The sequence below is a fragment of the Musa acuminata genome, chromosome BXJ3-6 (genome assembly GCF_036884655.1).
Source record: "Musa acuminata AAA Group cultivar baxijiao chromosome BXJ3-6, Cavendish_Baxijiao_AAA, whole genome shotgun sequence".
Lineage (NCBI taxonomy): Eukaryota > Viridiplantae > Streptophyta > Magnoliopsida > Zingiberales > Musaceae > Musa > Musa acuminata.
Window position 1 is genome coordinate 37,766,061 of NC_088354.1, and position 137,595 is coordinate 37,903,655.

The window sequence follows — 137,595 nt, forward strand, 5'->3', positions numbered from 1 at the left end:
ATGGTGTATCTACAAAAAGTCATAGTTTCTATGTCATAAATTCAAATAAAGTAGGTTAAAAAAGCTTCTATTCAAGTAGCATTCTAATTGTGTATACAAAATTAAGCAACTAAATACATGAATACAAGACTAAGAACATTAAATCTTAATTCAATCCATGGCCTCCATCAGGCACCTGTGATGACATTCGCATTTGATAATAGCCTCATGCAAAAATTTATGAATCAACAACAATATATTTGAAACAGAGAAATTCCCAGCAGTTTTTGCTCACTAATATGTCAAATAAATTTTCTCTTATTGAATGCCAAGTCTCACACAGGATAACAATATTGCCATGTGCAACATACAGAGGCAAAAGTAACTTATAACTCAATTTCCACAAACCTATAAAGAATCACTTTGGATCAACTATCTAATCTCAATATACAACTCCTTTAAACAAACTTAGCTGGTGTCCTTCACTCGATGGTCACGAGTTAAAACAAAATGTGGGTTCTCTTGCACAAGCATCAAATCCCTCAAAACCGACTGACCATATGTACAAGGTTTGCACTTCAATTGGTTTGCAAATGCTTGTTTCCTTCCGTAAAAACAACCCAAGAATTATTCCCCGCATGCCGTGCATATTTACAGTCATCCGAATGCCTGGAATCTATAGGATCATAGTCAAAGACACATTCAGGTGAAGAAATCATTAGCAGGAGCAATCTTGGGTATAGGCATGGATGCATGTGTCAATAAAAATGCAAGATCCTACACTCTGAAGATGCCAATCCTTGAATTTTTCCAAGACAAACTTAAGCAAGCTGATGATGGAGAGATTTCTGGAAAGTCTTGTCATCAGGCAAGAATAGGTATCGAAACCTTGAATCAAATGGGATGACGCTAAAACTCCGAGCACCTAGCAACCTCTGTTTCAACTGTGACGTGGAATCCCGAACAACGGTTACTTGATCAGGGGAAAGATATCGACAAATCCAGTCAACTAACAAGGAATCTTCGACGATGGCCTTTGCAAAACTATGCAGCAATTTTGGCACCAGCAGTTTCCCCTTTTCACTAATACCTATCGATGCTCGAACATAGTCCCTCATTGAGTTCTGAAGCTCATCTTGAACATTATCAGATGTGAAGATCTTTACCTGCATCATGATAGGTGAAGGTCAGTCATATAACTTGCAAACAAGAGGCAATTGTTTATCAGCACATGTTTCTAAAACTAAGATGTAGAGTTGACTTAGAGAAAACAGTTGAACCCCAATTTATTTATATGGTTCCTGTATCCTTGCCGGTTTCCAAGTGAATATCAATTTGAACAGATATTACAACTGACGCAAACTTACTTGTGTGAGCTCACTGTTTTTATTAATCGTAGATGGTAAAAATCAATTTAGACATACAGACAACTTCAATCAGATGCAGTTAAGATTCCCAAACAGACATTAGTTAGAAAACTCAACAGCCATTAAGTCACAGTTGGGTGACAGTTCTCTTGGAGCTTTTCCTAGACTTTGCGGAATGGTGAAACAGTTAAAAAGGTACACGAAAGAATGAGTGAATATCTAATATAAACCAAATTCCAGGATCTTATGACCATAATCTGGTGCTCATGAATATTTGGTTAAACTGTTATCAACACATAGAACAAGGACAGAGCAGATGTTGGTTAAACTGTGCTCATGAATGCTGGAGAAAAATTCTCAGGATAGCATGATGGTATTAGCAATTGTCACTTCAAAGAGTAGACGGAATATCAGATTAGCAAGCTTACCGCTGGCGAGGAATACATTCCAGAACTAAGGGCGAACAATAACAAAGGCTCAGGACCATCGATGGAGTACTTTCTGTGGTCCTCAGAAATCCTAAGTTTGTGAAGTGACAGTGCCAAAGCCTGAAACAAGAGCATGATTAATGGCCATATTGGTGGAGAAACACAGGAATAAGCAATACATTTTTGGTAATTTACATACTAGCTGCGGACGATGCCCCGGAGGTTTCATCTTTAGGACAACAAATTCAATCTCAGCAGCACTGAATGACTGGCCACCGATTATATAAGATGCCTGCGGCACAACACCACTGTGTCAACATAAACTGAAAAAGGAAACGAAGATCACGTCAAAGGACATGAAATCAGACCTTCTGCATTAGTGAAAATAGTTTGATGTCACTTTTAGGTACTCCATATGCTAAATAGGCCTGCAGTTTTCAAGCTACAAAGTTTTATTTCATGTTCTAGAAGAAATCAATTAGAAAGTAAAACTGAAGTATACCCAACAAAATTTGAAGCAAAATTTGAATGAGCAATGACTTATAACAACCAAACCAAGGATATGAAAAGAATTATCTGCAAATTAAAATCAATATTAAGATTTGAGAACATGCAGCAATGTGAAAGCTTGAATCAATTCAAACCAGGTTCATACCAGAACATGAAAGGAAGAAAGCACTACCTAGATAATAGACAAGAATTAGCTCATGGAAATAAAAGTTATGCAAGATGCCAGCCCTTTTGGCACCATATTATTTTGTTTTATGCGCACAATTAGAGAAGCCAAAGGAAATGGTGTTGTCATGCTCAAGTGATTCCGTGTGATTTAATTTATACAATAACAAGAAGAGCCCGTCATCCAAAACATTATCATACATGGTAATGCAGTTAGAAGTAATAAGCAAAGATCCAAATACCCTGTGATTAGGATAATATGGTATCTTCCAAAGGGATTATAACATTAATAGCAATAAGCAAAATTTATAACCAAATAATGCATGATCACAAGCATATAACCTGTATGCTGAAGAGTAACCACGGTTTTAAATACCAGACGGATTGGTATATACCTGCTGGTGTTTGCGGATCCAATTAAGCATCGTTAATGAACCAGACCAAACCAGCCAGTAAACTGCTTGGTATCTCATACCGTACCTATCTTATATAGTATTGAAACTAGGGTTTCCCAGATTTCATCCAGACCGATATGTTGGTCCAAATGTGAACCGAGATGCAGACCACCCTTTTCAGCATGGTCTAGTACATTTTAGAAAAGCCACCCCTTTGAAAACAACCCACTACCCCTGGAATAAGAGACACGAGACCTAGTGCATCTCCCCTAGTCGACGTCTTTCTTCCCTTGAAAACTCTTGCGCCACATGCTGCTGCTCACCCACCAATCCAGTCTCATGGTACTCTTTCCTCCTCCTCTTGAACATAACTTGTATCGCTCTGGCCAAGGACAGACACTAGTATGGCATCCAAAATTCAAATGTTGGCCGTAAGGCCCGTAACACATAAAGACAACAAAGTACTGTTCTTAACATCATCCTCATGATCATTTTATGGGACTACATTTTTAGTTTCACATTTTTGCATGGACTTGGAACCTTTTATACAATTCTCCATTTATACAATTTTGATGTCTTTGGAATCATATTTTGGTAAATTTGTGAGAAATTTCCCATTGCTTCATTTTCATGCATCCCAAGGAGGTGACCTAGGTCTTATGCTTTTAACCAATACACTAAAGAGTTATTTTCCACCAAGGAACTCAATTTCACTCGACCTGGTCTGTACAGATCGGTATTAACTGGTATGAGCATGAAACAGGATGCAGGCTCCCATTTTGAATGATTATTCTAGTAACTTTTTAAGCGGCAGCTTTTTCTTTTTCTTTTTTTCTTTTAAAGGCCCCAGTGTGCCTTTAAAACCAGACCTCACAACAATGTGGACCAATCCAGACCTCACAGTCATCTATATTCTAACTAAATTGCAAATTTTGTAAAACCAAAATCCTGGGCAATGAGCAAAATCTTGATCAGCTAAGTAGATTCAACAAATTGTCCGTTATATAACTTCTGCTGTTGCAAAATATTCAACTCAAAACCATGGAAACGGCAGAATATTAAAGGTTTATGAAATCATATTGATCCTCAGATTCTTATTTGTGTAATAATTACATAAACAATCATGATGCAACTAATAAAAGATAAATTAACAGAAGGAGAACTTACATGCATTATCAAGGCATTATACACATTGATCCAAAAAGCAAGCCTCTCATTGCCACTCATACAAGCTGGATTTACCTTTGCCAATTGGCTAACAAGATATCTGAGAAGTTGCAAGCAGAATTAACAAGCCATCATTATCGTAAGATTCTTAAGTATCTTTTCTAAAATCAAGAGCAAATGAGATTTCATTTATTACTTGGGTTGGATTCTGCAAAAATCCTATACATGCTTCTCTAATATTGGCAAAACATGGACTAGGAAGACAGAGAACAGAAGAAAGAACATGCAGGCTGAGACCAGTTTTCTAGAATGCATTCTAAAACAAACAAATAACCTAAGAATTAAGAACACCAAAAAAGGTGTATGGATTCTCGACAAGTGCAATGAACTTAACAATTGGAGACACCTTAACCAAGACATGCCAATGATTTTGATGCTGTCAAAAGTGCCAGTAATGATCAGGTAGATTTAAGTTCTATCAACTTTTTAAACTGAAATTCTGGTGCTGCACCAATTTCAAAATAATGTAGTGGTGAGCATTTATACATCATTTTGTATGACCCATTTATCAACCCAGGTTAAAAGTTTCTTTTGTCATAAAGCTTCTAGTTTCAACAGTTATTTCTTTTGATCCAAGCACTATGCATGTACTTCAGAAACTATCATTGGTTGCTTGTGGATGCCTCTCAGAATCAGTTCATTGCCATTTATAAGAGAATCTGGTGTTTCCTCTTCCAAATATGGGTATGCTTATTCTAAACAATTCCATTTAAATGAATATTACCTCACTTTGTCTTATCAAACTTGTCATTAACTTTTGATGTTTAAAAGGTCAGTGCAACCATAGTCATAGTCAATCAGAGGAGACTCGAAAGGATGCATATTGAAAGGAAGCATATTGAAAAGTGTGTAAATAGGTTAAGTTGTTTACTCTTCCAATCATAGTTGATTAGAAGAGACTCAAAAGGAAGCTTTCACAGTCTCATGATGATTATGATGCCAAAAATCACCTCAAAGATAGTTTTGTCAATAGGAACATATGATCAACGGAGAACATAAACAACATCCTGCATGCGTAGACACAATGTGACACAATGTGTCTGCATCAATGTAAATATGAAGTATGCACTTAGGCATGATTACATGGAAAGAATGTTGAGCATCATACCTGTAACCTTTTAGAGCCTCAGCAGCATATTCTAGCTGTGCCTTCCCAACAGACATCCAAGTCACCTCAGCTGCCAAACTATAACTTCCAATATTCCTCCAGTTCACCTTGCCATTAACTCCATAAGGATCAAATGTATCCACTTGATCCATTATCTCATCAAATTTATATGTTCCAGTTGAAGGATTACAAAATGTTTGGGGTATTAAGGATGAATCAGAAAAAGATGTGAATGAAAAAGACAGCTGATCAACTGGTGAAGATTGAGAAGGCAGGTACTCTGAAGAAGACGCCTTTGAAGAGATATCTGATGATTCAGATAGACAAAGAAAGATATTTCTCATGCATTTCACCATTTCTTCTGAAAGCTGGTTTGGATGGTTCCATAAGTTTGTTTCTAGGAGATCCTTCTGCAATTCCACTGCATTAGACTCTTGAAGACAAGCATCTATTTTGTTCCCTTCTTCGACCCTATCGCAGTGATCTATGAACTGAAGAAGAAAGGAAAGAGTTGCTTTTGTTAAGCATTATTACAATGTCTTGTTATTATAAAGGAAAGGCGACACATTTTCATTCTCAAAAGAGCAAGCATTTAAAACCCAGACAGAAAGAAGTTTAGTTGGAATGAGACCTGTTCCTCAGGGCATTCGTCCAATGATTTATTTGCCACAGGTAACTCTGAATCCCTACTAGATAATAGATCTTGTTGCAGTGAGCTAGGAATTTGATTTAACCCAAATTTTGAAATCCTCAAAGAAGATATATGCTGAGGAAGGCAGTAGGAACCATAAGCAATCAGAAGTGACATAAAGAGAAGAGACAGAAAACATAAAAGAACATCATATACCTCTTCCCACATGCAACTAGAAGATGTAGATGGCAGTTCTGGTGATAGTGACAGCAAACTTTCTAGATGGTTTTCAGCAAGGCGGCGCTCATCTCTTTCCTGACAAAGTCGAAGTTGCAAAGAAGCCAACTCCTCTTCGAGCTTCGAAATTGTAATTTCCAATGTTGCTATATTATCTAGAAGCTCCTGGGCCTAAACAGTAGTTAATGATGAAATTGCTTACTAAAAGGCAACTATATAATCTTACAAATCTTACTAATAGCAAAAGACCATTGCTGCATACTTTATCTGGAAGCTTGGAAGGAGAGTTTAACAAAGGGCCAGCATTATGTGCTACTGCATTCGCTAAAGCCACATGTAGATCAATCTCTTCCTGAAGCTGCTGCTGCAACTTTTGAACCTGTGTAATTACTTTCAAATTCATGTCAATCCACTTCATAAGAAAAGATTCAGGAAATTGAAAAGAGAAGTTATGCACAGTGAAAAAAAAAGAAGAATTGTTCATGTAGGAATATGTTGACTCTTGACATCCTAAATTGTTGATAATTCATCAACGGTTAATATGAAGTAGTGATGACATTTGTTCAACTTGTGCAACAATGGGAATGTGATGGAGCCTAATGTTTAGCATGTGGTTACTGGAGGACAAATGCCAATACTGTGATGAGATGCTGCTAAAATTTCCACATGCCAATACTTGAAGGATAGAATATATACTTCTTGAAAAAACTTTGTTTCTCCTAAACTCATCAGCTTAAGCAATCAAAACCCAGTTACCAAGAAGAACGAATGGTGATCCAGATTGCATCCTAGACAATGTTTTATTAATAAATATTACAAATAATTAACTTCTGTCTTTTATGACAATCAAACTTGGGCATGTTTTATTCTTTAGATTCCATACAGATTCTAGTAAACCTTGAAATTTGTTAACTGTGTATCCTAAAAATGCCAAAGCACATAAGATTTCCTACACTGATCAATGTTCCAAGATGAGTATCCATTATATGAAAGAACTCGATCAAATTCACAGTATGGGCCCAATCCCATCACCTTAAATTAATAACTTTAACCAGGCAAATCATGATTATGATAGCAGGGCCTAGACAAATCATGATAATCACATGTTTTAATTGGAACTCGCAGAAGGCAGTCAAGATCAGTAATGCACGTACTTCCTTCTCAAGTTGAATTCTGTAGCAGCACATCTTCCGACGCCTCTCTTCTCTTGGACCATCATTGTTCCTATCATCCTAACAAATACCAAGAAATCAAAAAATCAGAAATACCTCACAGTACAGATTTGCTTTCTCAGGTCAGATTCATAGACCAGGTATTTTGCGGTATTGACAACGAACAAAATTAGATGAGTCTGAAGCAAATGTGGCCTATGTCAACATCAGATGATTTGGAAATTTTTATTCCCATTTGCTAAATTATTTCATAATTCCAAAATTAGACACACACTAACACTCCATGCAACAAGGTCCGTCATCAGCCAAAATAGCTTTGCTGGTAGGCTGTCTGAATCTTCTTTCCGATCGAAGATCGAACTGTGGGAAAAGAAGAAAGGCCACACCGGGAAGAAAAGATTCACTCACATCGAGCCCGGAACAGCCCGCAGAGCCATCGCCGGAGGAACACGAAGACGGATCCGAGCGTCGGGACCGCGACTCCTCCCCGCGGCTTTTCCCCACCTTTTGCATCACTTTTTGGATCGATCTTCCCCTGATGATGGCGTTCCACAATCGTAGGTTTCAGCACCAAAAGAATCAATTTTGATCTATTATTTCAGCACCAAAAGACTCAATTTTGATGCGTTCCGGCAGTGAAACCAGAGCCAGAGCCAGAGCCAGACAAGAAGAACGAACCAATTAGGAGCCAAAGACATCAATCCCACGACACTTACAGATTCACGGGAAGGATGACGCCATGGGAGGAATACATCTCGTGCCCGAGAGCTTCTGCTTTCAGGCACAGCATTTCTCTCTCGTTCTCTCTCCCCTTCTCCTCCTACTCCTACTCCAGCCACAGCTACCTCCACAATCCCATAAACCACAGGAACCGAGGATTAAAAAAAGGAACAACTGGAATCCCTCTCCCTTCCGAGAAAAATCCTGGCTTTGGAGGTGGTGGGCTTCAACTCACACTCCCCTGTTCCCGAGGGCCAGCAGTAGTGGGTGCGATGAACGATGGCAGCAAAGGCCAGACGAGAAATAGTAATATAAAAAGACTGATGGAATCAGGAGGAAGAGGAAGAGGAAGAGGAAGCCTTGTGGTTTTGTGGCACAGGGCGCATTAAAGAAGACAAGAAGATGTGGTTGTGTCTCGCTCGATGCAGCTCAACGCTCCATGGCCAACTGCAAGGTCCAAAGAAGAAGACAGCCACCGAATATGATAATGGTAATAATGATGTGGGAGAGGATTGCAGTGAGAGTGAAATCCATCACGAGATGTCACATTCCAAGCTCCCTCTCTTTACGTGCCAAATCTTTTACACAACGTAATATTCCTTCTGAATAAATACCAATTTCTTAGGATTCAACTCTATATATATATATATGTATATATATATAAATTCTTTGTTTGTGTGTGTATGGGAGAAGTTTTGGGATCTCTGCGGGCAATGAGAGGCAGCAAGGAGTTACTTCACCACTGCACACCACCAGAGGAATGTAGAGAACAGCCAGATTCCGGTGAAGACCCGAAGAGCATTAAATGAAAGGGGTAATGCCCCTTCTTTCTTCTTCATTGAAAGAAATTTTACTGGGCTGTTTGTTGCTTCGGCAAAAAAATTATATGTACTTGCAGAAAATAAACTTTCTGTAGTGTTCATGTATTTTGGCAAATCAGATGCTTGCATTTCTTAATTTGAAGGAAATGCTGCACTGATATGAGGGATTGTTTTATCTGGTCATTCATTAAATGAATCTTTATACATTCTCTGGTATCTTCTCTGTGCTTGTTTTTTCTTTTCAATATTAGATTATGCCTACATGTGAAGTTCTTCCTCTGAGGTTTTTTTTATTGCAACTTCTTCCTCCTGCTGATACCTCAAAAGCAAGTCAAGATGTAAGTTTTCATGGTTGAGAGAAGATTCTGTAAAGATCTGTTGCTGATATTGAAAGGGAAGGTAAGCTTGCCATGACAAACCTAATCACCAGTGGGTGGACCACTATGCTCTGCTACTCTTCCCCCACTGAATGGACAAGAAAGAGGAGGTAAAACACTCGAACATGCAGATGTTTCTCATCTACAGTGGGTGATTCAGCTCCCACATTGGTTGCTCGAATCCCATTTCACCTTCTACCACATTAAATATGGAGATCAAACCCAATTGTTCCCAGCATTGTTGTAATCACTGGTTGTCCTTCATCAACATGTGGGTACACCCACCAGTATCTGTGCAGGAAAGTTGGTAATCCCCCCATGATGATGCCAAAGGAAGAAATGGGTCTCATTTCAGTCAACTCCTGAGCCAGCTTCTATCCCCACTGCTGCTGATGATCTTGCTTCCTTTCTGTCAAAAGAAAAAGTGTTGAGAGAGATGAACTACTCAGTCATCACCAGGTACTTATTTAGAGCAGATCCATGGTGTCACTGTTCCATTAGTTGGTGAAGGAAATGAAGGACACTCCAAGAACAGTTGACAATCTCATGTACTAATTTCTGAAGTTGTCAATGTCAACCTTATTAACATCCTTGCATATGTCGATAAAATCGAAATATATGTTAGACATGGAAATCAGAGTGCTCAGAGATACAGGTAAATTGATCACAAAATTTCTGAAACAATCTGGCAAAAATATAGTTGAGAACATTTAATCTGTAATCAGCAACAAATTTTGGTATGTTCCAATACTGACTGCTCAGTGACCAAGATCATCTTTAGGAGACATGACTGATCCATTTGAAGGACTTACCCATCTGGAACTCATCCAACTTTTTAAAGATCAATTGATTGGCATGCAACAAATTAGTGATTGACCAATTAGATCGTGTTGTTTAAATAAAGTAAACAGGAATTATATCTCTGATACCAACACATGAGCTGTCAAGCAGTGGGACACAAAGCATTTCTTCAAACTAGGAGCTTTGATCTTGGAGAAATCAAGGGAAATGTATTCTAGTGTGGTCCATTTAGCTAAAACCATGGATTCAGCAAGCTTTTGTTAAGGGTAAGAGTAACAATTTTTGTATTCTTTCCAGCTCATTTGGCCAGGCTAATAAGACGTGAATAAGGCTATGTATGTGGCTCTTATGATGGTGATAGATTGTGATTCTTATCATATTAAATACAAGCAAAGGACATGAGACACATGCATGAGAGAGAGAGAGAGAGAGAGAGAGAGAGAGAGAGACTGTGTTATACAATAAGCAGAAAGAAAGAGAAGTTTTTGTCTTGGTAGCTTAGAAATTTGGTTTGCTAGCTCTGATGAAATAGAAATGGTTCTTGTTAGAGTTCTTAAGATCAGATCTCACACTTAGAAAAATAGTTTGTCGACAATGGCTGGAGAAGTTTCTCTCTCATCTTGGAGTAGCTGCAGAATCAGTGTTTTCTCTACATCTTCAATTGATAATATGTTAGTGTTAAAGAGAGAGAAGAGTTCCAAGTCTACTTCAACACAACAAGAACATTGAAAGGTGAAATCAAGATTTTGACTTGTATCCATCCATCCATCCATCAATACATAAAACAAAAGATTAGATTTGCCAGCCATTAAATGATCCTCTAACTGAGTCAACATGAATTTTTATTTGTGGTTTGTATCTGAATAGACATATCATTTCACTGATAATTTGCCCAAAATTATCAGCAACGGTTGGTGGATGATTTATGTGCGTTGCAGAATGCCCAAAACATGCCGTCTTACTGAGGGAACGGAGAAAGGGACAGTGTTTGTCCACAGTTCATGTCCTTGTCTCAGATAAAACCTTGCATTTTTCGAAGCCGATAGGAGACATCTTATCAGAAAGCTTACGTATGGTTCAGAGACATCGCCACGGATGATGATATCCAAAACCTGTCTTCATCGCTTGGCCTGCAAGACCTCACTGTCCCCAAAGACACCTCAGAAGAGGAGCATTTAACCTCTCCATGAATGTGCTTCCATTAACGATGATCAACGTTGGCAATCATCCCTCCCTGTTTTCTCAAGTCAACTCCACAGCCTTCGTCTCTTGCTTCACAATGCTACACCACAAAACTTAGATGTGATCCTTTGTGACTTGCAAGTATTGGATTTGTTGATAGAAAACAAATAAAAGATTAAAATATTTATATTGGTGAATAATCAAATATAATAATGAGATAAATATAAATATATTTACATGCTGTAGTTTGACGAAACCAAACTACAAATAAACTGAAAAGAAACGTATCTTCATTTTTAAGTATGGAGAGATTGTTGACTAAATTTATAAACTAAGAATAGTATTATGTAAAGAATTCAATTAAAAACAAAAATACTGAGATCATCCATTTGATAGAAAGAATAGAAGATAAAGAACAATTATTGAAGAAGCTTTGTTGAAGTAGCTTTAGCTTAATATATTAAGGATTTTCCTCAACGGAATAGAAGATTTTCATAATTGAGGAAGAGATGCCACAGCAGAAGGGAACAGACGTTGGCGCAGAGTGGCATTGGAGAAGATAGTTGTCGTTCGTCGAGGAGAGAAGAGAAGTTTTATTGAAGTAGGTTTAGCTTGAATACATTAACATGTCCCTCTCCTATTTATACAGATTAGGAGGGAGGATTTTTCTTAAAGGATTTCCCTTAAAGAGATTTCCTCGTATAGTTGAGGAAATCTTATCTGCTATCACCGTTAATTAATTTAAATTTGAAGTGTTAGTGAGTCCAACAAACATACGAAACACTGCCGTTCCATTAAATCCAAACACACATTGTGCATGGCCTTGTGCTCCGTCTGTCAGGTGATTACTGCACTGATAGCACAGAGAAGAAGAAGAGAGCGTATGAGCGCGTGACAGAAGCCAGCTTCGGGACTCGAAAGAGAGAGCTTTAAGGATCATGCATGCCTCCATGTCGGGACGATGATCCGCGACAGTCTGGTTCAACCTCTACAATCACCACACCAAGAAGAAGATCCTGTTCTAGTTTGTTTGTTAGACCATCAAACTGGATCGTTGACAAAGCCTTGGGAACACACCTACTTGAGTTAGCTCCTTTGAAATGAGTCGATTTGTTCCAAGCCTTTAGCGATGACTGCTTGCATCTTGCCACCGCTAGGTTTGGCCTAACATATCCTCGTCGAGCTCACACCCATTGCTTCTCCACCACCTTAGTTTTAGCCTATTTTTAGTAGACAATCTTCTACCCTATGCCACACTCACTCATAAGAGAAACAGGATGTTTTCATAAGCTATAGTTTGAAAAAAATTATAGAACTCTATCTTTAACCAAACCTCGTAAGACGTATTCAAGGTGGACATCATTATTATCATCATGGATAATATGTCACTGATGATCTATTAAAAATTTGGTATACCTTAACATATTCCATATATCATGAAAGATTATTATTTTGATACTTTCATTATAATAGTTTGATTTCACAAGAAAAGATTACTTCACTCCAGCTAGTCTTCTTCTTCACAGCATCACAACCTAATTCTTGATCCACATTAATTTTGACTGTGACTGTGACTGTGACTGTTGAAGACTTTATTATTAGATCACCTCGGAAACAAACTTAACAAGTCAGAAAAAGGAGGGGTTGTTGATCCCTTTATTGCTAAGTAGCTAACGTCAACATCAGCAGCAGTGTTCGTATAATATACATGAAGCCTTTTGGTCCATGTCAGAATCACAAGGGCTGAGAACGAAAACAAGAAGACAAAGTAGAGTGCAGTCACCAGCAAGACCAGCCAGGGTGCATGCAAGTCCCCACCACTGTGCTTGCAGAGCAGGTGCAGACAAACCCAGTCCCAATACTGCGGAACTGGGAAAAAAAAAAGAAAGAAAGAAAGAGAGAGAGAGAGAGAAAGAGATTGAGGATGGCATGCATGGACAAGAGAAATCAGAGTGGGACATGGAGCTTCGAGCTTGGTGCTCAGTCATCGCCATGGATGTACCAGCAAAGGAGCAGGGTGGCGCAGCGGCGCAAGATGTAAATCCTCGCCCGCTGTTCCTTCACCAGCGCCGCGCACCTTCCGGCGAGTCCCCTCCTCACCTTCTTCCTCTCGGCCATGATCGATACTGTTGATCCACTCCGTGTATGGTGAAGCTTAGGCCATGGCGCAAGGCACACAAGAGTGCATGAGACGCTGAGAGCTCATGCTGTGCAAGTTCCCCATGGGTATTTATGCACACAAGCAAGCATGCAGGAGGAGCGAGGAGGCAGGATGGCTGAACATGGTCAGCATGGTAACATGGAGAGCTGTGTGCTGCATGAAAATGTGGAGCCATGGCCATTTTTATCAGCACCAGGAACATGGTGATGTCTTTTTTGATATCAAAATGAGTGCAGAGGGGCTTATCCTAGCTATTAAAGTGGGAGAAAGGTAGCTTAAAAGGTGGAAGGATGCCAAGGCAAGACGAAGCAAGCTTGTACACAAGGAAGACGGTTTGCCGGTGGTTGACTCAAGTTTGGGTGGCAACGTTTGGTGGTATTCTCTTGCATCTGTCCCAAGTAATATATCTTTATCATATGAAACAATCAGCATATTACTTGATCAAAATTATGAAGCAAATCAGAAGGCATCATATCCTCCCCTATAGCATCGGTAATCATATACTCATATCAAGAAATCCACGATTGCCTAAGGCTTATGTGCCAAAGTTCATGTTGTATCATCAAGTAAATATGGGAAACAGTCCCACTGCTTAAAGCTTCGGCAATGGTCAACTGAGCTCACTTGACAGAGAAGCTAAGCCGACAGGAGCTGTCCTCGAGTCTATTCATGGTGATGAAACCATGGAAGCAGGCCCTGGAATTGATGCATGCATCTTAACGTTCATGGGGACTGGTCACTACTTCATCGTTAGTGCTGTCAGCAGATCATGCACACATTAAAAGATTTGGTAAGATTCATAAGAATGGAGAAACGAAAAATTAATCCATTACAACCTTTCCTAGGAGCCAAAGGGGAAGAAGAGATGAGTGACTGACCCCTTAAGATACATATATTGAGATCACCTAGAGAGTTGGAAGAAGATTTGGAGCAGATGATCTAAGATGATCTTGTTGGATTTTGATCTTCTGCCATCTGTGGATTGGGATTCTGATTCCTTGGATATCTACAGCTCATCCACATGTCTGGCAAAGAATTAGTCAACTGTGGACAGCTCCAACTTCCAGGATTGGAATGGCAGAGACTATGAGATTGAGATGTTCCTCAGCAGGGGGACTTGTTATCTAAGTTAATCCCTTGGGAATTGTCAGCTATCCCTGCATGAGAAATTTCTTTCAGTGTTGAATGGCTCTTTAATTTTGTTTCCTTATGAACATTATGGGTGAAACTCCATAAGCACTTTGTTGGTTTTCAGGACTGCTAACATGATTTATGCACAAACAAAGGTGCTAATACATACATACATACATACATACATACATACATACATACATACATACATACATACATACATACATACATACATGTATATATATATATATATATGTATATGTATACATATACATATATATATATACATATACATATATATATATATACATATACATATATATATATACATATACATATATATATATATATATACATATACATATATATATATACATATACATATATATATATATATATATACATACATACATATCACAGGTTAAATTTTTACATGTGGTTTAAGTAGGGTGGCATTTTAAAGATCATTTTCAATTTCATCTTGTAGACATCTTACCGATTTTAAAATGTCTGTCTCTTACAGCTCAATCTTTTAGCACATGAGTACTATATGATACACTTACAATGAAAGTAGCTTAAGTAGCAAAAATGCCCAATGACTCATACAATATAACATCAGGTTTAATCTCTGCTTCTCCAATGCATGGAAATTGGGATAACCCATGAATTGGTGGTCTGTATTTCTTACTAAGACTAATAAAATGATGCTGTCACCATCTATTTTTTTCTTTAGGGAAGAAAAGGAAAGAAGTCAAACATTAAATGATATGACAGCAGAAGTCAAACATTAAATGATACCAAGATGACAGTTATGTTGTCTCAAGACTCTTTACTTCTTTCTTCTTTTACCTTTTATTTTTTCCTTCTAATGTTTGTACAAACAGTAACTATCTTTTTCCTAAAAACAATAATACTGCTTTTAATTTCTGTAAAGGTGTAAATATAAACCATGTCATCACATACTCTTCTTTTTTCTTCATCATTCTTGCTGTACCATCCACTATCAAACATCTTTGTTGATTTATCAGCAATTCTCCCATATTATAAATCAATTTCACAGTACAAAGTTTCCAATACCAGTCCGTTAAATGTGTGCTCATAGACTCACAAAACCATGTTATATTATAGTAAAAACTTTTACCTGCTCAATACAAAGCTCTCCAAATGTACACACTCCTGATAACTTCATCATCAACTAAGACTGACCTACTTGAAGATGGATTTGGAAAGTTAAGACTTGAGCTGTGTCGCCTAATCCAAGTGGCTTCTTCCACAGATGCTGATTTATGCTACATTGGCATCTTTACATTTTGATTGATGAAATTATATCATTCCAACTTTTACATTTATTTTTATAGATTTAACTCCAATTATACCACTACACAACATGTGTATGTGATGCTTGTAAGATTGAATCTTGCACTTTAATCAACGGGGTATATCCCAATTTTTACTTTCACCACAATGTGTCAACGGATGCATTTTCTTTCCTTTCCATTGTAAAGGTCCACAAAATTCATTTGGTTTGCAGGAAAACCAAAGTGAGGTAAGTTACTAAAACACATTGAACTTAATCATGAGTTCTACCTTCCTGGTAGTGTTGAAAGTCTATAATAAATTGTAATGCATGTGGAATGATCTTATGAAGAATCTCGTATCATTTTTTAGCTAATTTCTGAACTTACAGAAGCTCTTGAATTTATTTGTCACAGTTTCAACTTTTGCTGTTTTCTCACAGTTCATTTTTAACCAACAAATTTCAGACATGATTCTTGCATACTACACTTATCAACTAAGGTTAGGTTTGAAGAGCCTTGTTTCTTTAATTATGTTATTAAGAAGCTCACATCCTAATCTTGCCAGATTAATTAAGCCGCACTCAAATATCTCCATTACCTTTCTGTGATCAATCTACTCTGTGATGGAGTGAAAACCTCATCAGTCACATACCTAAAACCTTGTTGAATAGCTTGCAGGTTAATTTTTGGTATGTCATACTCCCAGTGCATTGTTGTTCTTATCTGTTCAATCTTCCTTCTACTTGTCTTTTTAACAAACACATGGTGTCCTCACCCCGAGAATTACTTAGAACAGGCACTAGGGCACCACCTCGAGAATTCCATATGTTTGTTTTATGTGCATGATTGAAGAGGAAATCCTTACTGGTCAATAGTAAGGACCACAATCAGTACTGGTAAACTTGCATGAAGAACTTGAAGTAGAGATTGGACGGAGAACAAGAGAGAAAGAGACACTGACTTCTAATGGTTGTGGATGATGTTTTGAGGCCATCAGCGACCTGCTCCCATGTAACTAAATCAGCAATCTGCTTCTTGACTTCAGCTAAGAAAGATGAAGAGTCTCCTTGTTCAAGTGGCCACTGAGCCTCTCTGTGCCACCACAACCGTCTCTTCCCTTGGCCTTCATGCTTCTGTGATCGCCAACGCATTGATTAGCTGGTCAGATTTAAGTGTAGAAGGTGACCGGAGATGGGAGACGTGCGTTCTCGTGCTTCCCCGTGTCTCCTCAGTAACACCAAACACGTAACAGCAGGTTCGCAAGGAGTTGGTAACCATGGGTCCCACAATCGAACCTGTTGATCGCATGCATTTCAACGAACGGGAAGCGTTGGATCTCGGATCCTGTGTCCCGTACTTTTCAGCTAAGACGAGAGGGCCCGGCCATCACGGGAAAACCTCTCTTTTAGGTGTCCGGATCCTGCGCCTCTAGAAACTAGCTAATAATTAGTCAAAACAGTGGGCCCATCGCACGTCCATCGGGTCCCGCTAATTTTGACAAATGGAAAGTCTCTGTTTCAGTGTGGTGACTCGGCAGATACAGCCGATCAGCACCGTCGCTTCGGTTCGCCATCCGGTCGGGAGTTACCGAAGCTTTTTCCAACGCCGACCCAGCTTCGTCCCCCGTGCTGCCTACTCTTCTCTTCGAGACGTCGTCGTTCCAATCTCCATTTCGTTTCTCTCTTCCTCCTCCCGTCTCCAGGCGTCGATTCGCCGAATGGCCAACGCGCTGGGGCTCGTCTCGTCGTCCCTGCACTCTTTCCGGTGGAGAAATCGGGCTCCTTTGTGGCTCTCCAGATCCGACAAGAGGGCGCCGTTCATCTGCTGCGCCGCCGGGGATGACGGTGTCGAAGGCCACGTTCTCGGCGCTGCCTCGTCGAGGTCACATCGTCCAAGGTACGCCTTCATCTTAGCCCCTTTGTGATTTGGCTTGGTTTCTTTGGTCTTTGTGGGAGTTATCTTCCGCTGTACGCAAAGTCTGCTCTGTTTTGGTGGGTGGGCGACATGATCTTGAGCGAGTCACCAAAAGATTTAAGATTTGCATTGCTTTATTCAGAATACAGTTGCAACATATTTTTTTTAGTCTAATTGGTTCCCAAGATATTCATATCAAGATATTTTGCAACAATCGGTCCTCAACAGAGGACTCTGCGCGCTGCAGAATGGGGACTAAGTAAACGATACTGATATTGGTACCACGATTTGAAAATCTTAGTTGTTCTGCTTTTGTAAGCTTGACAAATGATAAGGCTTAATTAGGTATTCCATGAGAACAGCGACAATGACTATCTATCTTAGATAGGAAGAAGTAGCCAACAGGCAAAACTCCCTCAGAGAAGGCTTCATCGAAGGTCTGAGAGTATAATGGGTGAATTTCTGACTGACGGCTTGTGCTTATTGCTTGTGTACTAAAGAGTAGAAGTTAATATTAGAGTGGTTTCATGAAGCATGAGAGCTATATAATTTCGAGCATGACAAAAGAGTGTCTAGAAAATTGGACATTGTAGCTCATCAGAAGATTGGGACTCCACGGCCTGTAGGCAGAAGCAACTTAGACATGTGTAGAAGGTCGAATCAATCAAATGGATAGTCTTACAACTCCATAAACAAAGTCTCACAAGACAAGTTGATCCACCCTCATTGTGAATGATTTAAGGAGGATCAATAAAATCATACGACTTTGTGGCATCTCTTGGGGTTGCTATGACCATAACTATATGGCATTGTAAAGAAAGCATTTTCTGCAATCTATTTTTACATGAAACCCTCTTTTTACCAATAAAATAATTTCTAGTAAAACCTACTTTGGCCTAGTATGGTTTCTTTGGCAACTTGGTGTTCCTCTCGGTTCCATAAAACTGGAGTTTATTCAGACTCAATTCATTTTCTTTAAGGTCATAGCGATAGACTATATTTACTCCTTGCTTTTGTTAATGGTTTTAATGCACAATCTACATGTGCACTGACTTTCATGTTTTTGCCTATTAGGCCACACCAAAGCTTTGTTTTGCTTTATTTTATGTATTGTGCTTTTATTTGATCTACCTTAGGTAGTTTGTATTTTACAAAAATGAAGCCAAAGAGTTTTCTGATGGGTAGTTGAACATGCTTTTTGAAACTATGAATCCATTCTAACAATGGAAAAGTGCAGAGTCATTGGCATGGGTTCAAAACTTGTTGGTTGTGGATCGTCTGTGCCGAAGCTTCTTATTTCCAATGATGACCTTGCACATATTGTTGAAACCTCAGATGAATGGATTTCTGTTCGAACAGGGATTCGTAACAGACGAGTTCTTTCAGGTATCTGTCATAAATTACTCAATTTCTTCATTAATTTTGTGTATCACATTGTTCATAAGACCCATCTGCAATTCTTTTGACTCTGTGGCACACTAGTCTTTTTTTCTTGTGGAACAAGCTTCGAGATCATCATCAATGATCAGTCTCATAAAAAAAAAAATTCAAAAGTAGTAAAACTGTAATGACGATGAAATTGTGTCCAATGCTTCTGTGAATGACACATATTATTCCAAAAAGCATGTTTTTTCTTCTTCAGAGGGATGTGCCCATAGGCAAATCTTCCTTTCTATATAGACAAACTACTGTGATTTTGCATGATCTGTATTTCTAAGTTTTTCTCTTTTTTGAAAATTTTGGTGTTCAAAAGGTGCATTTGTGAGGTTTGAACAGAACTTCTGTGCAGCTAACACTAAAAAAAGGTCAGTATAAAACAAATCAAATACCAAAAGGACACTGTTGTCTGTAACTTGACACTACAGCACTTGCCAGGAAACTGTTATTTCAATGTTCCACTGGTGAATCTTAACATATGGTTTATGTCACATAATGAAACTAGAAGTCATATAAGCTGTTGTTTTTCTGTTCTCTTTATTTTAAAGTGCAAAAATATGAAACAAAATAGATCTTAAATTTGAATCTTTATCAGTGTATATGATAAAGAAAATCTTGCAGGAAATGAAACATTGAGTGGTTTCGCTGTAGACGCAGCAAAAGGCGCTCTTCAAATGGCTCAATTAGAAGCTGAAGAAGTTGATCTTGTCATAATGTGCACATCCACTCCAGATGATCTTTTTGGATGTGGCACGCAGGTCTACTTGATGTTGCTTCTGAATGATACTCCCAATTTTTTGAATCTCTTTTAGATTAAAAAAGGATCTGGCTTGGCTTAGATCAAGTTCTTAAATATATATTTCTGGTGACTTAACTTTAGATGAAAATGCCAAACACTCTCTTGAACCTTGCAACTCAGGATATCACTGCATGTGTGCAGCTTTAGGAATCGACAGTCCTTATTTATGGTTGTCTAATCTAGTTGCCAGTTGCATTTAGTCTAAATTTATTTAGTCATTAGTAGCAATTGAAAGTTCAAGCTGCTATTATGCTTCATGCTTCCTGCTAATCTTATATCCTTCCACCTTGAGGAACCCTAGACCCATTGCTGTGAAAGTTGTACAGATTCTCGAGTCAAATGATTTTGGAGCTTGGAACTTGCCTGTGCTTATACATGTGAAAATCCTTCATATGATAATCTTATTGCTTTGATGAGTTCATCTTCTATATTCAAAATTCAATCATTTCTTTTTCATTGTTCATCTCTTCTCTTGAGTTTGCCAGTTCTGGAAAACTTTGTTGAATTTTCTTGGAATCTTGTTTCATGCTTCTCTTTTTGAAAGTGTACTTTATTCAGCTTAGCTCATTAAGTTATGAATATTAGCATTTGTTTCTCATTATGTTTCTGCAGGTTTATATATAGAAAACTTTCTTTTTGTCTTTTTTAGGTTCAGAGGGATTTAGGGTGCAAAAATGCATGGGCCTTTGACATAACAGCTGCTTGTAGTGGGTTTATTGTGGGCCTAATCTCTGCTACTCGCTTCATTAAAGGTCTAAACTACTTTTTTATATGAAAATATGGTTGCTGGTATATCCAATAGCTTATAGCACTAACTATGCTGCTTCAGCTACAGGTGGTGGGTTTCAGAATATATTGGTAATTGGAGCAGATGCCCTTTCACGCTATGTGGACTGGACAGATAGAGGCACATGCATACTTTTTGGTGATGCTGCTGGTGCTGTGTTAGTCCAGGTTGTGTTTTGTTGCCTTTCGATAGAAGAGCTAATTCAACTTATTACACTGTTCATATTGGGATATATTTAAAGGTAAAAGATGTCACTATTTTCTATTGACACCATCACACAATCTCTTTACTGCCATTGTATGAACATGGAATAGTTACATGACTTGACCTTCATTTGTCAATATTGTTAATTTATATTATCAACGCTTTGGATCACGAGTAATTGTAAGTAAACTAGGGGTTAAAAGAAATAAAATGACATTTTTATCTGTCGTAATGAAGATAAGAATAACAGTTTGCAAGAATTCTTAATAATGTGCAAGCTGACATTAAAAGGATTGAAAAACCAAAAGCAAAAGGTGACAGACAAGTTAATTGTATTAGCTGACACTTCCCTCTTGTACTTCTTTTTATCTCTTTGAGTGCTTCTTAAATTTTTAGATTGTCAGAATTTCAAAACAACACTTCAAAAATGACATTTATGGTGTTGCAGCCCAGCACATATACCAATTGTATAGTTCTCTACCATATGGATGCCATATGTGATGGATCCACAAATCTTTACTTGGAACCCAGCTAGCATGGAAGTGTCTCCATGTACAACTTATCAAAAATTGAAGTTTATGACATTCCATTAATTTTAATATTGGTCATATGTGAATACTACTCAGAAGACAATAATTTGTCATGTATTTTAACTTTTGCTTCTCATTTATAATTCTACCTGTTTCGTCATTTAGCTCAATTAAAGAAGATGCCATGTTGTTAACAATAATCTGCTAAACATGCAAGAACATGATAGTCAGCCTTAGCTTTTGATCATGAACTACATTATGTTCTCTGAAGTTTTAGGAAATCAGCTTACTTCGTAAAAACGAAAAGCTTGTTGAGTGTTCGAAAGTTGGCAACTTGCCTGGTTAACAGTTGATAAACCGATAGCAGCTGCCATTAGGAGCTGGAATATTTAGACCATATACAATTAAAAAAGGATGATGCATCAATAAATGTCTGCATCTGCAACATTGCAACTTTGACTGACAGGTTACTTATCACTTTATTGTTATATATAATCTCAAAAATTAGAAAACTATCACAAATAAAAATAGATGATGTAGAGAAAATTTGCTTTTGCCATTAAGCATGGTCAAGGGTGGTAGCTTTTCTGCATATGTTATTAGAGATTTAGGAATACCAATGAACTTAAAGAGTGACCCTCGGATGCGGTAGCTAGAAGAGATGAAATGATTAATATTAGTGGTACGAGGAGAGATAAAGGAAGACCTAAAAAGACTTTAATATAAATTATAAATAAAGATTTAAGTACTTTGAACCTAATTAAACTTATGACTTTTTACAAATTTCAATGGCAGCAAAAGATCCATGTAGCCGACCCAAAATAGTTGGGACTTACAGCTTTATTGTTATTGTTGTTGTTGTTGTAATGAACTTAAAGAGTGTTGCAATGGAGATGGTGGGCTTATGTTCGTTTAAGTGGTGTCCACAAGAAGAATGGGAAGGGTTTGCCTTTGTCACATTGTTTCTTGAAACCTAGGTACTGATAATATAATGTTTGATGAACATGGTGCACCAATGAATTGGGGAATGGAGCTTAAACAACTCAGGACCATGATCATGATCTCTCAATGTGAAATTATAAGACAAGCAATAGGACTAGCAGGATTGGGCAATATGTATCAACGGATCAAGCACAATTCTACAAGAGGTTGGGGTAATGGAAGACGAAGTTTTATAAACCCTAATTTTCCATATAGATTGAAGGAGCCATGTCAACTGAACAACATTAAACAATTTAGCTGTATAATGGAAGTATAAACAACCCAGTAATTTTGTATGAAATTTTCTGCAATGGTTCTGCCTATCTATGAGATGACTATGATGAGGATTTCATTTACCTACGGAGTCTTTGAATCTAGATGATATTTTGACCACAATCAATCATGTAGTTGTTAATGGAGATGGATTGGACCAGCGCTTTCCAACATTGTCTAAACTGGAAGCAGGATTTTCATGGGTCTGCATCTGCTTGGATGATATTCAGAAGTCTCATGAACAAGATATGCACAATGGGAATGAATTGATGTAGCTAAAGGTCAATTTAAAACCTGGAGACCTTAGTTTTAGAAGATTAAATATTCTAATTTTATTACTTCATTACTAAAGCGAGGGGCATTGTTGGAGCTGACTGAGTCAAATGGAGAGCAAAAGTTGGGATTTGTGTTATATGCTTATGTCTATTTAGCAGCTTTATACATAAAAGAAGAATTTCATGACTAAATCCATCAAAAAAGTAAATATTTTCTCTGTGAAAACAAGAAAAGATGTACGTGTTGCTTGACTTTCCATTTTCAAGTTATAGATGATTTCTGTGCTTGTTTGAAACTCTACGAACTTGACATATTTAGTAGAAAAAAAAATTATATTCTGGCCTAAGGCCATCTATCTTTTTTCTTATTTGTTATTGCCTCATTATTCTTTTGTTATTCTTCCTAGTTTTCCCTATATTCCTTTTCTCTGCCACCTTTTTCCCCTTTTCTCTCTGCTGTAATAGCATGCCTACTACAGACAGCTGCTGTTTCCTTCTCTGAATTAGACTAAACTGCAGCTAGACGGTTCAGACCTGATGTTTTTGGGATCATTAAAGCCCTTTGCCATCTTAGTTAGGTTATGTGCTGTAGAGATTGAAGATTTAAAGTATTTAACATGGTAGGCACAATCTTAGGGGCTAAAAGCAATGTGAGGGAAGTTCTCTTGCCATTATTTTATTTATATTCGTATCAAATAAAGTTTGTTCGATGCATCTATAAAATTTTCCTGCTAAAAGTTTAGCTTACCTTATTTACTCCTTGCAGGCATGCCATAGTGATGAAGATGGCTTGCTTGGCTTCGACTTACACAGTGATGGCCATGGCCATAGGTGTGGATCTATGGGATAATCTTGATCTATATTTTCTGTCCATTAGTCTCATCCAATGACCGGCTATGGTTCCATTGCAGGCAACTAAATGCTCTAGCCCAAGGTGACGATGATAAATTGATCTCAAACAGTAATGGTGCTCCTCTGTTTCCTCCAAGGAAATCATCATTTTCTTGCATCCAAATGAATGGTAAAGAGGTCTTCCGCTTTGCTGTGCGCTCTGTACCACAGTCTATCGAAGCAGCACTGGAAGAAGCTGGCCTCAGTAGCTCAAGCATTGATTGGTTGCTACTTCATCAGGTAAACACCTACCAGGCTGCAATTCATTGTAAAATTCTCTAATTTCCTAAAAGTTGGTAATGAATACTATTTGGCAGGCAAACCAGCGGATCATAGATGCTGTATCCAACCGATTAGAGATCCCTTCTGATAAGGTCATATCAAATTTGGCAAACTATGGCAACACAAGTGCTGCATCCATCCCTCTAGCATTGGATGAGGCCATCCGGGGTGGCAAAATTCAGGCTGGCAACACCATTGCCACTGCAGGCTTTGGTGCGGGACTCACATGGGGTTCAGCGATCATAAGGTGGAGATGAAAATGGAGGCAGAAGTTGTCTGAGTGTATATCCTCGACCTTGTGAACATTGATTTCCTGAACCATCTTGGATTTCTCACATCATGATTCAAGTAGAAGAGGGGTTAGTTCCTTTTCCTGTCCATGTTTTGGTGACCATTTCCTAAACTTACTGGTTTTTTATTTACTTTTTCAAGTAAAATTGTTTTCCAAAGTGAAATAATGAGCACCCAAGCATTATTTTCTCTTGGCCACAATGGGGAACTGAACTAGTAGTGGTGTAGGACAGCAACCCCAAATGCCACTCTAGGTGAATTTGCTTCATTTGATCAGTGTGATGAAGCTGGCAGACCATACATTAATATCAGAATGTTAGTTTCCTTGTAGAAGCACAGTCGGTATTGGATAAACAATTAAATTCTTTTGTGAAAATGGTGATGTTCCATTGTCGATATATCTGATGCACAAATTGAGGACTTTGCTGTTTATATTCCTAAGCTGTGGCTGATTGTCTGATATTTTCCATTAGTCCAACAATAGCATTTCATCATCATAAATTTTGATTTAAAGAGCAACTAGATTTACTGTCTACAATGAAATGCCATGAGTTGTAACAGAAAGAATTGGATGGTGCCACCTTGTTACTTGCTGTTTCAAGCTGCAATGCATATATATATATATATATATACATTTGGGATTAATGACATGGATTTTTACTGTCATTGAACTCTTTTCAAAACGAGATCTCTAGTTGAATTAAGAATATCTGGATCTTTATTTGTAATTTCTAATACAATTTTTTGAGATCATCTTTTATCTAGCTTACCTCTTCTAATTATAACATTTATGATTTCTCCTAGCAGAGGCATATGTCCATGTCACCTCAAATGATTCTTTCTCCTTTATTTATTTTTATTAAAATCATATAAAATTATTCATGATTGGTTTTTTAAATCTTTGCTAATAATTCTACACTTCCACTTTAATAATTTTATCTCAGTGGTACATATTTTTGCTTCTTAACAGTCATTGCATGGTTATGTTAGACATAAGATGCATGGAAAATAAAAAATCTTGTGTTTACACTACTGTAGTCAAAATTCTTTCAGAACCTCATGTTGATTGCTTGCATGTGATACACCATATTGACGCAAAGGCAGTCAAAGTCTTGGAAGTGTCTCCTTCCTTTGTTGTATGTTTGTTTCTTTTTCCCCTTTGTTAGGTAGGCAGACTTGACAAACCTTGGAAGGTTCCTCGTGCCATTTTGTCGTCATCCATTGGAACAAAGAGGAAACGAAGGAATTAGGTGTGTAACAAAGCCTTGTTGAGACTAATTACAACTTATGTAAATTTGATGTAGAGATTTCAATTGAATGTAGTGGATTATTGTAAGTCTTTCAGATGGAATGAACACATGAGGGGGATGCAATGAGTCTGCCTCTACTGTAAGAAAAGTGATTCCTTTGACCATCTTCTAGAATTTAGGCAACATGCAGCAGATATCAAACAATTAAACATTGCTAAGTATATTTCTCTGTAGTAAGCAACAAGTTAATTTGATGTTTCTCATGGTCACCACAGAAGGATAAAAATGAGATTAAAATCTAAATATTTTTAGGTCCAAAGTAATTCCTTACAGCATATCCACATTTATTTATGTTCCAGAATCCTCATTTGTTCATACATATACATATTTATATAAGAAAAGGAAAAGAAAAAGCTGGAGTGCAAACCTTGAGGAACAAGTCAGTTGGAGCAACCACGACCATACAAGAGGAAGAAACTTGAAGTCAACCCCAGTGCGGGTCAATTCCACGCTCGACCGATGAGCGCAATCCACTGCCGCCCGTCTTCTTCCTCCTTTCGCCGATCGAGCCGTGTCAAAGGAGCGAGCCAACCTCCTCTGATGGTGCAGGTTCCCAGAAAGATCCCATAACACACACGCGCTTCCCTTCTCTCTCACACACGCACTCGCATCCCAAGACATGTTCCCCATGAGTCCTCCCTCTCGCTCACGCACCAACAAAGTCAACCAGGCCCACCCACATCGATGGCGGAGATAGTTTTGTGGGACTCGAAGCTGGGACGTGAAACACTTCGTTCAAATCCTTCTTGGACCGCAGCCCTCTCGGTTCCAACCTTTGACATGGTCTCCCCTACTTGCGTCTCTGTGTCTCCGTCTACCCGACTGCGACTTCTATCGTCACTGCTACTGCAATTATCTCCCACAGTTTGGCTTCCCTTCCCCTTAAAGTCTTGGTTCAGTTCGGCACTTGCATCACCTTCTTCTTCCTCGACAGCTGCAGCAGCAAGCTCATCTCATCCTAAATCTTCCTTTGGAGAAGGCAGGGAAGAGCATAGATAGGATGTCAACGCCAGGTGATAAGTTCGGTGGCGGAGGTGGTGATAACACGGCCGTCGTGAGGATCAGCAGCGAGGTGATGGTAGCGGCGGTCGTCTTCCTCTTCATGGTCGTCGTCTTCGTCTTCTTCCTCTACCTGTACGCCAAGCACTACCTGCGGCCCGACCCCGCACTCCGGGGGCGCCGCTCCCGCGGGCGCTTCGTGTTCTCTGCGGCCGACGAGCTCGGAGCCGGCGCCCCCGGGCGCGGCCTCGACGCTGCCGTGCTGCGTGTGCTGCCCGTCACCGTCTACCGGGCCGCGGACTTCAAGGAGGGCCTCGAGTGCTCGGTCTGCCTCTCCGAGCTGTCTGACGGCGAGCAGGCCCGGCTGCTGCCCAAGTGTAACCATGGCTTCCACCTTGAGTGCATCGACATGTGGTTCCATTCTCACTCCACCTGCCCTCTCTGCCGGAGTCCCGTCGGAGCTGAACCTTCCACGAAGCCGGATTCCGATCCCGAAGCGCAAACTCCGCCGCTTCAGACTCTTCAGGAGTCGCCGGTCTTCCCAACGAACGTGCTGTTCTGGGGCGACCATGATCAAGTGAACGCAGGGAGCTCCACGACCGACACGGTGGCGTACGGAGGAAGCTCACAGGAAGGGCCATCGAGCTCTTCGGGCCGCTCGGGCAAGCCAGAAGGTGCGCTGGTGATCGAGATACCGAGGAGGGCGGCGGAGGATCTCCCGTCGCCAATCTCGCCATTGCCATCGAGTAGGATGGCCATGGAAGAGACGAGATCGCCGGTGTCGGCGACTTTTAGGTCGCTGAGGAGGCTTTGGAGCCATGGGAGGTGGACTGGTTCTTCTTCTAGCCCGAGGGGAGGCGATATCGAGCAGGGTTTGGGGGGATGTGCAGAGACCAGTCTTCCACCTCCAAAATCTCCATCCAACTCCTGAGTCTACAAAAGTTGCAGGTGGAAATGGATGTTCTTCTTCTTCTTCTTCTTCTTTCTGTTGTTGTTCTTTCAGATTCAGGGAAGCTGTGGAAAGCAGCTCTGCTCTGTAGCCAATCTCTAGTTCCAAATTGCATCGGTTGCTTGCTTGCCGATCATTGGAACTCATTGGATTTGTTGTTTATTGATGTACAGGAGAAAAGTACCTGTAAGGTGATGAAGAAATCTCATCATCTCTAAGAAGTCATCAGCTGAGTCTGTCTGAATACATTTTGATTTATTGATCCAAATACATTATAGTAAATGCAGGGTTTATAGATTGGTATGTTACATATTATAGAGATGCATCAATTTGCATCATTCATTCTGTTCTCAGAATTCATCATCAGTAAAAATTGTTTGTTTAGTCTGATACAGCAAGGTGATGTAGAATCAATTATATTCTAGTATATAGCATCAGTATCAATCATATTCTAGTGGGATTTGCAAGTTCTGGATGTTGTTGACCAATTCTTAATCCCATTTCTAGAATTCTCCTGAGGGCTCAGATAAGGAGAGCACTGTGAATTCAACTCTAAATTGACAAGTCAATCCTGGCAAGCTTCTGAAAAACCTTAACAATATAGTATGTCAAAATGGATTTTCTTATGAATAACATTCTTCTATCAATGGTTTTACGGCATAAATGCTGATTGGGCTGATATTACAATCGATATCTATGTGTGATCTCTATTTACCCTTATAAATAGAGACTGTTTCACAATTGAGCTCTAAAATGCTGGCCTAAAGTTTGATTTGATTCAGTCTGCATCTTGAATGAGATTGTTCATGTAGTAGCAACAAGGTTTTGATGCTCACTGTTGTAGTGGCAACTTTTGCTTTTCATTAGAATGAACAGATAGTTTGCTGCTTCTGGTATTGTAGAAATGAAGGTGATTGAGTTTGCACTGCAGCTGTTCTGAGTTCTGAAGCTACAATTATCTATAACAGAACTCAGAAGAACAGAAACATGATCTCTTATATTTGGGGATTGGGGGAGTAGAGGACCATAATTAGCTTACAAGCTCCATAGGAAGAATTCTCCTTGGCAAGATAAGATTTTTCGGTTAACCATTAAGAATGAAGTATAAACACAAACTGCAGAACCTCAGGAAGACATAAAGAAGAACAAGAACACCAATAAGTAACATTCCTAGCTTGATCAACCTGAAAACAAGCCACAAATTTATGTAAGACATTGGGAACTCAAAATCTGATTTCTTGTTCTCAAGATCGACTGGCCTCTCCTGTTACTCCTACAACTTTGACTCATATATTTTCATCTATGATCACAGGGACTATATGATTAGCAAGACCTCAATCCTCACTTCATCTCATCTTAGCTTCAGTTGGTCATAACTCTCTATTTCAGTTTTGCTAAATTTCTTTTTTTTTTCTTAAAGTAGGCTTAAGTTTTACAGAATCATTTTCATCTGTGCATATATGAAAATTCGCAAAACCTATCTTTTATAGGTGAATGATTCTTCGAAGCCAAGCTGTAAATAGAGGCATTTTTTCACTTAAAATTATGAAGCTATGAACTCAGTGCAACCGAAACAACTGAACATAATTGTGACATCTCTGCAGCTATTTTTATGTTCTAACGATTGAAATTCACTCAAAGAAGGTAAATTAAAGAGGTTAATGAAAGAAAATAGAAATAGAAATCATTGTGATTTGTGTATAGTTACCCTTTATAGGTTCTACTTGTTGTTATTCCAATTTATATATTGTTTGCTCTAAGAAAAAAGATATTGTTATTTCTTTTGCACCAAGAAAAAGATTCAATTGGTTTCATCTTTCCAACTTGAAGGTAGATTCCTATTAGTGTAATTGAATTGTGCCAGAAAATGTCCACAATTCTTCTTCTTTTATATAAATTCTTTCTTGCTCCAAGAAGTTTTACTTCTCAGAGGGAAAACATCATGACTTCAAGGAACTTCACTTAGATCTCCACAATTCAAAGTATACTATAACATTAAAACTTCATTTTCAGAAACCAAATTTACATATGATAAGTTCAATGCCTTACATCCATCAGTAACAATATCTGGACTTATCTAAAGAGTAACTCAGACCTGATTCACTTATTCTAAGCATGCCTTTTGATGCTTGCAAGACAGTCAAATTTATCAACATACCAAGCTCTAGCTATGATCAATAGTAGACTAGTAAAAGGCATCTTCATTAGCCTGAATCATCATCATTCTCAGGAAATTAGGGACTCTATTCCTGTAAAAAGGAAAAAAAAAATCTCTAAGTGCTCAATTGTCATTGCAATATGTTTATGGTAATAAGTTTTGATCAACTATACCTTTCGAATTTTTTTCGTGCCAAAGATCGTTGATCGAATCGTGGTCCTTCATCAAATCCTTCACAGACTATTTCTCCCTTTTCATCTCTGAAACATATTACCCCCAGGGCTTGATCTTCAAAAACCTGGCAATAAAAGAAATAAGAACCAAAGAGATCCAATGAACACCAAAATAGTTGCTTGAGTTGTAGCAGATCTTATACCTTGGTATCTGTACCAGATGTGTTTGATGAAACTGATACTTTGGGTGATATCTTGCTGTTATGACACAAGGAAGCTCTGCTGCTGGTCTTCTCAGGATGATAACCTCTTGGAATGATGATGTTAGTGTAAGAGAATCTGATTGCCATGGTGATCAGTCCTCCTCTACCTCTTCCTTCTCTAGAAGATAGATTGTTTGCTTTCAGAGCTTTCAGAGGAAACTGAGAGGGAAACAGAAGACCTTAAGGTCAGGTTGTCACATTCCTATGCTGCTAATGGAGTGGAAAGCAGAAGGGGGAGAGGAAGGAGATCTGAAGTTTGATTTCTTGATCTCCATTTGATTGACTAAATTGCTTTGCCATTGAGGACAGTTTCATCATAGAGTTGATGGTGTGTTGACCTTTTAGTAATGTAATCATGGTGATCTGTCTCATTTGATCAAATAGATGAGGTGTAGAGGTTGCTAAAGAGTGCAACAACTTAATGTCAAAAAGATGATGAGTGCTTGCAAAGTCTTTTCCATTTCTCATTGTTTCTGTTATCCTTATCCTGTTGCATAGCAAGTGCAGGTCCACTCAGGTCTTTTCTTTTCAGAGGAAATCATGACATACAACTATTGATGCACATAGTCAATCAAAGAGGGGTGATTTCATTGAGATATCAAGGAGGGGTGATTTCATTGCTGTTGACAATACAAACTTGATGTATGAAATCTCTAAACCTTGGCATAAGCCTATAACTTGAATATAACCAAGCAGAGAAGAAAAAAAAGGAAGAAATATTAACTATAAATTCTCACTAAATATGTGATCTTTAACTGAATTCTCTTCTTGGTTATGAAGAAAAATGTTTCAAATATCGATTAGACCTGTATATGTCAGCCCATCCAACTGACAATTGATATCAAGTTGAATTGCATGGATTGGTATTTTTTTATTTTTTAAAAAAATTTCTATGGTATAATATCCAATATATAAGTAATGTCTTCGTCCCATAAGATATCGCAATCGATAACCGATAGAGATTTTAAATCTTAAATAGAAACACCAGGGCATGAAAACCTGATCAGGTGGAAGGCTAATACCAGACTGATCTGGCTCAGTGAAAACCTGCTTAATCCATGAGTGTGTGGGTTTTAGTTGTGGTCCTATCATTCTAATAGCAGGTCTCAATTATCCATGCAAATGCTGTCCAGCTCTATCTCTCCCATTAGCTTATCCAGACCTCTTGTTTTAATGCAAATGGTAGTGAACATGAAGTCATCTGCTATGTGCAATTTTTGAGCTGGTTGGCCATTTGTGGGCTGTATTCGGGTGCTGCCTGCCTTCACTCAACTTGCATCTTCTTTGACAGGGCAAAGGAGTAGAAATGGACTAGAAAGTGATCCCCTCAGAAGAAAAACCCAAGTAGCTCACACATCTATAAGCATACTGATGAAGGAACAAAAAATCCTCAACTAAGGATAATTCAAATGACAATGGATTGATCATCAAATGGCTGACAAAATCTACTTAAAATGTTGCATTCCATGTCATGAATAGATTGTCATTTCCAATGGTTGAGTGTGTTGAAGATTACATGACTGAGAGAACAGGGAATGTGTTCAGCTGAATTCCAGCAGCTTCCCTGAGGTCTAGGAAAGGAGGTAGGGAAGACAAGTTTTACGAGCTGTTACATAGCCCCAACTCCTCAAGCTTGACATGCTGAATGCATCATCAGATTCCTAATCCACTTTGGATGTGGTTCTATCAACTCCTGGAATGCTGTAGCAGACTAAGAACAATGCAATGTCATTCCTTCAGCCCTGTTGGATTTCCTTCTACAATTGCAGAAGAGAGAGAACAAAAAGAATTAGTGAAACATGAGGTGCATTATTCAATTCCATTGCCGAAAAAGAATGCAGAGTAAATGTATGATGGTCTCAGCTACCATGGAGCAGTGGAAGGAAAGCATATACCATCGTCGATGAGGCCCTTGGCATGTCGTTCCATGCACTGGAGGATGTACTTGAACGTCTCGATCTCACAGGGGATGGTGAGCGCGCCCTTGTGATCGAAGCCGAACTCCTCCTCGGCCTTCTGGAGCAGCAGCCTGAACACCGGGAGGCCAAGGTAAGTGGTGGGGATCACGAACCTCCGCTGCTCCGGTCCTACGTACACCGGGCAGTACCCCTTGGGCACGTCCGGCGGCGCCTCCGGGCTTCGACAGCACTCCTCGTCGGAGTCACAAAGCAGCAGCGCGCTCTTCAGCCGCTTGTCGACGGCGGGAGGCACGCCAGCCGCCTTGCGTCGGCCCTCCTTTGGCCGGAGGGCAGCGGAGTGCCATTTCTGAAGGATCTCCCGCAGCCTCACGATCTGCCTGATGCCGGTCAACTTCCCACCTTTGCCAGCCATGGCCGCAGGAGGAAGCTGAACGCTCATCAGTTGTCAGTGGCCTCCGGCGTTCATAGCTCCGCCTGCACAACAATTAGATGATCATGCGACGATGATGGCAATATCTCAACACACCTCAATGACTCTGCAACAACACGATTACTGCAAACTGCTCTTCTGGATCGACCAATCAGTAACATTAGCAGCTCACATCACAAGGATTACTTGGGAGATTAGATCAGGAAGAGCCAAGTTTAAGTATGACAACATGCAGACAGGGACAAGGATGATACCAACATAGCAGCACATGGTGACAAGCTTCAACTGGAATCTCGTACAAGATCTTACATATAACAAGATTTTATATTTCGGACAACTTCGATGCACCATGTGAGGTTCCTGACATTAAATCTAATCTAATTCAATTCTCCTTACACATGTATCAAATGGAACCATCCACAAGTTCCAGCTGCGGGTGAGTTAACGAGGATTTGGACATCTAATCTGGGGAGTCACATTCATGACACAGCTTCGCATTTATTAGAATAACAAATCTGGCAAACAACATTCCAGGATTCACCCCATGGGATGGAGAAATTGGATTGTTACAGCAAAAAATGACACTAATTTCGTAGGTTTTGGAGATTAGTTCTTGAAACAGTTTCAATTGAAAGAAATAAGAACAGATGCAACCCTTGTAAGTGCCATAAATTTCCTATATATTATACATCTATTGCGGTGATGAACTAAGAATATTTAAGCTATAAGATCGCAAACTAAATTACAGGACAAGAAGATCAAATTGCAGATTCCACTCCTAAGAATCAAATATGGAATTAATCATAGATAAGACATGTTTGGAAACTATTGATACCTTGGGAGGGATTAAAGATGAGGTGAGGCTGCCGTTGTAAATGGAGAAAGAAGAGTCTTGGGAAGACGAAGAACAAGAATAAGAAAGGAAGAAAGGAAACCTAGAATGACGAAATTACCCCCGAAGTTTGAAGTTGTACCGCACATAAGCGATGTCCCCCGAGGGCAATATGGGAAGGGCAAATAATAGTCGAGTTGGCCCGGTCAATGGTCAACGGTCAACGCGTCAACCTCGGACGAACATTCCCGCCCGATCGAAGCGCCGAACGGACGGTCCTCCGTAGAGGCCTCGCTGGCCTCCTCCACGCCGTGCGATCCCCGACTCATCGGACGGTCGAGATTGATTGATTGATTCAGAAATTGCCCAAAATGGATTTAAGTAAATTTCACTATTTTGAACCATTAAGGAAAACATATTTGTAGGTACAAATCTTTTGTCATAGTCTTCAGAGATGAAATTATGAGAATAAAATATTTTTAATAATTTTAAATTCGGAAAATATTATTTAATATTGATGTTGTCATCCTAAGAGTTCTACCTTATCATTGATCTGCCATACGTTGGGTGTGACTCCACCGACCCAAACACCACGAGTGGGTCCAACGTGGGCTCCAACTTTATTTCTCCAATTATAAGAGAGATAGCCAGATAGGTCAGAACGGAACACACGTAACTTCCACTTTCTCTGGGACCCACACGTTAGTCCGGCAAACGACTCCGTCAACGTTGAACCCGAGAGACGTTTCTAGATTTCAGACAAAAATATCTGCGCTCCAAACCCATCTCGATCGTTCGTCTATATACGCACCGCACATCATACGGTCTGCAACGGGTAGTGACTAAACCAACGTAAAGCGCGATCTGAGTCTTCGTCTGGTTAGGATTCTGTGAGGACAGGGGCTGTGGTGAGGTTACCCTAAGAACCTCGCTGCAGCCGGAAACTAATAACAAATGTGACGGACTGTTTCCGGATGGCTGCTAGGAGGAGGACGCGGAGGAGCAGGCCTCCCAGTCCTCTACATTTGCATTTCTGCCTCCTCTCTCTCTCGCGTCCTCCCTCACGGAATTCTTCCTGGTCGCGTGCCTGAGTCGTGGGACGCATGAACATGGACGAGCTTTGATCTGTTCCTGCGAATTTCGGAGGCCTCGCGGTTGCAATGGCGGCCGAAGAGGACAAAAGCGGCGACTTCTACGCCGTGTTGGGGCTCAGGAAGGAGTGCTCCGAAACCGAGCTGAGGAATGCGTACAAGAAGCTTGCCATGGTACGTTTGGGACTCAAAGTCTCTTCTTTTCCTCAAATCGATGGCCGGCCTCGGATTCAATCGACTGGAAGAGCGGAAATATCATAGCTTTGGTGTAATCAAAGCGATTTGACGGACGATCCATCGAAAAGTTTCGATTTTTACCTTGTTCTCTCGGGCTTTTACGTTCGTTCTGTATGATTACTCTATAAGGTTCTTGTTTCCTTGAATGATTTTGATTGCCGGTGTTTGGAATTGGTAGGAACTGCATCATTTCTTTAGATGATTCGGGGTCCCTTTTCATGATCTGCTGTCATCGTCTGCGGTTCTCGCTTTCGAACGATAAAAGCTGTGATTCAACATTTGTAAGTCGTGGATCGGTTAAAGCCTTTGCCATTAACGAAGGTGTTCTTGTCCCTTTCTCAAATGACCAACAGAGGTGGCATCCGGATAAGTGCTTGGCTTCGGGAAATGCTCAAATCGTGGGGGAAGCCAAGGAGAAGTTTCAGGAGATCCAGAAAGCCTACTCTGGTTTGTTCCTCTTCTCCTCTTCTTCTCCTTCCAACTGCCCTGTTCTGTTTGAGCTTATACTGTACCACGAACCTTCCATTTCAGAAACAATTTGCAATGCTAGATACTATATTAATAAGCAGCAATTCTCTCTGTAGCGGAATTAGAAAACATATCGTGGTTTTATTCCATAAAAAAAAAGACATTTTTGTGGTTCATTGTGCTTCGATTTTGAGCAGTTCTCTCAGACTCCAATAAGAGATTCCTGTACGATGTGGGAGTCTACGACAACGATGATGACAATGACGAAAACGTATGTCCTCATTGGTAACGGTAGTCGGTACACATGTTCTATAGTCTACTCACTGTAACTAATGGTGTTCTTCTTGGTATTTTCTCACAATTGATAACTCTGCAGGGTATGGGAGACTTTATAGGGGAGATGTTGGAGATGATGAGCCAAACGGAACCCAATGTAAGACTAATTTTCTTGCCATTTGAATTCTCTGATCCTTTCTGTGCTCTTTGGCTAATTGGTCTATTAACGTGCAGGAGAACAGCCAAGATAGCTTCCAGGAGCTGCAGGAGCTGTTTGTGGAGATGTTCCAGGACGACCTGGATGCCGGATTTGGTGGTTCCATCTTCCACGATTGCCCCTGGGCTCAACCGACCAATGGCCAAGATTGCTGGACTTCATCGGGACTGCACTTTGCTAATGGAAGGAGTAAGTGTGGCAACAAGCGGGGCAACTCAGCTGTGAACTTGGGAAAGGTCAATCTTGAAGAGTTGGAACATGGTACCAGCGACTTCTATTTTGGGGTGAGTCACTGACTCATGGGGTCTCATCTTTTCCTTATAATCCCTCATGAGCTGGAACTGAATTGTTTTGTGTGCTAATAAGCTATGTAAAATCTAGTTGATGTCAACTATTAAGTAAGTCTTCACCCATGTATGGCAAAGTAATTAAAGCATACATATGCCATCCTATGGTCATGATCCAGTTGACCTTAAGATATCAGTGATTGTAGGTCGACTGTAAACAAAAAATATATGGACGTAGCTGGACAAGGATAAGGTATCGTATAAAAACTGAAATGAGAATCTGATGCAATTATATTTAATGTATCATATGAGGATTGAAGGTTCGCTGCATGATCTGACCATGACTTGTCATAAGTAGGAACTGATTTTATGAGGCTGGCCATGACTTGTGATAGGTAGGAACTGATTTTGCTTTATACATAAGATGCACTTTATTAGATGGCGTAACATGATTAATCTATGATGTAACCATGGTATATGAATGTATACCATTTCAATATTTAGGTAGGAGTGGCTTCCATGAAGAACTATCAACCTGAGTGATGGATCTGATTTGAATTATTTCCAGAAGCAAATTAAGCTGTTTTATATGCTTGTTCACCCTACTCTCTGATGTGGCATTATTACTGTACTTTTAACAATGATTCAATTTTGAGTAAGAAAAGGGTGGCATGTATTACAAGGCTATCCACTAATGCATCCGACAAAAAGTGGTTTTGGGAGGGTCAATATTTGCAACCATACCAAGAAATTGTTAAGCTGTTTCCATGACTTGACCCTAGCAGTTCATAAAGGAGAAATCCTGCTGTGACAATGAGACTCGTTTCTAATGGACTGAACCAATAGAGTAGAATGTATCGCTTTATGTGATCTATTTAAATTTCATTCCATGGCATTTTATTTTCTGAAATAATGCTCAACTTTACTAGTTAACAATACTCCTGATTACTGCTTTATAATTTTTCATGATTTGTGCTGGCAGCTAAATGATGCAGCACAGCCATCACAAGGGAAAGGAGGCAGTAATAACAAGAGAAGGAATGGAAGAAAGCAAAAGGTTTCATCCAATCATGATGTCTCATCCTGAGAGATCTCAGTTTAGAGCTTCTAGTTCACACCCCATGTTTCCTTTTGTTTAGTTATTTGTCAAATTTTCCTATTCTCATGCTTTTAACTCCCGAATTGCAAACCATGACTCTTTGCCCGGGACCTTTCGGCTGCAGGGTAGTGACCTAGTTTCTCAATTGTATGCACTCTGATTGGTAGCTGTTTGAAATAGGATAAGTTGGTGCTTGGTTCAAGATGTTCAATAATTTCCTACTGTTAACCCTGTTGTATTTTCTTGGTATAAGGTTCTCTATATGCTTAGTGCCAAAAACAAAACTACAGAGACACAGTCATCAGTAGTGTGCCTTCTTGAACAGTTACTTACTATGTTGATTTAATTTGCTTTACTCTAAAATGACATACAACTAAGGCTTTATAATGTTAGGTAGCTGTGCACATGCTATATCGAAATTATGTTTTGATGTTCCTTTAATGATCTGGCTTTGGTGTTTAGACTATAAGCATTCAGATAAAAATATTGATATATTATTTAGAGTTGTATAGCTCTGTTACAGATGTGTGCAAAGGTAAAATAAGTAGCTTTCAGGATATGTTAGTTAAAGAAGAGCATAATTGATTGTTCATGACATACCTGTTATGTATGAGTAATGAGATTTTGGAGTCTGGTCTCTTACAGGAACATTTTGACAGGATGATGTGAAGTGCATTATTTAGGCACAGGCTGTGATTTAGATGAGTAACTATCACAGGATATGATTGAAGGCATATCACAAATGAGAAATAATGTAAACTAGACATCAGAAGGAATTAAGGAAGAATGACACGAAAAGATACAAAATATATATTCTGAGGAATCATTAGATAAAGATTGCATACCTCCTGCTGTGTCCTGATTCGGAATTAGCCGACAGCTTATAGGAGCTTCCATTGAAGGTGTTTTCTAGGCTCATATTAGCTGACAGTGCTGTCATGTCTCATGGTCCACAGAACATGCAAGTCTCCATGGCTGTGGTGGATGAACTGGGACTGAACATTTGAAAGATGATGGTATGAATCTGTATGATTGGAGTCAGTAAGTCTCTGATACTGGCTGAACCTTTGTGGGCACAGTTCCACAGAGATCCTTGGCCTGAAATATTGCAAAGTCTTGAAGGCTTTGTGGTGCCCCAATCTTTGCAATGGCAACTTTTTCTCATCTTTCGTGGGAAAGTGACAATACTTTGTTTGTTAGTATGAAATTGGCCTCCTTGTTGGTCCTTTTACCTTCATCTTCATCTTGAAGAAGCTCCTAATTGTTACAATGACACAGGAGCAAACTAAGGTGCATGAATCCACCTTCAATATATCCTGCTCTGTAGGTTTTCTGGGGGCTCCAACCCAATGCCACCATGATCTGTGCCTCTGATTGGCTGACATTGTTTGGCTGTCATCATCATCATCTTGTGAAAGGCTGCTTGTCGTACTGCACTCAGCTAATTCTTTCACATAAAGTATTAGCAGAGGCTCCACCACAAACTAGAGGTTAAAGAGCATCAGATGCATGAACTGAATGTATGTGAGGCTAGAAAACTTTTTGAGGCTAGATATGCTTTTGTTGGGACATGAATTTTGATAAATTCAATGAATATGATTGTAGGAAATTATAAAGAACACAAGCTCTTATTATAATCTAGTTGTTTGCATAACTCACTTATAATATCTTGATGAAATTAAAAATTTTATCTTATAGATATTTAAGGTTTTAATTTTTTAATAATAATAATAATATCATAAGTCTCAATTATCTGAGATCAGTTATATAAATTTTTTATTATCATTGAGATCTGTAAAAGATTAGGTTATATGTTTAGTTAAACTCAGATTACTTAAAATTTTATTGATAGTTTCTATTATTTTTTTAGATTTTTTTTATCTTTCATCATATCATTAATATTAATTATTTCATTAAGATTTTTTATATTTTTTCATATCATTAATATTAATTATTATCTTAAAATCTTCTATATATATATATATATTTATATAATCTTAAATAATTTTTTATTTTTATTTTTTAGTAAAATAATACCTAATTATTCATGAATAATATATTTTTTAATTTTTTTAGTAACTTTACACATCTATCTTAATCTTCTTATCTCAATAGATAATATAAATTTTTTATATATTATTTTTTAATTATCTAACAAAGAATTATTGATCCCACAATAGTCTTATGTAAATCTTAATAGTTAGCCTCTAATATGTCTTCCCATGATGAAATTTTACATACTGTTCATTTTTTTTTTTTCTTCATAAAACTAATTTGGGTTGGTCAATCTCAATCAATTATTATTTACCATCAAAAGTTGTGGTATAGATATAAACCTTTAAATTAGGTGCCACTTCAGCACATTGCCACCTCCCATCAAAATAATTTGATGTTGATACCAAATTCTTACAATATCCCAATTTCACCCTCACACAATATATTTGGGAACAAATAACCAAGGGCATATTTGTAAGTGTGCACGTGGATTATATATTTAATATCTTCCTTTCTCTAATTCCTGTTATACCCCTCCTGCTGATCTCCGGCGCAAACACCCACCGTGCGTTGCCGTCAATCCGCCATGACGTGCGTCCCACAACTTGACGACGCTGCCGTTAAGCGCCGTCATGTCCTGGTAACGGTGCCACCCCAGGTCTTCCCTGGTCATAACGGCAATCCACTCCATACCCCACCCGCCGTCCCGAGGCGCCCTCACTCGCAGGCCGACATTGCTCACGTCTTCATCCTCGTCCTCCTCTTCTTCGTCGACGTCGTCGTCTTCGATATGGAAGCTCCCGGCCGCAGCCGCGGAATAATACGCAGTGAACCGGGCCTTGGCGATGATCGCCGCCTCCGCGGCCGCCGAGTTGACCACGCAGGCCGAGCCGACCTCGGGGACAGGAGAGGTGGGGGTGGGAGGGTGGATGAATTTGGAACCGGCGACTCTGACGGCCCAGAGGCCGAGGGCAGTGGCGGCGGCGGCCACGAGGGCGAGGCATGCCCACGCGGAGCCAGAGAGTGAGTGGAGGCGGGAGACGACGGCGCCAAGGCTCACCGCAAGGAGGTGCATTTCGGGAATAAGAGTAAAAAGAGGAAGCGTTGAGTAGTGCAAATATATATATACATATATATATATATATATATATATATATATACATATATATATATATATACATATATATATATATATACATATATATGAGTAATAATAATAGCACAAAAATATTATTTTTTACAATAAAATAAGACTATGAAGAAAAAGTTACATACATTTCAGCATCACAAATTAATCACATTTTGTCCACAACAAAAGTCACTTTCTGATAATACAAATCATATACACGATGAATAACATGGACCAGAAAAGAGTCATCAAGGATACAAATAAACTAATTTTAATATGACTTAAGGCCAAGACATTCAAGCTTGACTGAGAAGTTTGATCACAATAAATAGTTCAACCGCTTGATTGATACTGTTGTATGTAAATATCGCTCACAATAGCTTGATACAAAGCAATAAATAGAAAATTTAAGGACGGATTCTTCTACCTTGGTATTTGCTCTTCATGCATCTATGTGAAATACTCATTGAGAACACATGCAGCAATTACCATGGAGTGGAAAAATCAAGATGAACAGGATCCCTTGCAGATAATTCTCTGGACATCAGAGAAAAATAGACAAAAGGAATCCATCAACGTTGCTAACTATATTTATGTATATTTATGTCGTGTCTAAGTGGTTTCTCAAGAGGAAGAAGGATGGGGGAATGAGGTCGGGCTAGGGAGGCTAGCTTCGAGGCTATGAATGAACCTTCGAGGGTATCATGAGATGAAGTTGATGGGCGCTTGGTCCACGTTGGAATCCTACACAACAGATTTAACGTCAGGAGAGATTTTCGACTCGATACCTTCATTAAATAGTTACTGCTATCATTCGACTCCAATTTGATTTTTACGGTTTATGTTTTGTTATTTTAACTTCTTTTATTTTCCCCAACGAGGGCCTCTTAGTTTACTACTCGTAAAGAGTTCTTTCTTTTATCCTTCTAATTTTATCTCTTAAAAAGATAATAGTTTATTCGCTCTTTTTTTTATTTTTCGTTTGGTTTCGTTGGACATATTTTAAATAGGTTCCAAAGATTTCAATCGGATAACTTTAAATCATTATCAAAAAATAAATTTGAGAAATAAAATTTAAATTTTAACATAAAATATGAAAAATATATAAAATAATTTACAGTACAAATCAACCAAAAAATTCTGATATTTTTATATTTAAATAATATTATAGTAATTTATAGATATAAATTACTTATAATGTTGTGCAAAAAAAGAAAAGAAAAATCAAAATTTATACTCCATATGAGTATAAATTACTTATAATATTATATTGTTCACAATATAAAACTGGCCTACCAATTCAAAGGGGTAAAATGAAAATTTTACAGCAAAGTTTGTCAAATTATCTATAGGTAATTGTATCATGGAAAACCATAACATATAAAAATATTTCCCTTGAATAATTGGCAAAGCCTCTTGGAACACAAGCAACCTTGTAGATCCTAATTAGCAAAAAGAACTTCTTCTAATAGCAACATAAACATAAGCCTTTTGTCTTTTCAAGGCATGAAGATTGAATTCATACCACCTTCATCAATTGCTCTTATTACACTAAACATCAAAAGAAAATAGGTGATTTCTTGTCAATAATGGTGAAAGGTTATCATAAATAGAGTAAACTTAGTTAAACAAATAAAATAGAAATAGGCAATAACTTAAACTGAACAATAGACCTTTTCTATAGGAAAAAAAAAATCATTTAACAGTAAAGAGATGAAGATCTTGTAAAGCCTATTTCAGCATCCAAAAAGTCCTACAAATTGGATTAGGAATTATGCAATCTTCTATACTGAATGGCACCGTTTTGTTATTGTTGTTATAGTAGTAGAAATCTTGTCTAAGCTTTTCTTGTGGTGTTTAATGAAGGTATTGCAGTGAGCTGATAGGGAAGAAGGGTTGAATGGGATTGATTGCTGCGTTCGAGCTAATAAAAGTCTTGCATGATAATAAATTCTTCGAATCAATCTTCATATCAGCTCTTGTTCTTTGCACAAAGTTGTCTTTGTTTCACCTGTGAGATATGATTCAAGAACAAGTTTCGATAATTTAACAGTTCAACCCTTGCAATTTTTATGGAAGATAGGACATCACTAAATCCCTCGCAAGCTGACAGTTGCAGACAAAACTTGGTTTTTGAGTAATGTCAAGCAAGATGACATATCACAGTGGACATAAATATTATATATATATATATATATATATATATATATATATATATATATAGAGGAAAATAATAATAATAAATATAAAAAAATTCAATTGACTGATTATCGTATCTCACTATAATCTGACCTATTTATATAAAAAAATTATAATTACATAAAAACAAATATATGATTTATTTTTAATATTGAAGGGGATAATATTCTTGATTCGTTATGAGGAATATTTTTTTTATGATATTCTTGATCGATAGACTTTCATATTCATAATAACGATAGATCTTTAAAATCTTAAATCAAAATTTTTAGTCCTCGATTGAGATCTATAATCATCAATCAATATCGAATTTGATTTCTTTCAAATTTCTTCACCTTTTTCTTTTTTTCGACTCCTTGAGTTATCTAGAAAATTAGATTAGTATTGTTCAAAATGCTTCACATAGTTACTTATTATATATGTAAAATAACTCCTAGACTAATTAACTTTATACCTATGTCTTCCCTTTCTGTGTGGCTAATGCTTAGAGGTTCTTTCGTGAAGCCCTTTCCATTGGGGCAGGTATGTTTAAGTCTAAACAAAGGTATGCTCTTCTCTAATCTTCTACTGCAACTCCCAAAACAACAAGCGAAGGTATCCCCAGTTGTTTCAACTCTACCTTCTACTTCTTTCTTGATCACAAGGAAAAGAAGGAAGCATGTTTCTCTCTTGTGAGACCAAAGAATAAAATGCAGCATAATATTTCTTCCACAGCTATAACTCATCTATAGAAATTTCTAGATTTCTTTTTGGTTATGAGTGATTTTTAGAGTTTTGCTCTTCCTAACGGTATCAATCTTATTTGAGCTATAAATTTATTAATCTGAATTTTTTTAAAATTTTGATCTTGTTTTAACTATATCATTTTATATAAAATTTTAATTTAGATAAAACTTAATTTTTTAAAAACTAAACTATTCTTTTTTTTTCAGTACCTTACTTAAAAGATTCGAAATACAAATGTCTGCCTAATTACTTATTTTATTTAATTATTTAATATTTATAAAATAGAGATAATATTTTTTGACCTCTTTATACTAAATTAGAATTATATATTAACTCTTTCCTAAACCTCACACAAAAAATATATATTTTTATTATTACAAAAGTCTAAGATATTATATGCCTAGAGTATCATCGCAAAAAAGGAGTATAAAGATTACGGTGATGCATCTTTTCGAAAGCAAGATCCCAGTATGATTAGCCAACCTATCAATATATTCATCGTATTTTCTATAAATATGATATTATTGATATACTGCTAATAAATTCTAGCATTTTCTGAGATGCCCGACAATTATCATACGATGATGGTCAATGTCTTAATGATAACTTCATCAGTAACGATCACTACTAAAAAGAGGATTAATAATGGCATGAGACCTTTTACATATATTGATTGTTCCCCGGATCTTATATTGATGAAAATAATGATCATTAAGGTTAGGGAGGATCTACTAAAAATATAACAAACCCAACTCTAGGATGGTCATCCTAGGTTTTCATGCATTAGGATTAGGGTTACGCAAGTGTGAGATCCATCGCAAATTGCATTCATTAATCTTGCTTAATTTGATGGTCCCCCAAAATTCAGTCATGCAAGATGCTTGAAGACTCGAGAACTATACAGTCCTCCAAATTGACCTCTTCCCGTAGTCCCCAAACCCTAAGTTCACGGCATGTGAAGAGTTAGAAGAAGGTGGGTGAGGAACGCCACCCACCCATTGACTTTCTTCTTTTGTTCTTAGACTAAAGAATCGATGATTGGTGAGTCCACCACCCACCCACACACACAATTTCTTCCACATGCATGCTTGTCCTGTGGATTCAATTTAATTATGTCACCCACAACACCTTTTCTCCCCCCCTATTGATTGGATCCATTTGCGTGGCATCATTTTGCCTTTGAATGGCTTTGTTTGGTCACCATCCACAAGTTTCCGAGCAACATCCACTGATTGCTTAAGAGGAATGGTGTTAGTCTTTGAGTTAGGTTTTATAGTCAATTCAAATTGATCTAAGTCTCACTTCAATTCTTCCATCTCAATCATCAAATCTTATTGATATAAATCTTATTGACATGTAAGGTATTTCGCATCAATTACAAATTATATGATGTTTTACCCATTTTAATTTCTTAAACAAGTATTGATGTATTTGTAATCCTTGGAGTTGTATATTTTAGACAATTAAAACATTAGTATCTAATGCGAGATGTTATCGAATCCCCAACTTGCTCAGTGCCTCTTCATTGCCTCGAGGGGGTGCAACCCCTTGGAAAGTGCCACGCTATTGACCTATTCTGAGTGATCTTTGGGTTTATTCTAATTTAACCCTTTTTGACTTTTTGTATGTGAGATTGATCTCCAAGAAATTAGGTGACTGACTTCAAAAGATTTTTGTAGTTGAAGAACAATTTGGACATCATATGTACATATTCCATCTTTTTTTCATGAATCTTACCCATAAAATCAAGAAAACCACAAACAGTCTCCAACATGAAAGAGTTGAAAGCTTCTGAAAACAACTCAGATTTCACCTCAAAGATAGAATTACATATTCATCTCAATTTAAATTGTACCTTTCTTTTTCATTTTCACTCAATCTCATGGATGTTGGAGGAGCTGCATATGGAGTCATCTTTCTTTCTCATGTGATATTATTGTCTTTTTTTTGGTTTGAAGTCTGGGATGTGTGAGCGCTTGCAATGGCAGTCTCACCTGTACTTTTCCCTTGGCAGACTATGAAGGCTTTTGGGAAGAAGACAACCCTTGAAGTCCTGGCTTGCACATGAAAACGTGTGAGGAAACTGAGAAACCGTGTTCTTGCAGAGTTTGTGGATGGCGCAGACTTCTAGAGGGATTATATTATATATTATTGTGACAACAATTTCTTGATTCAGGAAGAGTCATCATCTAAGTCTCCAATTTGGGACAATTAGAAAAGAACAAATAATTCAGCTGGATAATCTTTAATCAGGTCTTTAAAACTTCTAGAATGCTGAAATGATAATGAAAATAATAATAAATCCTTCAGTGGTGGAATCAGATGGAGATTGAGTAAAAATTTCATTTAACATGTGTATAACAATGTCTTCAATTTATTATTTTTTTCTTTGACCACCTTCATCAAATATGTTTACTACATGTAGTAAGAATTGAGAAGAATACAAAAGCCTTGTGGAGAATATGAAGATTACTATTCACATGCTTTGTGCTATACGACTAAGCATCCAATATTTAGAAACAATCAACATCAAACCTATAAAGAATCTTTCATAATTTTTGTAAAGAAATTTATTTCTCATATTCATGCTCTATGGGATTTCTTTTGATTGGATTAGATAAGATTTGATTCATATCCACACATTTAGCTGAACTTTATTTGCACTAGTATAATTTTCCTTGACCACCTTGATGTCAACCTGCATTTTTGAGATCTTTTTTGCTGCGTGCATGAATCCATACATTTAAAGGAAGTTTACAGGTATCAGCCAAGTCAACAATGTTGAACAATAAGCTCAGGTTGTAAATGACACAACATGATTGAACAATATGAATTAGCAGTCATGAACTGCCATTTCCTGACGAAGGAGATCTCAAAAACTTGTCTTTATCACATGAAAATACAAGAGAAATTTCTTCCTAAAACAAGATCTCCCTTTGCATCAAAAGGAAAAAAAAAATGAAATGCTACAATTAGCAGATCCATCTGTTCCATCCCCGTGGTTAAGTCACTGTTGCAGTAGTACAGGAGTCACTGGTTTGGATTTCAAAGCTATCAGCTACTCTCAGAGTTTTCTTGTTTCACAGCTTGTCCACCCAACCCAAGCCAAGACCGGCAGTGCTACAGCTTGCCCAAGTCTGGAGCCTCCGTGCCACCATGGACTTGATACGGAGCTTTGGTGCTGATCCTGAAAACATTGGCAAGCAGAGATATAATTGTGCTGTCAACTACTACCATGTAAAGATACGAGATACAAGATGGAAATCAAGAATCATAAGCAAGAAACACTCACCGATCCTTCCTCTTCATGAGGAACCGATGAAGAGAGTTTTTTCTCGCTATTGGCATATCTGTTTCCGAAACAAAATTAATCAGCATCAGTTACAGCACTATATATTGCCACAAGTTGTGTCTCGGATATGTCTGTACATGCATAGATTCCAAAATTATGACAGAAATTTTTACATCTCTGATTCCTAATTATTTTGTTAATAGATCTGATCATGCTGTCCATAAAATAATTTATATTTTTTATACTTAATGAATTGCCGAAAATGATCAAAAGAGTATGATTACCAGAAGCATTAGCATGAGCAGTCTCCAGCTGACTGCTACAGTCAGCTCCGGTGGAGGAAGAAGGGGCAGTGAAAGCAATTTTTTGGGCTGCAATGCTCTCTTTGCTGGCCATCTGCAACAAATCCTCCGCCTTGTCGGCCGGGAAATCATCAAAAACCAACACCTTTCCGCAATAAAAGATGGTCAATTGTGCCTTCTCTGTCCTGATAAAGTAATCACAACAACAGAGAGTAAACATTTTATCCTGATTTACAACACTGAAGCTACACAAAGAATAGTTCCAAGAACATGAGATCTGGAGTTTTGATTTCTCACTTAATATTTGAAGGAATCCTGACAGATTCTGAATCAATCCCTGCATGCTGGGGAAAAAGCTCCATGGATTTTGGAGCATTTTGGTCTGTGTTATTGATGGTCTGGTCCTCAGTGGACACATCCACACCTGGTAGCAGACTCAAGGTGGTGGGTGCCTGGTGCTTCTCTGTGGCAAAGAAAGATGCAGATGTAAGTCTATGCCAGTATTAATTTTGAGAATTAAGAGAATTTTTCAGTAAGAGAAATTGTGATGCCACCTAACAAGGAAACCATATAAAAGAAAAAGAAAAAAAAAAATGAACAATTAATCGCAAGATGAACATGCAGATTAATTTGGATGAAAAAAAAGAGTTGTCCCAAAGGAAGATTAAGGAAATTAAAGAACTATGCATCCCCTTAAAATTCCTTATGATACAAAAAACAAAAGGAAAGAGGTTGAAGAGTTGGGAAATGTCTGATAAAAGAACATTCCAGTAGTCATGTTAAGAATTAAGAGATTCTTGCAGTAAGAGAAATTGTGAATCCAACCAACGCATTGATAACATGGAATCATGGAGAAAAAAATTGAAAGAGCAAACACAGAACTTAAATTGTCTCAAAAGCCAAATTACACAAGGTAAAAAGAAAAAAGAAGGAAAAGGTCATGTGGAAGATTAAAGAGGGAAGAAAAATTTGAAGAACTCTGTGACCCATAAAAGTTCCATGTGATATCAATAAAAAGGGAAGAAGCAAGGTCACCTTGAGGTTGGTGGTGAATAGGCCATGGAGCCAACTCAAGGCCAATGCTACCAAAGCTGCCCTTCTCCTTCAAGTACTGGCTCAAGAGTCTGCATGTCACTGAGAATTGTGTCTTCTCACTTCTCGTTCCGATCTTCTCTCCTGCCATCTCTCTCTCTCCCTCCCTTTAAGCAGACTTTACTCAATAATATTGATGTATCTTGTTCTTCTTCTCCTAATCTTCCTTGTGGGTCACCATTAACACATATTCTTCCTTCTCCTTGTCTATGGTTTTATAGAGATAAAAGAAGGCACGTGAGAGAAAGAAGGAAAAGGATGAGAACCACACAGTGAAGGAAATAAAATATAGCCTTGAAAGAAACACGTGTTCTCCTTCCTCAGCCAAAGTCCACCAAGAGAAGTAGAAGACGACACATTTCCCGACACGACTATAAACAAGATCATACCACACACTGAACTCTAATTCCAGACCGCGTATCTTAATCCGATTGATCGTTCATACAGATGAATTCAAAGCTAAAGAACATATCTAAATTATTAAATATAATATCCAAATTATTCAATCATTGAATATATTGCATAGTTTTTTGTCACAGAATTAATTCGACGTGGATTTGGATTGGTCATCGGGTCACAACTTGTGCCGAAAGAAATTCCACCTTCGACTATGAGAGTTTGTCTACTTCTGGCGGTGCCATTACCATAAAAATGTGATTTTTAAGTTGCTAATAACATAAAAATGACGAATCCATTGCCGACATGGAAATAATAAGTTGGGGTCGTGATGTGGTCCTCTTCGTCTTTGGCCTTTTGTAGGTACCACCAAAGAGATCAGTCTGGGATCCAACCAAGCAAGCGTTTGAATGAAAGCGAATCCAAAGCTCTACAAGTATGACTTGGTCTAGGGTGGCCTTCCTTCTCATGTTAAACGAGTCGTGTTTCCACACTATACTTTAAGGTTTTAGGGTTTTGCACCATCTCCATCACATCAAGACAGTGATGTCTGATGGGCACCTGCCGAGCTTTGGGAAATCAACTCGGTAGAAACTCAAGGCCTGTTTCTGTTTCTGTTGCCGATCAAGTACTTCTCAATTATTATTAATTGTGACCCCCAATTCAAATAATTGTGCGCTTTGAGTGAAGATTATGATGTTATTAACAATGCATAAATTATTGCTAAAACCCTAATTACACGACATAAAGGTAAAGAAAATTACGTTCAAGATAAGTTTTGAGCACAGCATAATTGCGCAGCATAACGTAATTAGTTTAGAAGCACAGGATATAGAGATTGTAAAGGAGTCTAAGCTCGGTAGATGTGCATCTTAAGATAATGCCTTTCGAATCCATAACCAAAGTTATGATGAGTACGAGTTTACTGTTAAGGGGAAGAAGTCGGCAACACGTTTGAGCTGGACCAATTCCTGCTCGAAAAATGCTTCTCGTACCTGATTAGGACCGCCTCGCGTTGCCTACCTGCCTTGTGGTTGGAGGAGAAGAAAACGCGGAGTTCAGCGTCTTCCCACCCCCGATCCCGCCGATATCCGTCAGATTGAACGCCATCCCGCGCAGCCTCGGCAATCGGCGAACCACCGGGCCCCGCCGGAAGAACGCGATCCCGTCGATGGAGTTCACATGGCCCCCAAACACCAGAACCATTGTTCTGTGCGTCATGAGCAGCGCCATCCCCAATCTCCACACGGAGGGGAAGGAAGACTTCCAGGCAAAAAGATACCCTTAAAGATCGGTCGGATCTCTGCCACTTCTCTCCACGGCAAGGGATGAAAACGGGATCAGTCGGCAGATCTCCGGGGGGAGAACTCATCCAGGGTGGAAAGAAGGAATGGGGGAGGAGAATGGGGATGGAAAATTTAGGGCTTTCGCCATGGAAGAAATCGATCGGGTGTTGTGTGGAGAACGGGCCGTGAAGTGAAGAGGGGACCAAACCGGAAATACCATTGCCTTTTCTTCGCAACCTTACGATCTTGATCAGACGGTTCAAATCTTCGTAGCACCGTAACAAAATCATAATAAATTATTACTTAAATATGGAATCTTGATCCAACGGTTTAAAACTGTGGATAGTTTATAAAGAAAAGTATAAAAAACGTTAAAATTGCATGGATAGATATTAAGTGATTTTTATAGTTGAATTTATAAATTCAATGGGTACATTCTCGAAAAAAAAAAGCCTTAGCTTTTATCAAAACATCTCATTTTTTTTAATTTTTTTATAAAATATTACTTATAGATCATTTTAATCTTATGATTCCGGACATATGTGCTCGTATGCAAAGCCTATGGCTATCCATTGCTCATGACTATCTATTGTTTTATTCTCATGAATAAAATTATAAATGAGATATATTGATAAAATTATAAACGAGATATTTGATGATGTAATGTCCATGTTTGTATCATTTGATTTGTGTTCATGCTTTACATAGCAGAGGACCTGTAGAAAGCTTAGCAGTCATAGTTTAGTTGTCTTTTTATAATCGTTTCATGTTTGTAAATATAGGTTGTGTGTAGTTATTGTGCAGAGATAAAATTGTTCAGAAACAAATCATCCATCCAAGCAATCATTTTAAGGATTTTTTAATTATGTAGAGTGGTACAGAATGTGTACCATACATAAGAGCTACTTGGGTAGCATGTGACTAGATGGGCTTTTGGGGTAGTAATTAGGATTAGCACACCACATTATTTCGTAATAATGTTATGTGGGCACTTGTAGGGACTTTGGGTTATGATAAACCATCTTGGACCTTTTGTCACATGATCATTTAGAGCTTACAAATCTATGTTTATAATTTACATTGCCTATCAAGTGTTTGCTATAATAATTACTTATGGATCTTGAGTTCAACATTTTCTCTAACCCTACTTATTTTTTGTATGTCTTTACAGGACTACAAGAGGTCTCAAGAAGATTAATTCTTTGCGGATGGACACACAAGAGTGTCACACAACTTAAACAAACATAGTTAAGTCTATAACAAATAATATCAAAATGAGACGAGCATACTTAGAAATACTTGATATATCAGAGAATTGTATCTCTTCTCTTCCAAGTCTTTGCTTGTGGTGTAGTAGGCCTGTAAGTATGGAATCAATCTATTAAGGAGTAAATAAGGTCTTGATTCATTTACTCCTCCAAATACGAGGCCCAAGTATTTATCAGATCAAGGGTTAGTTAATTTTAGACCCTTCTAAAATCTTCACAATCAATATTACATGTAGTTAACATCAAATTTGATTATTTTAATTGATAAGATTGATTCAACTCGACCATTTTGTTAAAATTATCATCCACAAATAAGACATTTTTCGAAGGTGAATATATATATATATATATATATATATATATAAACTCAAGAGTAGAGTTTATTTATTGGACAACAGCACACATCCCTTCAAGCTAGTAATTAACGACACATACAGTCAATGCAAAGCTGGAATTTGACACTTGGGCCCGCCGCCAACCGTAACACAGCATCATCAGGCGCCGTAGAGATGAGACGGAAGCTTTGGCTCGACCACGGTCTGGAGCGGCACCTTCCGCGGCGTCGTCGCCCCAGGTATCTCATCCATATTCAGCTCCTCCGCCGTCATCCCCGGCGGTAGCCTCCATTTGAACCCGTGCAGCAGGTTGGCCAGGCTCAGATGCACCAGCTTCAGGCCGAGGCTGTACCCGGGGCACATCCGCCGACCCGCCCCGAACGGCAGCAGCTCGAAGTGGTGTCCCTTCACGTCGATCGGGCTACCCACGAACAGCTCCGGCCGGAACTCCTCCGGAGCGTCCCACACGGCCGGGTCGCGCCCGATGGCCCACACGTTCACCAGCACCCCCGTCCTGGCGGGGATGTCGTAGCCGTCGACGGTGGTGTGCTCGCGGGAGAACCGAGGTATGAGCAGGGGCGCCACCGGGTGCATCCTCATGGTCTCCTTTACGATGGCCTCGATGTACGGAAGGCGGTGCACGTCCTCCTCCTCGACCCACCGGCCGCGGCCGATCACCCGGTCCAGTTCCTCGGTTGCCTTGTCGAAGGTCTCGGGTCTTTTGAGGATCTCAGAGATGGCCCATTCAATGGTTATGGTGGAGGTGTCGGTGCCGGCGGCGAACATGTCCTATTCCGTCAGTCCAAGTAGAACAATATATTACCTAAACGATCTGCTTAAAGACAACCACAACGAAGACAACGGATATACGCAGACCAGACTGAAGGCCTTGAGGCAATGTCTCTCGAGCTTGACTTCCAGACCGTCATCATCGGCCAACTCCAACGGATATACGCAAAAAATTATAGTGCTAAATTATATTTGATGTTAAATTACATTTTATTTGATTCACACAATGAGGGGAAAAAAAGGAGATTATAGAGTTCATTGCTTCCGCATATTTAGGACTTCAAGTATAACCTTTTCCCAACATTTCATTGTGAGCTTCTAACCAGTAAAAAGAAATCGGGACTAGGTTTTTGTGTTGATTCTCTTGTTATGTATATACTAAATACTAAATTAGATTAGAGCATGAGAGATCGAAAATTTGCTTGTGACGAGTTCTTGAATGGTCGTTGAACTCACAGTTGATGTTGACGAAAGAAGAGAGAAAAGAAGCAAAGGTTGGTCGATAAGAGGTTTAATTAAGCGAAAGCATGATGAGGATTCTCTTTCTATGCATGATCATCATCATATATGTTAAAATGGGATATTCTAGTTGGATGATGCTAGTTAATTTGGTGAGCGAGGTATCATCGGAGGTCAACAAGATCTATTGGTTGAACGTGGAGTTGGATAGGTGAAGAAACTTAGGAATTGGCCATCACCATCTGACTAAGGTTCTCAGCCATTTGATGCAGGCAGGACAGGGAAGAGAGAGGGGAGAACTTTTGATGCTCGTATGGACTGTCTATAGACACATGGAAGAGAGAGGGGAGAACTTTTGATGCTCGTATGGACTATCTATAGACACATGGAAGAGAGAGGGAAAGGCGAACAAGATCTATTGGTTGAACGTGAAGTTGGATAGGTGAAGAAACTTAGGAATTGGCCATCGCCATCTGACTAAGGTTCCCAGCCATTTGATACAGGCAGGACAGGGAAGAGAGAGGGGAGAACTTTTGAAGCTCGTATGGACTGTCTATAGACACATGAAAGAGAGAGGGAAAGGCGAAAAAGGGGACCAAATTCTGATACTCCTCTCGAGGATCACTAGCTTTTTATCATTTTTATCTTTTGAGGGGAATAGGAAAAAGACAGTTAATTGATCCAAAGTTATTAGAAACGATCTCTGAGATGATGATTTGAAGTGGCATCTGAAATGATCAGAAAGATATTCCCTGAGGAGCTTCAGAAAACGTGTTAAAGGTTGCTTTTTTTTTTTTTCTCGATAATCATGATAGAAAATGGGGTTCCAATCTAATAATGCAGGAAGTCCATTTCACATTGTCATAGGTTCGAAACTGTTTTATTAGAAATAAAAAAAATAAAACCTCGTGATTTGTGTGAGATGGTGATCGATTGATCGTTCCATTGGTTACTTAAAAAGGCAGAAGAAATGCATTAATATTCATTCTTTTATGCAAACTTTTGTGTTTAATTAAAAATGATTTTAATTATTAAGAAACAAAATTATATAGATTTAAAGCATTAATTTGAATTAGGGCCCAACCGGGTTCGAACCGGTGACCTATTGATCTGCAGTCAATTGCTCTACCACTGAGCTAAGGACCCTCGGTGTTAAAGGTTTAATTATTAAATATATTAATATCTATTTTTTTATGCAAACTTTTATATATAAATTTAAAACATTAATTTGAATTAGGGCCCAACCGGGTTCGAACCGGTGACCTATTGGTCTGCAGTCAATTGCTCTACCACTGAGCTATGGACCCTCAGTGTTAAAATTTTAGTCAACAATATTTGATGGTTATAATCGGTATAAGTTTAGTCAACAGGAATTGAAAGCGTAAGTACCCCGAGAAGCTTTTGATGGCAGTCAGCACGAGATATGGCCCGATGTTACGATTAAAACATGTTAGCAGCATTTCACAAATTGCAGCGAAAAACTGCAAAACACAAATTTGAAATAAAATATGAACTTGAGAAATAATTAACTGTATAAGCTCCCAATCTCCTCAAACAAGTTTATTAAACACAACTGCATTCGGAACCTCTTCCGCGGGATAACACCACTACTTGCACTCTGAAAAGTCGCTTCTAATGCTACCACATATGCTGCAGTATTTATACATCTGCCATCTGCCCTGCATACTCAGAATATTCTGATTCACTTTTTGGCTTTGCAGGATCTTCCTTCAGTTGCCTATCAGAAGGTATCCGTGGACCACCAGAAGGTGCCGAGTCCCCCCGACGCCAAGAAGGATCTCCTAAAGATTTAAAGAATTCGTTTGTGATCTCCTCAGCTGCTTCCAGGAAATGACCGATGCCACCAAACAGCCTTTGCTCGATGCCTTCAATGTCACGGCGAAGGCCTGGTAAATTAAAGGGCTCCAATGATGGTGAATCGAGAGGGAGTGATCCTCTGGTCACTTCATCAGTAACATCATCTTCAGTGTGCTCAGTTTTTGATTCCACTACTTCCACGGGCCTAAGGACACAAAAACCATGATATTGATGTAAAGTTCACCAAAAAAATTAAGTAAAGCAAATGCATTTGCAGCTTCTCCACAAAAGTATCAGTGCATGCCATCTAACGCAAGTTTTTAACTTTTCCATATTGCACAGAAAGATAACTGAGGTCATAGAAGAGCAGAGCCATTCAACAAATGAGAATGGTATTGACATAAGGATAAAAATTCAGTTTTTCTGGAAAAGAAAATTTTAAAAGACTGAAGTTGATATAAAACCTGCCATCAAAAACTCACTCTCAGATAAACAATAATCCCACTAACGTGAGGTCAAGGGAAATTCAGCATCCTCTATCAGGAGGTTACTTAGGCAACTCAAACCATGATCATGTAAGCTACAAAAGAGTAACTTGATCATGGCATCAAGACTCGCCATCCAGGTAGTAATAAATGGTGGTCCAATGCACAAGGTTGTCACCAATGTGGGTTTAGAAAAGGTCAATTTTCGGGTTGTTACCTCACAAGCTGAGAACTTGTTTTCGTGACTCGAATCCTAATCACATAAAATGCAAAGGAACAACTTCATTGGACTACCAAGACCCACCCGCTGGCCTTTAAATTATAATCGAACACCAATAAGGATAATATCTAGGGACAAACATTACAAGCTTGAACCTAGTTTTTTTATATGGGAGGTTAAACATTAGTACTAGTGCTTGCCAGAAAATTAGAAAGTCCTTTCTGCCAAGTAATGCAAGCTAATGTGGAAAACATAAATTTTAAACGAATGTAGAAGGTTAAAGCAATCTACACCCAAGAGCCACCTAATGTAGTGAATCTACGACCCCTACCATGCTGCAAAGAAATGACATTTCAAGGCATCTGAGAAATTTGCATACATAAGACATGAAACTTGGTGCCGTTCCATTTTAATCCCCTACTATGATCCCTTCACAAAATCTTACCAAACATAGCACAGTTCACACATCAAGATAGAGACAGCTGAAATGTCCCCAGCTATAATACTGCACAAGTTTAAAAAACTAGAACACCATGAAATTTATTAAATAAAAACAATGGAAAAAGTTGTTAACAACAAGTGATATTCTGACTGATCAATATAGAGGCACCAACACAAGTGTCAAATATCAGATCAATATAAGAAATAATTGATGGCTATCAAAGAATGACAAAGAAATAGCATTTCCACATAGATGACAAATAAAAATAAACTAGTTAACAGACAAATAAAGTCATAATTTAGATAGGAGGCAGCTGAAACTTTACTAGAAAACAGGTTTCCAGAACTAGGAAACAGAAGTAACGATGGGCTAAAAAAAATAGAATATTAAAAACAAATTAATGGAAAATACTTCAGAGCATCAAATATCAGATGAGAAAACAACAAGCCATAAAATAAAACTGTGGAATATTAAGGTACAAACCAATGGAAAAATACATGAGAACATCAAATATCAGATAAGAAACCAATAGAACAACAAGCCACATAATGAAAGATTGCAGTGGTGAGCATGTACTGAACGTGTGACCTTCAGATCTTCAGTGTGACAAACTCCCAACTAAGGACATGCTTGATCCATCCTTCATCACCTGCTAGTGCTACAACAATCTGATGCCATGCACTAGGACTTTGAGAAGATAACCCACAAACAATTACAGTGACTAAAGGAGTTATGTGCCTATCATGTTTTTTGGAGGGTGTCTGCAGATTCAATAAACGACATTTAACTCATTCATATTGCCTCACCCCACATGTACTAAACCAAAATCCACCATATGGCACTTTGACCAAGTAGCTAGGGACACAACTTGTGCACCAGTGACAAAACCGATTGTTTCAACTTTCAACTATTATAATAATTCTATTACTGTTACATAAGATCCATGATAATATGCCTTTCCATACTTAAAACTTCAATATGCTTTTCATACCTAAATCTAAACATATTCCTTTATAACTTATCATTGTCAAAGTTCTTGAATGACCATAAATGACATCTTACAATTTTTTTTAATTTAGCCATGCGATATATTTTCCTATTAATAATTCCAGCTTGATTGCATATTTATGTAATTACACTAAATCAAATATTATCTTGAACATTTTAGTCGAACTGAATATGTGAATGCATATGCTTCCCCATACAGTATATGCAGTATGCAAAACTGCATATACTGTATTTGGGTTTCCTTGAGATCTTTCAAGTGTTTTCCAAAACCTTGAAGCCTATCCGTAATGTTGTCAAAGAATTATTTGTGCTTTGCCTTGATCAGAACTTTTAACATTTGTCTTGATGCATACTAATCTCCCCTGGAAACAACTTTTGGCAATTCTCACCCAAGAAGTATAAATTTTCTAATATACAAGCCTCAAGAAGATGAGATGGAGGGAAAATGACAGCAAGGGCTATCACAGAAAGAATAATCATATGGTAGATAGATATCAGACAAAGTACTAGACTAATCGTGTTACAAGAATGGAAGTAAATCATCAACACGATAGTTCTCTTGTTGAATCATCATCAATCCACCAATTATTTCACGACTAGCAAGAATCCCTAGAATACCTAACAATCATCCCCTGAACCCATGGTAGCAAGAATCACCTACCAGGATGCTGCTGCTCTGTTAATAACCTAGAAGAGTGAATTCCCTGCGCGGATTCTCTATAAAGCTGCAAGAATATACACAACTCATCCTAAAACATCAAGTATCCAGGATGTCACATCATTGTTCCTTTTCTTGTCCAATTGAAACTGAGATCATCAGAAATCAACAACCCAAGAAGCCATATACACAATCCCCCATCAGAGATCACCAGAAAGCGGCAAGAATAGATCAAATTAAAGAAGAGATGGCAGAGAAGAGATGCGGTACGGTTACCGGCCAACGCAATCCCGTAGGGTTTGCTCGGTCTTCTCGCACTTGCGGACGAACCTGCCGGGCTCCACCTCCTCCGTCCGGCAACTCGATCGCACCACCCTCCGTGTCGAGCACCGCTCTTTGCCCTCCACGGATCGAAGGAATTTAGGGTTAGGGTTCACGATATCCCCAAAGCCCCGCCCCGAGTTCTCCTCGTCCTCCCACTTCCACCCCATTTCTCTCCCTCTCCCTCTCTCTCTCTCTCTCTCTCTCTCTATATATATATATATATATATAGCAAGGCCACAGCCATGTCTGAAGGGACACGTGTGCTGTTATGTGTAGTTGAAGGTTCTGGAATAATTGCGATCATAATTTTATATATAGATCTCAATTATCTCACATTATATCCATTTAATGCTTATATATTATCCTTTAGAAGGTGTATAATAGAATATAGTATAAAAATGTCCCCTCAAATATGAGGATTCTTCGCACGTACCTATTGTTCTTTTTAATTTGCACTAAATACAGATGCAGAATATTTATATGTATTCATTTTTTATTTGAAATCAGCTTATTTGGAGATTAGAAAATGATATAAAATAGATTGTTTAATTATCATATATATATATATATATCAATATTTGTATATTTTAAGTTAATAGTGTCAAAGTTCGAGATTTGGCTGGACCCAGAGGCTTAGATGGATCGACCCGGCCCGGCCCGTCTTTCCATTTGCCACATGGATTTGAGTGGACCAGAAACCAATTCCTTTTTGCTTGATCTACAGTGAACCACAGTCAAGTAGGAATAGCGTTAGTCCTTTTTACTTGCCATCACAGGACACGAGAGAGAGAGAGAGTTGTGGCTTGGCATTGATGCGAGGGTGGATAATGAGATGAAGAGACGTCTCAGATGACAGCGTTGGCGACTGCAGAAAGATAGGAGGCAGTGCAGTGTAATTTGTAAGGACATGAAGAGACGGCTCAGATTACTGAATTGCTACCTCTCACTTCGGAAAGATAGGAGAGGAGCGTTGAGGGGGTGGGAAGACACAGATACAGAAAAGAAATCATATGAAGAAGACTTTCTTCTCTCTGTCGTTGTTGGGTCTTTGGGGAGGTCTGCAGACAAACACATCAGTGCACATGTAAAGCAACAAACAAAGGAACATGAAATGACTCTTCGGATGTCCGTCCACCCACTCCCACCCATGAAACGTCAACACGAAGATACAACAAGTAGCGAGAGAGAGAGAGAGAGAGAGAGATGAGTTTTGCATGCATGCATGCAGGTCTAGCTGTGGAAATAGTACCTGTGCTGCATGCATGGGAAAAGATGAGAGGGTTGTGATAATATCCCGCAGTGTGTTTATGTATCTGTATGGTTAAATTTAATGCTCATACTACCAAAGTCATATACTCTCTCTTTACACTAACTATAATTGTTTGGTTTACTTTTGGTGTAAGATCAAAGAATGTTGGGATTTATATAGGTCAAAAACCAAGTCCAAATATTGTTTATATACTCTTTCATGAATTTTGGACTGTTCATGCTTTTTTCTTAATTTGTACTACATAGTTAATCTAGTTTTTGGGTAAATATTAAAATACAAACGAGCCATAAGTGGATTAAAGTAATTATATTATATATATATATATGTTTTTTTATGTTTGTATGTATTATAGATAGAAATAAGTAGAAAAAAAGAATATAAAGGATTGACAATATTTGAATCTCTAATAAACATTTTCCACTCTCATTAAATCCATATTCTGATTTAACTAATTCTTTAATTTTAACAAACATCTTAGGATTTGTGTGTTAAATACATACATTAGTATTGATATCAATTATTTTAAGCAAGGTGTGATGTTAATTATAATGTCATATATTGGTCATGAATGATTTCTGGAAATTAAATCAAACCAATTAAAAATAGTCCTGATTTATTATCTCTACAAAAATATTTCCTTTATATATATATTGACATTTTATTATTTATGGCAACAAAAAAAACCAATAAAAATTCTCTTCAACATCTGAAACGAAAGCGTGCGCAGAGTTCTGCAGGAAGAGGATTAAATGCTTTGCATGGCTTTCCTCGCCATGGCGGAGCCCAACATAAGCCGACCTACCGGAAGACAGAGAGCGCGTGTTTTGTGCCGCAGCAGAAGCGTCAGACCGCGTGCCGCCGTGACGTACGGTGGCAGATGCCTCATCCATCCCCTCCCCCCACCTTCCCCCACCTTTCATCATTCTCCGTCTACTACTGCTCCTTGCTGTCTCTCTCAACATATTTCATGCATTATGCGACACCATCATGTGATGGTATGGCTTTTGCAAGGGTTTGTCCTCTCATTCACAGCACCAGTTCAGTATATCAAGAGAGAGAGAGAGAGAGAGAGAGAGTTATGTGGGGGATACATTTGGCCAGATGCATTACAGTGGTCAGATGCATCAAGAAATCTGGAGACACTGTGGATAGTGACACTTCATTTCCTTTCCACGATGCTTCTCTCTCTTCTCTCTCCTGCATTATGCACGAGCTTCATGTATATTGACTGCAATTTTACTCCTCAAAGCAGAAAAGCCTTCGCTTTCTGTGCAGCACATTCATGTTTCTTATCTTTTCCTGATGGAGAGGGGCAGAGAGAGATGAAAATTTTATTTTCATTAGCGGAAGTACAACAAGACATGTTACTCTTTAACTCATTTCTGTCCTGATTTTTCTGGAATACATTCATGTTTCTCATCTTCGCCAGATGAAGAACTGCATGGAAACATAAATGTAGATGTACCATAGACATCTTTGGTGGTTAAGAAATGGTTAATCTTATATTATCTAATAGGCTTGCTATTATTTATTTGTGACATGACTAAAAGCAAATACGTATAGAAGAATTCGGGCTAAACTTCAACAAAATAAGATTAATATACATCAGAATTTTTGAAGTAATTAAACAGAATGGAAGTAGAAAAGATAATCACATTAGTTTTACCAAAATGAGCTTTAATTTTAGCATGCCACAAGGATTCTAATCGAATTTGGCACTTCTGTGTCTTCATTTTAGGTTCATTGGTGCAGAATCTTGAGTTCTTCTTTGCAACTCTTCTATCAGATTTATTGCTTCTTGGATAAAACCATTAAACTACCAGAATTAGCCATTTTCAGATATCTTGGTGATCCTAAACCATGTTCATGATGTTTGCTATTTGCTTCAATGTTACAGAAATTGATCCTTAGCTTACTATTGAATGATTCATTACCATTTCAATTCTATGAATATAAACTAAGAATCCATATGCTTACTTTAATCATAGCAAGAAAATACTAAGACAAATGATAATTGGTTGGTCATCTTCAAAAACCATTAGCTGCTGACCTATCTCTTAGACTTTCTATATGATTAAAAGGAGAGCAAAATAGTTTGATATGATGTTTATTTGGCAGAAATGTAAACAAAATGAGGAGTTCTGTAGAGTTTAATTAGCAACATATTACCAGAATAAAGAAGAGTTTAGTTGGCAGTAAGTAGGCGACGAACAAATTATTGATGATAAAATTTCTAGTACATGAGTCTGATTAAAAATATAATCCAGGGAAAGCAGTAAAATAAAATGTACTTGCTTCAAACTTGACATATAGAACACAAGTTTAAGATATTAATGCACTACATTTACTCAAGATTTATATCTTTCATCATAATTTCCGAGCCTTTAGGCACCCTAGCGAAGCCACTGCCTCCCTCAAGCCTTAGTTGCGTATTATCATCAAGGTTTCGCCCGATATGAATATGAGGAAAGTGTGCCCACTGCAAAGCAGCAAACATCAGTGCACAAAATTATCGAGCAACTGAGCAAAGAAAATGATAATAGATTTGACTTATATTGATCTATATATAGTATTATGATTTAGACTAAAAAGTTTCAAGTCCAACCGTTCGTTCTCAATCTTCCAACGACACAAGATTTGATCGATCAGGCAAACTTGCATTATCAGTGAAAACAAACCAATAGCTTTATTAATTGGGCATGTGTTTATAGTTGCACTAGAACTATCTTATGAGTTACCAAAATCTTATAAGCTATCATATAAGTTGCACTGAAGAAGGAAAATGAAATTGTCTAGTACTCTTTCAAGTGCAACCAATTTGAAGAACTGAAGTAATATGGCATGAGGATAATAAGTTGATGATGGAGAACACTAGTAATGAGAAGTATCAGGAGAAAGCACATTGTATCAATCACATAACATGGCTTCATTGTTGATCCAAAAATATTTAGCAGCATGCTATGTATAAAGTCCTGAAAGTATATGAACTACAAAAAGCATCAATGAAAATGATATCAATGATTTACTCAGGATATCTGTATCAGAAAAAAAATAATCAAGGCATTGCACTTTTCAGGTAAACTTTAAACTATTTTCATTCTCTGTGACTTGTTAAATGTACATGCAAGACACTCCCACAATGAATAACTAATCAAGAAAAAAGGATTATATTTTCAGAAAAATTCAAGTGAATTAAGTTGATGATCTGATTTTCCATTCTGTGACAATTGTTCAGCTATTTTCTAGTGATGTTATCTTCATGTCTATCCTACTGTAGCTTAACATACATCTGTTGACAGGAGTAAGATGCCACTTTCCTCAGCTAATAATATGTTAATAAACACAAATGCAAACAGCTCATCTCACTGAAAGATGAAGAGCAACATTGACTTGTTTGTGTACACAAAGGTCATTGTGAACTTAAAAGCTATATCTAATAAGAAAATGACTTCTAAAATATCAAAAATAACATTAACAGAAGGAAATACTGGAAATAATAAAACTATAAAACTCAATTTTAATTGCCAGTGAGCTTTTTTGTTTCAGATATATTTTTCTACCCATTTTAGAGAGAGAGAGTTAAAGATGCATAATTTTCCTTATATAGTCAATATTCCCCTGTTAATGTTTTCCTCAACATATCTGGTAAATCTTATCTACTTTGGTAATTGGGTGAGCTATGATAAGATTCAACCATTCAATATATATATATATATATATATATAAACAATACTTGGTGTAGACTCTATTTAGGTTAGGACCCATTTGACTATAACAATTGAATAGCCTGACTTCAAATGGCTGATCCATCATAGAACTCAGGTGATAGCTTAGGCCCCTGTGCAGTAGCCCTAGTCAAAATCAACAAAGGATCACATACACCTTTCAAGATAACTAATACATATATAAATAATATTGGAGATTTCTATTGTTCTTTGAAATTAGTTTCTTAATGTGCATTGACCTTTTATGGTACCAGCACTGGAATCCAATATTATTTGCAACATATATGAGAGATTGCTAAAACAATTGGACCCAGAAAATAAGATAATACAAGTATTATACATTTCATTATCATCTCAAGCCAAGTGTTGTATAAATGTACATATATTGCTTCGATTTATATGTACATGAATATATACATTCATACATCTTAAACATATGTAACTGTGTATTTCTAGATAGGATGGTCCAAATGATCTTTTCTTAATAAATCATTTGACTAAGACTGTGGCATTGAAAACAGTAGTCCCAAAGCATGAAAAAAATGATAGATTTGTGCTAAAGCATTTAATCCATGTTACTAACTAATATATAAAAATTAATTAGTACAATATCACCTTCTTATGTGGATCAAAATATTCTTGCCAAGTCTCAACATTGAGACCTTTTGATGTTGCCTACATGGCTATCACTGGTGATTCCTTTTATAAGAACCAATTAAGTTGAAGTTACATTAACACTTCAAGGTATATCATTTTTATAAATCAATTTTAATTTATTTGATCAAATATTTTGATAAACAATTGTCTCATGTCCATTTAATAGCATTAGCTTTGCTTTTGGTTATGGCATTTAACACAACTTCACCTGAAGTGTAACTTTAATTTTCTTTCATTGCACCATCAATATCATACTCACATTCTTTGCTGCTGCACTGAATGCTTCCTTGTGGCTAATGTTAGGATTATTTGCCTTGATCCTTTGAATCTCCTCCCTACACCCAAAAACATAAATTAGTGGCAGATAAAACATTTAAGCACCATCATGTTCAGTGTTCTTTAGAGTGCAGTAATCTAATATTGGAAACTCACTTGATAAACCTGTTGTAAGCAGAAGGAACACGTTGTCTCTTTTCTGGGGCTGCTTAACATAAAAAGGATATTAGTAAGTTAATTGTTGTCAATTCATTAGCTTTAAACTAAGCATAATTAAATTTCTTGGTAGGGTGTTAACAGTTTGCAGAGGCCCATATGATTGAATGCATGCAAAGGATGCTATAACCATAGGCAGAAATCTTATCCAACATTTCATAATCGAGGAGATCATTGTTGTAGTTCTTTTGGATAAATACAAATAATAAGATTTATGATGATCTATATGACTTTCTGTTTATGAGATGTTGCCTTATACTGTTCAAATTATATATATAATCTTATTTGACACAAATGCATATGAACTTGCTTGAGCTTGGCTCAAAAATGTTTAGATTGTGTTGCTAATGATAAGTGTAGAGTTTTCGTAAATTAGTGGGTTAGTAAAAGAAAAAAAAAGGGGGTAAATTGAACTTTTCTACAGATTTGAATGAACTTTTTGGAGTCTGACTTGCTATGGGAGTCTTCTTTTGATCAGGAAGAGGATGTTATTCTAATACGTCCTCGTAAAACTTTCGGGTTAATGTAATCTACACAAGATTTTGAGTGCTTCATGGATAATGATTTGTACTTTAGATATTCTTTCTATCTTGGAAATTTAGTGAAGTAAACATAGACTAAACCAAGTTAAGATTCTTTTTTTCGGTTTAATTCCTGTATCAGGATATGGAGCTATTCAGGTATCACAATGGTGCACTTAAGAGAGATGATAAGCATTAGAAGAGATGCTTACGGCGAACCGGTAGCGCTTGTTGTCGATCATTCTTCATCGAGTACATCAGTGAAGTCATGCCATACTTTGAGGATGATCCATACTCCATTGGGTTTCCATTAGGTGCAATGCTGTAGGTCTGTCCTTCTCTCAACATCAAAATGAGACATGTGAGAGTTCATGGTGCATGAACAAGCTACATAGTAGGGTCTAGTAACCAAATGTTTCATGGAAGTGTTGTGCATCCAGAAATATTTATAGAACCTGAAGATCTTGCAATGGGAGAGTGTGAAGCACAGATCCCATATGCACAGAGAGCAAATTCGCGCAATGTCCGCATCGAACGGTTACCATGTTGAACAGTTTGTTGCCTGGAACACTAACCTGAATGCACAACAAGATAGTGTCAGAAGTTTTAGATTGGGAGATGTTTAGGGTTCTACTTTAGCAGCAAGTTCATAAGTCAAAGCATTTCAACAATTGAATGAGTGTTGCTCGAATTAGGGTCATCTGAAACATCTTTGATAGCTTCATCCTAGATGTATTATTTGCTCTTCCATCATAAACAGCCTCTTGTGGTTCCAACTCAGATACCATCGGCATAGCTATATGGATTCTGAGCATGCAACTTGGCATTAAGAATCTGTAAACAAGAAAGCCAGAACACAAAGACAAGATAATGTTGGAGAGAGGAAGGAAAGGAGAAGAAGAAGAAGAAAGAAGATGTGGAAATGCATGCACTACTAGTAGAGGAGGAAACAGCTACTTAAGAATGACTTCCTTTTATGATCTCACTTCTTTTTATGTTGTTGAGCTCCTCTTTTCCGATGTCTGCCTTTAGGAACTCAATACATGAGGAGGTAAAGCGAGAGTGGTATGCATTCCAGACATCAGAGGAGTGAGAAAGGGCACGAACTCAAAAGAAGAGACAAGATAAAAACAAGGGGAAAGCAAAGGCTGCTACCATCAAGAGCATTCTCTCTCCCACTGACTTCTTTGTTACTCCCAGCTGCTCTTGGTCAATGAAACATGTAAAAGAGTTGGTTCATATAGAGAGGAAAACGACACGACGAGCAGCCCACATCGATCCACACATCTCATGATGTGCGAATGGAAGGGAAAACCAGTAGATGCTTGTAGGAATCTGATGGAATCTGTTCCAAGACCTTTCTCGAATGTTTTGGAAGCTTGTAGAGGAACTTAAACGCAAAATGGAAAGATGGATTCCGACTGTGAAAAGCTTACTTGACTCGATCTCTCAAACAACTTTCTCGATGCAAATATAAACGAAGGATCAAAAGGTTGAGATTTTGCATTTGATTCACACATTACATTACTGTACCAAAAAGATCTTCGCATCCTTTCCACAAAAAAATAGAGAACAACACAAGGAAAGGAAATATCAATGATATCTCAGCAAATAAATTAATATATTTGTTTCATCCATAAATGATGAGATTGGGAGAAGACATGAGACTCGAATCATTCCATGGAGAGGAATGAAAAGAAATTGATCTATATTAAGCATAAATTTTTTGTATTCAACAAATAAAAGGCATGTGAACCATCTGACATCGTATGAGTTCTTTCTGTCAGATCATCATCATGCAGCAAGTGACTTCAGATGACTGTATTATCTGATTCATGCACATTGTAAGAAGATATCAGTAAAGTCACCTTAATTACCAACAGCAAGTATAAACCAGGCCTGCTCGACAACCTCATCATGACTAGCTAGAGTTAATCTCAACATGATGCATGAAACACTCCTCAACAAGCCCAAGAAAGCTTCAGCTAGTCATCGGCTTGCTAATTGGAAGTGTTTCTTTTTAGGCAAGCTAACTGGATGTCTCAGAAGCACAAGGAAAGACAAAGATGGGTATGCTTTTGTTAGTTACCCTTGATCAGTTGAATGAACAGATCTCCATTTGTGTGCACAAAACTCATCTAGAGAGAGAGAGAGAGAGAGAGAGAGAGAGAGAGAGAGAGAGAGAGACGGACTATACCGCAAGGATCGTGTTGCAAAAGTTGCAGTGGACGTAGCAGATATGCTCCGGAGCAACCTGGGCCGACATTTCCAGTTCAGAAGCTGAGAACGATCTTTGCACATATGCTGCGGAAGAAGAAGAAGAAGAAGAAGAAGAAGAAGAAGATGGAGGAAGTGAAGAAGATGTGTAAATGATAAGATTATATATAGCAGATCAAAGGGGGTGATTTCCTTTCCTTAATTTCGCGTCTTGTTTTCATCGAGCGACAGAAACAAAAAGGCAGGCGTGGGTGGGGGCAACGTTTGCGAGTGGCTTTGTGGAGACCTCAGGCTGGAGAGGTGGAAGCGTGATGATTGATCGAATGAGTGGGTGCAAATCTCTCTCTCTCTCTCTCTCTCTCTCTCTCTCTCTCTCTCTCTCTCTCTCTCTCTCAACAACATGTGGAGTGGGGAAGGGGTCTTTAATGGATGCATAAAGAAAGAGAGGGAGAAAGAGTTACCATTGGGTGGCAGTGGGAAACAAAACAACAAATACCAAGGAAATCTACTGTGCTTCCTCAGAAAAGATTAAGGATATGTGCTGTGGAAAACAACTGCTACCAAACAAGGGTCACAGGCATCATTTTAGAGTTATAAGCACCACCTCATCAATCACAGCCATGTGTGTCTCCCAACTCTCCATCCACTGCTGTTGATCTCCTGAGTAACTTTCCAGTCCATGGATCTAATCATCCTTCTCTCTTAACCCTTGCAGCATTCACTGGCAGAGGTACTTCACCCAAGTACTGCTTTGCACATGCGTGCACTGACATGTAAAGATTAAGAACACTGCATGACAAACAAGATCATGTTGACTTCTTTTATTTTGTTTGACCTAAATGCATCTGTCGACCCTTCACATTCTTAATTGGTCTGTCAACTACCTCATCATCATAAATGGTGGCTGCAATTTACACAACAATCATAAAGGTGGAAGAGGAAGCAATAAGGTGAATTAGATTTGGCTCAAGGAGATGGGGGTTAAAGTCACATCTGCAACAAATGGACAACATGTTCTATGGATAGCAGTGGATTGGACACATTGGACTAAGCTGGATTTTCTGCTACAGACCATCATGTGAATCAAAATCCTCAAGCATAAATCTCTTTCATGATCCAGTTAACCAGCAACAACTAAATAAATTTGCCACTCCTCCAGAAAAGAAGAGAAAGAAAAAGATTCATATAAACTCAGATAGATAATGTTGTGTCAATGAGGGATGCCTTCTTCCCCCTAGAAAAGAAAGAAGGGACAAAATCAAATTACCTAAAGATCAAAACTGTACTAAAAGATTATTTATTATTAATGACCTCTTTCCTGGTTTTAAATAGTAGTAGAAGAAGAAGAAGAAGAAGAAGAAGAAGAAGAAGAAGAAGAAGAAGAAGAAGAAGTAGATGATCTCTGTGATTGCACTTTTTCTTGCATTACACATCCACAATAAAACCTAAACCCCATAGGACCAGATTGTTCATGTCCTTGCTTGATACTTGGCTCTTCCTTGTGACATTGATAGATATGTTGGATCATTGAAGAAATGTCTATGAGGATTATTATTCTGGTTCCTTCTGTGGCTAGGACACAATGCTTCTTTCTACTTAGGCTTCTTTGTGTGGTTTCTCTGTGATGATGTGCACAAGGTTTGGCCAGTGATTCAGACATGTTTTCCGCGAATAATGCTACATCGATTTGATCCATTCTGAAAATGGTTGTAATTGACATAAAGAAATTAACTTGAAAATAATACATGATTTACAAAAACTTAACAATCTTATTCCTATTTGCCATATTGGTAATTGGAGATAGAACAAAATCTTCTGTGATGTGAAGTCTAAGAAATCATGTGAACCACCAATTTAGTTCTCTGGTTCCATCTGTTAGAACATAATATGAAAAAGAAAAGGTAGATAGCAACATAAATGGGGAGCAAGAAAAACTATAATTATTAATATAGATGTTTATTTTGGTTTATTATGATTTGCTTTTTTATGTTCCCCACCATCTTTTGGTAAACAACAAAAGACTGCAAACCAGAGGATAATACTCTACTAATTTCTTTTGTAGATTAAGACAAAAGCCAAATAAAACTTAGTTAATATCTCTCATTGCACAACACCTTGTTTGCTTGGAAGATTAAGATCCAATGTGTTCACCTTCAAGGCATCAAACAAAGGAAAAAAGTACAAATATGAGATTGGAAAATAAGCTACAATCCAATTTATTGTGACAACAATATGCCCAAACCAAAAGATTCCAATTCGATCAATCTAATCAATTTTTCATAGCATGTAGATTAGGAACATGTCCTCAGTTAATTTAAGCAAATCACATACACACACATATTATACGATGTTGTTCGCTCGCATCAAATAATACCTCATTTCGGGCGAACATGATAATCTCCGATAAAAAATCTTAGAAGGAAAAAAGATAGGGGGAATGTGAAAAAGCTTTATTGGCACCAAAATTATTCGTCTAAAAATTTATGATAATGTATTTATGGACTAGAAAATGTTAAAATTGATGTATCCTATCTATATAATTAAAGGCTGCTTCTTTCACACCAAATGGACTCTTCATAAACTTCCTTCCAGCCTTGTGTGAAAATCACAATCAAATGATGTGTTTACAATCTAAAATGACAGTGCTATCAACTCAAAAGGAATTGTGACTTCACAAGAGCTTCCAAGGGTCATTAATTGGGAAAATAGACCCCAAAACCTGTTCTGTGATTGGCATTTAATCAGCTTGGAGCAATCAAGTTAAGTACAGCAAGCTTTTTTCTTATGATGGAAACTTGATCTGCAGATTGATGGGAAAGAATCAAGTTGCTTACTCATGAATCTTCCAACTAGTGTTCCTCAGGGTGCCCAAAGATTGAAGGTTCAGTCCATTGACAAATTGCATATGTTTGTTCCTTAATTCATGATTAGGAAGATGAAACATAATGACTATGCTACTAGAAAAAGAGATGTAAAGATGCATTTAGAATAATTACTTGGTACAAACTAGAATAGCTCACATTGGCAGATATGTAAAGTAACTGAGAGAAACTTGTCATGTATAACCTTGGAATTCACAACACACTAAAGTCATGCAGCCTCAGGTTATAGCAAAGCTTGTGTTCCAACCATTAGAACTGTTTTCCATCCAATCTAGCATAGATTGATCTATCATGTCAGTTTGAGTAGATATGGATACAAAAACAGCAAGCTACATAATCTCCTAAGCATAAAGGATCAGCTATATGAATCATTTCCCATCGTCAAGTATTGTGCATCTCTATCTCATAAAGAGTCAACATTTACCTACATAGAACTTCCAGATACAAGACAAGGTTAATAAGGCACAAAGCCTTGTCCCTCTCCACAGGATAAGGTTGAACCGGCGGTGGAGTGGAGAAGTCCAGTGGAAGGGGAGGTGCCACCCAAGCTTCATTTCCTCTACATCCATTCTCGCAACATGGATCGTCCTCGACCTCAGCCTCGGGTTCTCACTGTCTGTTGTTGACCTGCCCACTCCCTTTCAGTGGCCCGGTCAGGTGGGTCTCTTCATTTGGGACAGGAAGAAGCGTCTCATTCAGCCAATGTGGAGTGGATTTACTACGCAACTGGTTTGTCACTGTCACAGGAATGAACAGTGAGATATATAGTCATTTCCGCTGGAATCTTGCAGGCAAATATGTCAAGTAGAAACAGTCCATGAAACTTGCTGAGCTTCAAAAGCTTCTGAACCATATATGCAGAACGAAGCTAAAAGCAATGAAGTACAATTTGGCCACCGATAACATGTCATCGACAAGCAGTCAAATGAACCAAACCAACAGGTAAAAACCATTCTAAGACAGCAATTGCAACTTCTTAAGCAAATAGAATACACATTAAGTCCAAGTTAACTGTGATAGATCTATCTAATCCTATACACAAATTCAATCCTATAACATAGACTAAACTGCTATGTTTGGAGTTGGCTTCAGCTTTTCTGTGCCTCCAAATGTCATCATCAAGATCATTCAACAGTTCTTTCCGGTGCCGTCAAGGAAAAACTACAACTTAGCTCATAGAAAAGGACCAGATGACATACCAATCAAGAATTGGGACCAGAAAGAAAGAAAGCAACAACATTAACACATTTCTGATGCTCTGACTTTATTATTCCTTTTCTATTTTCTACCCAAAAACAGACCCTGGTGCTTGGCAAGGCTACTCGCAAATATTGCCCACCAAAGGCAGGTAAATTGATCTATAGATTACACCACCATAGAAGTCTTAAAGAACAAAAGCTGAGTACTGCTTTAGCAGTCCTTTTTTATCTTATGACACATCATTTCTGCAAAGAAAAGTAGAGATTGAAAAATCTGCAACCATAACAACATAATATTATGGAAACCATACTACTACTAACTCAAATGTCCAAAAACAAATGGGGATAGTAGTGATCTTAACAGACCTCTTCATGAAAAGAATAAAATGATAACAGTAATCTGTGGATTGAGGATTACACATGTGAACAGAGTCAATATATTAGCTCCAACTATATGTTGATACCACTTTGATGGTAATTTGGTCTATTTTGTTTGTCTCCAGTGAGAGACATGATCTACTGGCCATAAAAGGTTAGTCCTAACCACAGTTCGATTCAAATCGAAACTTAATTGGGCTGGAATCAGAACCAAACCAACCTAGCGGTTTGTCGGTCCCAAACTGAAACAGAATCGATCGCGGGACTTCAGTTTGGTTTTAAATCATTTTAATATATTTAAAAGAAACATAAATCACATATATAATTATGGTGCAGTGATTAAAATATTAAATATAAATCAATAAACATGGGCTTAAGTCTTGAGAGAGGCTTTTTGTTTGATTAAAGATTTTATATTTTTATATTTTTTTGAAAGAGGTATTTAGTTGGATGAAAAATTTTATAATTTTATTTCTTTTAAAATTAAAATATAATAAAAATTGATGATTCAAACTAGAACCGAAACCGTCTAAACCAGAATCAAAACTGATGGTTTTGGTTCGATTCTAGAACCAAAACCTAAGTGGTTTAATTTGGATCCCTGGTTTTGGAAAACCAGAATCGATAGTTTCGGAATCGTGATCAGGTCTACTAAAGCACCTTCATAATTCAATTTGAAACCTATCAGCTATAAAATAATTTGTTGATCAAATGACAACTTAAGTGATGTTATGACTTTAAGTAGTTCCATTCTCTTAAGAGATTGGTTGTAGCCCTCATGAATTAGATATTTTGAGATTAATCATGATTAACTCAAATTCGAAGCAATAAGAAGGGATCAAGAAGCTAAATTAAGCATACTATAAGCAAAGCTAATTGCAAAATAATCCCACTTAGATTTAGTCAAAGAAAGAATACATAGAATAGTGACCAAAAATCTCCCCCTCAATAAAATGATTATGGGAGTGAAAAGAAATCAGAAGACAAAAAGAGATCATTTGTGAGAAGCTATGCACGTTTTGTATCAGAAGTTTTTGAAAAGGAACTAAAACTTTCATTGAACTAGAAGAAATTAGCAAGCGGATTGGATTGGCAACCAAGGCCATCCAAAGTATAGTTCTATCAAAAAGAGCAAGCTTGTGAGCCTTGCTGTTGAGGTTTCTTCGAATATAATTAATAGTAAAAGAGTTAAAAGTGGTCAAAAGTTGCTTGTTGATGTCATGGAGGTGTCAAGGAGTCTGATGAACTCCATTGATGTAGTTCTGGTTTGGTTCCAGAACTGAATCACCCAAACTAGAACCAAAATCGCCTAAACTGGAATCGGAACGGATGGTTCCGGTTCAGTTCTAAAACCGAAACTTTGGCGGTTCGGGTTTTGAAAATTCGAAACCGATAATTCTGGAACCATGATCAGATCTACTGAAGGTACCTTCATAATTCAAATTTAAAACCTATCAACCAGTAAGATGACTTACAGATCATGCAATAACTTGGGGGGTGTTATCACTTTAAGTAGTTCCATGCTCTTAAGAGATTGGTTGTAGATGTCATGAATTAGATATTTTGAGATTAACCATGATTAGCTCAATCCAAAGTGATAAGAAGGGACCAAGAAACTAAATTAAACATACTATACAAGCAAAGCTAATTGTAAAATAATCACACATAGATATAGTCATAGAAAGAATACATAGTATAGTGACCATAATCACACACAAAGATTATGGGTGTGAAAAAAATTAAAATACAAAAAGAGATCATTTGTGAGAAGCTCTACAAATTTTGTATCAGAAGTTTTTGAAAAAGAAGTAAAACTTTCATTGAACTAGACGAAATTAGCATACGGATTAGACTAGCAACCAAGGTCATCCAAAGTGCAAAATGCGGGGAACCCAGAGGTTCTACCAAAAGAAAAGCAAACTGGTAAGCCTTGTTGCTGAGGTTTCTTAGAATGAAATTAACAAATAAAAGAGTTAAAAGTGGTCAAAAGTTGCTTGATGTTAGCTTGGAGGTGCCATGGAGTTTGATGAACTCCATTGATGTAGTGGACGACTGCTTGTGCATCAGACTGGAGAAAGATGGAATTCCATCTGAAGGTGAGAGCATGCTTAAGGCCCTCTAGGATGGCTGAGTTGTGTGCCCAACAGGACTGACAACCAATCGCCACAGTAGTCTAGGAAGGCGACTGAAGAAACATATTCCTAGTCCCCTCAGGACAAGGACATGGCCAGAGCTCTAATTACTGAGATAGAGGGGTTAGCATGGTGGTTGCGGAATCAAGCATCATTTCTATTGAGCCAAAGGGTCCAGAAGGAGTAAGAAATAAGGCTGAGGATCCATATGACAACATATTTCTCATGTCCTTCGTCTTCCTGGAGTCAAGAGCCAGTTGACCAAGAATCAAGATGTTTGAAGTGTAGTCCTATTTTGTTTAGAAGTAGATTCCAAAATGCGATAGAAGTATCACATTCAAAAAAGATATGAGCTTGAAGCTCCTCGTAGAGGTTACACATCATATGACAATCCTCTACTTCTTGATGAAGAAGGTGAGCAAATAAATTCGAAATAGAAAAGCTCTAAATCGCCTTCTAGCCATGCCATCATGTATCCCTATAAGAAGAGGAAGAATCTATGTTCCAAAAGAAGTTGCTAGTAATTCAGGTAAGATGGTTCGAGAGAGAGTCTGAAATGTTACAATTGAAGAGGAGGTGACTGGGAATGGAATTTATCACAGAATTATAACATCATTTTACCTGCTTCAGAGATAAGTCTTTGTCCATAAGAGAGTTTGGAAAGTGTCTTATCCATGAGAGAGTTTTAGACACTTCGTGGGAGGTGGCCAAGGGATAAAACGGACCCGACATATTTGAAAGGTCAACTGCATTTTTTGATGCCTAAAGAAGAACAGATAGAGTGTTTGATAGGTGGAAGGCAGTGCCTCGAGAAGAAAATGTTGGATTTGTAAAGATTAAGTTTGAGATTGGTAAGTCGATTGAAAACATTGAAAGCTTTAAGAATGTTAGCATAAGATTTTTTGTTGGCTCGAAAGGTCTAAAGAAGGTCATATGCAAATATAAGGTGTGATACTCTACCACCTTTGAGATTAAATGGGGTTATAAGCTTAGAATCAACAAGCTAAGTTAACGAGAGATGAGAGGAATTGTTGAGCTATGATAAAGAGATAGGGAGCCAGAGGGTCTCCCTGCCACCAAATACCCTTACTGATAGTGAGAGGGAACTATATATATATATATATATATATATGTAGGCTTGTGAGTCCCATCTTTGAGGGAACCCCGATAGGTGGGGTGCTAACGATGGTTGAGACACTAGCCATGGCTGCTATGTTGGTGTAGTCTGCTGAGCCAATTGGGGCAGAAGAGGGATGATGGCTTGCATAATCCCTGTGAGCGTTTGAGCTTGCTACTTGAGGCTCAAGAAAGCTTCAATGGGGAGAACTAGGTACCTCACGCTTATCACTGGGAGCGAGAGTCCGAGGTCGTTGAGTAAGCACTAATAATACCCTGATATTTGAGTCTAGGTGGACGTATCCATCTGAGGAAAGGAGGGTAGCTACCCTCCTTGTATGAAGGTACTATGGGTTGAGGGTGGGGCCTCCTCATTGGGGTGCTCGTTGAGGCGATTCACAGGCGAACATTCCTGCAACATTCAGACCCTCCTTCTAGCACCAAAATGTTAAGTTGAATACACCGTCGGCTATGAGCTAGCCCAGCTTGGTTTGAACCGAAAGACATAAAGGCATCCAAGGAACACACGAGGCAGTTGATGGGGGCACCGAGGTGTTTGAGGTGGCTCCAAGGCTGAGTGAAGTTGGATTTCATCTCATTAGGGAATTACTACACAAAGGTTAGCGTTAGAGCTGACCCGATGCTTAAGTTAGCTTTTGAAAGATTTGTGGTGTAAAATGGATTAGTATTCGAGAGATCCGACCCCTCGAATGATGTCGGGGGTCAACTTTTGTACCTGTTCGATCGAGGGAATCACCTGAAATGGCCGTAATGCTTTTCTAGCATTCTGACTTCGGGGGCGGCCGGTTTATAACGATCGTTCCCACCTCTGGCGTTCCATCTTCGGGGGCAGTCGGTTTATAACAACCATAATGCCCCACCTCGGTCGGTCTATAACGATCGTAACGCTCCACCTCAGGTATTCTATCTTCGGGGGTGATCGATCTGTAATAGTTATAATACACCACCTCGGGCGTTCTGTGTTTGGGGGTGACCATAACGTCTCACCTCAAGCGTTTTGACCACGGGGGCCGATCAAGAGGGGGTAGAAAAAAACTTAGAATTTTCATCTCCATCTCAATTAGCTGCATTTGGGACATGACTAATTTAAGAATCTTCATTTCTCATCAGAGAGCCCAAAGTAAGCATGTACTTCTAGTTGGCTCCTAATTGAAAGCTTTGGTGTTACAAGAGCTTTTCCCATTTCTCTGTTCATGGCATCATGTACTCAGTGGCTTAAGAGTCTGTAATAGTAACATTCACTACTGAGTAGAAACCAGCTTGAGTTGTGCACTTCTCCTTATGGAGAAGATTAGGTGGAATATACTGACTGATATCTTCTTATTAACATAATCATTTTCTTTTCAGATTGATGTCTTCTTATTCTTAACATAAGCAGTTGTTATGTCATTCATGATTCACTCCATACAACCATTCCCTTTTTCTCAATCTGAACCTTCTCTGCTACTTGGTAAATTACATTTCCTTGACAAATATCAGCCTTTATTCGTTCATAGAACATCATGATCTAAGTGTTAATGTTGAACTATGTAAGTGAGTTTTAGTCTCAATGAATTGGTTATCTCAGAAAAGGTTCCATAAAATCTGCTGTACATTTCTATCAACTTCAATAAATTGTATACAATGAGCAAGAATACACCTCTGAAAAAGATCAGATGAGCATGCTGCAGTATCAACTATACTTTAGCCTAGTGGTTGATTCTCCTATTCATCTTAGAAATGCTTTTGTCCCAAACTTGATACAGTGATGTCCTTTCACCAAATTCAACCTATAAATCAATCAAAATGCATGGCTATAGACTGGATCAGAGTTCTTTGGCCTCATCATGGGTCAAAAAGAAAGATGGGGCCTTCGATCACCAAGGTCAAGACAATTGTGTGGACCTGCAACACCTTCAACTCTTTCCTCCACGATCATGTTGATTCTCATTCAAGTGAGCCCCGTGAGGGATCAAAAAGCAGCCATCATTTCCTCCATTAGGCCTCCCCTCCTCATTCCAGAGGTCCAGACTTGATGCAAGTTTCATCCTTTCCCCTGTGCTCTTTTGACAAAGAAGATCTCTGTGCCCACATGACAACAACATAAAGCACAAGAGGACAGAGACCACTATAGTGTAGTCCTGTGTTCACTGTGCAGTTCCCAACAAAGACAGTAGCTGAAAGTTCAAACCTGATGCATCTGCTTGTAGAATGCTCTCCTAGTTGAGATGTTTTGATTCATCATGCAGGCGATTGTTCTACATCAGAAACAGGTAGAAAAACCTACTTGGATATCATTGTAGTGTCATATTCTGTAAGTCTACTCTTTGACAAAGTAAGACATCAAATGTTATAGGTCCAAAAGCTCCCATGCATGGGCTCTTGGAAAGTTAAGGTATTAAATGTTATCAATAGAAATTGATCCTCTCAGCTTGGATGTGATGCTTTCCATCTTCTTTATGTCTTGTGGACTTCCATGGATGTTTGTTTCTTTGTGAGCATGTGGTATCAATTTATTGAGATTGGTTGAATTGATGTTCTATCATGTTATCAACTATTTTGGATCTTTGTGCTGCCCACTTGCACTTTGGCTTTGTGGCTGTCTTTTGTCCATGGCTTTGTTCTGTCTCTGGATTTCCTTTTATTGGTTTCTGAAAACAAATTTTCAATGTATGACTTAGAAAGCACATTCTATTTTTGTCCTCCAAAATCTTATCAATATAAATATATTACTCTCATTTTGATTTTTCATTTTTTCTAATCTCACTACATTAGCTAATCCTTGCAACACCTGTGATTTGAATTTGTAATTACCTAACCGGTCTTGGATATCCAAAATAAACAATGATAATGTATTCATAGAAAAATTTAAAAAGGAGTGATGTCGAGTTTTAGTTTCTGTTTTTCCTTTAAAAAAAGTTTATTTCAGAACTAGAATCAATAAATAACATTAGTGCCTTATTATCAAACCTTTCTTATGTTGTAAAAAATGACACTGAGAGCAAGAAAACAAGAGTAGATAGAATCACTTTCATATGTAACTTCTTTGAGGAATCCATATTCACTTTGAGGAAAATGGCATTGGATCAATCAAACCAGAACAAAGCTGAATCCCCATGAACTATCATGCTCACAACTGTGATTCTGTTGGTGATTATTGGAGATGAGCTATCTTTTTAGTTTCTGGCCCTATGTAAATATGGCTTCACAATTGTCCTCATCAAGACCGATAAGTCGGTAATTGATCAAATCGCTTTCATGAGTTGGCTTGTGCCTAATCCATAGAAGGGCTATCTTCGGTGTCCAAAAGTTATATAAACATAAAACATAGGTAAGCCAAAGTTTTTATGTACATCTTGAAGAAGAAGAAGATGATGTCTTCTTTTCTTTTGTCTCTTATGGTTGTTTGTTTCTCCTCACCTGCGACAGTGCTGTTTTTATCAACAAGAAAAAGCTATGGTTACATAATTTGATTTTGAGAATTCATTCCATACCAATCTTCACTTGATTTTTAGATTACACTCAATTTGAAATTATCGTTGCATACTCATATGTCGAAGGTTTCATTGCTTGAGGCTATTATCACCATCAGATTTCTATTAGCTTTTACTGTAGCAGCTACTAATTTCATGAAACTTTTTTAACATAAAGGAATGTCGATATGAAGGAGAAAAAAGAAGGTAACCAAACCATGGTTTAGGTTCAATCAGTTGCATTTAGCTCCCAAGCATGTTCTGTTTTTGTAGTTTCTTGCCACATTGCATGTCTCCAAAGTATATGGTATGGAAAAAGATAAGCATGCACTTGCCAATCTTTAATCAGAATGCAAAATCAACTAATGTGAAATCGCTATGAAACTGCAATTTGGACATAAAAACTAGTTGAATAAGTCATCTTCTTGCAAGTTAACAATTCTGAATCTTCAAGCTGGATTTCTCCATGGTGAAGCAGTTCATCATCTTCAGCTTCTGTATACAAATCTTATCTCCTGGTGTGTAGTTTGAAGTTTTGCTGTGAATTTATGAGCATCTTCTTCTTTAGGAATTGAAGAATGCAAGTAATTGGGCACAACCTTCAACTCTGTGCTCAGTTTTCACAATCTTCTGAATCAAGTAATTTATTTCATCCTTTGGCACTGTGCATTTGTCTGAAACTTTCCAAAGTTAACTGGTAAAAGGAGGTGTTCTGTTCTGTACAGTCCTCACCATATCAAAACCAGGATTGTTTGAGCACCCAAGCAGTCATCAACTACTTTCAGTATCTCCTCTTTTGTTCTGCAGGGCTATGTCCAATTTCCACCATTGCTGGCTGTGGGTGCTCCACCAAGTGGAAATCTGGCACATCTGACACAATCTATTTACAAGAAATAATAATAGAGTAAATTGCTTTTACCATGCATGCCACAACATCATCAAATTTCATGCTGCACAACTATTTGCTTCTGTTTTACTCCAACAACAGCATTCAATCAAAACCATTTTACACTTCCAGCTGCATCTCTTTATCCAAAGAATGAATGCCTTCTCAGTAGCTTGTACACCCAGATTGCACCAGATCAGTAACTGTATCATTGACAGAATTGTAAATGAGTTTCTTTAGTGTTAGTCAAGAGATCGATCAACAATCTGAATTTCAGAGACGACATGGCCTAGCTCCAATTCTAAATGTTGTCGCCTTCTGAGGATCATCCAATAACACGAATCTTGAGGCGATACAACTGATGGAGAGAGCTTTGGATCCAAACAAACACCCACACTTCTCCTAATCGTTTGTAGCTTGGTTTCTCTAATCGTTTGCGATCGAAAAAATATTCTTCGATTTATTTTTTTATTCTGATAATGTTTCTTATTGTGATTTATGATCAACTTATTTTATCATTCTTTTGGAAGATTGGTATTGCCCATACCAATCTCCTAACATCTAAAATTGTTTACAACTGTTTACTCCTGAGATTTTATTGGTTTCCAACAAAAGAAAAGATGGTGAGACATGTTTAATGTTGGTCTACTCAACCTAAGAATTCTACAGATTCTGATCATTATTTCTTTGTGCCCTATGACTTCAAAAAGTGATGCAGCCACAGCATGCTTTCCTCAAAACTAGTCGACTATTCTAAAGATAGCTTTTGGTGGTGACTAACCCACTACAGCAAATGGGACCTTCCTCAAATGAAGGTTGCCCCAAGTTACTGTACAAGAAAGAGTCTCTGGTTGTCAAGTTGTGATTATTTATTTTTGATGCATAAGACTCCATGTATGACAACATTTTTACTACCTGCCTCCACTTTGCTGCAAAGAGACCAAGATTTAGTAGCTGGACCAAATATATGGTTCACATGACTAATAGGGAAGATGAGGCCAGTTATCCCCACACCATCTCACCAAACTATTGGTTGGAATCATAGCCTATTTGACCCCATGTTCACTATTATCTTTTCAGAAACCAAAAGCAACTTATCACCATTGAAATATATATATATATATATGATTGTTGTTCATGATACATTAAATAAGAATTAATTTTAAATAATCTATTAATTATCAATCTCTATCAATATTGTATGAATCAATATAGAGTTTTTTTTTTTCTATTTTTCTTTAAGACTCGATATATATCAGTACATCAACACATGACAGTCGATATAGTTCGGACCAATGATCAATCTAGGATAGGACTAGTTTGGATATAGTATTAGAAATCAAAATCAGTACCTTCAAATGACTGTTCTCTTGACTGAAGATAATTTCATGCCATTTAATTAAGAAATGATTTATAAAGGAGGAAGGATCTATGGATGGATACAAAAGGAGATGAGAAATCCAATGACAACCAACTTGCTGCATTATATGTTATTCTGCTGATGCTCTCTAGACAGATTATAATATTGCTAACCTTTACCTGTGTCAATCATGTAAAACTACTCCTTGTTAATTTCTTGCAACCATTTTTTCTCTAGAAATGGAAGGAAACAACCTGATGAAGGCTTTGCTTCCTAAACAATCAATTGCCTGTTCATCATGGTTGGGGTATATAGCTGGTCACCAATTCTGTCATTTATGATTACCCATTATTGCTTCCTAAATGTAGGAGATAATACTCAGGCAAACTTGAGCAAACAGCATTGCAGTAATTCTTTATTTTTTTTGCTTTTAAAAAAAATCAAAACACCTCTAATTTATGCAACCAAATATAAAATACAAAAAAAAATTGTAGCCAACACATGAGTAAAAATAAAATAATTAATTTTAGAAATTATAATATTTTGATGGATGCCGAGAATGATGGATATGGATATATAAATATTGATCGGTATATATTATATCGATATCAAACCATATGATCTAGATATTGGATGGTATATATCTATGTATAAAAGTCGATATTGAATTGAAATTTAGTACCAAGATACATATACTAAGATCTATAATAATATACTGTTTGAAATTTTTTATTACAATAAAATGGTATATTTTTCAGTGATTTTTAACATGTCACAAATCACGGAATATTTGTAATAAAGGAATCCAAAATTTCAATAGCATATTTGCAATTTTATTTTAAATAGATAATGTATTTAAATTTGGAACACAACTAATTCTATCCAAAAATTTATTTTTATTCCTAAAATACCCCTTGACAGCTGTAGATTGTCCGGAGCTTTCACAAACGTAACGGAGAGAGCCGTTAAGTTTGCCGCTATCGTCTGTTATTTGCTCGTTAGATGAAACGGCGGTCGTTGATTCGTTAACGCCCTCTATTTATTTCGCCTCGCTTCGTGAATTCGTTGTTCTTCTCTGCCTCTCAAATCCTCTCAAACCTCTATCTTTCTTCGAATTTTGCCCGATTTCTGCGTCTCATCTCGATCTCAGCCATAAAACTGGTATCTTGCGAGGTTTCTGGGCTCCTTTTGGTGGTGATTCGCCGTTTTTCCGGCGACCCGCTGCGCTTCCTTGGCCTCCAAAGTCGGGCTTCAGTGGGCGGCTCTGGTTGTGAGGCCTTGGCGGAGAAACGGTCGGATCGGCAGCGGGGATGGTCCTTTGGAGGCCGTGGCAGCCGCTGTTGACTAGGAAGTTCCAGGTGAAGCTGGTGGTGCGGAGGATCGAAGGGCTGAGCGTCGATGGGGCGGCGGCGGTGGCGGCGGAGGTAACGTGGAAAGGGGCGAAGGCGGCGCTGAGTTCGCTGAGGAGGACGGTGAGGCGGAACCGGACGAGGAATGAGGCGGTGGGGGAAGGCGGGGTAGTGGATTGGAACGAGGAGTTCGAGGCGGCGTGCACGCTGACGGCGCACCGGGAGAATGCTTTCCATCCTTGGGAGATCGCGTTTCGCGTGCTCAATGTGAGTTGGATTTGGCTCCGTTCAGGCCATGATTTCCGTGTCTTTATCTCATCTTCTACGTTCCTATCTCGTTGTTATCTGATAAAAATCTGGTTTTTAGGGTTTTGTGAAAGACTTCGTTCTTAGGTCAATAAGCGACTATTTATTAAATGCGTTATTTCTTATACCAAACTTAGCTTTAGTGTTCTCTTTTTGTAGGATTAAAAAGTTCATAAGCTTTAGTATTTATTTTAAGGTATAATTTAAAATTATTGGCCTGTTTTGTTGGTGCAATTTAGAAGATGCCATCATCCTGTTAGGGGAAGAATAATAGTTATATTTTCCTATTCCATTTTTTTTTTTCACCATGTTAGTAATATTGTCATTTTTTGGTTGATAGGGTAAGAATAATAATGAGGAATGATAACTTGATGTTGGATATATGGAACCTCATCTTTGGAAGATTTGCTTCGATAAATTGGCATGACAGACCATTGTTGAATGTCTAAATCAAAGTTCTTAACTAAGTGATGTGACGAATAACATTTGTAATGTTCATGTGGAAAAACTAAAGATATATGATGACTGATTTCTTTTACTAATCTATAAATAACATATGGACTTCTTTTCCTATTCGGCATCTTCTTCTTCACTTCTCGCCCTTTTACTAAAGCTTTATTTATCCTTGTTTTAGGGCTTGAACCAAGGACCCAAGAACAAGGAATCTGTTCTAGGAACGGCTTTGCTGAACCTAGCAGAGTTTGTTGTACCTGCAGCTGAAGATAAAATCGAAATAAACCTTCCGTTGATACTTTCGGGAGTTGCTTCTAATCATCATCGTCCATCAATTCATGTAAGTTAAACTGAGTTTTTTTTGTGCTAGAATTTAATTGCCTTGTGATTTCTTTTGGATTATCTGATAATAATGTTACCGAAATTGGTTCACCTAACTGTTTGTGTCTCTCCAATCTTATTCTAGAATCTGATATCATATTGTTTCAGATTATTAAGTGTCATAAGACTCATAACATATCTTGCCAACAGCTTCACCACAGTGTCTTCCATGCTTTGTGATTGTTCACTTATTTTCGTTGTTGTGATTTCTACCTGGAAATTCCAGATTGTGAATTCAATTTTTTTATGTTTCAGGTGGCTCTCAGTTTATTGGAGTTGAGATCTTCACAAAACTCATCAGCCACAATGCCACAGCCTATACTGCCTGCTTTGGAGCCCCCTTCCTCTGGGTATTTTCTTCCTTCTGGGAAAGATGAACCTTCTGCTCTCAAAGCAGGATTGCGAAAGGTGAAAATTTTAACAGATCTTATGTCAACTCTCAAGTCTAAAAGAACATCCCAAGATGATGATTCTAGTGAGGGGAGGTTCTCTGCTAGGAGTGATAATGCCGAAAATGCATACCCGTTCGACACAGACTCTCTTGATGACAACATTGATGAAGAAGATGTCGAGGACAGCAACGAGGATAGTAATGTCAGGAAGTCATTCAGTTATGGTACTCTAGCATCTGCTAACTATGTTGGGGCCTCATTTTACTCGGGCATGAGGAATGATAATTTGATTTACTACAGTCACCGAAGATCTGATGTAGGTTGTTCTCATTTAGAGGATGCAATGTCAACTGATGCTCAGCAGTCTATGCCGCATTCTTTAAAAAGGAAAATTCTTCCTTGGAAAAAAAGGAAGTTAAGTTTTAGATCTCCTAAGCTTAAAGGGGAGCCTTTGCTCAAGAAAGCATATGCAGAAGAGGGAGGGGATGACATCGACTACGATCGTAGGATGCTGAGCTCCTCCGATGAATCTCTGTTTGCAGGGGTACGCTTTCTTGCTACATGCTTGTTTCTTCTACATGACTTCTATTAAGCTCGTTATTGGGTGATGGAAACTAAATGTGTCATGCAGTCGAAAAAATTGATTGATCCTTAGAATTACTCTTCTGTTCATAGTGATCCTTCAAATTATTTATTATCTCAAATTCCTTTGGCTGTCAAACAGACAAATTAATTTTCCTTGCTGATTTAATTACAATGTGCCGATTATCTATCTGAAAGATGCTTGCAAGTTTTATCAGTGATTACTTGTGAAATATTCGAGTGGAGAATTAAGAACTCTGCTATGGTTTTCCTTTCAGAGATACAAGGAAGATGATGATAGTGCTCGGAACTGCTCATCATCAGTGTCTGAATTTGGTGATGATAACTTTGAGATAGGCAAGTGGGAGTCGAAGGAGCTTCTGAGCCGTGATGGGCATATGAAGCTTGCCACCGAGGTATTCTTTGCATCCATCGACCAGAGGAGTGAGCGAGCTGCCGGCGAGAGTGCTTGCACGGCCTTAGTCGCTGTCCTTGCTGATTGGTTTCAGAAGAACCACCATATGATGCCCATCAAGTCCCAGTTTGATAGCCTCATCCGAGAAGGATCTCTTGAATGGAGAAACCTCTGTGAGAACCAAACATTCCGGGAACATTTTCCCGACAAGCATTTTGACCTCGAAACAGTCCTTCAAGCAAAGATTCGCCCACTCTGTGTTGTTCCAAGGAAGTCATTCATTGGATTCTTTCATCCTGAGGATATTGGTGGCAACAGTGACTTTGAATTCCTGCATGGTGCCATGTCGTTTGACAGCGTTTGGGATGAGATCAGCCAAGCTCGGTCAGACCGCTCGAGCATTGAAAGCCCTCAGATCTATATAGTAAGCTGGAACGATCATTTCTTCGTCCTCATGGTCGAACCAGATGCCTACTATATAATCGACACACTCGGCGAGAGGCTGTACGAAGGATGCCACCAAGCTTACATCCTGAAGTTTGATGAGAGCACAAGCATTCATAAAATTCCTGCAGAGGGTGAGACTGCCAGCAGTGAGGCCACGATGAGTACGACAGGAGAGAAGGAAAAGGAAACGGATCCCACAGAGGGGAATCTTCTGTGCCGGGGGAAGGAGTCATGCATGGAGTACATCAAGAACTTCTTGGCCGCAATACCAATCAGAGAACTGCAGGGCGATATCAGGAAAGGGCGAATGTCTTCGACTCCTCTGCATCACCGACTCCAGATCGAATTCCATTACACCGAGTCATCAACTGATGCTAACTTTGCTGCAGTGTGGCCAGCAACGGAGGCCATTTCTGATTACTCCTGGCCGGCGGAGCCAGCAGTAGATTTTAACCTGTCAACGGCGGTAGTGGTCGTGTAAGACATTGGAGCGTGATTAACTCAGGCAAAGCTGTTTCTCTCTTTCTTTTTACTGTCTTTTGATGATAGCCGTCTGATTTGAAAGGAAGGGTAACAAAGGTGCCCAAAAATAGCTCATCTTTAACCTCTGGCCATAGGGGGCTTCATTCTGCATCTTTAATCTCTCTTCATTCTCCGATCCTCGGTTTAAACATATGAATTGCTGCTGTTTGTTGATTTATTTGAGTGGTTGCTAATGGAGTGTGTGATAAACCCAATAAGGAAGATGACAACCCAAAACCAAATGGTGGAGAGCTCCATTTCCTTCGGCACAATGCAACAAAAAAAAAAGGACGAAGAAAGGAAGAGGTGCACGTAATCTGACCTAAAAGGACTCCTCACAAAGTCCATAGTGGAATCCACCTTCGATTTCGGTGTAGGCTGCTCGTCCATCCATGTCTTCCAACAAATTCCCCTACCTGTTTACTCGTTGCTGACTCGAATTATCACGATCCGACTGAACTTGAGAACTCCACGAACCGATCGATCGAAATAGTCGATCTGATGTTCTCCCAACCAAGAAAAGACCAGAATGGAATGGAATTGCTCGAGGTGGGAGGAGTGGGTTCGGCCGTATCATAGACCGATATTGTTGACCGTCACGCCGCTCGTCAAATCAAACATTAAACACGAAAAACAGGTGGTCTGACTTCAATCTTCTACTGTCCTTCAAATCGAGTGACGCCTTTGATGCCTCTCTTTTTTGCTTGGCACGAGAATTACATATCGTATTTGCCTCTCTAAATATTGTCTGATTTCTGACACATTACAAACTCTAAATTGATAGTAACATACTTTAAAAACCATTCATGATAATAAAAATATTTTATTTTTCCTTAACCATGACTTAAGGATTGTTAACCTGACTTATCTAAATAAAAATTAACAAATTACATATACATATACATATACATATGCATATGCATACTGGTCAGATAAATATGTAGAAACCCCAAAGAACACGGAGAGATAAGCAAAGATTATAAACAATAATCAATTAGAAGGAAAAAGAATCAGGTGCATCACACATGATGATTGAGTCAGCCTTAAAACTGATCTATCTTCTAAGAATGAGAAGTAGCATCCAAAAGAAGAACGGTTAAGAGATTGACCTTTGTTCTTTCCGTGTATCATTGCTTTCCGAGCACTCAGTATTCTGGCAATCATCAAAAAGAAACGCCGGAAGAAAATTTCCAACCCTGCGGACGACTTGGCTAATGTTTTGGTTTCTTCTTCATTCGTCTCCTCATCTGTCTCTCGCGCTCCTCTTCTTCCTCGATCAGGCGAAGCTGCTCTTCGTCCTCCTTCCTGGCAATCTTGGAACTGTAGATGGGTGACAACAAAGTCAGAAAATGAAAAGAAAAAATTGGGAAAAGTGATATTTAAAAAGTGAGTCAAATTATGATTCAGATTATGAAAAAGTCTAATGACACTGCATCTTTAAACCCTAAACCCAATGGGAAAAATATCACCAGATTCTTTGTGCAAGTTTAGCTCAAGTTCACCAGATTAAAAATATTAGCTATACCTAATTCGCTCTTCTTTCTGTATTACATCAAAACCAACTTCCATGTCACTGTCGTCCTCATCCATCCCTGCATACTTATTAGGATTGTACCTGCATAACAAGATCAAAGAACTTTAACATCATAGACCAGAAACCTTCAAGGGCTTCTCAACTAATACCATGGTAAAAACATACAGCAAAATTGTTCCTTTTTTATACTCTTTCTTTTTTCCTTTTCGTTTAGCAAGAACAGTTAATATTCTGTTAAGGCAGGATCCAACCTCCGGAACATGGTATTGTTACCATGATTTATTACTCGTAGACTGTGTTGGAACCGTCAAATTTTGAAATATGAGTAATGATATTCAAGGCGGGGATGGGTTTTGATATCGAAATCTTGCTGTCAACTATCAACATCTTACCAAAAGGCTATGATGGCACCTTCAAACAATTATATGCAAAATTCAGCCATAAACAGGAATTTGAGATACTTACGTCGTACTTTCTAAGTTTCTCATTTGTAAATAAGATTTAGCAGGTTTATCTACCATGACAAATTAATACTAAATCCAATTTTAAATCTACAGAAGTTGCCTTCTATGAAGAAATAAATATTGGTTATTAAACCAGATAGTGATATCCAAGGAACAATTACAACCTTCAGAACAAGGACAAAAGCCTGCAGCAAGAAATAATGAAAGCATCTAAAAGTTTGTGTTAGAAATATGTACCTGAACATTCCCCTAATGAGACTGCGATAATCAACATCTTCCTCATCACTCAAATTCCTTCCAGAAGGTCTTCTCTTTAATCGATTGTCAAGGTTGCCATGTGAAAAGCTTTGCTTAATAGGCTTCATCAAATTAGAATTCAATGTCAGGAATGAAGTCATAAAGGCTATGTGTAAACTAGTGCTGAAATAAATCCTTAACCCCGACAAACATGTAGGCACACATGTATTGCCAAGAGAGTGAGCACAGTTGATTACATGACCAATCAGATTTTAAGCATAGTAAGCACACTGTTTTGTCTAGTAACCAGTCATTCTTTTATCTTTCACTTCTGGCATGTATTTATTATAGTGTAACAGTAACTAAAGAGATCCAGACCTGAGATTTTGAGGGAGGCATCGACTGTTTCACTGTTGTTTTCACTTGATCTAGTCCTTGAGTTAATCTTTTCTTTTCTGGGTAATGCTTCAGAGCAGAAGAATGTGGCTTTGCAGCTGAAATATCCTTCTTCAAATAAGGATCATTTACAACCTTGCTGAGTGGCTTATTTGCACCTGCTGCCTGAATAGGGACCTTCCGCTGTGAAGAACTATTCCCCATAGGCTTGCTGGACCCATTTCCGAGAACACGCTGAGAGGGATTAGTCACCATAGGCCTACTGGAACCATTTCCGACAACACGCTGAGAGGGATTAGTCACCACAGGCCTACTAGAACCATTTCCGACAACACGCTGAGAGGGATTAGTTACCACAGGCCTACTAGAACCGTTTCCGACAACACGCTGAGAGGGATTAGTCACCACAGGCCTACTAGAACCATTTCCGACAACACGCTGAGAGGGATTAGTCACCATAGGCTTGCTGGAACCATTTCCGACAAAACGCTGAGAGGGATTAGTCACCATAGGCTTGCTGGAACCATTTCCGACAACACGCTGAGAGGAATTGGTCCCCATAGGCTTGCTGGAACCATTTCCAACAACACGCTGAGAGGGATTGGTCCCCATAGGCTTGCTGGAACCATTTCCGACAACACGCTGAGAGGGATTGGTCCCCATAGGCTTGCTGGAACCATTTCCGACAATACGCTGAGAGGGATTGGTCCCCATGGGCTTGCTGGAACCATTTCCAACAGCACCACTCAAGACTTTCTGAGAATCAGTTGAAGCTGGCAGTGGTCGGTTGAGTGGAGCTTCCTTTGCAAACCCAGTATTGCTCTGAATATTCTGTTTTCTTGAATCTGGGTTCCTCAATCCATTGGCAACAGAGACCAATTTAGCAGGCTGGTTCATTGGCAATTGGCTCTTCAGCGATGTCTGAGCATACCGGCCATCTTCCACAGGACCAGAAACCTGTATAAGCTTCCTCTATGACCAAAAATGCTTAAACCTATACAAGTCAATCTCTAAATAATTGTATTTTAAAAGACAAACATACCAGACTTCGGTGCAGAAACACTCCTGGTTGCAGGCTGCTCTTTTGCAGTAGGAAAATCAGTATCATCAGACAGTAGAAAAGAATAATCCCGCATGTCTTTTAGTGTTTGTGCTTTATTCTTTGTCTGCAGAAGTTACTTTAGCATACAAATCAGACCAAAATAATGACATCATCACAGAATGCAACAACGTTAAGGCAGATAATTTACACCTCATTTACAACAGCTGGCTTTTTGTGATGCTGTTGAGTCAATAGAGTACTTGCTGAGGCTGTGGCATCCCTTTTCTTCTGCAGAAACTAGGATTATCTTTTTCATTTTCCTTTTTCTTCTTTTTGAAAAGAAAATTATCTTAATCTTTGCAGTTCAGCCGAAAAGCTGACAAAACATAAAACCAATGGCCACAATACTTACAGCTACAGAACTTGACATGTTTGTCATAACATGTCTTGTTTCTCGAATAGATCGGCTTTCTTCAATAACTCTTGAAGCAATAACAGGCTGTGAAGGGCCGAAAAAGGAGCCAAATCTGTGAAAGTAGTATTTAGATGATAGAAATAGCTTGCAATCCAGCAAACAAATAATAAGTAAAGAATCATTGAAAATCATAAAAAAGAGTTGATTCCATAGAATTACTAAGTTAAGGCGCAAAAGTTTAGTTAACTAATATTTACATAAAACAATATGTTTGCTTGCATCTAAAGCTTCAACAGGGAACCTGACCTTAAAATAAACAAATGGTTAGACACAATAAATTTGAAGGTTAAGGAATGATGCCCACAACCTAAATAAGAACCAATAATCACATATTGTTCAGTATATGTCCACTGCCCACAGTGACCAGACCTATATTTATTGCATACTTGGAACGGGCAAAATAAGCACATGAATTAACCAAGAAATAAAGAAATTAACATAGAAGACCATGAAAATGAAAATAAAGAAATCTCATCACATATCACCGAGTTCAGTTGCTGGAAATATAATAATTGATAACTCGCAATGGATGTTTCATTTATGATGTTAACACTGATATAATTGAAGTGCAAATTATGATATACAAATTCCTGGTCCAGCTAAGCCTGCCATATGGCAAGATGCAGTATCTAGCTGGCAGTAAGCATGTATTTGGCAATTGGTACATAGATTAATAATAAAACAATGACCAGATAAATATCTTTCTAAGAAATTGGTAATTGGTACATCAAAAGCTAGCACCAGGAAGTTGCATATCCAGCATGACTGTGTTATCAATGATTGTGTGATAATTGAGACATAAAGTTCCTACACATAAGCATCTGACTAAAAACCAATCTAAATTTTGAGCATAGGCACATACATATTGTCACGAACAAAACTATAAACAGAATGTTTAATGTAATGCTCATGTATGTCCGCGTCTTTTGGCTTGTTCATGCTTTACACAGCATATAGAGGGACGGTCGAAGGCTTAATAACCCTAATTTAGTTGGGTTTGGTGGTTATTTTAGGCTTGTAAATAAAGGTTGTGTCATGTTGACACATATGGGAGATTTCGATCTGTAGTGGACCATTTTGGATCCTTTGTTGTGCAACGGTTCAGAGCTTGTGAAGTCTTTTTGTAATTTGCATTGGTTATAAAGTGTTTTCTGAAATGTTTGCTTATGGATCCCGAGTGAGACGCTTTCTCTAATCCGTTTTCTCTTTTGTAGGTCCTAAGGGACCATAGGAGGTTTCGGGGAGGCTGACTTTTGCAGACGGACACGCAAGGGTGTCGTACGATTTAGGCAAAACCAACTAAGTCCGTGACAATATGATTTATAACCCAATCTGATTATGATGTTTTACAAAAAAATGTCATGAAAAAATCATATAAAAGAATCCATCAAATTGTAGCTATAATATAATGACAGCCTTATCGATGAAAGTTCAACTGTAACAAATGTTTCAGGTCATTAAGAAACTGATGTGTACAAAGAAGTGTTCGGATTTATCTATAATGATTTCTCCAGACCTTTCACTTATCTCTAACAAGATACCAAAATATTAAACCATTTATAATCAATTGTGTAACCCAAACAATAATGGTAAATGCATCAACATTTTTGCTGTAAATTGGGAATACAGGGTAGATGTTTGATGACATTATAATATACAAACATGGTTATTAAGATCACCCAATCACGATCTGGGTTATGATCACTACTCCAATCCCCAAATGGATCAATTTTTATAAGGATTTGATAGATGCGGTCTTGAGCAGATCGGAAAACTAGAAGTCAATTTGAATTGGTCTGCCTGATTCAGTTGTCCAATAAGGATTAATTTAACCACTCATATGAACAAACACAAAAGGAAAGGAGAATATGATGATCAGCTATAATTGATTAAAAAACACTTTGTTTCTCCTAAAGACAAACCAAAAGTGAGAGAATGCAGATGAACATGTGGCATTACTCACGTAGCATTTGTGGTTGTTCTTCTCTTGTCCTGTGTTTGAGATGAATGACCTAGAGCCCTGGCATTTTGTTTCTTCAGTTTTTTTCTAATTCTGTCCTTTAGTTGTTCCCTCACACTGAGAAATTCTTGTTCCTCCTTGGTAGGTTTTGGAGCTTCCTGTTCATCTTCTCCATCACGTTCAGATGCTTCCTCTTCGTACTCATCATATGCCTCTTCATACTCATCATAATCTTCAGTTCTATAATGAGTACTCTGCGTGACCATGGAACAAAAAATTCATCATTAGCATTGTTTGATATGTATATGAACAAGATGAGAATTGGAGCTGGAGACGTATAGGTGAGGCAATAGACTCCAAATTTGATAGCTTAGACTTCTGTTATTGAGCAAAAACTGTTTCAAATAATCTTAAAGCTGTTCAAAAGAAAATCTAACTATAAGTGATTCCTAGAAGCTAGAAGCACAAAAAGAAAGTTCACTTGACACAAGAACCCTGCCACCTTAAACTCCCAGCAAAAACAAGCCAACCCAACAGACTCAAATAAAAGCAGAAAACATAATAATTATGGATGAAAAGTTCTTATATCCTGATGACACGACCTTTGAAGAATCCACAAAAGCTGATAATGAAATAAGAAAAGAAAAGACTGAACAATTCCCTCAGACTGGAAGCAAATAGAAGAAATCATCCCTTAATATAGGCACTGCATTAAACGAAAATATTTTCTATAGTCACATCGAAGACACAAAAGGATTCAAAGTAAATATATCCTATACATTATCATCAACTAGGCCAAACTATTATAGAGAGAGAGAGAGAGAGAGAGAGAGAGAGAGAGAGAGATCACCATGATTATAGTTTCTTGTAAAAAAATATTATTTTTTTTGCACACGAGGGTACTTATAGTCGAATCGAGCAAACAAAATGACTCAAGAGTAAATATATCCAAAGACATACATTATCATCAACTAGGCTAAACTATTATCAAAAAACAAAAAACAAACACTGTAATCAAGAAAATATTTTTTTTCTATTTTTTCACGCACGAGGGCAATTAAAATGTACTTATTATATTTCTGAATTCCTTGCCAATAATTCTATCCAAATAATCTTGGAACTAATTATACCCTTCAGTTTTTCTCTCTCTTTCTCGCTCTCTCTATCTCTCTTTTTGGTTTATCAGGGTATGCGACTCGTTGAAATGCCATAAAAAGATCCATAAACCTAAATTCCAGATCGAGGCCAAGAAAGCTCCGATCTGATCACTCAAAAGTACAAATACTTCATCAACACCATGAATTCTGGCCAGAAATTTTGATCTGTAGGCGTACGCAGCAAGGAATAAATTATCTGCCGATCAATTCAAATCAAATACAAAATCATGCGAAGACCGCAGTAGATTCGTCAAAACGCAGACAAAACCAGATTACGTAACAAGCCAAATTCATCGATCAATCAACAACCGGAGAAAAATAACATGTCAATTCAGCGGCAAGAGCATTGATCCGGAGAAACAAATCACGATTACAAGAAGCATCAAGAAACACGAACCTGGTGTACGTTCTCCTTGGGCGCCGATCCGTACATCTACACAGCGGAGCCGTAATCCACCGGGAACAGGAGAACGCGGAGGCAATCGGCGTTCGCGACAAGGGGGGGATCGGAATCGAGAAGCAGCGGGACGGCAAAGGGGGAAGAGATAGATGTGAAGGGCGAGAGGAAACTTCCCGAAGGCGAAGAACCGTGAACGTTAGCGCAGATCGTAAGCGTCGGATCAACGATCGACGGATACGATTGGAAGTTGAAAAGTTACCTACGGATCAGATGTTGCTCTTTCAGAAAGCAACGACTTTAGATTTCGCGTCATCGTCTAACACGTGTACGAGACACAATCCAGCCTGGAAATGAAATGAATGTGCATTCCTTAAGTACAATTATATATATATATAATTACTCCTATATAGGATACATGTACAACCTGAGCCTATCTCTAAATCCAATTGAATACCTAAGTTATGTTCAAAATTATCTTAAATATGAACTGATGATATCCAAACTTGATTTGATCAAATCATATAATACATTAATACTCCAAATTCCTAACCTTAAGTTTGGCAGATTATTGTATTTAGATTCTGAATTTAGGTTTAATATTCTTATTCCCATAAAAGTTAAATGTTTACATCTATATAGTTGTAAATCTTCTTCATTGATCCTCAAAATAGAAATGTTGAAACCTTAATTAGTCATTTAAAAATGCCATTTTAAGAATTATGACAACAAAAAAAGTTAGAACAATTGGGTATTCAAATATTTAAATTGAAACCGGAAATTAGCAATCATAATTTATGTTGAATTTGGAACAACTGAGATGAGACAGCTTACACAAAAATCTATACCCCATATACTTCATCATCATCCTTCATGCTTTATTTTCTGATCACTTTTCAACCTCATACCTCTGCTTCATCTTCACAATTCACTCTCTAATCCCTGCTGTTACATGCAAGAGCAGAGCAGGTTTTATGCATTCGGTGTTGGCCAAATATTAGCAGCGATCTGTGTATATCCATCTGTTGCAGAATTGATTCTATCTTCATAATGTGTTCTGTCATCTCTTCTTTGACTGATGGCAAAGTTGATTGCTCCTGCAGTCACCACTGTCTTTGTTTTCTCTTTTGTTTGAGAGGAGGACGTCTGAAGACCACATTGCACTCCAACTCTTCTGGTGCCTGAAAAAGAATGCGAGTGGTGTCGGTGGTTGTGATTCTTTCCTCACTTCTTACTCAAGCAAGAGATGCAGCCACTGAGATCAGTGGCTTCCATTGATTGACGAGTCCTCATCACCTATTCTTCTCACTGCTTTATTTGTCTTAGCTTCTTCTTTCATTCTCTGTATGAATCCGTGCTGATGCTTTCATCTGCTTTGGCACATCTGTTGGTAACTCCGGAGTGCCAAAAACAGTGTCACAACAAAAAGCTCGAAACATTTCTTGCATCCTTGCACAGAACCTCAGTGCTGTAAGCTAAAAAACACAACACGGCAACAAAATAGTGGAAACACTTCTTCTGTTCGGCCTTCTTTATTAGAATAACGCAAAAGCTCGGCTCCCGCCGCGGGACAGACGCAGCACGGCCATCCCACCTGCTTTGTGCACACGTGTCCTCATCTCAATAAATATGAAGAGATTGTTCTATTTTTCTTTTTCTTGATTGGTCAGCGCAGGATGTGGACCGCTCGGCTTAAGATCTACAAAGCATGTGGATGCGATTAACTTATCGTGCTCCGCGAATCCATTTGATGTGTAGCTACTCTTAACCCATTTAATGCTCACCACCTCATCGTCTACCTAGTTGTTAAATGGGGGACCCACTTGTTGGGATCGATGTCGTAGGTACCTGCGTGGGTGATCGACAAAGGCGTAAGGAGATTTTTTTCTTATGAGATAATATATTTCGATTAAAGAAAAGAAAAAAAGGGGTTATTTATGGGAGATGGGAAACCTCCACCCTTCTTCACTCCATCCACTCTCTACTCTTCTTCTACTCTTCGACCGACGAAATCTCGTCTTCTTATTCCGATCCTAAGCGCCAAGGGGCGACTTTGATGCGGGGATGGAGGAACTCGGAGTGAGACGAATCGGTCGGTGCCTCGCATTTGTCTTTTCGTCCAAGATTTCGATCCCGGATCGCTTCCCACTCTAAATGCTTGCTTAGAACCCTAAAGGTTTGATCTTTGCTCTTTTCCCTTGCTTGCTGGGATGAGGGTTCCGTGTCTGAATTTGGAGCAGGATCGAGAGCGGACGATGATTTTCTCGTCGCCGTTCGTGATCTCGTTCCTTCTGCTTGTCTCGGTGCCGGTGCTCTTCGTTTTGGCCCCGCGGATCCTGCCGCCGAAGACGCTGCCGAGCATTCCCGATCGCGACGAGATGGACGACCTCGCGCTCTTCCGCCGCACCACCCTCGCCTCCTCCGGCGCCGGCGGGGGCGGTGGGATCCGCCGACGCACCGCGGCGCCGCCCAAGATTGCGTTTATGTTCCTCACCAACTCCGACCTCTCGTTCGCGCCCCTTTGGGAGCGGTTCTTCCGCGGCCACGAGCGGCTGTTCAATGTGTATGTCCACGCCGATCCCTCCTCCCGCCTCCGGCTCGTACCGACGCCCTCCTTCAGCGGGCGATTCATCCCGGCTAAGGCCACGCAGCGAGCGTCCCCGACGCTCATCTCCGCGGCGCGCCGCCTCCTTGCCGCTGCGCTTCTTGACGACCCGGCTAACGCTTTCTTCGCCCTCCTCTCCCAACATTGCGTCCCCCTCCACTCCTTCCGCTTCACCTACGACGCCGTCCTTGCGGACTCCGGTGCTCCGCCGGCCGCCCATGGCGATGCGGTCCTCCGCCACCGATACCGAAGCTTCATCGAGATCCTCGCTGGCGAACCCGGGCTGTGGGATCGCTACATCGCTCGTGGCGACAATGCGATGCTTCCTGAAGTGTCGTTCGACCAGTTCCGGGTTGGATCTCAGTTTTTCATCCTTGCAAGGCGGCACGCCACGATGGTGGTCCGAGACCGCCGCCTCTGGAAGAAGTTCAAGATGCCATGCCTCAAATCCAGAGAGGATTCTTGCTACCCCGAGGAGCATTACTTTCCAACGCTCCTTGAGATGCAGGACCCCGAAGGGTGCTCTCGCTATACCCTTACCAGAGTGAACTGGACTGATAGCGTCGGTGGCCATCCACACACCTACCGCCCACTGGAGATCTCCAGTGATCTAATCAAGGAGTTGAGGAGGTCTAATTCGACGTATTCGTACCTCTTTGCACGGAAATTCTCGCCAGACTGTCTTGACCCCCTGGTTGAGCTCGCGGACAGCGTTATCTTTCGGGATTGAGCGCTCTACATCTGTCTGTGGTCTATCGCTAAGGGATTGGTGCTGAGGCAAATGTATGAGGTATGGAAGCAATCTACTCTTTCGTTAAAAATCATTCTTTTGTGAACTTTATTGAGTCTTTTGATGGTTGTGTCAAGGAGTAATTTTTGGTGCTTGGGTAGAAGCCCAGATTAGATATTGCTAAACCTAGTACAACTTTGAGCAGGAAGTATGTTTGGAGGTTGTACTATTACTTACCATCACTACGTTGCTAGAATTGGATGTGCACATTTGAGGGTGTTCTGTCATTACAATAGATCTTCATCTGTTTTGGCCATAAGACAAAATTTATAACAAGATTTGCTGCGGAAATCAGTGCTTCTATGGCTTTTTGAAATTTTAGACAGCCAGATAGATCAAAATTTTTATGACCTGAATTCTAGTTAAAATGGTGATACTGGTAGATATGAATGAAAATGAAATGTTTGAAGATTAGACCCACACTATCTTGTATTATTGTTGATGTTCGTTGTTCAGGACCTTAGACCTATATGCTGTGATTAGAGTCCATCCTCCAGAGAAACTCTACTTGCCAGTGGATTTCATTGTTTATAAGATACAAACTAGAACCATGAGAGTCGGTGCTTTTTTCTGAAGTTCTCAGCATTGTTTTAAGTGTTTTTTTCATGAATAGTCTGCTTTGCCACTTCTTTTGCTAGAAAATTTTGGCTAGATTCTTTACTTAAGAGTTTTTCTTTTGAGCACTTTTGTTCAGTTTGATGATTTGGTCATGCATTTTGACTTCCTTTTTCTGTGTTCTTATTCTCTGCAGAGATTGATGAGAGTAAATGGCTAAAGCTGATCCATCTTTTTCCTCTTCATTTGTGAACACCCATCTTCATCACCTGGCAGTGATGCTTCTGGTTAGACTGAAGGATGAAGATGGCTTATGTGAGACATCCACATTAGTGATTAGCATCATTATCCAATGCATCGGATAGAATGCCATCCCTTTGTAGTATCTGTAACTGTCAATAGTATCTGTAACTGTCAATAATAATTGTAAATTTTTAGCATCGGTTTTGATATCAAAACTGGGTTAATCCTCCCTTCTAAGATCATGTTCTCAGTCTCAGGATTATGCAAAGTTGATGATTGAGGCTTTTTTCTTGTAGGAGACAATCGTTAGAATACCTTACATCTGTTCTTCCTTTCATATTCCAAGTGTGTTTCCTTTTCTTGTTGTTGCTTCTTCACAAATGAGTCGGCAAAGTAAACAGGAAATCATCTTCTTTTCTTTCTTTTTAATCTTTAGTAAGGCCCTACCATTCTTACTTTCATATTCTAAATGTGTGTGCTTATTTTTCTTTTTGTTGCTCTTTAACAAAAGAGTGTGCTAAGTCAAAGGGGAATCATCCTCCTTTCTCTTCCTTTTTATCTTTAGCAAAGCCCGAATACTTAGCCACTGGGACTTGGAAGTATGCTCTCTTTTCTTTTCTTTTCTTTTCAATGAGATGTTGGTAATGGTTCAATAGTCAAAACTTCTCTTTGCAAATTTTTTTCACTTTACTTTATTCTGCCTTCTGCTATCCTTATTTCCAGTCTGCATTATTTGTGCCTTGTTTGTCTCCTCACAGGACAGAAGTGTCAAGTGACTTTGGTGTGGGGGAGGAACCTCTGCCTCCTGACTTCACAATGTGTGTATTGAGTGTGGTAGTTTTTTCTACCTCCTTTTATTTGTGCTTTTCGTCTATCTGATCTTGTTCCTCATTAATTTACTCTGGCTCACACAAAATATAGGGGGTAAGTGCCACTCATTTAGACTGATAAATTGATGGGTAAACTGGAAATGAGCAGGAAACTAATTTCTCTTTTATTTTATGCCTTTTACCATGCCATTTGTGTGACATGTAAATGTGTTTATAGCAACACAGTCTTGTATTTTCTTTTGCAATGCACTCTGCATGCTCTCTTGGCAAATTGTATATAGGTGCTTTTGAATAATGTGATGATTTTTCTTTTATTGGTCACATTATGGCTATTGGTTATGTTAAAACTCAACAAACAACCTTGTTTTAACCCAATAATTGACTTTACTTTTCTCATGATGTGCTTTAAATGTGAATTTTATTTTTTGAAGATTGTTGTTGTGAAAAATATTTTAAAAAATTATTTCCTAGGTTAATTACATGTGGAGGAACTCTCCATGTACTATGCACTTGAAGATAAAGTAAACATTTTATAGAATCTAGAGAAAGTTAGCTCTATCTTTGGAAATTAGATTTATTGTAGTAAAAATCACCTCCTTAAGTAAGATATGCATGCTGGTTTAATGTGAGGAGGTGCATTGTAATAGTAAAAGATAAAATGATTAAACCAGCTCTCATGATCACTGGATCTACTTTTAACTATTGGAGTAGTGTATAAATAAATATTTCTTACTGATGCAGGTTTATCATCTAAATATTGGAGTTGAAGAACAGCAGCAGAGTAAGCTTTTAGCCAATGCATCAACTTCATTCTAAATAGCATTTTAGCTGGTCTTCAGGAATTGTTGTAAGCTTGCCACCATCTTTGCCAGCAGAACACTATCACATGTTCAAGGCTGTATAATGCTGCATAATGTGTGTGCAGTGGCTCAGAATGCTTCAGAATCTCAAGATAAGAGTGGCACAGCAACAGCTGAGTCACATGTAGTTGCATGCATATTTTAGACATAATTAGTTGCATGCATGTCTTTTGATTTATTTCAGAAAAAACAATTTGTAATTTTTTTAAATTTGGCAAAACATCAATTACCTAATGATCTTATTTTTAGGTTTTGTGTCCTGGATTCCAAGACTGGTCTGGAGTTTAGTTTGACTGAACCATCTTTCAATGGGTATGCAAGGAATTATTTTTTCCAAGTCTTACTACCACTTGCATAGCCACATAGGTTACATGTGAACAGTTCAATAAAGTGCTACATAAAAAAGATTAACTTCTTGATAATAGCTGTAAAATACATGTAATTGGAAGATTATATTAGATATGAGTCATAAATAAGTTGGTGACTATGACTTTTAGATCCTCAACTGATTGATAATTCATTGTTGCTCTTTGCACATAACTAAATTCATTTTCCTAAAAGCGATATGCGACGATAACAATAAAATCACAAATTTTAATTATCTTGAGATCTTTTGTTATTGTCGTATGTTTAATTAAGTTTAAATTATTTTTAGATTTTTATATAATTTTTTTATTAAAACAATTATATCTTCCTCTATCTTTTGTAATAAGCAATGCATTTTAAATACCTAAATACTATCTCATTATGAATCAATCAGATGTTATTTATCGGTTTGATGATGAATTGATACACGAAGTAAGCCTTCTTCGTCTAAATACCTAAATACATGAATATCGATCTAATATTTAAATATCATCTCATTATGAATTGATCCAAGTGGTATTTACCAATATGATGATGAATTGATACACAGAGTATGACTTCTTAGGTGGTATGATTTGATTTAATTTTTAATTTAAAATAATAAAAAATCCTTTACACTCTCTCTCTCACTATCTTATGTAATAAGCAATGCACTCTAAATACCTAAATACTATACTGAATACTATCTCATAATGAATCGATCGGGATGGCATTTATTGGTTTGATGATGAATTGATATCTCTAGATACCTAAATACTATCTCATTATCAATTCTTCATCTAAATGCCTAAATACATAAATATCAATCTAAATACTTAAATATCGTCTCATCATGAATCGGTCCAAGTGGTATTTATCAGTATGATGATGAATTAATACAAAGGGTACGACTTCTTCACTCTCTCTTTCTCTCACACTAACTCGACCACTTGCAACCCATTACGATATGGATCGATCGACCATTGTTGATTGGGGTACTCCTACCATATAATCTCATGTCTTGTCAAATCGAGCTTGTTACAGAAATCCTAGTAAATAGTACCTAAACCTAATTTAAGTGAGTCATATAGAGCAAAGTTCTTGACTGCCATCCCAAGCTCATGGATTTCTAATTGGGCCCATGGTGGGCTCTTCATCTGGCATATTAAGGAAATGGTCCGGTCCGAGTTAAGTATCGTTTGCATGAGCCGGGCTAAATAAGCCCAAATGAGAATTTTTAGTTGCTAGGGTTTTAAGAATTTAACAGTCGGTTCGGTTCGGTTCGGTTCGACCGAACTTTGGGCTTATTAGCCGGCCCCATGCTTCCTTGTAGGCCGCCGGATGATCGTAAAACCCTGCTTCTCCTCTTATGCCCTAACCAGAGCTCGATCGAGGAGAGAGAGAGAGAGAGAGTTGCAGCGGCTACAGGAGGACCTCCATGGTTGCGGCGGCGGCAGCAGCAACAGCCATGGGGAAGTCGCGGAGATCTTCTAAGAACTCGGTGTGTTCTTATTCTGACTCCATCTTCTCTCGGTCGACCTCCGGTTCTTCGTTTACCCGTCTTTCTGATCTTTCTGACTCGAATATAGGATCGGTTGGAGCAAGAAATTGTCGAGAATCCGGATGCAAACGAGGATGTGGAGGAAGCCCGTGGTGGAGATGAGGAATCGCAGCCGAGTGACGCCGCGAGTTTGTCGGAGGATGAGGTGGGCATCGTTTCCCGCGCAAGAAAAAGGCGAGCAATATTTTGGGAAAAATTCGAACGTCTTGATTGGTTTCGGTCTGTTTGAACTACAGGGTTCTCAGGGATCTCCTGTCGACAGTGAGGAGGAAAACGGGGATGTTAGTGATGATGAGGACCATCGGCCTGGAGAGGAGAGCGATTCTTCTGAGGAGGAGGTAGGTCGCTTATTGCTTCCTTAGGTTCATGTTTTGAAATTTTGTTTCTTTATCAAGTCATTTTCTATTATAAATGTAGGTGCCTTCGAGAAACACGATTGGAGACGTTCCGTTGGAGTGGTATAAGGATGAGGAGCATATTGGGTATGATGTTGCAGGCAAGAAGATCAAGAAGCAGGCTAGAAAGGACAGGATCGAGTCTTTTCTAGCTGGGGTAGATGATGCTAAAAATTGGTGAGCAGATTCCCAACTTAATTATTCTTTTGTCTATATATAACGTGGCCATGTTAGTTAAACTAAACGCTGCAAATAACTTTGAATACAATGAGCTTTAATTTGTCAGTTCCTGTTAATTTTAACACCTCAAGTTTTTGGGCCATCATGACAATTTGGGTCCACTTGTTTATGATTCTTAGCAGAAGATACTTAATTCGTTGTTGAATGTATTTTATTTTTAGTATAATTTATTTTTTAAACCAAATATAGGAGAAAGATTTATGACGAATATAATGATGAAGAGGTGGAGTTGACAAAGGAGGAGGTTAAAATTATCGGTAGGATGCTGAAGGGGAAGACTCCACATGCAGGAGTTGATCCATATGCGGTCAGTGATCTACTCATATTACGTTAATTGTAGAATAATCAGTAGAACATTTGCCTTGTGCATACAGAATTACTAACGTGTATGTAATATGTCATGATAATTTACAATTCAGCCTTATGTTGATTGGTTCGTGTGGGATGACAAAGGACATCCACTTTCTAATGCACCAGAGCCAAAGAGGCGTTTTGTTCCTTCTAAGTGGGAACAGAAAAAGGTAATGATCTTTTTCTTAGTGCCTTCTGTACTTTCCTGGAAACAGAACAATTTCTTCTCTTAACAGAATAAAGGAAGTATTCTAAAAATAAAGGAATTTAATATTCTGCTTATTTTAAAATTCAATTTTCTTGCATTATTTTGTAGCTAGTAGAAAATCTTTCTTAGGTAACGATAATGATATACAAGACTGAGCAGAAGAAGCCTCCTATCAAAGGGTTTAAATTTGTTTGAGAATTTAAAAATAACATTTTTATTCTTTAAAATGATAAGGAATTGTTCTGAAATTGATCCAGCACTATATGAATTTTGGAACAAAGAAAAGTCCCTTGGAGTTAGTATTACAAGTCATATAAAATTTATGATCATTCAGGTTTCTGTGTCCCCTATGGAAGGGAATGTAGAAGTTCATTTTGTCAACTTTGTCAACTATCAATTATATATTTTTTCTTAACTATGATATAAAATCAATTAACCACTTTTTTTGGGTTATATCATTCTGGTATCAGGTGGTTCAATATGTTCGAGCCATTCGTAAGGGCCTTATTAAGTTTGACAAACCGAAGGAGGAACCTCGTGCTTACTTATTATGGGGTGATGATTCTAGTGCTGCAGAAAACAAGAGGCATGGTTTGAGTTATATTCCAGCACCTAAACCAAAACTGGCAGGTACTGGAGTTTACTCTTCTTTAAGTTGTAAAATGAGCATGTTGAGCCCCTGTTTTGAGTAGGCTGCATTCCTATACTGCATGAGGTTGGAATTCCTTCATTGCTCAAAATATTTTTATTTGGATTTGCCTACGTGCTTTAAGTGTATATAAGGCGTAATGCAAAAGACGTGCACATGCTTGCATATGCTGTGACAATGCTTGTGTAGGTTAGCTCTTGAATTTTTAGATTCAAATGCTGCACGATGGTTATTGATAAATAGAGTATTTGAGTTCCTCATCCTGCTAAAATCTTTAATGCTCTTTGGTAATGGGGGTTGCTTTACGTCTTTTCACTTTTAGGTCATGAAGAATCATATAATCCTTCTGTGGAGTACATCCCTACCCAGGAGGAGATTAACTCTTACCAGCTGATGTATGAGGAAGACCGTCCTAAGTTTATTCCTAGAAGGTACTTGTGGGTCTTGTAGCAGGTAGTTATTTTTTTTAGTTTAGATTAAATTCTGGTGTTACAATTGATGAACTTTTGACAGGTTTGAGTCGCTTCGAAGTGTGCCGGCATATGAGAAAGCACTTAAAGAGAACTTTGATAGATGTCTAGACCTATATTTGTGCCCTCGAACCCGGAAGAAACGTGTATGTGCCTCTTTTATTATGTAAAAAAGTCACTGAACATGATATTTATTTGTTCTAACTATTTCTCATGTTCCTAAATGGAATCAAGCGTGCAAGATCATTTTTTCTTGTGATGTCCTTTCTCCTATTCAATACTTTTTTTTCTTTGAACTTCATTGTCAAAACTGACATCAATTTACTGATTCACAGATTAACATAGATCCTGAGTCTCTAAAACCCAAGTTACCCAGTCGGAAAGATTTGAGGCCTTATCCAAGAACATGCTATCTCGAGTACAGAGGACATACAGGTCCTGTGAAGACGATTTCAATTGATGTATCAGGGCAGTGGATGGCATCTGGTTTGTGGTGAAATGCTTCTTTGATTTACTTTGATTCTCATTTGTTGAATGTTGTTAGTTTCTTGTAGTACACTATGGCATTTTTCTCATATTCAATTTACGTTGTATTAATGATTAGCTATACTATTCTGAAGGTTCATCTGATGGAACGGTGCGTGTTTGGGAGATCGAAACCAGTCGCTGTCTTAGAGTTTGGAATGTTGGTGAAGCTATCAAGCATATATCATGGAACCCATTGCCTGAACTTCCTGTCCTGGCAATTTCTGCGTAATCTATGTGTCCTTTTTCAACCAGTAAACTTGATTGTCATAGATCATTTGCTTCCCTCTAACATACATGTCCAATTTTGTTAATTAGGGGACATGACGTGCTTATTTTAGATACTGGATTGGGAAATGCAGAAGAGCAGGCGAGGATCAAGGAGCTGCTTCATGTGGAGGAATCAAAACCGGAGGAGGATGGTGATCAGTGAATTTGTCTTTATGTTATGTTTTAGTTTCTATGCAAGTTACATGACACTAGGCTTGATGATTTAGGAAGCACACCTGTTGTGAGTTGGGTCCAAGATGACAAGTATGACTGCATCAGATTAAAGCATCTTAAGGTAATTTATTGTCTTTATTAGTTTGTACTGTCTGAAAATAATTCTGTTACTGGTAGGGTTCATGTTAGTACCATGTTAACACTCCTGTTCTGTTTTTCTGCTTTTCAGGCTGTGACAACAGTTGAATGGCATCGCAAAGGCGACTATTTTACTACAGTTGTGCCTAGTGATATCCTCTTCAGCTTTTGTTTATGCATCTTCTTCAGCTTTTGTTTATTTACTGCTTCTGATTAAATTCAGTTCTTTGTATTTTTGGTTGATATGCTCCCTTAAGTTACTTTTTTTAGAAAAATCATGAACTTATATTTGACATTGTCGCTAGGCCTGCATGTGGGCTTGGTCAGAAACATCATTTATTCTTGGTTTATTAAAAAATGCCATGAAAAAATTAGACTTGTGCTACATCAGTGTGAGCTGGCTGTTGTATGCAGTCAAAAGATACTCGATAAGAAGAGGCCACAAAAGATGAGGTGGCTGTTTAATCTATTTAATGAGTCCTAGCTGATTCTTTTGAATGTTTGAACTTCAATTAACAAATGGCTAGATCTCATAAAAGCATTTGAGTATTATTGAGATCTTAAGTGAATATTTCAATTTGCAGAAAAGGATTGCTATATCAGAAATTTAGGTGAAAGCTGTTCTTGTAAACCTGCTATTCAAGACAAATCTCGTATATTTTCTTGTTTCCCAATTGATAAGCATGACTACGTGGATGTATAAGAAGGGTTTCCCAACACACAAGGCTCTCACTAATGTGGGTAGGGTCAGTGTCTGGAATCGATCTTTAGAAGTAGAGAGGCCATCTTTGTGAGTCAAATCAGTCACTAGGGTGATAAAGAACAAACCTTATCATAGTATCACTTATGACCATGTTGAACATAATCCTATAGCTGTCTAAACTGTTTTCATGGTTGCATATGTTTTATCTTCAATTGGTATCCTTGACTTGTTGTGCACGTGATTCTAGAGCAATATTGATACACCAACTCTCCAAGAAGCATACACAAAATCCATTCAAGAAATTGCACGGGCTTCCAGTTTCAGCAGTTTTTCATCCAACGCGTTCCATTTTCTTCATATCAACAAAGAAAAATATTCGTGTTTATGATCTTTTGAAGCAGAAGCTTGTTAAGAAGCTTGAGACTGGCGTTCGTGAGATTTCCTCCATTGCAATTCATCCTGGAGGTAAGTATTCAGTTACATTTTGCCGAGTATGTTTTCCTGAACAAATTGGAATCAATGAGTTCATCGAGTTTTTGTGTGACTAACTAAAAACCTTTTAGGTGATAATGTTATTGTGGGGAGCAAGGATGGAAAAATGTGCTGGTTTGATATGGATCTATCGTCTAAATCATACAAGACCTTGAAGTATGTTCAAACTTTTGGGTTTTCTTGTCTCTTTCATTCTACAATTTATTCTTCTTTCTAGATGATAGTGCATTTTTATGGATTTGGAATGCATGTCTTTGGACATGGATGTTGGAAACATGGTTTTGCTTGCAACCTATTATTTGCATGTTTACATATTTGAATATCATGTAACAGATTTATTATAGTACAGTACTCATGAATGTCTGTGCATTGAGGTTAGTGTGACCATTGGTTCTTAATGACCTGATTGGCATTCAAGCAAAGAAGATTAAGGACCTGAAATTCTGGAATAAAATCGATACTGCAGCTGCAACCTTGATTATTACATAAAATTTTTGGTTTACTGTTTCAGTTTCTTCTGTCTGCTGAAACTTCAGTAGCCAAATGACCCAAAAAAAAAAAAAAAAAAGTTAACTTTTGTCATCTGTATAAATGTCTGAATCTATTTGAAACGAACTGAGATCTCACATCATTTCCATAAATTTATATTTTGTATACATTATTCTTGATTGTCTTGTGACACTCATAATACCTGTTGTACATGTTATTGTTGTTATGATGTATATTATCACATCTTGCATGCTTGTTTTTGGATCGATTAGTGCAGAAATGAACCAAAGATACATTACCCGGTCGACAGTGGTGGTTGTTCGTGGCTTCATTGTATGTTGTTACCTCTTCCATTTTTTATTTTAGTATCAATTAACACAAAAATTTGTTGAAAAATACATTACTTGATTGATGATAAAAGAAGCTACCAGTCTTACCTCAATAAGTAGAAAATCTGTTTCCACGTCTGGTACTACTTATTTAGGTTGTCACGGAGCGATCCTTTCAGCTGACCCTCATTATTATTTTCTGAAATTGTCACTTTCCAATTTTTTGACATTTTATCATTGTTTTGTTTAGTTATTTGTACTCGGCTACTTGCATACTCCCTAAAATTTTCATATTATAACAATTGCACCTTTTCTGTTCTAAAAATCTACAGGACCCATCCGAAAGATATAACAAATGTTGCCTTTCATCGTTCCTACCCTCTTTTTGCCTCGTGTTCCGATGACTGCACTGCATATGTCTTTCACGGCATGGTGTACTCGGATCTTAACCAGAATCCACTCATTGTCCCATTGGAAATTTTGCGTGGCCACACAAGCTCTGATGGTAGAGGTCAGTGTTATGTTGGAACTTGTTTTTATATTTCATTAACTAAATTTCTATTCATAAGAAGAAAAAAAATAAAGTTGCATGTAGTACAAGCAGCTTTATCATCTCTCTATTAGTAGGTGTGTTTGAACTAAAATCGACTGCTAAGCTTTTTGACCATGCAGGAGTGTTGGATTGCAAGTTTCATCCAAGGCAGCCATGGTTATTCACTGCTGGTGCCGATTCAATTATCAAACTTTATTGTGATTAACATGCGAGATAATGCAAGATCATGGGAAGAAACTACAGCAGTCGAGTTGAGAAAAAGGGAAGCAAACATGGATCAATCAGTTTTTATTTAGATGATAGAACATGATCTTCTATAGAACTTAAACCAATGTCCTTGGACTTCATGTTCTTCCGGAATTCGCCCCCATCTTTGTTTTTTCAACTCAATTTTTGCTCTCCATTTGTCTTTAAGAGTGCCCAACTATATCTGTTAAATTAGATGATACGAGATGTTATCCCCAAAGGATCACCATCATGTTGGATGTGAAACACTAATGTAATCTTAATCCTACCACCTATTTATGCATTCGATTTGTATGACAAATGGTGCAAATGAGTATAAGAAGTTGATGAAACCACACTCCCAAGTGTTTTTGGCGTTGCTGTCTTTGGTGGCTACATAGTCTTTGAACATCTTGTCCTGTCAAAAGATTTCCGTTTGCTATTTGAGTGTGTATAGTAAGTATCAATACAGAGATAAACATGTATTCTCATCATTAACAGATGTTGATGATTCTAAGATGCTATTAATCATTTTAAGAGATGTTGTCCTGATGAGCTACTACAAAATGTGTCCTAATCAGTCCTCTGTTAAATTGAGATTTTATTTCTTACCTAACTATCAGATTGATAAGAATGTTGTTTGATGACCACATAAACTATATAATTAGACATTTTATAGTTTAAACCCACTTTACTAAATATGGTGGTGTATTAAAAGGCAGTTGAAAGAACTCCATAGCCTTGTGATTCAATGATGCATAAAACATTTGATTATAGATTATATATAAATACACTACTCCTTTGTTCCTTTTAATCAAAGCAACAAAGACACACGGCTCCCTATAACTTGATGTAGGGACTAACTAATTCGGGACCTAAAGGGAAGCTTAAAGATTTGAGTTCAAAGTGGTCTCAGCTGTATGCATTGCTTACATATAACTCCATGCGTTTCTAATAATTACTTAGCAACCCCAGTCTTTGATGCTTATGCTGTTTGTCTTTGGGCCCACTCAACCGTCGCCGCTCCTACACTGCTCGACCACCGCCGGCTCAACTATCACACCTACTCGCCCATCGCTTTTACCTACTGCATAATTGGGCGCAGTCATTGTGATGCTCGAGGAGGCTGGTTGGTGAATTCTGAAGCTTCTCGAGATTGCCAAGGGCGGAGTGCACGACGACAAAAGTGCATCTGATCGATAATGGAGGGTCAGGGGAGCTTTTCGTTACGCGTGACGACGGCGATCTTGAAGTCTTGCAAGCAGGTGGGGTAACACGTAATTACCCCTGAGAAAGGTTGATCAAAGCAGCAGAGAGATGAGAAGCGGATAAGCCATGCCATCAAGTATGCCTCCTCAGAGGCTGCGTTGCATGGAGGCCTCGCCTCACTGTTGCTCTTTCTAGGATTCCACTCCACCAAATCTCTCACATCTTTGTTCTATCGAGCTGGTCTTTTCCTGCCCTCATGATTTCTTGGTCTTGCTTGGCGTTCTTGGCTGTTTTGGCATGGTTTTGGTGAGGAGTCCACCTTTGGTCGCTCTTACTTCATGTTTTGTGCTTTTAGTTGATTTGGAGTGGGTTTTCTTTGGAAAGATCGGATCTTGAAGCTTTGGTCGACTGAGTTCTTCAGCTTAAATATTTTGATTAGGATTTTTTGATGTTCCAGTGGGAAAGATTATATCTTTTGGCACAAAGATGGCTTCTTGGAACTGATTTCGATCTATTTCAGATGTTCTATGCTTCCCGTACTGTTGTGACCTCAAATTCTAGCAAAGGATGAAACGGTGGTCTTGATCTGAACAATGCTGAATCCTCTCCCAAGTGAGAAACAAGCAGATGGAAGAGATGGCTACTCGGTCACATCTGGTTGTTTCCTTGAAGGCAATTCATTCTTGGCTTATCGACAATGATGGTTTTATCATCATGTAACATTACAATGATGGTGAAAGTCCTGCATGCTATGGTGATTGTGGATGTTTGTTTACTGACTGATTCTTGTGCAAAATGTTGAGTCCATTATTTTTCAGATACGTTTGATCTCTGTAGAAACAGATCATGAAGATTTCAGTGGGAATTTCCCGGTGGTAACTTGATTTTATGTTACTTATTCTGTATTTAGATTGTACTTTGCATGGCTACTTTCAAGAGTTTGTGAAAGCAACTGCTGTCTGTCACTCCAAAATCAGTGTTGTTGGAGATCTAATATCTCATCAAGCATCTACAGAGAGAAATTACAATCGATCAATTTAGTTTATTATTCCCAAGAAGGTAAGATTTGGTAAACATTCTAAAACAGATGATGACGACTTTGTGGAGGTTGAATTCGTAGCAAATGTGTAGACATTGCATCAGGTAAATGCTAGGAAAAAGATTCATTCTAAAAGAAACAAAGTTATGATTTAATGGTGACTCGAGTACAGATGATGATGGCATTACACTTTACAAGTACCTAAAGATCATTCGGTAACCAATTCCTGTATTTATAGTCAATCAAAGAATACTCGACAAAGATTTTTCGAATGTAGAAACTAGTTGTTCTCACCTGTTTGATTCAAACTCATGAGCCAACACCGTTGATGCCAAAATAGAGAGTCTTCCGCTGGAAGGCATTGATTGCATAGTCAACCCGAATCTGTCCCAAATGCGAGTTGAAGCGAACACCGTATCCAAGACCGACCCCAAAGCCAGGTTTCCCTTGTCTAAGGGCAGGGTTACCTGCAAATGCATTCAAATGGAATCGTTAATGCACTAGACTATGCATATTTAGTAGTGTCACTTTAAGTTTCCATAAGATGACACTAAGGAAATTTGATATAATGGAAAATGAGAAAAAAGTTGGACTTTTGCCGATACGAAGACTGATGAGAGTACAGAAACGAAAGATTGGGGAGACGAGAACATTGTGATTTGCATAATGGCAAGATTCATTTAAGGATGAAATGGCACAGGAACAACCCAAGTAAAATTCTAGTCTTACAATCAAATCCTTTTGTGAACAGTGAATACCCAGATTAATTCTCTGAATTGTCCTACTCCGATCAGCCTTACTTCTTTACACGATCAAGTTCCATCGATCTTTGACTTTCCTAAACAAACATTTTTTTACTCAGTTATGGTTCCATCTGATTTGACCACACCTTGGCCATCAGGCTAGAGACTGATTGGACCATGTATCACAGTATTAAGGAAGATAGACCGACAAAATCACTTTAGAACATCTTAACAATTTCTTAAAATGCCCAAGGTACACTTTTCCAGTAGAACTTCAGAATGCTTTGGGAGGGATTCAGGTCCACTGCTACGATGTGTGACCATTATGGAATTCTTATGTTGTATTTAAATGCACAGTTCGTCACAAAAATAATGGATATACCTGAGTGCATAAAATCAATTTTTGAGCAAGAAAAGCTATTGAAAGGGTGGAACCTCACCGGGAACATACCGAGCAGATCCTAGATCAGTTCCACAGTCCATGAAGATGGCACCTTCCAATTCCTTTGTCTATCACAGATGAAACAAACAGTGTTTATGTTAAGTGCTTTGTTTATAAAAAAATAACTATGGTCCAAGAGACATGAAATGACTTATTTGATAACATCACAGCACAATAAGATATCACCATCCAGACATATGGAAAAAAATATTAGCATCAACTATCATAACAAGGAAACATGCTTATTGCTAAATTGTGTAAAGTTGTATAGCCAAGGATCCCTTCCAGCATAAGAAAGAGAACCAAAAAGGAGGTTCTAGAAGTTAGATCCTGAAGAAAATCACTAAAGTAATCTTGCAACTAAACAATTCGAGAAAACCTAGGTTAACCCCAGATTTGTTGGCCTTGCCAGCATTTGTCAGGTTCGGCCATGGACTCAGAGAACCAACAACCTTGGCTACGCTCTTGGACTCTGCAACCATTGCAGGGGTCATTAAGCCCCCTGTGCAATGCAGGCAAATATAATTTACTGAAGAATCACTAGTACACACCATCATGAGTCTCCACATGCATGTACCCAACCTCATTGCCTGTTCATGCACACACCCATATGTTCGACCATCTCACTTAACCGGCTCCATCGATAACTCACAAAGCAAGCCAACTTTAACAGCTTCAATTAGTTAATCTGACACTCCATATTGGACTAGGGAAGCACAATTGGGAGCCTTGTTTGATCCTGGATTGCACCAAGGTGAGAGAAGAGACGAAGTCCCTTCCCTTCCGAACTAGGGGCTGAGAGCCCATAGTCAGCTTGGAATTAGGGGTTGGTAACAGTCTGTAGTTGCCCAGACCTGGAGGGCTGAGCTGGCAATCAAGATTTTAAAAGACCCCATAGAGAAGTATTTGGCCAAAGAAAACCAGGGTATTCTCAGGGTATTTTGGTATTAATTTAGAGTAAGTCTGATACGGTCAGAAATTAGGCAATAATAACTTCTATGAAAATCACTGCAGGTATCTTTGGCACATCTTCTTGCTATTTATCACAGCAATATTTTATTTTCCCTTATATTAATTTCCTGGAGGCCCTTTCTCTTCCTCTAATAACATTTTATCAAATTAAAGAAACCCCGATCAGATGGGACGGGTCCTAGAGAGGTGTTCTAAACTTGAGGAAGCTTGGACATGATCCAATCATTGAGCTTTTTAACATCCATGATGATCCAATGCCAAGTTGGTGTTCCCTTCATCTGACCAGATAGAGCCTCAAAATTACTCAGCATGATCAACTCTTCACTTGGTCATCATCAAACTAGGATCATGCCTCGAAACTCACTTTTATCTTTTCAACATCTTAAAAAGAAAAATCAATGATAAAAATCTCACATGAGATACGAACCGCTGAACAGTATATCATGGCTTGCACAACTATGTAGAGGAAGTGCTGAGGATTGGAGGAATCACTGAGTTATAAAATGTTAGGGAACACATGTTATCTAAAGACTTCCAAGATTGACAGCTACCAATCTAGATAAAAACATCATCACCAGCTTTGGTCAGTTGAGTGGATCAATCTAAAGCATTCTGACATGGATCAACTGACCTACTGTGGATCAACCTACAACTAAGAAAACCTCCTCGAATTTTGCTTCTTCGGGCCTCTAACCTCCACTTACAAGAATCCTCCCCCTAGATTTGATGCACCCAGTGAAGATAAGAAGTCTATGTCAACATCTGAATGTAGATTTATGGTACTTTGCAATGCTATTGGAAGCATATGCAATATTGTTCCATACTTCTTTATCATCATCTATTAGACAAAACCATGTAGTATAATACTTTATTACATAACATCTTTAGCCTAGATTGCTTTTGGTTCGTGCGTTCCCTTTTCTAATTTTCCTTAGCTTTCTCTCTCCAAAAAGTTCCCATTTCACTAATCTTTTAAATTAATTTTCCGTTGAACCAATCCAATGATTCAAAATGGATGATTCTGTTCAATCTAGATCCTACTTCCATCATCCATCCTGACCTTTCAGATATTGTGTTCAACAGCAATAAAGAAATGTTATCCTGTACATTAGTCGAAACACAGAGTACTCTCTAAATCTATGCATCAACTGTCGACGAGATATTATCATGTTAATAAGAGAAAATATTACACACAGTTATCTTTTAGCTTTATTTGATGAAAGACAATAAAGAATCAAGGATTTTGAGTTGACATTGGCCTCTATGATATTATATGCATTCTCAGAGAGATGATTCACATACCACAGGAATTGTAAATTCACCATTGGCAACCAGACATGTTCTTCCTGAGCCAACTGCACCCTCACCATAACCTCGAACACTACCAATTCCACCAAGGGCAAATGCTTGATATGGTGCCATGTCCCCGACAATCGATCCACCTGTCAAGCTATTAGATAGAGAAAACAGATGGTAAGAGTTGCTTATGATAATATGCCAATGTAAAATGGGAAAGAAAAATATTACAGGTATTAAATACCTCGTGACCAAAAAAGTTGACCCCAGTTTAAATCCCTTTGAAGCAACAATCTTGAATCGGTTAAAAATGAGCCACTTCGACAAAAGAGGTAGTCCTTGTTCCATTTGAAAATTGAACTGATGCATAGAGATCTATTAGGATGACTATTAGAAGAGGAACTAATAGATGAGAATATCATCTACTTACTTTGGTAAATCTATCATCATTGGCAATTGCATATTGTGATTCTTGCTTCAGAACAATCATATTATCATAAGACCTGCCACTGCATCAGAGGATATACTGATGAGCAAATGATGACTAGATTATAAAGTGACAGCTGATGAGGAAGTTTGGTACCTGGAAGTTATGGGAAAACCATCCATATCCCTGTTTATTGTATGGCCGTCATTATTCAGAGGACGGACATGCTGCATATAAATGCCAAATTAAAAAAAAGATCATAATGTTTCCGAGGTAATTCCTCACAAAAAGCACGAAGACAACAGAAATGACACAATTTAATCATGGTTCCCATTGATTAGGAAGGTCCAAAAGGCCAAATTTATGTAAATATAAAGCAATGAGAATTTCTTTGCTACAGGTTACATGATTTAAATCTCAATAATGCCCACTTTGGAGAGTGATAATCACCTCAAATTTGATGCTAGTTTTGCTGCTCCAATGGGAAGTAGAAGGCTCACTGAAATCAACACCTACTGAGGAGCGGCTCAGGTTGACACCACCACTCCCTGAACGAGTGAAATGATCCACAGGCAACCCATGCACCGCAATCTCAGGAGCCACTGAATGCTGAATGACAGTAAGCAACAACCCGGGTAAGAAGCAATGCAGGAGTACACATCAAGAATTTATCGACAATGATATCAATTCAATCCTTGGAGAAGACTACTCCAAGTGGGACGTGATAATAAAGTGACAGGAGAAGAATAAAAATCACCAACAACTTTCTTCTTTCGCCCTCTTAAAAATTTCTCTTCGGCACATATATAGACGTAAAAAAGCAAGGAAGACTCAACATGAAACATGAACCTGAATGGTAAATGACTGCTGCGACAGCCAATCAGGCCTCGGACGCCTGAATGCTATGAGAATGTTGAAATCATCAATGCCTTTGTCCCACAACACGTCCAACTTCTCGTTTCTTCCAAAGAGGTTGGGGTGTTTGATGGAAAGCCTAACAAAACAAAAACGAAAACAAGAAACCAATGTAAGCAAAATAGCCAACTTTTCCTTCTAAAAATTCATCCTTTTGCATAACTAACGACGAGTACCTCGCGATAACCTGTGAAAAGGGGTTGCTGGATTGCCTAAACATCATAACAAAATAGGATTTTCGTCAATGTGCTATGAGAAACAATGGACCTTGAGTGGATGGAGAAGAAGTACCTGATATGAGGAAACAACAGCGCTCCACACAGCTTCTGAGTGAGGTCCACATTGAAATCTATCTTAGCTGAGTAACATTACACCACCAACACCAAATTTTCGATCAGAAACAGAACATTCGGAATCCAATAAAAGGAAAACCGGCGACGAGAACTCGAGCAGGAACCAACCATTACGGGCATGAATGCTCTTCTGAGCACCCATCAACGCTCACGAGGTCGGCAGCGCACGGATGCGTCTCTCCTCATCCGACCCGCATGCCGCGCCTCCGGGGGGTGGAAAGTGGGGGCGGAAGTGGCCTACCAGTGGCGTTCTTCGCGGGGAAGAAGACGGGGCTCGGCAGAAGCAAGGCGGCGGCAGGCGAAGAGACCATGAGAGGCTGCGGAGTCGGTGCGAGCCCGCCGCCGATTTGTTTGGGGTTTCGGGATGCTTTTCGTGGGCTGAGGTGAGGGGAATGTGGAATCGCTTCCTTGGATGGGCGTTCACGACGAGGCCGAGTCTCCCCGCGGCCAAGGCAAGGATGATATCTTCACCCCGTGTCGGGTTTAACCGATACGGGACAATACTTCCGATATATCGGTATGTCATTCAATCTTGTATGAAACGGTTCATCAGTCGGACATATCGGATCGGATGAGATGAAAACGGAGGAAGGTTTCCTGCTCTTTTATAGTCTGAAGGGTATTTTTGGAAAGCCAGCAGTCTGTGTGTGTGTGTATATATATATATATATATATATATATATAATAGAATAAAAGTTTCATGGGTTTGACTCGATCGATCACTGCTAAGAATTCTGCTAATTTCATGTGAAATTGTTTGAGAAACTTCAAAGCATCTTTCTCCCCTTTGACCACCCTATTTTTGATCTAAGAAGAAGCAAGGAAGAGCAAATTGCCTTCTTTTCTTGGTGCAGGGTTGGCTATACGATTTGTCGCCCATCGACATAATTGTGATCGTAGGTGAAGAATAAGCTGCTCATGTTTCAGTCATCATCGTCCACAAGAAGAAGCAAGAATTCATATGAGCAAGAAATGTTCACCACCATAATAAGTAGATCTACAAACATCGAGAGGGAGAAGAAAGAAATCCATATGAACGAACAAAAGAAAACAAAATCGAAGAAAAGATAGCCATGAGGACATCGAAAGCAGCAGAAACATAAGTCGTGGAAGATGGAAGAGGAGGGAGGAGGAAAGCTGTGATCACTTCTTGGTGAGAGAGAGGACGGTGGGGAGGACGATGATGAGGATGATGATGAGGAGGAGGATGATGGCGATGCAGGTCCACTTGCGGGTGTTCTTCTGGTAGACGCGGGCGGTGGTGAGATTGTCGGTGCCGTGGCGGACGAAGGACTGGGCGCGGCCGACGTTGCTCTCGATGTCGTCCAGCTGCTGCCCCTGCGCCTCCACCAGCACCGCCATGTCCATGAACACCTGCTGTAGCTCCAGCAGGCTGCGCTCCAGCTCCGCCACCGCCCCGTGCCGCTCCTGGATCTCCGCCACCACGTCCAGCACCCGCCCCCTCCCCTGCTCCTCGATGGCCCGCTGCAGGAACCGCTCCCCCTCCCCCGTCGCCACCAGCGCGTCCACCGTCGCCTCGTCGGGCGACTCCCCCGTGACGGTGTAGTAGCGCCGCCCCACCGTCTCCCGGTACTCGGCCGCGATCCGGCGGCGGAGCTCCGCGAAGGCTTCCATGGAGTCCCGGAGCTTCTTGCGGAGGCCGGCCACGACGGAGCTGCGGGTGCGGTCGGTGGAGCTCCCGGGCCCGCACCCGGGGACGGCGCGGTTGGCAGCGTTGGCGCGGTCCAGGGACTCGAGGCGGAGCTTGATGAGCTTGGCCTTCTTGAGGGCGAGGGCGACGTCGGCGTCCATGCGGCCCCGGAGCTCCCGCACCGCCGACGCCTCGTGCAGCGTCTTCCCCGCCTCGTTCGCCTCGTGCAGGCTGCGGTGGAGCCTCTCCACCTCCCGCAGCTCGTCCTTGATCGCCTCCACGTCCTCGAAGAACCTGTCCAGGTTAGCCCCGCCGGCCGCTGCTCCCGTCCCCATCTCCACGTCCCCTGTTCCTCCTCCTCCGGACTCGACGTCCCGTTTCCAAGACGCGGACGAGAAGAGATTGTTCATCTCTCTCTCTCTCTCTCTCTCTCTCTACCCCTCTTTCCCTCTCTCTCCTTCCTTGGCCTTGATATCGACTAAAGAGGCAAACACGACGCGGTTTTGAATAGATATTTAGGAAGAGATGATGTGCTCCTCCTCGTTTTCTTCGTCTCGGTGGCCAAACGGAAGAGAAGATATAGAAAAAGAAAAAGGAAAGAAAGGAAGGAAGGAAGGAAGGAAAGCAGTCGAGGAAGGGAGGAAGAGAACGGCCGGGAGGTGGTGGAAACGTCAACCGAGTCGGAGTCGTCTTCAAGCCGCGTTTTTGTCTTTATTGCCAATGCCAACTCCTAATATTACTTACTAGAAGCCACGTCGGTTGCTTCCGCCATCATTCTTGACTTAAATCGTTGAACCACATAATACCGGCTCAAGTACAGTTGTCCAAGTATTAAGATATGCATCATGTTATCATGCATGTATTTATATGATTTCTTTTCTTACAAGTAAAGATATAAATCATCATTTCCAACATTCAGAGTTCCTTTTTTTTTTGGTAGATCGACGTAGAGAAAATAATAATAATAATAATAATAATAATAATTCCTTTTTTTCATATATCCTACTCGTTCTTCTTAGAATTTGTCGAATTAAAAGTCAATTACGTGACACAAGTAGGGTAAAAATCCTGCAAAATATGTGTCAATAATATCTCTCGACTATTTGGTTGGATGGAATATGCAAGTCTATGGAGATAGCGACATTGTCCGGTGGATGCATCTTCCCAAATATGATTGTTTATTTTGTTGACAATGACACCCTTCAAGTTGGTGATATCTAATACTAAATGGACAAAGACCTTCAGATAATATCACAATGCTTTGACCCATTCTTCTTCTTAGCTTATAACAAGAAGTGAAGTCTAATGAAAGATGGAGGAGGTTTGACCGTGGACTGAGCAAGTCTCTACTGCTTATCCAGAAATCAAAGGCGAAGGCTGTGGGCAGCAGCCTCCCTTGGACAAAGTTAACATCATGACTCGGCTAAGAGATGGAAGAACGACAGCATATAGACCTTTGAACGTTCAACCATGGCCTCGAGAAATGCCAATATACTTTCTTATCAAGAACACAACTCTGAACGTTAATACTATTCTTTTATGCAATATAATCCAACAAATATATATATATATATAAAAGATTTTTTTTCCTTTTTATTTACACAGAAAAATAAAAGCAAGAAAAAAAAAGCATAGTTTCAGACGCACCGATCTTTCTCTTCGTTACAACACAGCAAGGAAGAGAAGGACGGGGCGGAGTGACGACTGGACGCGGACGCCGCCGGGCTGCTGCTTCAGCCTCGTTCGACCCGTGCAGGCTCCGGAGGAGGCGCTCCACCTCCGCAACTCGGCCATGATCGCCTCCACGTCCTCGAAGAAGCTCGCCAGGTTCGCTGCCGCCAACCTCCTATGGCCTCTGGCCGACGCTACCCTGCCGGAAGAGTGATGTGGAAGGAGGGAGGAAGTGAAGGAACTGAAGGAAAGATTCTATGGGCGTCTTGCACTGTTCTTTACGCACGTTGACAATTCCAAGCCTTCACCGCGTGCGTTGACTTGAATGAATCATCCTAGTGTTCGACGACAACAACGTTGTCGAATCTACACAACTAGAACGTTTGCAGCCATCCGAATCCCATTTATTCTTTTCCTTTGGGAATGAATCTCTCGCTGAAGGAATTGCACATTGGGATGCTGAGAGAGATCTGTATCCATCGGCAGCTGCTCGAGCAGATCAGCCATGGCCTTGTTGTTGGATTAAATGGATAGGGATGCAGCAACATAACTGTTCCAATTGGAATTTGAGAGAAAGCATAGCGTGGATCAGATTAGACGAAATCTATTCACAGACGAAACCAGCTTTATCATCACGAAAAAACATGTATTATTGTGAATCTTAAATCCATAAACACAACCAACATGGATCTTGAGTTTCCTAAATCGAAAAAAATGGAGGTCACCTAAAAAAAAGTAGTACATATTTCAACACTAAGGTTGCATAATGCCCTGCCACAAGATATACAAAGTGCACACAATGAAATGAAGATCCAGTGGGCTTTCACTGCGTCTGTGATGTCTTCAGCCTCTGGTGTATTTCTTGGGTTATGATCATCATTAACAAGATTACTATTATCGATCACAGAAAAGGAACACAAGTGGTGATCATAGTTGGCATACAGAGCCTTCAGAGCTTTATGGTCCCTCTGGCAACATTAAGCATTTAATCATCTGTGCGAGTACACTCCAAGAATCACCATCCTGAACATGTAAAAGCTCTAGGGAAAAAATAACTGACACATTTTCAAATAAAACACAAAAAAAGGTAGATGGAGGAAGACAACTGAACTTTCTCAAAAGGTGAAATCATAGCAAAGGAGAAGGCAATGCCTCAGCAGAAACAAAACTAGTTTATCACTGAGGTACATAAATCTAAAGGAAGAGCAGAGATAATTTCCCAAGTGAACAGTATCTTGGAACAGACACCACAAGTTGATAACTGAACTACCTTGTTCCAACCGAATAAAGTCACAGACAAAACTGGTCAATGAAGGTAGCCTAACGATATCGGCGGAGGGACAAGGTCTGGTTCCTCTTCCAGGTTGCCCTGCGGGAGGGTCTGGCCTTGTGATGGAGGTGGCCTTTACCACGAAGGCCACGATATTTCTTACCAGCAGAAGTGAGTCCACGAAGCTCCCGATGCTTGTGGACACCCTTGCAGATCCAGTTGATCCTGGGGTCATTCCTAATCGCACTGTGAGCCGGATCAATAAGGATGATCTCATAATACTTGTAAGTTGAATCCTGTGAAATACAAAAGCAATGGTATTTAGTGCATCATCAAAATCCAGAAAATTGAGAATATGTGTAGATGATACTTATACAGGGGAAAAATAAATCAAGGTTAAATTGACTTTGCCATTGATGATTATTCTAACCTCATTCACCCAGTAAGAGTTTAGCACCCTCAGCCCTCCCAACTTACGTCCAGCTCTCTCCTCAGCAACTGACCTCTTATTTCTTTGAAATTTCAGCTGGGTGATACCCTGATGCTTTGGCTTCCCATAGACAATACCTTTAGGCACCGGTCTCTTTCTGCCACCACGTCTAACTCGAACACGATAAATCACAAAACCCTGCATGTTATGAGATACAATGTAAAATAAGGAAAGAACAGCTTAAATTTGAAGATGCACATCAAAGTCATGTTGCATCCCTTTTAACTCTTCATAAGGACATCGCATGCTATTGTTGCACAAGTCCTTATCAATCACAGTCATCAACAAAAGTAGAAATTCTAGATGCTCATCAAATGACCTACATCCCAATGAACCAGTCCAAATAACTTAATGTCAGTCTTTAAAGAACCTTTCGAATTATTGTTGGCAGTTGCATTCTCCAGCATAGTCACTTTATGTGTATCCATGCTTACCATCATCAATCTCAACTGTCAGTTGAAAACCTAGAAATTCCTCCTGGCACTTTGTACCACCCAAAGCAACCTCCTCTATCACACCCTATATACCTACACCTAATTCTATAAGTCATGTATCTATAAAAGACAATGATCCATCCAACGAACACAAACTAGCACATTAGAAGCCTCCCTAGGGCACTGCCCTATAATCAGGCTGCTTTCTGAACCAACTGAATTCAGCACCATCTTTTATTATGATATCCCAACTTTTGCTACTAAAAGGTTGGACGCTCATCCGAAAGTGACCAAAAATGACTTCAAGATAAAGCTGAATGAAACTAGTCTATATCGCATGATATAACAATTTCACACCAAATTAATTTAATAAAAACCATAAATAGCATTTAATTCAAGCACTGCATCAATGTCCTCAAGACAAACTATGCAAGCTAAATGCTAACCAAGAAATGGCGGCATTCCAGCCAAAAAGGTAAATCCGTTGTTTTGATTTGTTCCCTTCAACAAACAGTAAAAATATAAATTAAACGAACATACCATGAATTTGGAAAACAGGAATATGTCTTAAATTTACCATACCTTACTAACTAGAAAATCAAGATGCAAATAACAACCAGCAAAATATTTATTTTAATCACTTCAATTATTCAAAGAGAGACGAATCACATTTTTACTCTGCGTGCTAAAATTTCTAGGAAATCAAACAAAAAAGCAAGCTTTTTTTTTTTATTTTGTGCGATCCTATACCTGTTTGGCCTTGTAACCAAGGCGTCGAGCCTTGTCGGGGCGCGTCGGCCTGGTGACACGGACGATCGACGGAAGCTGGCGATACTCCCAGCACCTCACACGCTGCAGAAACCGCATCACATCCGACTGCTTCTTCCTCCACAGCTCCGACACATACTTGTAGGCCCCTGATAAAAATTCAACCACAAGCCATCCCAATGAAGCAACGACTCAAAGAATCTTTGACGAACAAAATAAGAATCGCAAAACAATCGAAGAAACAACAAAATGAGATCGAATCGATCGAGGCAACGAACGACAAGCGGCGACGCCGAGATGACGAAGGGTTGATACCGATGAAGAATGGAGAGAGAGAACTCACCCATTTCTCCGAAGAATCTCTCCGCTCGTCGAAGGGCTAGGGTTTTGGCAGCGACGGCAGAGGTGGCGCAAGGGGAGGCGGCCTTATAAACGGAATAGGAAGTCATACGTGGGAAGATGAATACCGTCGGATCTAGTATATTAAATCTAAGCTGTTCGTTCCCCGCTTCACCAGGCTCCCGGCGCTTTTGACGTTGGTTGACGTCAATGATCAGCTCCTGTAGCCTTAAATTTCGTGTGAGATCCATGATGAACGGTGATGATGAGTTGTGGGGTTTCTGTTCCAATCGGTCCTGAAATATATGTATATTTAGCAGGGAGGGATGTTTTTCCACCTGAAAATAAAAGAAAAAGAAAAAAAAGAAATTTTGGTATATATATTCCTGTAAAATTATTGAATATATCATATTTATACATCAAAACGAATGCAAAAAAAAAAAAAGCCCCAACTTTTCTCTCTAAATTATCAAAAAAAAAATTTCAAGATATGAATTAAATGAATGGATTTCCTATAAAACATTATCTTAGAAATAATATTTTTTTTCTCTCTAAATGATTATTCTCATCTATAAATCTAATATCACCAAATTCTTTCTTATTATATTTGAAAACATATCATTTTAAAATAATAAAAATTAATGGAACTCACAAGAAAAATATTTATTAATTTATTTTTTTTCACAATAGTCTTTTTTCTAATACACAAAATTAGGCAATATGTCATGAGAAATGTACAAATTCTAATTAATAGCTAGAAACATTCAGCCACATAGCATGTATTGCTGCTATATCATGTTCTAAGTCTCAGAAGACTGAGAGGTGGATCATTGTCTCCAAGAGATTGCAATACTATGATGGCTGATATGACCAAAGAAATCAAAATTTCATTACCTTCCCACGAGCAGCCAATATAATCCTCCAACTTAATTATGGCCAACAAGAAATTAAAATGGAAAATTTGGGACACACATCTTGAAAATACAGTAACCTCCTAGCATCTATATGCATAATGATCTGTACTTTTATACAACATTGACTGGAAGAGAAACTTGGAGGGACAAAGAATAACAAACTCTGAACCCTGAAAACGTTTTCCAACGAAAAAACCATGATTGATTCACGACACATCAAAAGCATCGTTCTAAATGTTACAAAACCGAAGAAGTCACATGGATCTTGCGGGTCGAAGAACCTTCGTGTGTTCTGGTAGACTTGTTCGTGAGCCAACGCTTATAACGCTTCAATACAGATGCCAAATTCTCCTTCCCCTTTGGGAATGCAACATCTCCTGCTGCAGTGCCTGACCGGCCCTTACGGCCAGAAACTGCAATTTCGACATCTTTAATGATCTCAAGTATCATACTTGAGGTCGTGAAGGCCTCCTTCATGGGTTTTGGCTGTTGACTTAGCAGTGAGTGGTTGGAACCCTTAGCTTCTGGAAGTAATTTGAGGCACGAGCAGGTACTGAGGGGATCCCGGGGTTTGGAGAATGCAATATCAAGAATTCCCTGTATCGAATAACAAAAAGTAATGATCATCAAGAGATTGCCAAGAAAAAAGAAAACACCAGAAAAAAAATCAGTGCATGATTCTTGAAATGTTTGTGGATGATTTAAGACAAAGGAAGCCGCCTCTACTAAATTTTACTATGAATGAAAGAATTACCATAGGCTCAACTAAGAACACATTGCTCCTTGAAAATTTCTATTCTAAAAAACTTCGTTTTATACCCGGCCACCTCAAGTAGCAGCAAAATAGAATCAGAGGAGATCATCAAGTACCAACAGCATAGTGTCAGAGGAGATTACAGTTAACAAAATTTGTTACCTTTTGGAATTAATACTACACAGTTTATTCCTGCAATTATTCATGATAAGAAACACTCCATAGATAATGATGTTGATATTTTACCTGAAGGCGGTTAAGGACATATGTGTACTTGCCCCATAGCTCTGGCCGACTTTCCACAAGGGAGAGCTCTAAGATTCGATGAACACACCACACTCCAAAACTTACAACCAGGGATGCTCGCCATATACAGCCATCCCCACAATTCGGCAAGGACAGAGCGTAAGGGGCATCTGCTTCCCCATTCCTCTGAACTGAACTTAGCTTTTGCACAGACAACATGTGCTGAAGCTTTCCAGTGTGCAACTGAGTCATTTCATCGGCATCTGCCTTGTGAAGATTCGTCTCAGTTGTTGCAACTTGATAAATTAGTTCCTCATCACATCCACCATTGTGTCTAAACAGCCAATCTGACCCCTCCAGTTTCAGGAGCCTCATAATACAAAACCGAAGGGATTGTAATAACTTGTGCTCCGACTCTGCATAAGAGAAAATATCTCGGGAATCACTGCTCCGTTTGTTAGTAACCACTTGATCCCCTCTAATTTGTTCTCTGCTTTGAACACCAAATAGTTGTTCAAATGGTTGTCTAGACCAAAGGGATCTGGTGTCTGGGTTCAGATTCGACTGGTGTGCGAAAACATCCCTCCGGAGTTTGGGTGGATAGAATTCATCAAAACCTAATGGAACTCCACTATTGGAGGTAGGGTTTAAATAATGATGTTGTTCAGATGTCATCCTACCCAAAGATGACCTAGGACCAACAGGACCACCCAACTTTGCCTCGTTCAATAAGGAATTCCGGCTAGCAGCAATAAGCGCAGAAATGTCTGGTGAACTATGATATTTCTTTGTATAAGCAGAAGAGCCAGTATTTTCCCTAGGTGCAATTAAAGAAGGGTTGAAGCATGGTCCTTCTACCTGCACTCTGCTAACTCGAGGTGATGTTGGACTCTGCATACTAGATGTTGCAAGTGAACCTAGTCCATTTTGCTTATCACCATACAGAACAGTATCCCCAAAACCTGGGGGAAATCTTGCAGATGATTTAGAAATTGTAGGAGATTCCAACGACACATTTGATGGAGAAGGAATGCTCCCTGCACCAATTCCTCTAAGATAAGATGCTATCTGGTATCCATGTACTGTTGCTGGCTGATAATCATGATTGTCAGAATACTGTGGCAGGAATAAGCTAGAATAATGTCTTTCATTTGAATCAAGCAGGCTGCTAGATAAGCTTTGTGCAGGTGTATTGAATACTTGCATGTTTCGAGACCGAGATGGGGACCCTACCTGAAACCCATAAGACAACTCTCCACTAAAATTCTTCAGCTTGGAAGAGCCATAATCTATCGAGTTCGGTGGAACAATTGTTCTCCTGTCAGCATCTGTACAGAAATTGGTGGCCTCTGTTCCCACATCCACTTTTGCGGAACTAACAGTCTTCAAGCCTAACCCCAATAAAATATCATACTTTTGTCCACTAGCTTCTTGCGTTGGCTTCCCGTGGAAATCAAAAAGCTGTCCCCAGAACTCATCCAAAACAGCTGCCATCTGTCGACGAGCCGCACGTCCTAGTCCAGACAGCTTTGATAAGCTTCCACTCCCAATTCCAACATCAGAAACTTCCACCATAACGATATTAGACGATCCAGAATCCATAGATGTTGAAGATGACAATGGTTCGCCCACGGACTCCTTAGGCTCCAAAATCTCTTCATTATCTTTATCTTTGGAATTATCTGCTTCCAAGGTCAAATCTTTTTGCATTAGATCAAACTCATGTCTTTCTAAATTACCAAGATCTAACAAGCTAGCAGAGGATGATGCCTTGTCCACAGTTTCTAAGTCAACTTTATTAATAAACTTTGGTTCTTCAGTTTGACAAATTGAGTTGACAAAGGCATCATCAGCATTGAAACCATGCACAGGTTGATGGTGATCGTGATCAGAATCAATAGCTGTAACAGAAGCAGCAGAACCATGAGCATGTTGATGGCAACCATGATCAGAGTCAATAGCTGTATCAAATTGGTTGGGTGGTTCATCGTTATGTTGCTCCACGGTACCCTCCAAAGCAGGTTCCATTAAAAACTGATCTTCATTGGTTTCAATTTTATCTTGAATGTCATCATCTCCTACCTCAGATAGCTCAAGCTTGTCATTCTGCAAATCCAAGGTTCCTATTTCTGTCTCTGGTATGTCACTTGCAGACTTCAGTGGTGTAACTGTCAAATACAGCGTAAAAACCACTGACACACAAGCAACAAGAAGAAGGGCAGCATATGTGACTATTCCACCACCACTCATACTTCCCCCAAGGTCATTTATCCAACTTCTATTTCCAAATAACATTTCAATAGTGAAGATTACATTTGAAGCCAGTATCCCAAGAAATGCCAACAAAGCCATGATTTCCAGATACCATGACATTTTGAATGTCCCCATTATTGATCTTGATGATGATACTCTGAAAAGAGGAATTACAGAAGAAGGAAGAAACATAGCCTGTACAACTTGACACAAAATAAGCAATTGATATATCCCTTCAGTGCCTGCATACTTTGCACAGAAAAGTGCTGGTATGACAGAGAGAGCTTTAACTAACAGAACATAAACCCAAATGGAGATGTTTGCACCCAAGAGGTACTGCAATATTTCTTGCCCGTTGATAGTCCAAGTTAAAGCTGTAATCTGACTAGAGAAAAGAAGGACAACGAAAATCGCAATAGGTGCTGCAGGAATCCTAAAAATCTGCAAATTACAAGTATGTAGAAATCACAATTCTGTCAATGAATGATAGCATCAAGTTTTCAATGTTCTTATTCTGACAAAGGACTCACATACGAACATACAAGAAAACATGCTCTGTTAAGTAGCCAAAGATTAGTCCCATGATAAACAGCATAATATGTAGAACAAGATTCTTTCTCTGGAGAAATGAAGAAGATCTATTTGCTAAAGCATTTCAAATGATTGTTTGTGAAAACTATGAAATTTGTTAGGCAAAAGCCAACCTGCAAATAAGTCAATTAATATATATTAAACAATATAGCAGCAAAAGAATTTAATTCTTAAGGCTTATGTAGTTGTAGAAATTTCATCACCAAACCTTCCAGACAAAAAGGGTAGCTACTCTGTGGGCTAATGCTTAGACAAGCAAAGTATAAAGAAAGCTTTTGGTCTTCAGAATTTTAAGAACTGTTTTATTAAAAGCAAAAAATAGCCGAATAAGTTTAAATGATGACATCTGAATCCTTTAGTTGAGCACTGTGATTTAAGGTGATGTAATAGGTTATATGCAATTGATGCATTAATGCATTAATCCAGATTCCCTATAGCTATTGCAGGTTGTAAGCATCATCAACCATCCATCTCCAGCTGATAAAAAAGAACTGAATTCTTTGTGAAGAAAGAAAGATCCAAAATTAAATTCTTAATTTAGATTCAGACTAGAGATTGTTTTGCTCGGAACTTGTTAATTCACAACATCATCCCAAAGAACTTGTTGCAAAACCATCGTCAGATCACAGATTAGTCACTATGCTCTCAGAACTTTACCAGGTCGCTCCAACTACGGATGATTCAAACTAAAAATACCATGGTTTGGCCACTAATTTGTCTATTTTAATTAAGGCCAACTACTTCATCAATTTATCATCTATTTCAGCCTCCTGAATCATCAACTTGGGAGGATACCTTCATCACATTTACCTCAAGCATTAGGTCCTCTTTTCTAGGGACTCTGCATGTCAAATAATTGTTTCTTATTTTTATATCACCTAGGTTTTGAAGTCTATTATTTGCATAATGAACAAATGCCAAATAAAGAAACAGTTCGTCTTAAAACATGCATCAGATTTTTCCATTAGATTTTTTATGTTGCTATCACTTAATGACACACTAATTAATTCGACGGAAACTAGGAGTTTATAAAATCAGAGGATATGTGGGGCCTACTTAAGAAGAAAAACATTCCACAGTGAAAAAGATAATCCAAATGAAGAAAGAAGCTTAAGAAAAGAAGACATATAACCTGATCCATCATCAGTGATATATCTTGGAAGTTGAGTTCAATATCTGTACTTCCAAAAACAGCACCAGCTGAGTTCATCAGCACATAGTTTACCAGAGATATTCCAGTGAAGATGAACAGAATTGCAAAAAAATGGTCATGAAGTAAGGCACCTACAGGAACATTCAGGAGTCTCTTCTGCTTCTGCACATAGATAAACAATTATACAATTTATAAAAAACCTAAGTCAAAATACTCAGAGAACAAAGCAGGAAATGTTATATATGAAGAATCAAAACCAAAATAAATAATAATTTGGGGCTAGAAATTTTTAATCCAACCAAGCTTTACAAAAAAATTCATAGCAGCAGCTTTGATCCGGAATTATAAAATGACGAAATTTCTGCCATATATACATAATTTATAGAAAAAATGTCAACTGGATGTGCCAAAGGAACAATGAATTTTAAATGCAAGAAATGAAGGATAAAATAACTACAAATATTCCAGAATAATGGTTTAAAAATACTAACTCGAAAGGACTAGTTACACGAAAGGTCATTTCCTAATTTATGTACCAGACAAGGATTATGGCAGAGAGAAGTGCAAATTTTGGTTTAAAAAATTAATGTTTAGTCAACACTAGCTTTTTATTCTTGTATTAGTTGGGAAAAATTTTACTTCCCAACACTGTACTTGTTTTAGCAAGTTCAGATTAGAACATGAAACTAATAATACAAGTCTCAAAATACACCATGGCCAATTGATCCCTTCTCTATAATCAGAATTTTTAACTTTGACTAGCCTTTTATGGACTTGCATGATTGAGATTGTCTTCTGGCATAATATGCTTTAGGCAACTGAAATGGATTCCAAATGTATATCAAATCAAGGAGTATAAATGAGTAGCAGAAGATTGTGCATTTCTTAATTTATTCAAAACTACAGGTTTTAGGCTTTTAGCACTAATTTTTAACCACCAACAAGGGGAAAAGGCTATAAACTTTAGTGAGCTCATGATGAAGATATCAGAAAAAGCAAATCAGACTTGTAGTCAACTTTACCTGAACTATTGAAGAGTGGATATAGAAATTATGTGCCATTATATTAGCACCAAGAAGAGCCATAAGTGAGTACGCACTCTCTCCATTCAACTTTGGGAAAATAACATTTGTTGTAAGAGGAATTTCTGGTTGACTGATTAGAACTCCAAGCACATATAAGAGGAAAGCAAATCCAGCTATGCTTTCATGTGATGCTTCAGGCTTCCAATTGTTCTGCACCTCAAGCAAAATTGGAAAGCATTAAAGCTTATCTATTCATTTTCAACTGTAAGATCAATAACAAAAAATTTGAAAGTCAAAAAATTACCAAGAGATCAACAAAAGGGGGGAACAAAACAGAAGTAGCTGCAGCAAAACAGATAGATGCCACTAAGTCAACACCAAACAGAAGATTGAAACCATATGCCACTCCCAGAATCTGGAAAATTCCAAATCAGTATGTCAATTAAGACGCTCCCATTCATGGTACAAGGTAACAATACTGCAGTCTTACACTTATCGGAAAAGAAATTAGTAATAAAGAAAGAAAGCAGGCACATAATCACTCTTATAGATGAAAATCATAAGTACCATAGTCAGGTCTGAAGTAATCATGGATAACTGAGACTGAACTCCCAATATCATGCACGCTGTTCTTGAATATTCCATGCTGCAAATCTTGTGCACAACCAACAAAATGAATTAGTGAATCTAATGAGTAAAAGGATACTCCATAAAAAAATTCAGTGAGAAAAAAAAATCCAGTAAAATAAAGTTGTGTTAAGCCTTTGCTTCCAACTAAGACATACAGAAACAGCAGTTAGTTAACTTGCAAGGTGTTAGAAAGTAGAAACCTTTGAAGAAATAAAATATTTTAACTTATGAATGTGCATGAACCAAAAAGAATTCCTTACGTAAATATAGTTTTTTAATTGATGTTGTAGTCCACTATCTTTGTAAATATTTATTTTTTTAATTGATACCATTATTAGGATCGACTAGGGATAATACATTTAGTATCAATAGTACCCCTACAAAGAGAGATGTTGTCTTTGTGACTTGGACCCTAGCTACCTATATCATAAACAAGCAACTGTCTCCAAAACATATGAAACTAAAATATATAAGATAAATAATTGTATAAAATAAGTCTGTTAAAAATTGAGTTCCATATGTTTAATTATAAATAAATTATAATAATATTGTACAAAGATATTATTATATCATATAATAATTTTATCTCATACAAGATATCCAAAACGTTTCAAACTAAAGCTTTGAAGCTAACGAAAAACCTCATTCCTTAATGCTTCTCCGAACACCATGCTAGTGAAAGACATTGTAACACAAAACAATTAGTTATTAAAATTTAAGCCTCATTCTAAATCCTATCGCATCACATTCTCTATGATAGCATCCATGTTTCCTTGAGACATTAGGAACTACTCTGTCCTTCACTTTCCTTCCTCTATCTTACAAAATAGAGGAAGGAATGGTGGTAGATGACAAATGCAATGCTTGCAACAAGAAGAAAACAGCAACAGTTTCTTCAGCTCTGTTTCACAATCACAATTACCTATTTATTAATCTTTTATCTATCTCAAAGTTCTCTCTCCTTCCCTCCACCCTTCTCATTGCTCCTTTGAGGATGTGGTAATCGCAAATTTTGACCAATATAGATCAACTCAGGTGTACCATATCAGAAACGGTTGATAACACTCGAAGGTATTTATCCAGAATATGATTGCTACAGATACAATCACATGTTGAACAAACTATAAGTCAAGCATTCACTTCTAGTTTATTGTTGCTTCTTTTTACTATACATTCTGTGAGTATAAATATCGAGTTTTCAAAGTCTTCTTTTCTGCATAAGCTTCTCACAAATAGAAGTATAAAGAACTAAAGACGCAAGCTTTTTATATGTTTGCAAAAAAACAGGTGTCGGGAATAAAACTAAATATTGAAGCAAACAAATTGGAATGTAGTACCTGTGCGAGATTCTTTCCAGAGACAATGCCAACACATGATGCAAGGTACTGGCAAAGAATGGCAGTTAAGTTGAAAAACAGAACTAACAGCACCAGATCATTTCCAAATCGAGCCCCACCATCCACAGTTGCCAGCCACTTTCCAAGGTCTATATATCCCATAGAAATGACGAGTGCAGGACCAAGTGAAGGGAAAAGATGAGCCACTACTCTGGATGCCAAAGACTCCATTGTTGAGAATAGCTTCTTCAGAAAATATTGTGTGCGGTACAACTGACTAGAAAACACACAAAAAATCTTGGCAAACAGACTCTGTTGTTCAAGTTATTGTGAACTCAGCCCTTTTCGGCAGCAGCCAATGATAGCATTCCTGAAACCAAGACAGGCTGGACACTGACTTTTAATTAATGTTGAAATTGACCAAGGAAGATTGCAGGCAGAATTCTTCTACAAGCTCATCCAGAAAATTTCTATGAGAATGAAACAAGAGTACTAATGCACATCCCTCAGGTAGCCTCCGATATCACTTTAGGTGACGGTATTGCCAGAGCTTGGTACCCTAGTCCACTTCACCTGCAATAAGATCAGTGACCTCACGGTTAAATGAATAGACATACAAGAATTGAAGAGAACTAATATAATTAGAGAAAATAACAAGTTCCTCCAAATCTGAAAGCTTAGCTATCTGAAAACTGGCTAAAGAAGTAATCAAGAGTACTCCCACAATTATCAATCAATCCAACAAAGAAGAGATCCAAAAGAGACACAAAGATAGTGAAAATATCTATTTTGACCGCCAGCCACAGCATCTCTGTCACCGAAAAGAAGCCACACGTACAAATTAATTAATATGCTTTCTAATCTGGCACTTGGTTAATTGCTCCAAATTCAGACACTTAGTCATTTCAAAACTGCCTTTTTTTTCAGATTAAGCACCCAGCAGAGCGTTTCTCTGTAACACCTTCCACTAATCTGGAGAAGCAAATGAGATAGAACGAAGAATTGGGGAGAAACAAAGTGTAACTTATCTTGGCTAAAAATCCCCAATTAATTCAATTCCCAGAAAAGAAATATCAACCGATCTACCGCCAAACCTCTTCCAAAGCAAATAAAACCTAAACAAAACAAGATTCGCTGGCAATCCGAAGAACAAAGAGCGGAAAAAAGGAAGCATCTGACACAGCAGAGAGCAACTCCAGATTGTGGCGGTCAAAGCAAACCGTCTTCCAGTTTCTCTGATCTCGAAAAGCTTGGGGATTAAACGTGAAACTCCGCAATAACTGATAAAAACTGTACCTTTACCCATTTGGACGGCCAAGATTGTCCACCACCACTGCAGCGAACACAAAAGATCGAGTGACTCCGCCACTGCTGCCGTTGCCGGAAGCGTCAAGAACCTCTTCTGGGGGGGTTTTCCAGCCTCAGTCGACAAGGGGGCGTGGAGGATTCAGGGGACGATGACAAGACACTAGAAAGCTTCTTCCTTTACGCTTCCTTTTCACTTAAGCTTGATGGACTTTTGCACATATGTCCCCCAACTCTCAATATTTATTCATCAATTCAAGTACAAATCCCTGGAGAAATCATATTGACATATACACCCCTCCACCTTTAAAGTTCATGTATATTGTCAAAATACACATATTCTCATTCTTAATTTTTGTGCATGAAAAAATGTGGTTGATGATAATAATTTTTACAATAATAATAATAATATTTTTTGATCCTAAATGAATAATTTCTTGTATGAAAATACAACAAAGTTACATATGAAATAACACAAGACTAATAGGATTTGTATGCAATAAAGGAACAACAACTTGAGAGGTCTTTTTCATATTTTAATATACAATATGTTTAGTTTCTCCATCTAAACACCACATTCCAAGTTAGTAGCATCATTATCAGGGAAAAACCACACTTTGGATAAGCTTAATGATGAGATCTTAAACATTGTATCTTAAAACAATATGAGGACGTTAAGGATGAGCAAGAAAAGACAATCTTTTTTGAATTCCAACTCAAAAAACACAAGGTTTTGATTTGATTTGCATGTATAGCTCACCCAAGTTGAAGTTTGGATTTCTATCTTTGATAACATAGTCAATGTGAATGAAGCTTCCTTCATGATTGATTTCACTATTGAGTATCAACTTATCTCCAGCTAAATACAAGGTTTTTCTTTTGACTAAAGTACTTTAAGACAAAATAATTATGATCCAATTTAATGATTGAGATTCCCAACTTCCTATTCCGATGGATATCATCAACATGAGAAGGAAATTATGTACTTTTTAACAGTTATCTAAGTTAATTGATACTCTGAAAATAATAATCAGATGATATTTCAAACTATTAACATTTGATATATAGATCTGATGTATCAATGAAATATCAGATTTGATATAAAAGATTTAACAAGTAATTTAGAAGTCCCTCATTACTCAATCTAACACTCTCAATCCTAAATATGTTTGATTAAAAGAATATATGAAATGACAATAGAAAAAGTAATAGTTGAGAAGGGGAAATGGATTAAAGAATACATGGACAAATATATTATACACTGAGGGCATACACACAAATTAACTGTTGAAATCTATACATATAAATGTTTAATAAACCAATATATGCTAAAATACACAAGAGATTTTTCACATATATTCCTTTAGAATTTAAGTTTACTGTACATATTCCTATCAACCTAAATTAGTCTCCATGGTTTTTTTTGAGTTGATTGTTTGATGAAATTCCATAATATATATGTGTAAAAAAATATTTTGCAAGGATATATATGTAAATTATTTTATTAAAAGGTTCTCATTAATAATGTATATATTTCTACAAAATGATATTTATCATACTTAGAAATAATTATTTTTATGAATGTTAACAATAGTGACACATGCAAAGAATCCTAATATTTCAAGGAATGTATATTATATAAATATTATGATATATTAAAAAATTATTCTTTATCCTTTGTTTAAGAATGCCTTCCTTAATTACGAGTCTCATAATATCACCATCATCTTCTTCATCATATCGTTATCATCAATAATAATTAAAAATACTGATCAAGTAGTAGATGGCTCCCCATAAAAGTTTGGTTGTCAACACAACTTTGAATTAGATTATGATTATAATATTTGAATAAACTTTGTTGATTAAGGTTGGATAAGATTAAGTTATAAAGTATTGAGAGACAAAACTCCGTCTCTGATAAGTCATGATTAGTTTAATCAAACTCATCATATTAATATATTAATATGATGTAAGATTATTAAATTAGATAGAGTTAGATAAAATAAGAAAGGCGGTTAATCTACACAAACGTAAATAGAAATATCTTATGAGGTGAAGATTGAATTAAAAATATTTTAAAGTTTGACTTATAATTTTTTTCATAATTATTCATAGTTTGACTTATTATAAAATTAAGTTGGTTTCGTATGCTAAAACATTAATTAGTCTGATGACGATGATATATTAGATATTCTTTTTAAAGATTGATGATTTAAAATCTCATTAAAGTGTTAATTAATTTAATTGATAAAAAAATTTGAGAATATTTGTTATTTAAAAGAGGTTAGATATCATAACATCAACATCAATCGTTTTTGCACAGTTGAGTTAAGAAGGTAGAAATAGTTTGATCCTAAAGGATAAGATAGATGATGGAAGAAGACAAGTGTTCGGATGAATGAATGAAGAGAGGAAGTCCGATGAGTGGAAAGAGGAAATAGGGTCTCATCACGAGCTCAAAAGGACGGGTTTGATGAGTGGATGAACGAGTCATGTGTTAAATATTAATCAAAATAAAAGATTTGAATCAATTATAATATATTTCATCTCATTCTTTCCATCTTTTATTTCTTTCTATCCTTCCTCTCTCTTTTATCCTAAAAATTATATTAAAATATTATCTATGTATGTATTTATTTTTTAATTCTTTGACTGGGTAGAAATATAGAATTCAACTCTCTTACTATATATATATTATGAATATTTTTTTCTAATTAAGATTATATATTGTGAATATTTTCCTAGTTATAAAATTATGTTAAAAACATATTATTATTATTATTATTATTTCCAACAGAGAATATGAATTAAATATTTTATTTTATTTATTAACTATAGTTTTTAGATGGAATGACAAGGATTGATGGTTTATGAAGATGTCCAATGATGAGTTGGTGATGACATTGACATAGGAGGAATTCATACCACTTGGTAAGTGAGAGAAAGATCCTGAAAAGTGTCAATTGGAGGTGTGTCCATCATGCAAGAGATCACAGCATATGTTCCTTGTACTACCTCTGTCTCAGAATAGTGTTGTGGCCAGGACCAGGAGAAAGAAAGTTATTGAGATGAGATCTGAGGTCATTTATCTCTCTAGAAAGAGAAATGCTATGGTGACAAGGAAAGCTCTTTCAAGGGAGAAGTAGTAGTATATATAGCACAGGTCACCTGCTGTGATCCACTGATCCTAACTACAAGTGCAAAGTGTTTTCTTTCTTTCTTTTCTTGTTTGTGAAAAGACTAAATAACAAAGATGAGATTCAATCTTAAGATCCGAATAATCCATATTAAAATTTTATCAGCTAGTTAGCTGACACTTTCAAAAAGATTATATTATTGTATTTTATCAAGTTGGATAGAGTAACACTTAATTAGTCCATTGTTTCATGTTAAATAGCTGATGTCTTTTTCTCTCTCGAAAAAAAGATCAATATCTTATATTTGTATTTATCTTGAGAACATAATTTTTATGCAATGTATAAGTTCATCATGCATCGATCTCGTGCCATATAGTAGCTTAAACTCTTACAACTATCATGTGATATGTATATACAACATAAGATACTTTATATTCCCCTATAAGAATATATATCATTTTATATTTTTCCACTGATGATGTGAAAATATTTACATATTTAACAATTCTCTAATCTTCGAATGGAATCGTCATATTAGTACTCTATCATGCATGCATGCATGCATTGAACGAAATATTTAGATATGTGTTGAAAATATCAGAATGAGAGACCCCGTGTTGATACGTATTGAAAATATCATGCATGACATAATTTCATATAATATCAACAACTAAGATATCAATTAAAATATCTCAAAGCATGAATCAAAAGAAGGATGGAGAACCTTTGGCACTAACCTTGGTAATTTTCTCTTAATCAAATATCCTTCAAACCGAGATAGATGGAAAGGGAACAATTCAGACGGTTTATAAAGATGATATGGAAGGATTTCTAATAAGGTATGAAAATTTAATTTATTTTTAATTTTTAATTTTTAATGAAAAAATAATGAAGTTATTCTTTATTTGACTATTCAAGGCAGGAAATACAGATTAATTGCTGAAATAAAATTCCTTATAGCAGAATCCATATTAGGAAGCAAATAATGTTATTTCAGTTAGGAAACAAAAAAATAAGATGATTACATTTTTAGTTTTAGAAGGATATACAGTACAATTCAATGTCTCAAGGGAATGCATAAATATTTTTTCCTCAAAAAATAATTATTTTCAAACTTCACTTCCATCTCAACTATGATTCTACTCCCTACTTGAGCTGATTAGAGAGGCCACATGGTCTAAAGTAATTTTGATCTCAAACCCCAGTTGGAGATTTTAAGAAAGTTGACCACCATATGCTTTGACCAACCAAGTCTTCAAGTGTGGGTCATTGTAGTTGGCATCACTCAAAGCTTTGTCTCCTTGTCCATGAACCTTGTGCTCAAGTATTATCTAAAGATATATTGAGGAAATTATAGTTTCACCAACCTGAAAGAAGAGTAACCCAATACATTAATTATCAAAATGGATCAAGTGGTAGTCAACTGCTCAAATGATTGTTTCAACAATGATGATTTGTACTACCCAAATGATTGTTTCATCAATTAAAATGAAGCAATTTCACGTTAAAACAACTCACATACAATGAATGCATAATGATGAAAGCGAATAGTAGCACTTGTATCATTTGATTGTCATTAATAGATTGATTCATAGACTAAATAAACTCTCAAATGCCAGAAGAGCTTAATAATTGCTAATATGCTATTCCTTCACTTTGATGTCAATCAATGGTTGGTTAGTTTCAATGAATGTGATATTTGAGTAGTGCATGCCTTCCCTCAAAATTATGTAGATGGAGAGAGCAAAAAATATAGTTGGATAGAGAGAGAGAGAAAGAGAGATCAGAAATGTATAATATAGGGAGATAGAAGCTTAGAAATGGACTATCATGTATTAACAAAGCTACATTTTTCTTGAGATCATCATAAGAGTCTTCACATGAGTTCGCAGGATTTTGAGCCTGTCCTATGTGAGTTCCCTTCAAATTTATGTAGATCATGATTGGCATGGAGAGAGAGAAAGAGGCTGAGACAGAGAGAGAGAGAGAGAGAGTCAAGCGTTTTCCTCTCCTCTTAGTGGGGAAATTGTCATGTGTTTGAGGAGGTTTGTGCATGGTGGAACATTGAACATGCCCTGTATCACCAAAGAGAGAAAATCTAGCTAGAATCTACTCACATGTGTATGGATTATGGAGATTTATATATATATATATATATATATATATACAAACACATGTACATATATATATATATATATATATATATATATATATATATATAGAGAGAGAGAGAGAGAGAGACAGAGTTAAGCCTTATCCTCTGTTCTTGGAAAGAGATTGTTGTGTCCAAGGAAGAAACATGTGCATGGTGGGGACATTGAACATGCCCTGCATCAGCAAAGAGAGAAAATCTAGCTAGAATCCATTCACATGAAGAAGACATAGTTAGTACCAGGCTCAAGCTGCCGACTTCCACGTTATGTGCATGTGGTCAGGCTTAAGAAACAGGAAAGCATTGGTTAATAGCAGAACATGATTCTGGGACCCCGAGCTGCTACTTGAGCCATTGACTTCAATCTCTTGATTAGAGGACGAGCACATGCTGATCCTGTGAACAACAACAACTCTTTCAAATTCAAAGGACCCTTTGAGATCAAGCAACTTCAAATGCAGCAAAAAAAAAAAAAAAAAAAGGAACCCAGCAAATTTCTCATGTGTGCCAATTTTATGAGCTATCTTGCTCGCGACAAGTCAACCCTAAACCTTTATAATTGTGATTCTCAGAAGCTTAATGGAAGCATTGCAGGTTCTCTGACTCATTAAATTTTCCTTTTTGTTCTCTGTCCAGTTTCCAATTCATCACTGTGTAGACAATGAATCTAGACATCAGACTAGTTGTTGCTGCTTGATACATGCACAAAATTGATCATGTTATGGCCAATTAAAAATACACCAGTTGGGCATGAATAAGATGTATGATAGACGAGTAGAAGATGCCAAACCTTTGAATGAGGAAGACTGTGGTATCCCAATTAATTCCATTCCAGAAGTTTGAGAGGCCTTGTGATGACATGTATATAGGCTTCAACGTTTTGGGCCACATGATTAAAGGCTCAGTCTACCGTGACCTGCAGCATGACAAGCTTGTTAACAAGGTCTTATGCCCGACTGCTGTTGAAGTGCTCTTCTCCTGTTTACAGCCATTCGACAACTTGCATATATGATCAGTGTATTTGAGCTATGTTCATAATCCAGCTGGTTGCCGCTAGCAGCAAACTAGCTGAAGACATACCCTGAGAACATAAAAATGGTGTATCTGATACTTTAGCAGTCTATTCAGAGATGGATGCATTAGTAAAAACTAGAAGTAGCTCATGACATTTATACCCTCATGTCTTTCCTTGGTTGAGACTCCCATCACTAACATATGGACAAGAACAATGAAAAGCAGATGCATCTTTTACTGTGTAGTAGATGATCAAGTATATGCCATAAACCCTGGTCTATCTGTACCAAGAAGAGATATATAGGAAATCCATGCACATATTTCCTCTATTTTATTGCCACAAACTGTAATGTAACTTCTGTAAGCATCTCAAAACCAGATGGCAGAGTCAAATTAGCAATTTTTTCATAGAAGTACAATCTCCATGTTTTGAAGCCAGTTTTGCCTTTACAAGATCATACTTTTGATAGGTGATGATCAATCATAACTGCAGTGTCTAATTTATAATTCTCAGCAAACACAATAAAAGGCTTTCACATGAATCACTGATAAGCTAGTTATTTAATTAAATTGATTTATAAAATTGCCTCAAATTTTAAAATAAGCTAGCTATTCAATTCAGTCTTGCAAATGCTGAATTCACTGCTAGGCCTTCTACAGTTGACATGTCTAGGGCTGACCCAAAAGCTACAGGCCATCATCATGTGATGCTGACTGAATATCTACTTATTTATCACTCTTTCAGATCATTAAATCAAGTAATATTTTTCCACAGAGATATCCAGAACAAGTCCAGACAGGATTATTGAAGCTAATTTCCTGGTAGTGTTATTGATGCTACGCATTGAGAAGCTTTGAAGCCCTCATCTTCTAATGATCCATATATGTGAGTCCACCCAGTAAGTTTCTGCAACCTCAACGACCGGTAGTGCAAAGCATAACC

The 137,595-nt window shown here is 38.2% G+C and overlaps 19 protein-coding genes, 2 long non-coding RNA genes and 2 other non-coding genes across 34 annotated transcripts in view; 7 read left to right on the top strand and 16 right to left on the bottom strand.

Annotated features, from left to right (window-relative positions):
- Positions 1 to 279: 279 nt before the first annotated feature.
- Positions 280 to 8,405, bottom strand: LOC135641316 (uncharacterized). Its single transcript, XM_065156651.1, has 12 exons — positions 7,936 to 8,405; positions 7,628 to 7,754; positions 7,202 to 7,279; positions 6,310 to 6,426; positions 6,027 to 6,218; positions 5,811 to 5,945; positions 5,180 to 5,670; positions 4,012 to 4,111; positions 2,143 to 2,202; positions 1,974 to 2,066; positions 1,775 to 1,894; positions 280 to 1,145 (listed from the first exon to the last, which is right to left on the bottom strand). The coding sequence occupies exons 1-12, from the start codon at positions 8,007 to 8,009 to the stop codon at positions 801 to 803; spliced, it is 1,932 nt and encodes a 643-aa protein (XP_065012723.1). The 5' UTR covers positions 8,010 to 8,405; the 3' UTR covers positions 280 to 800.
- Positions 8,406 to 13,251: 4,846 nt separating this feature from the next.
- LOC135639700 (uncharacterized) lies at positions 13,252 to 16,844 on the bottom strand. Its single transcript, XR_010497012.1, has 3 exons — positions 16,672 to 16,844; positions 14,160 to 14,438; positions 13,252 to 14,037 (listed from the first exon to the last, which is right to left on the bottom strand). It is a non-coding gene; the product is annotated as an uncharacterized LOC135639700 (long non-coding RNA).
- A 407-nt stretch (positions 16,845 to 17,251) lies between these two features.
- LOC135641567 (beta-ketoacyl-[acyl-carrier-protein] synthase III B, chloroplastic-like) lies at positions 17,252 to 24,461 on the top strand. Its single transcript, XM_065157024.1, has 8 exons — positions 17,252 to 17,606; positions 18,862 to 19,010; positions 19,683 to 19,819; positions 20,510 to 20,612; positions 20,696 to 20,814; positions 23,677 to 23,741; positions 23,822 to 24,041; positions 24,119 to 24,461. The coding sequence occupies exons 1-8, from the start codon at positions 17,428 to 17,430 to the stop codon at positions 24,338 to 24,340; spliced, it is 1,194 nt and encodes a 397-aa protein (XP_065013096.1). The 5' UTR covers positions 17,252 to 17,427; the 3' UTR covers positions 24,341 to 24,461.
- Positions 24,462 to 26,358: 1,897 nt separating this feature from the next.
- On the top strand, positions 26,359 to 27,942 carry LOC135641568 (RING-H2 finger protein ATL3-like). Its single transcript, XM_065157025.1, has one exon. The coding sequence runs from the start codon at positions 26,685 to 26,687 to the stop codon at positions 27,612 to 27,614; it is 930 nt and encodes a 309-aa protein (XP_065013097.1). The 5' UTR covers positions 26,359 to 26,684; the 3' UTR covers positions 27,615 to 27,942.
- Positions 27,943 to 29,617: 1,675 nt separating this feature from the next.
- LOC135641570 (uncharacterized) lies at positions 29,618 to 30,581 on the bottom strand. Its single transcript, XM_065157027.1, has 3 exons — positions 30,167 to 30,581; positions 29,964 to 30,088; positions 29,618 to 29,881 (listed from the first exon to the last, which is right to left on the bottom strand). The coding sequence occupies exons 1-3, from the start codon at positions 30,311 to 30,313 to the stop codon at positions 29,818 to 29,820; spliced, it is 336 nt and encodes a 111-aa protein (XP_065013099.1). The 5' UTR covers positions 30,314 to 30,581; the 3' UTR covers positions 29,618 to 29,817.
- Positions 30,582 to 31,595: 1,014 nt separating this feature from the next.
- LOC135641569 (auxin-responsive protein SAUR36-like) lies at positions 31,596 to 33,443 on the bottom strand. The gene is made up of 3 exons (XM_065157026.1): positions 33,411 to 33,443; positions 32,122 to 32,619; positions 31,596 to 31,983 (listed from the first exon to the last, which is right to left on the bottom strand). Exons 2-3 carry the CDS (start codon positions 32,582 to 32,584, stop codon positions 31,955 to 31,957), a joined length of 492 nt encoding a protein of 163 aa, XP_065013098.1. The 5' UTR covers positions 32,585 to 32,619; positions 33,411 to 33,443; the 3' UTR covers positions 31,596 to 31,954.
- Positions 33,444 to 34,383: 940 nt separating this feature from the next.
- On the top strand, positions 34,384 to 37,296 carry LOC135640418 (uncharacterized). The gene is made up of 6 exons (XM_065154818.1): positions 34,384 to 34,672; positions 35,089 to 35,182; positions 35,401 to 35,474; positions 35,580 to 35,636; positions 35,714 to 35,980; positions 36,966 to 37,296. The coding sequence occupies exons 1-6, from the start codon at positions 34,568 to 34,570 to the stop codon at positions 37,068 to 37,070; spliced, it is 702 nt and encodes a 233-aa protein (XP_065010890.1). The 5' UTR covers positions 34,384 to 34,567; the 3' UTR covers positions 37,071 to 37,296.
- Positions 37,297 to 45,912: 8,616 nt separating this feature from the next.
- On the bottom strand, positions 45,913 to 48,020 carry LOC103989541 (protein TIFY 10b-like). The gene is made up of 5 exons (XM_009408413.3): positions 47,761 to 48,020; positions 47,023 to 47,188; positions 46,708 to 46,910; positions 46,424 to 46,481; positions 45,913 to 46,318 (listed from the first exon to the last, which is right to left on the bottom strand). Exons 1-5 carry the CDS (start codon positions 47,906 to 47,908, stop codon positions 46,252 to 46,254), a joined length of 642 nt encoding a protein of 213 aa, XP_009406688.2. The 5' UTR covers positions 47,909 to 48,020; the 3' UTR covers positions 45,913 to 46,251.
- Positions 48,021 to 51,180: 3,160 nt separating this feature from the next.
- On the bottom strand, positions 51,181 to 52,016 carry LOC135640225 (trimethyltridecatetraene synthase-like). The gene has a single exon (XM_065154472.1). It carries the CDS (start codon positions 51,886 to 51,888, stop codon positions 51,262 to 51,264), a length of 627 nt encoding a protein of 208 aa, XP_065010544.1. The 5' UTR covers positions 51,889 to 52,016; the 3' UTR covers positions 51,181 to 51,261.
- A 1,408-nt stretch (positions 52,017 to 53,424) lies between these two features.
- Positions 53,425 to 53,496, bottom strand: TRNAC-GCA (transfer RNA cysteine (anticodon GCA)). Its single transcript has one exon. It is a non-coding gene; the product is annotated as a tRNA-Cys (tRNA).
- Positions 53,497 to 53,585: 89 nt separating this feature from the next.
- TRNAC-GCA (transfer RNA cysteine (anticodon GCA)) lies at positions 53,586 to 53,657 on the bottom strand. Its single transcript has one exon. It is a non-coding gene; the product is annotated as a tRNA-Cys (tRNA).
- Positions 53,658 to 53,845: 188 nt separating this feature from the next.
- On the bottom strand, positions 53,846 to 57,485 carry LOC135639838 (fra a 1-associated protein-like). Its single transcript, XM_065153795.1, has 2 exons — positions 57,258 to 57,485; positions 53,846 to 54,373 (listed from the first exon to the last, which is right to left on the bottom strand). The coding sequence occupies exons 1-2, from the start codon at positions 57,470 to 57,472 to the stop codon at positions 54,010 to 54,012; spliced, it is 579 nt and encodes a 192-aa protein (XP_065009867.1). The 5' UTR covers positions 57,473 to 57,485; the 3' UTR covers positions 53,846 to 54,009.
- A 3,274-nt stretch (positions 57,486 to 60,759) lies between these two features.
- On the bottom strand, positions 60,760 to 66,540 carry LOC135640676 (protein YABBY 2-like). 2 transcript variants are annotated; one of them, XM_065155363.1, is made up of 6 exons: positions 66,168 to 66,540; positions 64,426 to 64,545; positions 64,183 to 64,300; positions 63,390 to 63,441; positions 63,217 to 63,292; positions 60,760 to 61,054 (listed from the first exon to the last, which is right to left on the bottom strand). In XM_065155363.1, exons 1-6 carry the CDS (start codon positions 66,234 to 66,236, stop codon positions 60,920 to 60,922), a joined length of 570 nt encoding a protein of 189 aa, XP_065011435.1. In that variant the 5' UTR covers positions 66,237 to 66,540; the 3' UTR covers positions 60,760 to 60,919. The 2 variants fall into 2 exon arrangements, with proteins under 2 accessions (XP_065011435.1, XP_065011436.1); XM_065155364.1 differs by having other exon boundaries at positions 63,390 to 63,438; positions 66,168 to 66,537.
- Positions 66,541 to 80,671: 14,131 nt separating this feature from the next.
- LOC135641547 (uncharacterized) lies at positions 80,672 to 84,468 on the top strand. The gene is made up of 4 exons (XM_065156965.1): positions 80,672 to 81,229; positions 81,903 to 82,061; positions 82,358 to 83,038; positions 83,355 to 84,468. The coding sequence occupies exons 1-4, from the start codon at positions 80,924 to 80,926 to the stop codon at positions 84,417 to 84,419; spliced, it is 2,211 nt and encodes a 736-aa protein (XP_065013037.1). The 5' UTR covers positions 80,672 to 80,923; the 3' UTR covers positions 84,420 to 84,468.
- A 959-nt stretch (positions 84,469 to 85,427) lies between these two features.
- Positions 85,428 to 92,280, bottom strand: LOC135641548 (uncharacterized). Of its 2 annotated transcripts, none has more exons than XM_065156967.1 (9): positions 92,123 to 92,280; positions 90,572 to 90,822; positions 88,546 to 88,660; positions 88,344 to 88,421; positions 88,134 to 88,257; positions 87,074 to 88,029; positions 86,696 to 86,817; positions 85,986 to 86,075; positions 85,428 to 85,780 (listed from the first exon to the last, which is right to left on the bottom strand). In XM_065156967.1, the coding sequence occupies exons 1-9, from the start codon at positions 92,156 to 92,158 to the stop codon at positions 85,672 to 85,674; spliced, it is 1,881 nt and encodes a 626-aa protein (XP_065013039.1). In that variant the 5' UTR covers positions 92,159 to 92,280; the 3' UTR covers positions 85,428 to 85,671. The 2 variants fall into 2 exon arrangements, with proteins under 2 accessions (XP_065013039.1, XP_065013038.1); XM_065156966.1 differs by having other exon boundaries at positions 88,344 to 88,430.
- Positions 92,281 to 94,085: 1,805 nt separating this feature from the next.
- Positions 94,086 to 98,239, top strand: LOC135581347 (glycosyltransferase BC10-like). 5 transcript variants are annotated; one of them, XM_065153410.1, is made up of 4 exons: positions 94,086 to 95,517; positions 96,269 to 96,387; positions 97,074 to 97,149; positions 97,887 to 98,239. In XM_065153410.1, exon 1 carries the CDS (start codon positions 94,333 to 94,335, stop codon positions 95,455 to 95,457), a length of 1,125 nt encoding a protein of 374 aa, XP_065009482.1. In that variant the 5' UTR covers positions 94,086 to 94,332; the 3' UTR covers positions 95,458 to 95,517; positions 96,269 to 96,387; positions 97,074 to 97,149; positions 97,887 to 98,239. The 5 variants fall into 5 exon arrangements, with proteins under 5 accessions (XP_065009482.1, XP_065009483.1, XP_065009484.1 ...); XM_065153411.1 differs by having other exon boundaries at positions 97,074 to 97,133; XM_065153412.1 differs by lacking the exon at positions 97,074 to 97,149.
- A 1,433-nt stretch (positions 98,240 to 99,672) lies between these two features.
- On the top strand, positions 99,673 to 106,480 carry LOC135639414 (ribosome biogenesis protein BOP1 homolog). The gene is made up of 18 exons (XM_065153155.1): positions 99,673 to 99,851; positions 99,940 to 100,056; positions 100,148 to 100,249; positions 100,329 to 100,483; positions 100,736 to 100,853; positions 100,966 to 101,067; positions 101,576 to 101,735; positions 102,077 to 102,185; positions 102,268 to 102,370; positions 102,560 to 102,710; positions 102,845 to 102,977; positions 103,068 to 103,171; positions 103,247 to 103,314; positions 103,423 to 103,483; positions 104,272 to 104,499; positions 104,598 to 104,682; positions 105,677 to 105,855; positions 106,017 to 106,480. Exons 1-18 carry the CDS (start codon positions 99,789 to 99,791, stop codon positions 106,100 to 106,102), a joined length of 2,124 nt encoding a protein of 707 aa, XP_065009227.1. The 5' UTR covers positions 99,673 to 99,788; the 3' UTR covers positions 106,103 to 106,480.
- A 301-nt stretch (positions 106,481 to 106,781) lies between these two features.
- On the top strand, positions 106,782 to 108,279 carry LOC135640078 (uncharacterized). The gene is made up of 2 exons (XR_010497164.1): positions 106,782 to 107,637; positions 107,852 to 108,279. It is a non-coding gene; the product is annotated as an uncharacterized LOC135640078 (long non-coding RNA).
- Positions 108,280 to 108,475: 196 nt separating this feature from the next.
- Positions 108,476 to 114,096, bottom strand: LOC103989549 (outer envelope protein 39, chloroplastic). Of its 2 annotated transcripts, none has more exons than XM_009408423.3 (11): positions 113,627 to 114,096; positions 113,457 to 113,523; positions 113,342 to 113,377; positions 113,100 to 113,244; positions 112,701 to 112,859; positions 112,407 to 112,477; positions 112,254 to 112,332; positions 112,068 to 112,183; positions 111,830 to 111,977; positions 109,554 to 109,623; positions 108,476 to 108,837 (listed from the first exon to the last, which is right to left on the bottom strand). In XM_009408423.3, the coding sequence occupies exons 1-11, from the start codon at positions 113,658 to 113,660 to the stop codon at positions 108,680 to 108,682; spliced, it is 1,083 nt and encodes a 360-aa protein (XP_009406698.2). In that variant the 5' UTR covers positions 113,661 to 114,096; the 3' UTR covers positions 108,476 to 108,679. The 2 variants fall into 2 exon arrangements, with proteins under 2 accessions (XP_009406698.2, XP_065011708.1); XM_065155636.1 differs by having other exon boundaries at positions 113,760 to 113,979.
- A 384-nt stretch (positions 114,097 to 114,480) lies between these two features.
- LOC135640859 (syntaxin-121-like) lies at positions 114,481 to 115,719 on the bottom strand. The gene has a single exon (XM_065155637.1). The coding sequence runs from the start codon at positions 115,577 to 115,579 to the stop codon at positions 114,662 to 114,664; it is 918 nt and encodes a 305-aa protein (XP_065011709.1). The 5' UTR covers positions 115,580 to 115,719; the 3' UTR covers positions 114,481 to 114,661.
- Positions 115,720 to 117,932: 2,213 nt separating this feature from the next.
- Positions 117,933 to 120,264, bottom strand: LOC103989551 (large ribosomal subunit protein eL15z). Its single transcript, XM_009408426.3, has 4 exons — positions 120,146 to 120,264; positions 119,785 to 119,951; positions 118,541 to 118,738; positions 117,933 to 118,406 (listed from the first exon to the last, which is right to left on the bottom strand). Exons 1-4 carry the CDS (start codon positions 120,249 to 120,251, stop codon positions 118,161 to 118,163), a joined length of 717 nt encoding a protein of 238 aa, XP_009406701.2. The 5' UTR covers positions 120,252 to 120,264; the 3' UTR covers positions 117,933 to 118,160.
- Positions 120,265 to 121,116: 852 nt separating this feature from the next.
- Positions 121,117 to 130,500, bottom strand: LOC135641050 (protein ETHYLENE-INSENSITIVE 2-like). Its single transcript, XM_065156046.1, has 8 exons — positions 130,341 to 130,500; positions 129,045 to 129,617; positions 127,645 to 127,731; positions 127,382 to 127,492; positions 127,075 to 127,287; positions 126,032 to 126,214; positions 122,056 to 124,749; positions 121,117 to 121,652 (listed from the first exon to the last, which is right to left on the bottom strand). The coding sequence occupies exons 2-8, from the start codon at positions 129,273 to 129,275 to the stop codon at positions 121,293 to 121,295; spliced, it is 3,879 nt and encodes a 1,292-aa protein (XP_065012118.1). The 5' UTR covers positions 129,276 to 129,617; positions 130,341 to 130,500; the 3' UTR covers positions 121,117 to 121,292.
- A 3,961-nt stretch (positions 130,501 to 134,461) lies between these two features.
- Positions 134,462 to 137,595, bottom strand: part of LOC103989553 (putative oxidoreductase TDA3) — a 6,054-nt gene continuing 2,920 nt past the window's right edge. The window contains exons 3-6 of one of the 5 annotated variants that reach the window (XM_065157403.1): positions 136,429 to 136,554; positions 136,190 to 136,288; positions 135,879 to 136,034; positions 134,462 to 134,853 (exon numbers count right to left, since the gene is read on the bottom strand). In XM_065157403.1, coding sequence (XP_065013475.1) covers positions 136,545 to 136,554 — 10 coding nt within the window. In that variant the 3' untranslated portion in view covers positions 134,462 to 134,853; positions 135,879 to 136,034; positions 136,190 to 136,288; positions 136,429 to 136,544. Of the gene's footprint in view, positions 134,854 to 135,878; positions 136,035 to 136,189; positions 136,328 to 136,428; positions 136,720 to 137,595 lie in introns of those variants that run through there. The other 4 variants (XM_065157402.1, XM_065157401.1, XM_065157400.1 and 1 more) reach the window with 4 other exon arrangements.

What these genes read in the sequence shown, in the direction of transcription:
- LOC135641316 (XM_065156651.1), bottom strand. Translation starts at nt 8,009, where the DNA reads ATGCTGTGCCTGAAAGCAGAAGCTCTCGGGCACGAGATGTATTCCTCC. An exon ending in CTAGTTGCATGTGGGAAGAG is followed by an intron (nt 5,946 to 6,026) that starts GTATATGATGTT and finishes TGCCTTCCTCAG; the next exon opens with CATATATCTTCTTTGAGGAT. An exon ending in CGGGGCATCGTCCGCAGCTA is followed by an intron (nt 1,895 to 1,973) that starts GTATGTAAATTA and finishes CTCTTGTTTCAG; the next exon opens with GCTTTGGCACTGTCACTTCA.
- LOC135641567 (XM_065157024.1), top strand. Translation starts at nt 17,428, where the DNA reads ATGGCCAACGCGCTGGGGCTCGTCTCGTCGTCCCTGCACTCTTTCCGG. An exon ending in TTTTTGGATGTGGCACGCAG is followed by an intron (nt 19,820 to 20,509) that starts GTCTACTTGATG and finishes TGTCTTTTTTAG; the next exon opens with GTTCAGAGGGATTTAGGGTG. An exon ending in ATTGGTTGCTACTTCATCAG is followed by an intron (nt 24,042 to 24,118) that starts GTAAACACCTAC and finishes ACTATTTGGCAG; the next exon opens with GCAAACCAGCGGATCATAGA.
- LOC135641568 (XM_065157025.1), top strand. Translation starts at nt 26,685, where the DNA reads ATGTCAACGCCAGGTGATAAGTTCGGTGGCGGAGGTGGTGATAACACG.
- LOC135641570 (XM_065157027.1), bottom strand. Translation starts at nt 30,313, where the DNA reads ATGGCAATCAGATTCTCTTACACTAACATCATCATTCCAAGAGGTTAT. An exon ending in CATCTGGTACAGATACCAAG is followed by an intron (nt 30,089 to 30,166) that starts GTATAAGATCTG and finishes TTTTATTGCCAG; the next exon opens with GTTTTTGAAGATCAAGCCCT. An exon ending in GCACGAAAAAAATTCGAAAG is followed by an intron (nt 29,882 to 29,963) that starts GTATAGTTGATC and finishes TCCTTTTTACAG; the next exon opens with GAATAGAGTCCCTAATTTCC.
- LOC135641569 (XM_065157026.1), bottom strand. Translation starts at nt 32,584, where the DNA reads ATGAGCGTTCAGCTTCCTCCTGCGGCCATGGCTGGCAAAGGTGGGAAG. An exon ending in CAAGGGCCTCATCGACGATG is followed by an intron (nt 31,984 to 32,121) that starts GTATATGCTTTC and finishes CTGCAATTGTAG; the next exon opens with AAGGAAATCCAACAGGGCTG.
- LOC135640418 (XM_065154818.1), top strand. Translation starts at nt 34,568, where the DNA reads ATGGCGGCCGAAGAGGACAAAAGCGGCGACTTCTACGCCGTGTTGGGG. An exon ending in ATGATGACAATGACGAAAAC is followed by an intron (nt 35,475 to 35,579) that starts GTATGTCCTCAT and finishes ATAACTCTGCAG; the next exon opens with GGTATGGGAGACTTTATAGG. An exon ending in CCAGCGACTTCTATTTTGGG is followed by an intron (nt 35,981 to 36,965) that starts GTGAGTCACTGA and finishes TTGTGCTGGCAG; the next exon opens with CTAAATGATGCAGCACAGCC.
- LOC103989541 (XM_009408413.3), bottom strand. Translation starts at nt 47,908, where the DNA reads ATGGCAGGAGAGAAGATCGGAACGAGAAGTGAGAAGACACAATTCTCA. An exon ending in TATTCACCACCAACCTCAAG is followed by an intron (nt 47,189 to 47,760) that starts GTGACCTTGCTT and finishes TCTTTGCCACAG; the next exon opens with AGAAGCACCAGGCACCCACC. An exon ending in AGGATTCCTTCAAATATTAA is followed by an intron (nt 46,911 to 47,022) that starts GTGAGAAATCAA and finishes TTACTTTATCAG; the next exon opens with GACAGAGAAGGCACAATTGA.
- LOC135640225 (XM_065154472.1), bottom strand. Translation starts at nt 51,888, where the DNA reads ATGTTCGCCGCCGGCACCGACACCTCCACCATAACCATTGAATGGGCC.
- LOC135639838 (XM_065153795.1), bottom strand. Translation starts at nt 57,472, where the DNA reads ATGGGGTGGAAGTGGGAGGACGAGGAGAACTCGGGGCGGGGCTTTGGG. An exon ending in CTACGGGATTGCGTTGGCCG is followed by an intron (nt 54,374 to 57,257) that starts GTAACCGTACCG and finishes TTGTGTCCTTAG; the next exon opens with GCCCGTGGAAGTAGTGGAAT.
- LOC135640676 (XM_065155363.1), bottom strand. Translation starts at nt 66,236, where the DNA reads ATGTCGGCCCAGGTTGCTCCGGAGCATATCTGCTACGTCCACTGCAAC. An exon ending in TTTGCAACACGATCCTTGCG is followed by an intron (nt 64,546 to 66,167) that starts GTATAGTCCGTC and finishes TTGTGCATTCAG; the next exon opens with GTTAGTGTTCCAGGCAACAA. An exon ending in TCCCATTGCAAGATCTTCAG is followed by an intron (nt 64,301 to 64,425) that starts GTTCTATAAATA and finishes AGAGAAGGACAG; the next exon opens with ACCTACAGCATTGCACCTAA.
- LOC135641547 (XM_065156965.1), top strand. Translation starts at nt 80,924, where the DNA reads ATGGTCCTTTGGAGGCCGTGGCAGCCGCTGTTGACTAGGAAGTTCCAG. An exon ending in ATCATCGTCCATCAATTCAT is followed by an intron (nt 82,062 to 82,357) that starts GTAAGTTAAACT and finishes TTTATGTTTCAG; the next exon opens with GTGGCTCTCAGTTTATTGGA. An exon ending in ATGAATCTCTGTTTGCAGGG is followed by an intron (nt 83,039 to 83,354) that starts GTACGCTTTCTT and finishes TTTTCCTTTCAG; the next exon opens with AGATACAAGGAAGATGATGA.
- LOC135641548 (XM_065156966.1), bottom strand. Translation starts at nt 92,158, where the DNA reads ATGTACGGATCGGCGCCCAAGGAGAACGTACACCAG. An exon ending in ACATGTCAAGTTCTGTAGCT is followed by an intron (nt 88,431 to 88,545) that starts GTAAGTATTGTG and finishes AGATAATCCTAG; the next exon opens with TTTCTGCAGAAGAAAAGGGA. An exon ending in TGCCTCCCTCAAAATCTCAG is followed by an intron (nt 86,818 to 87,073) that starts GTCTGGATCTCT and finishes AATTTGATGAAG; the next exon opens with CCTATTAAGCAAAGCTTTTC.
- LOC135581347 (XM_065153410.1), top strand. Translation starts at nt 94,333, where the DNA reads ATGAGGGTTCCGTGTCTGAATTTGGAGCAGGATCGAGAGCGGACGATG.
- LOC135639414 (XM_065153155.1), top strand. Translation starts at nt 99,789, where the DNA reads ATGGTTGCGGCGGCGGCAGCAGCAACAGCCATGGGGAAGTCGCGGAGA. An exon ending in CATTGCAATTCATCCTGGAG is followed by an intron (nt 104,500 to 104,597) that starts GTAAGTATTCAG and finishes AAAACCTTTTAG; the next exon opens with GTGATAATGTTATTGTGGGG. An exon ending in CACAAGCTCTGATGGTAGAG is followed by an intron (nt 105,856 to 106,016) that starts GTCAGTGTTATG and finishes TTGACCATGCAG; the next exon opens with GAGTGTTGGATTGCAAGTTT.
- LOC103989549 (XM_065155636.1), bottom strand. Translation starts at nt 113,829, where the DNA reads ATGGTCTCTTCGCCTGCCGCCGCCTTGCTTCTGCCGAGCCCCGTCTTC. An exon ending in TTTTCACAGGTTATCGCGAG is followed by an intron (nt 113,245 to 113,341) that starts GTACTCGTCGTT and finishes TTGTTTTGTTAG; the next exon opens with GCTTTCCATCAAACACCCCA. An exon ending in TCAACTTTTTTGGTCACGAG is followed by an intron (nt 111,978 to 112,067) that starts GTATTTAATACC and finishes TCTATCTAATAG; the next exon opens with CTTGACAGGTGGATCGATTG.
- LOC135640859 (XM_065155637.1), bottom strand. Translation starts at nt 115,579, where the DNA reads ATGAACAATCTCTTCTCGTCCGCGTCTTGGAAACGGGACGTCGAGTCC.
- LOC103989551 (XM_009408426.3), bottom strand. Translation starts at nt 120,251, where the DNA reads ATGACTTCCTATTCCGTTTATAAGGCCGCCTCCCCTTGCGCCACCTCT. An exon ending in GAGATTCTTCGGAGAAATGG is followed by an intron (nt 119,952 to 120,145) that starts GTGAGTTCTCTC and finishes AATTTTTATCAG; the next exon opens with GGGCCTACAAGTATGTGTCG. An exon ending in ACTCTTACTGGGTGAATGAG is followed by an intron (nt 118,407 to 118,540) that starts GTTAGAATAATC and finishes TGTATTTCACAG; the next exon opens with GATTCAACTTACAAGTATTA.
- LOC135641050 (XM_065156046.1), bottom strand. Translation starts at nt 129,275, where the DNA reads ATGGAGTCTTTGGCATCCAGAGTAGTGGCTCATCTTTTCCCTTCACTT. An exon ending in TATCACTGATGATGGATCAG is followed by an intron (nt 124,750 to 126,031) that starts GTTATATGTCTT and finishes TGTAATTTGCAG; the next exon opens with ATTTTTAGGATTCCTGCAGC. An exon ending in ATGTCCTTAACCGCCTTCAG is followed by an intron (nt 121,653 to 122,055) that starts GTAAAATATCAA and finishes TATTCGATACAG; the next exon opens with GGAATTCTTGATATTGCATT.